At 40.9% G+C, this 144,179-nt stretch overlaps 1 pseudogene across 1 annotated transcript; it reads right to left on the reverse strand.

Annotated features, from left to right (window-relative positions):
• Nucleotides 1-69,488: 69,488 nt before the first annotated feature.
• Nucleotides 69,489-70,088, reverse strand: LOC144321323 (immunoglobulin heavy variable 3-48 pseudogene; annotated as a pseudogene). Its single transcript, XR_013387026.1, has 2 exons — nucleotides 69,945-70,088; nucleotides 69,489-69,841 (listed from the first exon to the last, which is right to left on the reverse strand). The product of XR_013387026.1 is annotated as an immunoglobulin heavy variable 3-48 pseudogene (transcript).
• Between the last annotated feature and the right edge of the window lie 74,091 nt (nucleotides 70,089-144,179).

The raw sequence follows: 144,179 nt of genomic DNA on the forward strand, positions 1-144,179 counted from the left end.
TTTTTTTACTTTGTTTTTTTTTTAATTTTTCTTTCTGTTTTTAGAGGCAGAAGTTTTTAGATAATGGATTCGGCCTTCGTATTAGTTCTGTTTTGTTCTTTTTTTTTAGTTCTTCATGAAATCCGTTTTAGTATATTGATCATTTTAGTAATTCTCTAATTTGCCTTGGTTATCAAATTTTTGTTCTGTAATCACGTTACAATTTTATTCATGGTTCTATTCATTTATGTTTCCATATTCTTATTAAAATCTCCCGGAATAGGGATCCCTGGGTGGCGCAGCGGTTTAGCGCCTGCCTTTGGCCCAGGCGCGATCCTGGAGACCCGGGATCGAATCCCACATCGGGCTCCCGGTGCATGGAGCCTGCTTCTCCCTCTGCCTGTGTCTCTGCCTCTCTCTCTCTCTCTGTATGACTATCATAAATAAATAAAAATTAAAAAAAAAAGAAAAAAAAAATCTCCCGGAATATTTTTATTGTCATGGTTTCTAATTGTTTTTTTTTTTTGTAGTTGTTAAACTAAAAAGTTTAATCAAATTAATCAAAATACCAGTTGTTTTATCCATAATAGAAAAAAAATCCATGTTCATACGGAAATGAAAATCAGATGATAGTGAACACATAATTATGAGGAGCAAAACCAATTCTCAGACATTACAATACCCTCTTTATAAATGTATTTCTGAAGAATATTCATTACATCAGTTTGTGACTGCATAACATCACACATGTAGACAGTGTAGTAGATGATGGAGTCCAGATGTGAACATGTGCATATACACTCAGCAAATCCTCCACAGGATATCTAAGAGCACACAATAGGGTTAGGATAGTCTCTATGACAAATGGTGTTGAGTAGCCACATGCAAAATGAAGACACTTGGTGTTTCTCATACATCACACAGACACAGACAAATTCAAAATGCATTAATGACTTAAGCAGAAGACTTGACCCTATATCTTTGGGGTAAATCCCCAACAGTGCAATATCTGGGTCGTAGGGCAGGTCTATTTTTAACTGTTTGAGGAACCTCCACACAAACATTATATGTTCTCATTCATTTGCGGAATATAAATAATAGTGAAAGGGAATATAAGGGAAGGGAGAAGAAATGTGTGGGAAATATCAGAAAGGGAGACAGAACGTAAAGACTGCTAAATCTGGGAAACGAACTAGGGGTGGTGGAAGGGGAGAAGGGCGGGGGGTGGGAGTGAATGGGTGATGGGCACTGGGGGTTATTCTGTATGTTAGTAAATTGAACACCAATAAAAAATAAATTAAAAAAAAAAAGACTTGACCCTAAATCTTTTCAATGGAAACAAATGGGAAGACATCATGACATGGGCTTGGCTATGATTTATTTGATATAGCATCAGAATCGCAAGCAACAAAATCAAAGCAGACAAGTGGGGCTACATCAACATAGAAAGGGTGCAGAACGCATATTAGCAGAGCAAGAAGGAGTGCACTTGAAGGGATGAGCACTTATTATTATACTATTTTTTTGAAAACTGGATTTAAATTTTAAAAATGAGAAAAAATAAGATAAAAACTTAGTAGAACAGAAGTCACCCTAAGACATGGGAATCAGTGTGCTCAACCATATATTGAGGAGATAGTATCCAAAATACAGAAGGGACTTTTACTCCTCAAGAGAAAATTCAATAAACAGAAAATAATTAAAAAACAAATCCTCTGATTAAAAATTGGGGCAAGGGAACTCCTGAGTGGTATAGCAGTTTAGTGTCCGCCTTCAGCTCAGAACAGGATCATAATCCAGGGCTAGATTCCCCTATTGGGGTCCCAGCGAGGAGGCTGCTTCTCACGCTGTCTATGTATCTGTCTCTCTCTGTATGTCTCTCATGGAAGAAAAAAATCTTAGTTTAAAAAATTGGGGTGGTACACCTGGGTGCCTCAGTTGTTGAGTGTCTGCCTTTGGCTCAGGGCATGATATCTGAGTACTGGGGACAAGCCAGCATCTGGCACACTGCACAGAGTCCACTTCTCCTCCCTCTGTCTATGTCTCTGTCTCTGCGTGTTGCTCATGAATAAATAAAGGCATTCTTTAAAAAATTGGCCCAAGAATGATGCCCATGTGGAAACATTCAGTTAACCATCGATTCTTGATTTCTGCTGAGATGATGATGCAAGTTCCTGGGTTCAAGCCCCTGGTCAGGCTTTGTGCTCATTGAAGGATCTTCTTTAGATTTTCTATCTGTTACCCTCAAACTCTTTTGTCACTTTGTCTGAAAATAATAAATAAATAAATAAATAAATAAATAAATAAATAAATTGATTAAATAATGTTGGCGGCAATATAATGGAGGAGTACGGGTCCTCAACAAACCTCGTACCAGCAAGTAACCTAGATAACTTTTTTTAATGGATCCTGGATATTAGCCCTTTATCTGATAGGTCATTTGCAAATATCTTCTCCCGTTCTATTGGTTGTCTTTGAGTTTTGTTGACTATTTTGCTGTGCATAGCTTTTAATATTGATGAAGTCCCAATACCTCACAACCAATAGGAAGGAGATACCAATGATTTTAAAAACATATTATGACCACTTATATGCCAATAAATTAGGCAATCCAGAAGAAATGGATGCTTTTCTGGAAAACCACAAATAAGCAAATCTGGAATGAGAAGAAATAGAAAACCCGAACAGGCAAATAACCAAGGAGTAAATTGTAGCAGTTGTCAAAACCTCCCAAGACACAAAAGTCCAGGGCCAGATGGCTTCCCAGGGAAGTCTATCAAACATTTAAAGAAGAAGCCATACCTATTTACTGAAGCTGTTCTGGAAGATAGAAAGGGACAGAATACTTTTAAACTCTTTTTATGAGGACAGAATCACCTTAAATCCAAAACCAGACAAAGGCTCCACCAAAATGGAGAATTGTAGACCAATAACCCTGATGAACACAGATGCAAAAATTCTCAACAAGACACTGGCCAATAGGACACAACAGAATATTAACAAAATAATTCACCGTGACAAAATGGGATTTATACCTGGGATGCAAGGCTGGTTCAACACTTGTAAAGCAAACAATATGATAGATCACATCAACAAGAGAAAAAAACAGGAACCATAGGATCTTCTCAATGGAAACAGAGAAATAATTTGACAAAATACAGCATCCATTCCTGATCAATACTCATCAGAGTGTAGGGATAGAGTGAACATTCCTCAGCATCTTAAAAGCCATCTATAAAAAGCCCACAGCAAATATCATTCTCAATGGGGAAACACTGGCAGCCTTTCCCCTAAGATCAGAAACAAGACAAGGATATCCACTCTCATCACTGCTATTCAACATAGTACTAGAAGTCCTAGCCTCAGAAATAAGGCAACAAAAAGAAACAAAAGGCATTCATATTGGCAAACAAGAAGTCAAAACCAAAAAAGAAAAAAAAGTCAAAACCCTTTTTTTTTCGCAGATGACATGACACTGTGTCTAGAAAACTCAAAAGACTTCACCCCAAGGTTGATTGAACTCCTACAGCAATTTGGCAGTGTGGCCGGATACAAAATCCATGCCCAGTAATCACTTCCAATAGTATACACTAGCAATGAGATTTAAGAAAGAAAAGTTAAGGCATCAAAAAAATCTTAAATTGCACCCAAAAGCATAAGATACCCAGGATTAACCCTAACCAAAGAGGTAAAGTTTCTATACCCTAAAAACTATGGAACACTTCTGAAAGAAATCGAGGAAGACACAAAAATATTAATAAATATTCCATGCTCATGGGTTGGAAGAATTACTTTTGTGAAAATGTCAATTCTCTATGAATTACCTTTTAAAATAACGACAAGGAAAACCCAGCTGAGCACAGACTCCATGGTGGTTTGTCTGTGTTGTGTCCTGATCACTGAATCGGGTCACCTGGGGATCCTGGGGCTGGGGCTCCTCTCCCAGCTGCAGGGTCGTGACTGGCCTGGTTTAATCAGTGGAGAGACGGCCCTATTTGCATGTGCTCTCACTATATAACGATCTCCAGACTTACTTTCTTGTATTTAAAGCCAACAGGAGTGTTGCACCACAATTCTATAGCAGTTTGTGTATATGGCCCTCTGACTATATCAAGTTCTAAGCACAGTTATTTTTGAATTTCTGGGTGCATTTCAAAAAACACATCAGTATAGGTCATTTTCTGGAGATATTTCATCTTGTTAGTAAATTTTAATCCAAATATTTATTTTTGGTGCTAGTGTAAATGGGATTATTTTGTTAATTTTGTACATGTAATTTGTTATTACTTTGCAGGAATGTATCTTCACTTTATTTGCTGCTTTTATATCCTGATTTTTTTTTGCTGAGCTCATGAGTTATTTCTTCCAGTTTTTATGTGACGTTTTTACTCATTGACTCTATTAAGACATTGTCATAGGGAAACTAATTATTTTCTTTCCACGTTACCACATTTTCTTTTTTTTTTTAATGTAGTTTTCTTGCTACGTTTACTGGTAGGTTCTCCAGTCTGGGGCAGAGGCATTTTCCTTTTGTCTTCAGAATGCATTATCTTTTTTTTTTTTTTTACGTGCATTTTATGTTTATTGCAGCATTTTTTTAAATAATAAATTTATTTTTATTAGTGTTCAATTGGCCAACATACAGAGTAACACCCAGTGCTCATCCCGTCAAGTGCCCCCCTCACTGCCCATCATACATTCACCCCCACCCCCTGCCATTTTCCCCTTCCACCACCCCTAGTTCATTTCCCAGAGTTAGGAGTCCCCATGTTCTATCTCCATTTCTGATATTTTGTACACATTTCATATCCCTTCCCTTATATTCCCTTTCAGTATTATTTATATTCCCCAAATGAATGAGAACATAAACTGTTTGTCCATCTCCGTTTGACTTATTTCACTCAGCCATAATATGCTCCAATTCCATCTTCATTGAAGCAAATAGTGGTTATTTGTCATTTCTAATGGCTGAGTAATATTCCATTTTATACATAAACCACATCTTCTTTATCCATTCATTTTTTTGCTGGTCACCGAGGCTCCTTTCACAGTTTGGCTATTGTGGACATTGCTACTATAAACATCGGGGTGCAGGTGTCCCGGCGTTTCATTGCATGTGCATCTTTCGGGTAAGTAGTTGATATAAGGTAGACCTAGAGGAGTCAATAAATTTAATTTTGTATGTGGATGACCTACCTAATATAAAGTGACAGTCTACAACTCAAATCAGTACAAGGTGAATCATCATGTCCTCTGCCCATTTCTGATTGTAGTTTTCACTTTCTGGTTGTTTAGTTTGGGATTTATTTTTTGATTTTGGAAGCCAGCCTTAATCTGGAGTTAGATTTGCAAATCTCTTCTCCCATTGTTTTTATTATTTTGGAAGATGTTATTTATTTATTCATCAGAGATGGAGTGAGAGATTCAGAGACCAGCAGAGGGAGAAGTGGGCTCCCCACACGGAGCCTAATGCTGATCTCAATCCTAGAGCTCTAGGACTCCCTGAGCCAAAGACAGATGCTCAAGCTACACAGGCATCCCTATCTTTTCCAGTAGTCAGGTTGCCTTTTAATTATGTTGTGTTTCCACAGCTGTACTACAGCTCCTTCCTTGATGTAACCCAAAGAGTTCACTTTTACTTTTCTTTCCCTTCCCTTTGGAGATTCGAGTATCAAGAACTTGTTGTGCCTGAAGTCACAAAATCTCCTTGATTTTGATGGTTTCTTGCCTCACATTTAGGTCTTTCATCTACTCTGAGTTTATCTTTGTGTGGAGTGTAAGAATGTGGCCCAGGATCATTCTATTTGCAGCTGTCCAATGTTCCCAACACCACTTGTTCAAGAGATTGTCCTTTTTCCAGTAGATAGTCTTTTGTACTTTGTCAAGGATAAGTTGCCCATAGAGCTGTGTGTCCATTTGTGGGTCCTTTTTCTATTCCTTTGACCATGTGCATGTTTTACTGCCACTATTATACTCTTTTGATGATCACAGCTTTGAAATCTGGAATTGTGAAGGCTTTTGCTTTGTTTTTTTTAAGTTTTTTTTTACATTTTTTTATGATAGTCACAGAGAGAAAGAGAGAGAGAGAGAGGCAGAGACACAGGCAGAGGGAGAAGCAGGCTCCATGCACTGGGAGCCCGACGTGGGATTCGATCCCGGGTCTCCAGGATCGCGCCATGGGCCAAAGGCAGGGGCCAAACCGCTGCGCCACCCAGGGATCCCCCTTTAAGTTTTTATTTACTTACTCATAAGAGACACAGAGAAACAGAATGGCAGAGACACAGGTAGAGGGAGCAGCAGGGACCATGTAGGGAGCCTGATATCAGACTTGTTCCCTGTCTACAGGATCACGCCCTGGACAAAAGGCAGTGCTAAAATGCTGAACCACCCGGGCTGTCTTGATTTGTTTTTTCTTTGAACATTCTTTTGCTTACTCAGAATCTTTTCTGTTTATTTACAAATTTTAGGCTTGTTCCATTCCCTAGAAAAATGTTGGTGGTGTTTTGATAGGGTTCATATTGAATGCATAGTATGCTGTTGGTGACATAAACATTATATGAATATTTATTTTTCCAATCCATGAGAATAGACTCTTTTCCATATATTTCTGTCTTCTTTAATGACTTTCAAACATACATTAGAATTTTTAGACTATAGGTCCTTTCCTCTTTGGTTAGGATTATTCCTCATTATCTGAAGTTTCATTTGTATTTTAAATTTTATTTCTTAATTATTTTTTTTTTGGAGTTAGCTTTGCCAACATATAGTATAACACCCAGTGCTCATACCATCAAGTGACCCCTCATTGCCCGTCACCCAGTCACACCTACCCCCGCCAACCTCCCTTACAACTACTGCTTCCCAGAGTTCCTTCCCAGAGTTCCTTTCCCAGAGTTCGGAGACTCTCATGTTCTGTCAACCTTTCAGATATTTCCCACTCAATTTCTCTCCTTTCCCTTTACTCCCTTTCACTACTTTTTATATTCCTTGAATGAATGAGACCATATGTTTGTTCTTCTGCGACTGACTTCACTCAGCATAATATCCTCCAGCTCTAAAAACGTTGAAGCAAATGGTGGGTGTTCTTCATTTCTAATGGCTGACTAATATTCCATTGTATATATAGACCACATTTTCTTTATCCATTCATCTTTTGATGGACACCGAGGCTCCTTCCACAGTTTGGCTACTCTGAACATTGCTGCTATAAACATTGGGGTGTAGGTGTCGTGGTCTTTCACTGCATTTTTATCTTTGTAGTAAATCCCAGTAGTTCAATTGCTGGGTCGTAGGAAAGCTCCAGGGGAAGTTGAGAGATTCATAGTATACAGAACTAGACATTAAATTAAAAATATTGAATTAGAAAAAGGAATCCATTTTTTGTGTCAGGTGGTGAAAGTCAGTGGAACAGCACAGAGTTAACATAAATCGTCGAGCTCTGACACATTCCCTGTAGAGGAATAGTAGCTTCAGATGAACGCCAGTAGACACTTGCTCATGCTTTCTGAGTATCCAGCAGCACCCTGTATTAACAGGACTTTTCCATTAGTGCAGGAAGTCCCCAAACAGAGATGTCATGGGATGATGGGTGTCTGGACAGGCTGAAAGTGAGGTGTGGGCATGGATGAATTAGGAAAGGCAGGTGTGGTTTCAATTTCAATCCACATGTTACCACAGTGGAGTCATGATGGTTTTGGTTAATTAATATCTGTTCTAAGTTGGGGATAAAATCTGTAAATCAAACATATTCAATCTCATTAACCTATATCCCAATGTTTATGAACTTTTGAGGTATAATTTCTCTCTTTCTAACAAAATTAGATAAAAATATCAAAATCATAGAGACATTTTTAAAAAGATTTAACATATATTTTATAGTAGCTTTTCTGTCAGTTCTTAAAAAAGTCCATTCTTCTGTTCATGTGATGAACACTGGGTGATATGCTTTATGTTGGCAAATTGATTCAAACAGAAAATAAATAAAAATATATTTAAAAATAGTGTCAATGAAAACACAGCTGAGCACAGACTCCATGGTGAGTTGTTTTGTCTTGATCAATGAATTGGTCACCTATTGTTCCCGGGGCTGGGGTTTCTCTCCCAGATGCAGGATCATGTCTGGCATGTTTTATTCAATAGAGAGAGACCCCTATATACATGTCATCTCAGTATATATTCAGCTGGGGATCATTCTGCGAAACTGTTGTGACCAGACATGTGACTGCCCTTGTATGTTCATATTTACTTCTTTGAAAAACTATGGTTTTTATTATGTAGTATTCCAGACTTCAGACTTTGTGTCCACGTGGTACTTTGTAATTGTATTTGCACATATCTCTTGGTTTGTAGGTGTCACATTTCCCCACACAGTGATGTGAACTTATCCCTTAAATTGTAGAGGGTTTTTAATGTGTCTTTGTGCACATTCTCAGGTGAGTCTAACCCCAGATTCTTGGACTGTGCTCCTCTCCACAGGATTTACAGCCCCTCTTAACCCCTGAATGACAAGTGGCAGGGTTACGTAGAATAGTGGATCCCGCATGTATTGGGGACCGCATGATTTTGCTAAATTTAGAATTTAGCTGAATTTCAGAGGGTTTCAAGTAATGCATTTCTATTTGTAAGTCTCTAACAACTCAGTCAAGGTGTTCCACTGCAGTTAAATCTGTGATCTTCTGTAATCCCTTTGATGAGCTTAACTGATGCAGAATAAGCTCCTTCAGGTAGAGTTTGGGATATAATAAACTGGTGTCAGAATGAACATTTTCCATTGTATAGCGTATATTTCTATTTTTCTTTTCCCTCCTAATCAAACATAATCCTGCCTGAGATAAAGCAGCTCAGAGACAGGTACGGTGAACACAGGATTCAGATGTCGACTGAGGACAGAAAGGGCTTGATGGCTCCTAAGAGGGCTCCCTGAAGACTCAAGGGTGTGAACATTCAATCCCAGGCTAGATCTAGGAGGCTATGTTCAGAAAGGCTCTCCAATGCAGCCAGGAAGAGAGTCACAAAACCCCAATACAGGCCTCAACAAGGTGGGGAGTGAGCATCTACAGAGGAAATAAAACCAATAGCAAATGCTAACAATCTATTGCCAACTGCACTGTGCATTTAGACATCCATGTAACCTCGCTCAGGCTCAGGGGCTACACACTACAAAACGAACTGTGTGCTCCATCCCTTGCTCCATCCTGTCACACTTATTTTCTAAGTGTTCATATCTGGGGAAGCTGCTATTTGTATAAATGTTGATGAAATCATCAAAGCCAGCGAATGCCCTGCTTCTGGGCTTTCAGAGCTGCTCCCCTGCCTTGCTGACTATGAGTGGACTTACCTTGCCTGAAATAGCTTCACTGTCATATAAGTTCACATGTAGACTATGAAATAGGATGGTAGAGCTGTTAGATATTGACATAGCCAGGTCATTTTACCTGGTTATTGCAAATTCCATGACAAAAATGATTGCATTTCAGTAAAATGATAAAAGGTAAATAATTCATGTAGGTCCCTTGAGGGGTTCCATTGAGGAAATCCTAAAGGGAAACTGATCTCATGTCCAGAGGGAGAGTCACAGATGCAGGTGGGTTTGAAATGAGGACACGTGGCACCAAATGTTCATCCAGTGACAAGGGACACACATAACAGCCATCAGTACAACACAACCTTGTAAGCTGATGGTGAGACACAAATCCCACTGGATCATCACATACTCATCTTCTGGAAACATTATCAAAGAACATCCTTAAACTGAAGTTCCAAAGTGTCTGAGTATCTCTGACTCTCTTGTATCATTATTCTCCTTCTCTGTGACCAGTGTGACTTTTTGACAGATACCTTTGGTTTGCATCAGGTTATTCCTAGTTCCAGGTGAGAAATGCACACTTCACTGGATGAGGGCAGTTAACTGATACTTCTCACAACAAATACAGCAGGGCCATGCCAGAGCATCAATGTGTCCCTAATATCTCTGTGTGTGTCATAATATCTTAGGATTATATGTTCATACTCTGTGAAAAATGTCCAGGATGCTTTCACAAGGATTGCTTTGAATATGTAGAAGGTTCTGGGCAGCATAGTGATTTTTTTTATTTTTTTTTTGTTTTAAAGATTAATTTATTTATTCAGGAGAGTCACAGAGACAGAGACATAGGCAGAGGGAGAAGCAGGCTCCCTTCCAAAAGCCTGATTCAGGACATCATCTCAGGAACACAGGATCACAACCTTAGCCAATTGCAGACACTCAACCTTTGAGCAACACAGGTGTCCTGACAATATACATTCTTCTAATCCATAAGCATGGTATGTTTTCCATCTCTTTATGTCTTCTTTAATTCCTTTCCTAAGTCGTCAAGCAGGTAGAAACATTTTGGGAGAAAACAAACATAAACAATACTTCAGCTGGAGGGCATCACAATGTTTGCAGACATGCTCTATTATAAAGTCTTTATCATCAAGATAGCCTGGTAATGGCAAAAACAACACTTAGATCAATGGAGCAGAGCATAGAACACAGAAATGGACCCTCACCTCTATGGAAAACTACTCCTCAAGGAGCAAGAAAAAAAATATTGAATGAAAGAAACTCTCATCAATAAATGGTTCTGAAAAATCTGGACATCCACCTGCATAAGAATGAAAGTGGACCATTCAGCTACACCAAACACAATCTCAAAATGGATGAAATTCCGAAATCTGAGACAGTAATTCATCCAAATCCTAGAGGCAAACTCAGGTAGCAAATTTTTGTCCTCAATTTTAGCGACAGCCACCAAGGCACCTCTCAAAAGGTATAGGAAACAAAGAAAAAAAACAAACTATTAGGACTTCATCAAGATAGAATCTGTACAACAATGCAACAGGCGACAAAATGAAAGGCAACCTACAGAATAGGACAAGATATTTCCTTTACAAATTCAGCAGCCAACAAAACAATGAATCTAGTCAAGAAATGGGGAGAATACATGAACAGGAGAAAAAAAATGTGGTTTATATATATTTTGTGATATTACACAGCTGTCAGAAATGATGAATATCATGAAATAACATTTCCTTCAAAATGAATGGAGGTATTATATTGAGAGAAATAAATCAATCACAAAAAGGCAATGATATGATCTCACTCATATGTGGAATATAGGAAATATTGAAAGAGACCATGAGGGAAGGAGTGAAACTTAGTGGAGTATTACTACAGAGGAATACAAATCATGAAAGACACTTAACTCAGGGAAAAAAATACCTGAGAGTTGCTTGAAGGGAGAGGATGGAGATGGGGCAACTGGGTGATGGGTGTTAAGGAGGGCACAGGATGTGGTAGGCGCTGAGTGTGTATTAAATATTGGTAAATACAATTTAAACAAAGAAAAACCTACAGAATAGGATATTTCCTTAACAAATTCAGCAGCCAACAGAACAATGAATCCAGTCAAGAAAAAGGACTTCTCCTGTCCCCACTCCTGGAACATTGTACATGGACTGGGTGGAGCAAACAACAGACACTCATTCTCACAGATCTGGAATCTGGGATGTGTGAGGTCCAGGTGCAGGCTGATGTGGTGTCTCAAGAGCATGAAAGTCCTACCCCGTCCTTGACCCATCAACTCACATGGGACCAGTGTGCAGGGAGGTTTCCCAGTCCTGGTGTATAAGGGCCCTGATCCCATCCTGAGGCTGCACCTCTTGACCTAAGTGCTCCCCTAAGGCCCCACTTCCTCCCCAAATCCCATAGAGGAAGACCCTGTCCCAACCACTGACCCACAATGCACATCCTGAGCCAGTGTCTTTCCTTAGCACCACCCAGGCATTTATGACATGATGAGAGGCCTGCCTGGTTCTCATCAGACATGGAGGTGAAGGTGATGAATGGTTATACTCCCGTGATTGTGTGTATGTGTGTGAGTTACCTCTGAGTCCAACTCCCTACCATGTCATACTGGGAATGTCTCTCACTCCCCAGACACGATTAACATTTTGGTAGAATGTCTCTTTCCTATTGTGTTGATTGGCGATTCCTCTGTACCATGAGGTGCAAGACAGCATGTTAACTTGGGGTCCTGTGATCTACAGTGAGTGCCACTGGGACTCATGAAAATGTTCAGATGATGTGAATGGAGTTATTTGCAATTGATTAGTATTTCGGGTCAGGAAAAGTTAAGTACAAGTAAGTGCAACTGCTATACTTGAATTTCTAAGTCTCTGAGAAAGAGACTGAAGAGGTAAACACATAATCAAGTGTTCAGAGGGGCTCCCTGGGGGAAACTGCTCCATGGAGAGGAAGTCCAGACCCTGACAGGAAACCTGCCCAGAACCTCCATCTGCACATGCTCCTGGGCCTTCAAGACAGAAGTGGTGATGAGTGTGCATCCTCTGGTGGTTCTGATCCCCTTCTACAGGGAGGTTTGTGTTGGGCTCACACTGAGGTTCCCTCATGGTGTCACTCGCATAGTAATACACGGCCGTGTCCTCAGCTCTCAAGCTGTTCATCTGCAGAACAGCGTGTTCTTGCCATTGTCTCTGGAGATGGTGAATCAGCCCTTCACAGTGTCTGTGTAGTATGTGCTCCTTCCATCATAGTTAATAGCTGCGACCCACTGTAGCCCCTTCCCTGAAGTCTGGCGGACCCAGCTCATGCCGTAGCTACTGAAGGTTAATCCAGAGGCCACACAAGACAGTCTCAGAGATCCCCCAGGCTTCACCAGTTCTCCCCCAGATTCCACCAGCAGCACCTCACCCTGGACACCTGCAGACACAAGACACAAGCGGGGAAACTGTCCCACATCCCTTGTTTTGCTCACTCACTTCCACTCACATACTCAAGGTCATTTGTTCTCCATGAATTACCTCTTAAAATAGCGACAAGGAAAACCCAGCTGAGCACAGACTCCATGGTGAGTTGCCTGTGTTCTGTCCTGATCCCTGAACGGGGTCACCTCGGGATTCTGGGGCTGGGGCTCCTCTCCCAGCTTCAGGTTCGGGGCTGGCCTGGTTTAATCAGTGGAGGAAGGACCCTATTTGCATGTCCTCTGACTATATAACCAGCTTCAGACTTACATTCGAGTCTTTAAATTCACAACAAGTGTTGCTTCAGAATTCTATAGAAATTTGTGTAGCTGGCACTATGACTATACGAATTTCTAACGTGTAAGTGGAGTTATTTGCATTTCTGGGTGCAGTTTCAAAACTCTTATCAATATAGGTGATTTTCCATAGAATATTTTATCTCCTTAATAAATTTTAATCCTAAATATTTATTTTTGAAACCAGTTATGGTGGATTATTATGTTAATTTTGTGTAGGTAATTTGTTTTTAGTTTGTAGAAACATATCTTTATTTTATTTGCTGATTTTATATCCCGATTTTTCCTGAGCTCTAAGTTATTTCTTCCAGATTTTACATGAGGTTTTTACTCACTGACTCTCTGAAGACATTGTCATAGGCAAACAAATTACTTTCTTTCCAGTTTACCAATTTTTCTTTTTCTTTATGTAGTTTTCTTCCCAGGTTTTCTGGTAGGTCCTCCAGTCTGGGGCAGAAAATATTTCCCTCTTGTCTTTTGGTTCCATTGTCTGATTTAATCATGCAGTTGATATAAGGCAGACCTAGAGGAGACAATAAATTTCATTTTGCATGTGGATGACCTACCTCATATAAACTGAGAGTCGGCAACTCATCTCAGGACAGGGTGTCTCTTCATGTGTTCTGCCCATTTCTGACTTAATTTTTCCCCTTATGTTTGTTTACCTTGATATTTTATTTGTCGATTTTGGAAACCAGCCTTAATCTGAAGATAGATTTGCAAATATCTCCTCCCATTCTTTTTTTTTTTGGATGATTTTATTTATCTATTCATGAGACAGAGATGCAGTGACATAGGCAGAAGGAGAATTGACCTACCCACAAGAAGTCCGATGCTGGTCTCAATCCCAGAGCCCTGGGATTATGCTCTGAGCCAATGACAGATGTTCCAGCTACACAGGCATCCATATCTTTTCCCATTCATTTGGTTTCCTTTTAATTATGTTGAGTGTCTCCATAGCTGTAAAACAACTCCTTCCTTAATGTAGTCCATAGAATTCATTTTTGATTTTGTTTTCCTGCCCTTTGGTGAGTCGAGTACCAAGAACTGTTGCAACTGAGGTCACAAAATCTCTTGGATTTTATTGATTTCTCGCCTCACATTTAGGTCTTTCATCTACTCTGAGTTTATCTTTGTGTGGAGTCTAAGAATGTGGCCCAGGTTCATTCTTCTACTTGTAGCTGTCCAATGTTCCCAACACCACTTGTTCAAGAGATTGTCCTTTTTCCAGTCGATAGCCTTTTGTACTTTGACGAGGATAAGTTGACCACAGAGCTGTGTGTCTATTTCTGGGTTCTCTATTCTATTCCATTGACCTATGTGAGTGTTTTACTGCCACTATTATACTGCCTTCACGATCACAATTTTGAAATCCCCAATTGTGATATCTTCTTCTTTCGTTTTTTTTTTCAACATTCTTTTGCTGAGTCAGAATCTTTTATTTTTAATTACAAGTTTTAGGATTTTCTTTCCTATTTCCTAGAAAAATGTTGGTGGTGTTTCGATAGGGTTTGTATTGAGTGCATAGACTGCTGTTGGTAGCATAGACATTATATCAATATTTATTCTCCCAATTCATGAGAAGAGCATGTTGTCTACATATTTGTGTCTTTTTTAATGTCTTTCATATGTATTTTAGAATTTTTAGACTATAGGTCCTTTCCTTCTTTGGATAGGATAATTCTTCATTGTCTGAAATTTCTGATACAATTGTAAATGGGATAGTTTGTTTATGATTAATAATCTTGATTCCCCTTTCTTGATTTCTCTTTCTTCTGTTTCATTTGTAGTTTATAGAAATGCCACTGACTCCTTGTATTGATTTTGTGTGCTCAGGTTTTGCTGAATTCCTGTTGTTCCAGCAATTTTTCGATATTGTCTTTGGGGTTTGTCCTTAAAGTGCCTTGTTGTCTATGAAGAATGAAAGTTTGATTTTTTTTGATGATATGTATGACTTTTCCACTTTTTTGTCTGATTGCTCAGGCTAGACATCTAGTTTTATATTGTATACCAGTGATGACAGTGCGCATTCCTGTCGTGATCCTGACCTTAGGAGAAAAGCTCTCAGTTTTTCCATGTTGTGGATGACTTTCTTTGTGTATCCTCTGTAGATGGCTTTTATGAATTTGGGTGTATCCCCCTATCCCTACACAGGAAAAGGTTTTTATTAGAAAGAATAATTTGTTTTGTCAAATTATTCTTCGGCATCAGTAGAGAGGATAAAATGGCACTTATTTTTTGTTTTATTAATGTGATTATCACATTGTTAGATTACACATACTGAACCAGCCTTGCAGCCCAGGAATTAAGCCCTTTTGTTTTTCGCAAATAATCTTATTAATGTGCTGTTGGATCCTGCTGGTTAGGATTTTGGTGAGAAATTTGCATCCAGATTCATCAATGGTATTGTTTTACAATTCTCCTTCTTACTGGGATGTTTGGTTTTCGGTCAAGGTAATACTGGCATCACAGAATGAGTCTGGCATTCTTCCTTTAAATTACATTATTTGGAATAGTTTTAGAAGAATAGATATATATGAATCTTTGGGGTAAATCCCCAACAGTGCAATTGGTGGGTTGTAGGGCAGGTCTATTTTTAACTCTTTGAGGAACCTACACACAGTTTTTTAGACATTATTGGTTTGTTTATTTTGGCTCTCAGAAAAAAATGCTTGCTGGAAGTATTTTGATAGGGTCTGCACTGAATATGTAAATTGTTTGAGTATCATGCTGATTTTATTAATATTTTTTCCAGTCTATGAGGATAATATATTTTTTCCATTTCTTTATGTTTTCCTCAATTTCTTTCTCAGTTCTCAGTCTAAGATGCTTTTCCTTCCTGGTTAGCTTTATTCCTTCTTGTCTTTTGTGCTTTGGTGGAATTATAAATGGGATTCATTCCTTGATTTTTCCTTCTTTTTTTTTTTTCATTTTTAGTGTATAGAAAGGCTACTGACTTCCCTTTATCAATTTGTATGATTTGACTTACTGAATTCCTGTATCTGTTCTAGCAAGTTTCTGGTGGAGTGTTTTGGGATTTCTACATAAAGTATCATGTCTTCTGTTAAGAATGAAATTTTGACTTTTTCTTGCCTGATTCGGATGCACCTTTCTTCTTTTCATTGTGTGATTGCTGAGATGAAGACTTCTAGTACTGTGTTGAACAGTGACGAGTGAACATCCCTGTTGTGTTCCCGACCTCATGGGAAAAACTCTCTCACTCTGGGGTTATCAACGATGCTTTTGTGATCTTGAGTAAATTCTCTCTCTCCTTACACAGCAGAAGTTTTCATCAAGAAAGAATGATCTCTTGTCAAATACTATTTGTGCATCAGTGGACGAGTTCAAATTATTCTTTTCCTTTCTTTTATTAATGTGGTTTGCCATGCTGATTGATTTTTAGGCGTTGAAGCACCCTTGCAGGTCAGGAAGAAATCTCATTTGGTCATAGTGAATAATCCTTTCAGTATATAATTGGATTATATTGGCTAGAACCTTGGTGAGAATTTCTGAATCCACATTGTTCAGGAATATTGTTCTATAATTCTGCTTGTTGGTGCAGTAATTGCCTGATTTTGGGGTCAAGGTAATGTTGACATCAGAGAATGGGTTTGGAAAATTTTATTCCATTCCTATGTTTTGGAACATTTTCAAAGGAACTGGAATTAATTTTTCTTTACATGTTTATTGAAATCCCCTACCAGCCATCTGGACTTTTGTTTGTTGAGAGACTTTTAATTATGATTGTTTTCTTATTTTCTGGATATGGGAATGTGCTGTTCTTCCTTTCCTCTCCATTAAGTTTTGATACTTTATGTTTCTAGGACTGCATCCATTTCTTCTAGATTGCTTAATTCATTGGCATATAATTGCTCAGAATATTGTCTTATACTTGTTTGCATTTCTTGGCTGTTGATTCTGATCTTTCCTTATTTATTCATGATTTTATGATTATCAGTCCTTTCTATTTGTTTTATTTTACAAGTCTGTCTGGGTGCTTACAATCTTATTTATTCTTTAAAAGAATCATCGCCTGAGTGATTTGATCGACTGCCTTTTTTATAACCTTGATTTCTTTTCTATTCTTGATTATTCCACTTTCACCTGGATTTAGAAATCCTTTGCTGTTCTTTCTCCAACTCCTTTTGGTCCAAGCCTTACTTTTATTTATGAGACATTTATTGTCCCCTGAGGAAGGACTGTATTGCTTTATCCTCCCTTCTGTGGATCACTTTTGCTGTGTCCCAAAGTTTTGAAAGTGTCGTGTTTTCATTTTCATTGAATCCGTGTATTGTTTTATTTTTTTTTATTTTTATTTTTATATATTTTTTTTATTATTGGTGTTCAATTTATTAACATACAGAATAACACCCAGTGCCCGTCACCCATTCACTCCCACCCCCCGCCCTCCTCCCCTTCTACCACCCCTAGTTCGTTTCCCAGAGTTAGCAGTCTTTACGTTCTGTCTCCCTTTCTGATATTTCCCACACATTTCTTCTCCCTTCCCTTATTTTCCCTTTCACTATTATTTATATTCCCCAAATGAATGAGAACATATAATGTTTGTCCTTCTCCGACTGACTTACTTCACTCAGCATAATACCCTCCAGTTCCATGTATTGTTTTAATTCTCTAACTTCCTGGTTGACCCATTCCCTCTTCAGTACGACGTTCCTTTACCTCCATTATTTATGTACCTTTTGTATTTTTATGGTGGTTCACTTCTAGTTTCATTGCACTGTGGTCTGAAAATATGCATGGAATAAATTCACTCTTTATGTACCAGTTGAATCTTGATGTGTGACCTTCTATATGATCAATTCTAGAGAATTTTCCATGTGCCCTGGAGAAGAATGTGTTTTCTCCTGCCTTAGGATGCAACACTGTGTATATATCTTTGAAGTCTATCTGTTCTAGTGTGTTGTTCTAAGCACTTATTTCCTTGTTGAGATTCTGCTTTTATGATGTTTCCTTGCTATCAGTGGGACGTGAAAGTTCCCACACTATTCTATTATTATCAGTCGGTCTCTTTAATTTTATTGTTGAATGGTTTATATACTTGCCTACTCCAAATTTAGGGACACAAATATTTAAAATAGATGACTTTTGTATTGACTTTTTATGATACTGTATCCTTCTAAATCTTTTATTACGGTTTAGTTGGTAGTCTATTTGTCTGATATAAGTGTTGTACTCCAACTTTCTTTTTAAGCCCATTGATATGATAAATGGTTCTTTACCCCCTCACATCCATTTGGATCTCTCTTTGTGTCTAAAAGATTTTCTTCTATATTTCTTCAAATATACTTTCTGTCCCCTCTCATCATTCTCCCTCTGGAACCCCAACAATGCTAAGTTTGTTTCATTTTATGGCCCCACTGATCCACTACACACACCCTGAGCCAGTGTCCTTCCTTGACTCCATCCAAGCATTTATGACTTGCTGAGAGGCTGCTCTGCTCTAAACTGACATGATGGTGAAGGTGATGAAGGTTTATACTCTCTCGTGTGTATGCTCTTCAGACTACATTCTCACCATGTACTTGTTGGGGTCCTTGCTACGCCAGGATGTCGCTATTATTGTTCTATGACTGTGGTTCAAGAGGGTGGTCCTACCTGTGGTCTTTGTCTGCATTTGATTCTTGAGCCCTTTGCATCGTCATGTACAGCATGTACTTTATACTGTTTCTAAGATCCTTAACCAGTGAGTAGCATGGTTCTGTAATGCATCATGAATACACGTGGAAGTCTTATAAGGGAGAAGTTGAGGTACATGCAGATATGTGTAATAAATGAGTATTTAGGGACATTGGTAAGTAAGTCTAAGCAAATTAGACTTTGGGCATATAAGAATAGTGGCTTACCAAGATGCCTGGGCGGTTCAATGAATGAGAGTCTGCTTTTGATTCAGGTCATGATCGCTGGATCCTGGGATCGAGTATCACTTCAGGCTTCTCACGGGGAGCCTGCTTCTCCTTCTGCCTATGTTTCTTTCTCTCTATTTTCTCTGTTTCAAACAAACAAACAAATAAATAAATAATCTTTGAAAAACGGAATAGTTGTTTGCAAATTTCCTAATTCAGAGACTGAGTAAGGAATACGTAATGAAAGAGACATTGTAGTTTGTGTAATTTGATATATTTCTCTTTGTATGACAACAAAATTGTAAGTTGGAGACTAGATAGGTCACCACAGAATCCTATGTCCAAAGAGGCTCCTGAGGGAAACTGCTTTGTGTAGAGGAAGCCCCAGACCCTGACAGGAAACCCTCCCAGAACCTCCATCTGCACCTGCTCAGGGGTCTTCAAGACAGAAATGATGAGTAGTGTACACCCCCTGGTGGTTCTTATCCCCCTCCACAGGGGGACTTTGTGCTCACACGGTGGTCCCTTCAGTGTGCTCTTCCCACAGTAATACACTGCGGAGTCCTTGGCTCTCAGGCTGTTCATCTGCAAATACAGTGTGATCCTGGCAGACCCAGCTCATAAAGTAGCTACAGAATGTGAATACAGAGGACACACAGGGGAGTCTTGCAGTTGATATAAGGCAGACCTACAGGAGACAATGTATTTTATTTTGCATGTGGATGAGCTACTTAATATATGGTATGAGGTGGGATTTCATATGAGGACAGGGTGTCTATTCATGGCTTCTGTGCATTTCTGATTGTGTTTTTCATTAGTTTGGTTGTTGTTTAGTTCAATAGGTTTGCTACAGATTTTTAATGAAATCCTTAGTCTGATGATATATTTGCAAATATCTTCTTCCATCCTCCAGATTGCCTCTTAACTATGTTGTTTCCAAAGCTGTACAACAGCTCCTTCCTTGATGGAATCCATATAGCTTATTTTTGGTTTTGTTTTCCTTTCTTCTGGAGTGTCAGGTAGCAAGAAGCTTTTCTGGCTGAAGTCACAGAATCTCTAGGATTTTGATGTTTTCCTGCTTCACAAATAGGTCTTTCATCTACTCTGAGTTAATCTTTGTGTCACGTGTAAGAATGTGTCCCAGGTTCATTCTTCTACTGTGACTGTCCAATATTCTCAACCTCACCTGTTGAAGAGATTGTTCTTTTTCCAGTCAATAGTCTTTTGTGCTTTGTCAAAGATAATTTGACCATAGAGTTGTGTGTCCATTTCTGGGTTCTCTATTTTGTGTCATTCGCCTATGTGCCTTCTTTTCTGGCACTATTATACCATCTGGATGATCACAACTTCGAGGCTGCAATTGTGATGCCTTCTGCTTTGGGTTTTTCAACATTCTTTTGCCTAGTCAGGATCTATTTTCATTCCTTTCAAGTTTTAGGATTGTTTATTCCATTTCCTTGAAAAATGTTTTCGGTGTTTTGATAAGGTTTGCATTGAATGTGTATATTGCTCCTGGTAGCATACACATTTTATCAATATTTATTCTTCCAATCTATTAGAATAGAATGTGTTCCATCTATTTGTGTCTTCCTCAATTTCTTTCATAAGTGAGCTAGAAGGTTTAGACTACAGATCCTTTCCCTCTTTGGTTAGGATTATTCCTCATTATCTGATGTTTCTCATGCAATTTTAAATGGGATCCACACCTTAATTTCTCTTTCTTTGGTTTCATTTGTAGTTTATAGAAATGCCACTGACCTCCTTGTATCTAATTTATATGGTTAGATTTTGCTGAATTTTTTGAAGGAGTCTTTGGGTTTTGTACCAAAATTATGAAAGACAGCAGCCCAGGTGGCTCAGCGGTTTAGCGCCACCATCAGCTCAGGGCGTGATCCTGGAGACCCGGGATAGAGTCCCACGTCAGACTCCCTGCATGGAGCCTGCTTCTGCCTCTGCCTTTGTCTCTGCCTCTCTTTCTCTCTGTGTCTCTCATAAATAAATAAATATAATATTTTTTAAAAAATTCCAAAAGATTTTGCATGTGCTGAGTGAAATTTGACTTTTTATTTGCTGATTTTGATGCATTTTCCGCCTTTTTTTTTTTTTTTGATTGCTGAGGCTAAGTTTTCTAGTATTATGCTGAAGAACAGTTGTGACAGTGGACATCTTTGTTATTTTCCTGAGCTTAAGGGAAAATATCTCAATTTTCCCGCTTGCATCAATTTTTAGATGGATTTTATGATATAGAATATGTTCCCCTATCCCAACATAGCATTTTTTTTATCAAGACAGAATAATATCTTTTGTCAAATGCTTTTTGGACATCAGTTGAGTGGATTAAGTGGTTCTTGTCCTTTTTTTTTATTAACGTGGTTCTTACATGGATTGTTCTGCTGACAGTGAACCATCCTTGCAGCCCAGGAATTGATCCCATTTGGTCGTGGTAAATAGCAGTAATAATATACTGTTGGTCCTATTCATTAGAAACTTGGTGAGAATTTTGCATTCGTTTTCATCAAGAATAATAGCCTCTAATTCTCCTTCATTACACGGTCTTCGTTTTGGAGGTCAATGTAATGCTGACATCAGAGAATGAGTCTGGAAGTTTTTCTTCAATTTCTATTATTTGACATAGTTTCAGAAGAATCAGAATAGATTCTTATTGCTGAGTTTCACTTGGCAACCATCCGAACCTGGACTCTTGTTTGTCAGAAAACTTTTAATTATGATTGATTTTCATATCCAGATAATGGTTCTGTACAGCTTTTACTTTTGCTCCTGTTTTTGTTTTGGTTGATTTTTATGTTCCTAGGAATGCATCCATTTCTTCCAGATTGCCCAATTATTTGGCTTATAACTGCTTATAATTTATTTATATTATTGTTTGTATTTCTTGCTGTTGGTTGTGATCTCTCCTCATTCATCTATGATTTTAACAATTTGAGTGCTTTCAGTTTTATATTGACAAGTCTGTCTAGTGGTTTCTCACTCTTACTACTATTTTCATAATATCAGCTCCTAGGTTTGTTTACATTCTGTTATTTTTTATTTCTTTATCCTTGATTTCTATCCTAAAATTTATTATTTACCGTGTCTGATTAACTTACTTGACACAGCATAATACCCTCCAGTTCCATCCACGTTGAAGCAAATGGTGGGTATGCATCTCTTCTGATGGCTGAGTAATATTCCATTGTATATATGGATCACATCTTCTTTATCCATTCATGTGTCGTTGGACACCGAGTCTCCTTGTACAGTTTTGCTATTGTGGACATGGTGTGAAAAACCCTTGTTTCCTTGTTGAGCTTCTGTGTATATAAACATTCCTGCTGTCAGAGGGATATTACAGACACTGCTCTTAAGTTATTAGTAGACATTCATTACATTATTGTTTTGGTTAATTAGTTTATGTATTGGCTGCTCCTTAGTTAATGGTGTGGATATTTAGTAAAGAGAGATATCTTTTTAGCTAGAGTAATGATATAGTATCCTTTAATGTTATAGTATCCTTCTTCATCTCTTATTATAGTCTTTGTTTTCAGTTCTAGTTCATCTGATTTAAGTCTTGCTCCTCTTGATGTCCATTGACATGATAAATGGCTCTTTACTCCCTCATGTTCAATCTGGATTTGTCTTCGTATTGAAAATGAGTGTCTTCTGTGATTTGCTCAAATATACATTCTGTCCTCTATTTTCTCTCATGCACACCAATTATTCTAATTTTTTTTGTATGGCATTGCTGATTCTTGAGTTTCTCCTTATGATCCATTACTTGTGTTCCTCTCTTTTCCTCAGCTTCCTTCCTATCAACTTGTCTTCAATGTCACTTTTCTCCCTTCTGACTCATTTACCCTAGCTGTTAGAGGATGCAGTTTAGACTGCATTTTAGAGCACTTTTCATTTTCACCTGAACTTGCTTAATTTCTACACTAAGTGATAACCTAGTGTGTTTTAGCTTTCTTGAATCCCAGCTAGAACGTAACTGCAGTCTCCCAGTCCACACTGGCCTAGATGCTTCTGGGGACAGACACAGGTGCACTGATCTGCAGGGCGCCCAATGGCAGGAGAGAATTATGCTGAGTGAAGTAAGTACATCAGAGAAGGACGAACAATATATGGTTTCACTCATACGGGGAATATAAAAAATAGTGAAAGGAATTGTAGGGGAAATGAGAGAAAATGAGTGGTAAATATCAGAGAGGGTGATAGAACCTGAGAGACTCCTAAATCTGGGAAATGAATGAGGAGGAGTGGAAGGGGAATTGGGCAGGGGGATGGGCTGACTAGGTGGTGGGCACTGAGGGGTCGGGCAATTGATGGGATGCATACTGGATGTTATACTGTGTGTCGGCAAAACAAATTCCAATAATAATATACCAAAAAAAATCCCTCTCTATTGTTGCCTCTCTAATGTGTGTAGTGGTGATGGAATTATTTTACCTTTTTTTCTCTTTCTAATTCAATTTGCCAACATATACCTGTAGTTTTTGAGTCACATGCAGTAACTGGACTACTGTCTTTGAGGAGGACACATAAAATGATGAAACCTGAGAATTATACTATATATTGGCAAATTGGACTTAAACTCACACATCCTTTGAAGCAATAAGATGTGGAGGATGTTGCAGAACAAATACTCCTTTCTGGGACCTCTCAGAGAGCTGCTTCACTAAGGACATCATCCCCCCAAACCACAGAGAAGATCGTGCCCCCACAGACACTGCTGGAGCCTACATGATTTCACAGAAGCCTTGGAATTCCTTAGAAATGAGTGTGTTCCATTGTATACATAAAGGGAGACATAATGTAAAGACTGCTAACTCTGGGAAACGAACTAGGAGTGGTAGAAGGGGAGGAGGGCGGGGGGTGGGAGTGATTGGGTGAAGGGCACTGGAGGTTATTCTGTATGTTGGTAAATTGATCACCAATAATATATATATATATATATATATATATATATATATATATATATATATATCAGTGAAATATGAGCAAGGCTTATTGGAAAACATCTGTGTGCATCTCATAACAAAAAATGTACAACACATTCTATTTTGAAATTCTTATTTTCGGGCAGCCCCGGTGGCGCGGTGGTTTAGCGCCACCTGCAGCCCAGGGCGTGATCTGGAGACCCTGGATCAAGTCCCATGTCGGGCTCTCTGCATGGAGTCTGCTTCTCCCTCTGCCTGTGTCTCTGCCTCTCTCTCTCTCTCTGCATCTCTATGAATAAATAAATAAAATCTTTAAAAAAAAAGAAATTCTTATTTTCATCACATTAAAATTGTCTTGAAATATATCTATTATGCAATATGAAAAAAAAAGAAATGAGTGTGTTTCCATGGGTGATTACCTTTGGATACGTGTACTTTTGATGTAGATTTCTCTCCCCAAACGTGAGGAGGACCCTCTAACTCATTGAGAGCCTGAGTAGAATCAAGGCAAAGGAAGGCCTAAGTCTTCATTTTTATTACTGTCTCAATGCCTAACCAGAATATAGGAAAATCTAAAAAAATTGAAATCCACTAACTTGGGGATATATCTGGTCAAAGGTCATCAAGTGGAATTTAGAAGACTGGAATTTAGAACAATGTTTATAAAGATACAATTGGGATTGAACAGACATGGAAGACACTGAAGAATCACTTACTGTAGTGATAAAAGAAAAAACAAAAACAAACAAACAAAAAAACCCTTTGCTGTCCCAAAGTAAAAATGCTATTACCTACATGCTGTCCCATATACAGGAAAAAAAAGGACACATGAAAGAAAACACTGGGGATATAGAAGATAACATGGTGGATAACAATGACTGACAAGAAGAGGGGATAAAAGCTCATGGACCTAAAGGTAGACTTAGGGAATTCAGTGGCTTATGAAAACAGTAATATTTTTATCATTGGAGTCCCACAAAATGAAGAGAGAGAAAATGTTCCAGGTTATTCGATCAAAATATAGCCAGAAAACTCCCTAATCAGGAAGGACACAGACTTAAAAATCCAGGAAGCACACATACTCCCATGAAATTCAACAAATTTTATCATCTCCAAGGCATTTCAATATCAAACTCACAGAATACGCAGACAAGGAAGGAATCCTGAAAGCAGCAAGGGAACTGCTGTCCTGAACCTCACAGCCACCAGAATAGCAGCATCTGGATGGTGATGCTCAGACTCAGGTCCCACAGGGTCAGCACATCTCCCTCCTCTGGAAATGATGATAAATAATCTTCCTCACAGTAGAGTTCCACAATCTCCCAGTCCCCTGCTCCATATGTGAATGTTCTCCCTCTGTGTGTCTGCTGGGTCTTGTTCACAGAGTCCTAGGATTGTCCACGGATTCATCCTCTCTGCAGGAGGGAACAAGTGCGAAATTCACCCTTCACCTCATGGACAGAAGTTATCAGGGACTTATCACACCTCATGGACGGAAGTTATCACCTCATGGACAGAAGTTATCAGGGACTTATCACAACAAATGCAGCAAGAATTTCAGAACATCATTGTTTGGGTTCATGTATCACTAAAATCTTAGCCTGTGCCCCCTCCTGGAACATAATAGTAACAGGGGGAATAAACAACAGATACCCATTCCCACAGTTCTAGAATCTGGGAAGTCTGAGGTCCAGATGCCAAGAGATCTGGTGTCTGGGGAGCGCCCACATCCTAAGGCGCCCTTTCCCAGTCACCTTGCATGGCGTCAGGACTGGGTGTAAAAGGGCCCTGATACCATCATGGGGCTGAAACTCCTGACAAGTTCTCCCCTAAGTCCCTACCTCCAACCCCATCACATGGGTGTTAGTTCTAGATGGGGAAGTTCAGTCACTCACTGTGAGCTGATATCAGCACCTAAGGTATCAATGAGATATTTCCTGCAGAGAAAAGGCTCTCCCAATCCAGTTCCTCATCCTGAGGTTCTTCCTGGATCCAGTAGAATCTTCTGGTCCCTGATTGGACACAGTATACAGATGTCTTTAAGAATCAGCTGATGCAATTGTAAATGGGATTGACTCCTTAATTTCTCTTTCTTCAGTCTCATTGTTAGTGTATAGAAATGCCACTGACTTCTGGGCATTGATTTTGTATCCTGCCACGCTACCGAATTGCTGTATGAGTTCTAGCAATCTTGGGGTGGAGACTTTTGGGTTTTCTATGTAGAGTATCATGTCATTGGCGAAGAGGGAGAGTTTAACTACTTCTTTGCCAATTTGAATGCCTTTAATGTCTTTTTGTTGTCTGATTGCTGAGGCTAGGACTTCCAGTACTATGTTGAACAGCAGTGGTGAGAGTGGACATCCCTGTCTTGTTCCTGATCTTAGGGGAAAGGCTCCCAGTGCTTACCCATTGAGAATGATATTTGCTGTGGGCTTTTCATAGATGGCTTTTAAGATGTCGAGGAATGTTCCCTCTATCCCTACACTCTGAAGAGTTTTGATCAGGAATGGATGCTGTATTTTGTCAACTGGTGCAGCCACTGTGGAAAACTGTGTGGAGGTTCCTCAAACAGTTAAAAATATACCTGCCCTACGACCCAGCAATTGCACTGTTGGGGATTTACCCCAAAGATACAAATGCAATGAAACGCCGGGACACCTGCACCCCGATGTTTATAGCAGCAATGGCCACGATAGCCAAACTGTGGAAGGAGCCTCGGTGTCCAACGAAAGATGAATGGACAGTTTTATTTTCTTGATCATACCAGTAATTTTGTAATTTGCCATCGTTATCCATTATTTGCATTGTTAAAATATTAGAATTTTTTCATGGTCCTTTCTATTTTTTAGTGTCAGTTAATTTTTTATTATTTTTTATTTATTCATGATAGTCACAGAGAGAGAGAGAGAGAGGTAGAGACACAGACAGAGGGAGAAGCAGGCTCCATGCACCGGGAGCCCAACGTGGGATCCGATCCCGGGTCTCAAGGATCGCGCCCTGGGCCAAAGGCAGGCGCCAAACCGCTGCGCCACCCAGGGATCCCTTAGTGTCAGTTATTTCTTCTCTTTGAAATCTGATTATATTTATTAAGGCTTAACTCTTTTCAAAGAGTGTCTATGAGTTAAATTCCATTTTTCCTTTTTTTTTAATTTCATTTTTCTTTTTCCATATACTTATTAAATCTCCCTGAGAATTTTTGTCTATACAAGTAGACAAATAATTTCTGTTCTAATGATTTTAATGTTGATTAAATTAATCAAAATATCAATTGTTTTCTTACATAATAGAATAACTCTGGGAAACAAACTAGGGGTGGTAGAAGGGGAGGAGGGCGGGGGTGGGAGTGATTGGGGTGACAGGCACTGGGGGTTATTCTGTATGTTGGTAAATTCAACACCAATAAAAAAAAGATATTGAAAAAAGAAGAACTCCACATTCATATGGAAAACAAAATCACATGACAGTGACCATAAAAGTTTAAGAAATTAGAACAATAGTCAGACATCACACATCCCTCTGTGGAAATGTATTTTAGTCGCACATTAAGCATTTCAGTGTGTGACTGCTTAACGTCAGCAATGTAGATGGTGGACCATATTACGGAGCCCAGAAGTTAACGTGTGCATATACAGTCAGAAATCCTTCAACCATAGGATATGTAAGAATACACAGTGGGGAAAGGATAGTCTCTATAGCAAATGGTGTTGAACAGCCTCATACAAATAATGACACTTGGTCCTTATCAAACATCACACAGATTCAAGGACACAGAAAATCTCAAAAGTGATTAAGAGTTAAGTGGAAGTCCGAACCCTAGAACGTAAACATGTAAACTAAGGGGAAAACATCATGATCTTTGCTTGGCTGTGATTTATTTATTTTTTAAAGATTTATTTATTCATGAGAGACACACAGAGAGAGAGGCAGAGACACAGGCAGGAGAGAAGCAGGCTCCATGCAGGGAGGCCCACTGGAGACTTGATCCCGGGATCCAGGATCATGCCCTGAGCCAAAGACAGTCGCTGAACTGTTGAGTCACACAGGCATTTCATGATTTATTTGATATAACATTAAAATCACTGTCAAAAAAAAAAACAAAAACAAAGACTGATAAGTGAGGCTACCTCATGCACAAAGTGTGCAGGACAAATATTATTGGAGCAAAAAGATAGCCTATAAAATGGGAGACAGTGTGTTCAACTATATACTGAGACGGACTTAGTCTCCAAAATACAGAAAGGAATCTTAAACTCAATAGAAAGTCTGACAAAACACAATAATAACAAACACAAATCTCTCTTTAAACAGTTGCTCAAGGATGGGTCGCCTGGTCAACTCACATGGTTAAGCATCTAACTGTGGGATTCGATCCCGGGTCTCCAGGATCGCGCCCTGGGCCAAAGGCAGGCGCCAAACCGCTGCGCCACCCAGGGATCCCAAGCATCTAACTCTTGATCTAACTCTTGGTTGTGAGTCACGTCGTGATCTCACGATCCTGGAATTGAGCCCCAAGTCAGGCTCTGGTCATGGGGAATCCACTTGAGATTTTCTTTCTCTCTCTCCGATTCCTCTCCTTCTCTTTTTCTCTAAATAAATATATAAAATATGATTTTTTAATCTGGACAAGTTCTTCTATATTTATTTCTCTATAGAAAACAAACAGTAGTGGGATCCTCTGCGGACATTTGATTAAAACTGTGACTTCACTCTGTTCCCAAACACTTGACTTCATTTTCACCTGAGTGAGAGGAAGGTCTAGACCTCAGGTTGTGGGGAGAAACAGTAGCAGGAGACAGATGGACTCAGTGGAGGTGTCTTAACCTAGTCCTGCTCACCTGCAGGAGAGAGCCAGAGCCAGAGATGCTGGAGGGGACAGTTCCTATCACAACACAAGTCAGACTCTCAGGAACCCCCCATCAGAGGACAAGAGGGTTTGTTTCAGTATGTGGACACTCCATACCTGAGGACATTGTGCACAGGATGGTAGCATGCAGCCTGATGCAGAGGAGCTCATCATCTTGGTTTGGGGAAGAGAGAGGGACAGAAAGCCCAACCAAACAATTGTGACCCTGGCCTGGCTGTACAAATGCCCCAGGCTGCATGGCCTGTCATCTCCGAGACTGCTGAGCTTCATGGAACTGCATGTCCTTGAGGTTCCCCTGGGATCCTGGGTGTGCATCAATAGTGTGGCTTCTTATCACAGAATCCCACCCCATTGATGGATGTTTTCTACCGGCATTATTCTTTAAATCATGCAGGCTTTTGGGCGGGGGGTTTCTAGGCTTCTAACAGAAATGAAGACACTATAATTCATCACATGCCATTTTTACAAGAACATTGGGTTTCTTTATTCTGGAGCAATCACTGAGGAGTGGGATTTCCAGGTCCCCTGATAGGTTATTCATCTTTAACTTCAGGAGGAACAGAAAAATGATTTTCCAGGGCTTCTGTTTCATTTTTCATTTCTACTTGCAGGGTTGAGGCCCAGGTGTCCTGCATGCTTCCCAGGATGTTCTGGTCAGTGCTTCTTTCATACCTGAGCCCTCATGATTAGTGTGTAGGGCAACTCATTGTGGTTGACGTGAATTAACCTGAAAGATCCTGGTGGGATGTGTCCTCTCCTGTGCTTACTTCATGTATCTGTACCCTCCTGTATAACATGTCCACACAAAGCTCTGCCTGTTTTATACATGAATTCTGTTGTTTTTTTCCACTGAGTTTTGAGGGTGATTATGATATTCAGGTGAAATTTCTTTTTTGGTTATGAAATTTGGGCAAGTTTTCTCTTGGTCCATATCTTGTATTTTATTTCCTTGATAAATACATGGGTAGAAAAATGTAGCTGATTTTCACTAAGAGTATTCTTAATATTTGGTGTTATGCATAATGATTTTTACCATTAACATTCTGATTTCATGATTAATGATTGTTTATGAATAGTTTCTCCATTGACAATATATTGAAAAGTCTTGTTTTCTTTTTCCTGGTCTCCTCAGTGTTGACCTGCCCCCTAAATGGTCTCTTATATATCAGTGTTATTTTTTTATATGAATATAGAATTTGGCAAATGATTTTCATGTTGCTCTTTTTGTAAGCTGTACGAATTTTTTTCTCATATTCAAACGTGAACTTGTGATTTAATGTAAGATGTTCTGTTGTATCTGATCAGTCTGGTTGTTCAACAGGTTCATCTAGTTGATTTTTCACAAAGTGTATTCTTAATATTTGGTATTATGCATATTGATATTTTATCTATAACATTCCTATTTCATGATTAATGATTGCCTATGAATAGTTTCTCCATTGACAACATATTGAAAAGTCTTGTGTGTTTTTTTTTCCTGGTCTCCTCAGTGTTGATCTGTTCCGTAATTGGTCTCTAGTAACTCAGTGTTTACATATTATATAAATATAGATTATGGGAATTGATTTTCATGGTGTTGTTTTCATAAACTATAGCAATTCTGTTCCCATGCTCAAACGTGAACTTGTGATTTCATGGCAGATGCTCTGCTGTATCTCATCAGCTGGTTGTTTGTCACATTGAAGAGATGTGCTTCTGGTGTGAAACATTATCATTTATGTTTCCAGGTGTTGGACTTTTTATGCATCTTGCTGCTGTTCAGAGACAGGTTGTGGTACTCAGCCTTTTCCCTACAGACTTTGGCATTCACTCCAGGGCGTTCCCCTGGAGGCTGATGGACCCATGTGACACCCTCACTGACATGCGCAGTGAGAACCCATAGAAGGGGCAGGTGAGTGTAAGGGTCTGCCTGGGTTTCACCAGCCCAGATCCAGACTCCTGCAGGGGAACCTGGGAAAGATCTCCTGTGGAGAAGGACAGCACAGGATTAGGACAAGACTTGCCTTCCAATAAAAAATAATTAAAAAAAAGAATTCTGGTCCTGCATGGAACGAACTTGGTATGATGGTGCTCAAGTGGCAAAGTGGGGAAATTTCCAGGATCTGTCGTCCCCCTGACCCCTACAAACAAAAAGCGGCCTGATGTGACAGATGGTGAAGAAGGACAGGATTCTGGAGATGGGTAAACATTATGTCTGAGTGCAGGTATTGTGATTTGTGTTTCCATAAACTGAACCATGTGTGGTCTGTGCCTCTATCCTGAGACAAGCAGGCAGAAAGTAAGAGACCATGAGACCCTTGCTTGGAGGACCTTCCCAGGTCCACACCACAGGAATACCTCATATTGACGTTTAGAGACTCATTCATGTGTCTGAGATAAACCAGCTTAGACACAGGCAGGGTAAAGACTGGGTTCAGTTGTAAACTGAGGACAGGACGGCTTGATGGCTCTCCTGTGAGGACTCCCTGTGGTGGTGCAAACATTCATCCCCAGGCCAGAGGTAGGAGGCCATGTTCAGAGCAGCTCTCTGATACAGCCAGGAAGAGAGTCACAAAACCCCCAAAACAGGCCTCAACAAGGTAGGGTGTGAGAATCTCCAGAGGAAACAAAACCAATAGCAAATGATAACAATCCATTATCAACTGCACTGTGATTTAAAGATTCAGCCAAGCCCATCTCAGGTCCAGGGGCTGCATATTGCCAGAGGAACTGTGTGCTCCATCCCTTGCTCCATCCTCTCATGTTATGTTCTGAGTGTGTGTGTTTTGGGACAGCTGCTATGTGTATAAATATTAATGAAATCAGCAAAGCCAACTACTGCCATGCTTCTGGGCATTCGGAGCTGCTCCTCTGTCTTCCTGACCATGAGTGGACTAACCTTCCCTGATACAGCTTCACTGCCATGTAAGTTCATATGTAGACTATGGAATAGGATGGTAGGTCTCTTAGATATTGACATGACCAAGTCATGTTCCCTGGTTGTTGCATATCTCATGACGAAAATGTTTGCATTTCAATAAAATGATAAAGGGTAAATAAGTCATGTAGGTCGCTTGAGGGGTTCCATTGAGGAAGTCCTAAAGGGAATCTGATCTCATGTCCAGAGGGAGACTCACAGATGCAGGTGGGTTTGAAATGAGGACACAGGACACCAAATATTCACCAGTACAAGGCCCACACTTCAGCCATCAGTACAACAAAACCCTGTAAACTGATGGTGAGACACATATCCCACAGGCTTATCACATCCTCATCTTCTGGAAATGTTATAAAAGAACATCCTTAAACCGAAGTTCCAAAGTGTCCGAGTATCTCTGACTCTCTTGTATCATTATTCTCCTTCTGTGTGTCCATTGTGAGTTTTAACAGATACCTATGGTTTGCAAGAGGTGAGTCCTAGTTCCAGGTGAGAAATGCACCCTTCACTAGATGAGGGAGGCTAACGGATACTTTTCAAAACAAATACAGCAGGGCAATGCCGAGCATCAATGTGTCCCTCATATCTCTCTGTGTGCCATAATAATCTTAAGATTATATGTTCCTACACTGTGAAAAACGTTCAGGGTGTTTTGATAAGGATTTCTTTGAATATGTAGAAGGTTCTGGGCAGCATAGAGATTTTCACAATACTTATTTTTGGTTTTGTTTTAAATATTTATTTTTTTATTCAGGAGAGTCACACAGATGGAGGTAGAGACATAGGCAGAGGGAGAAGCAGAATCCTTTCCAAAAGCCTGATTCAGGACACCATCCCAGGAACCCAGGATCAGCCAAGCCAATTGCAGGCACTCAAACTCTGAGCAACACAGGTGCCCTGACATTATTCATTGTTATAATCCATAACCATGGAAGGTTTTCCATCTCTTTGTGTCTTCTTCAATTCCTTTCCTAGATAACCAAATAGATAGAAACTTTTTGGCTAAAAAAATCCTACAGTTGTCGGGCAAAATAATATTTGCAGACAAGCTCTATTATAAAGTCTTTATAATCAAGATAGCCTGGTACTGGCAAAACAACACAGATCAATGGAACAGAGCACAATATGCAGAGATGGACCCTCAAATCTATGGGCAACTCCTCCTCAATAAGCAAGAAAAAATATCAAATGAAAAAAAGTCTCATCAATAAATGGATCTGAAAAAAATTGTACATCCACCTGCATAAGAATGAATGTGGACCATTCAGCTACACCAAACACAAACATAATCTCAAAATGGATGAAGTACCAAAATCTGAGACACTAATCCATCAAACTCCTAGAGGAGAATTCAGGTAGCAACTTTTTTTTTTTAAATTTTTTTGGTAACAACTTTTTGACCTCAGCTGCAGCGACTGCTACCAAGGCACCTCTCAAAAAGCATAGGAAACAACAGGGAAACATAGGGAAAGTAAACTATTAGGACTTCATCAAGGTAGAATCTGTACAACAATGCAACAGGCGACAAAATAAAAGGCAACCTACAGAATAGGACAAGATATTTCCTTAACAAAGTCAGCACCCAACAAAACAAACAATTCAGTCAAGAAATGGAGAGAATGCACAAACAGACATTTCTCCAAAGAAGACCTACACATGGCCAACAGGCAAATGAGAAAAGTGATCAACATGACTTGTCATCAGGGAAATACAAATGAAAACCACATTAAGTTCCCACTTATACAACTCAGAATGGATAAAGTAACAAGGCCGGAAACAATAAATATAAGTGAGGATATCCAGAAAGTGAAACTTTCTCTTTCACTTTTTGTGGAAATGCAGGCTTGTTCAGCCACTCCAGAAAACAGAATGGAATGTCCTGAAAAAGTGAGAATAAAGCCACCCTATGACTCAGCCACTACACTACAGGGTATTAACCCAAAATACGCAAATGTAATGAAATGAAGAGACCCCTTCACCCCAATGTTCACTGTAGCAATGTCCACAATAGTCAAATGTGGGAGGAATCATGATGCCCTTCTACAGAAGAGTCAAAAAAGAAACTGTGGAAGGAGTTTAAATGTCCATCAACAGATGAATAGGTAAAGGAGATATGGTCTATATATACAATGGGACATTACTCAGCCATTAGAAAAGACGAATACCCACCATTTGCTTCAACGTGGATGGACATGGAGATTATTATGCTGACTGAAGTAAGTGATTCAGAGAAGGACAAACATTGTATGGTTTCACTCATACAAAGAATTTAAGACATAGTGGAAGGGAATAAAGGGTAAAGAGGATAGAATGAGTGGGAATTATCAGAGACAGTGACAGTACATGAGAAACTCCTAACTATGGGGAAAATAAAAAGAAAACAAGGAGAGTGGAAGGGGAGATGGTCTGGGTGTTGGCGTCCCTGGATGACAGGAGCTAAGGGGGGCAATTGGAGGAATGTGTACTGGCTGTTATAATATATGTTGGCAAATTCAACTCCAATAAAAATATACCCAAAGTGTGGTTTATATATACAATGGGATATTACACAGCTGTCAGAAATGATGAATAACATGAAATAACATTTCCTTCAACATGGGTGGAACTGGAGGTATTATGTTGAGAGAAATTAATCACAGAAAGGCAATGATATGGTTTCATTCATATGTGGAATGTAGGAAATATTGAAAGAGACCATAAAGGAAGGAGTGACACTTAGTTGGGTAATACTACAGAAGAAGAAAAATCATGAGAGACACTTAACTCTGGGGAAAAAGACTGAGGGCCACTGGAAGGGAGGGGGTGGGGGATGGGGGAACTTGGTGATTGGAGTTAAGGAGGGCACTTGATGTGATGAGCACTGAGTGTGTAGTAAATTTTGGTAAATTCAATTTAAACAAAGGAAAAAATGACTTTAGCCTGTCCCAACTCCTGGAACATCATACATGGACTGGATGCATCAAATAACAGACACTCATTCTCACAGATCTGGAATCTGGGACGTCTGAGGTCCAGGTGCAGGCCGATGTAGTGTCTGGAGAGCACCCACGTCCTAGCCCGTCCTTTCCCCATTACCTCACATAAGGTCAGGTTGCAGGGAATTTTCCCAGTCCTGCTGTATTAGGGCCCTGATCGAATCATGAGGCTATATCTCCTGACCTTAGTGCTCCCCTGGGGCACCTCCTCCTCCCCAAATCCCATGGAGCAAGATCCTGTCCCCAACACTGACCCACAACACACACCTAAGCTACTGACCTCCCTGGCATCATCCAGGCATTTATGACGTGATGAGAGGCTTGCCTGGCTCTCATCGGATATAAAGGTGAAGGTATTTAAAGATTACACTCTCATGATTGTGTGTGTGTGAGTGACCTCAGAGTCCACCTCCCTACCATGTCATGCTGGGAATTTTTCTCACTCCCAGGCCGTTATTCTAACATACCTCCACTGCTGGAAAAAATATTTAAGTCTGTCTTGCAACAAGAAAACAGAACAAGATATTCAGGAACATCTGTTCTACACAGAAGAGAGCGTCTCCCAAATGAGAAAAAGGTGATGATCAAAATAGGCATTTTTAGGCATTAACAAGAACAAAAAGAATCCAAATGAAATATTACAGTTGATATTAAATTTAAATCACATCTTGATGAAGGTATGTTTCCTTTCACTTTAATACATTTCTGCACATGTATATGTTTTAAAATGCAGGAAATAGTACCACACAGTGTGGTACTGGCTCAAAAACAGACACATAGATCAATGGAACAGAATAGAGAATCCAGAAGTGGACCCTCAACTTTATGGTCAACTAATATTCGATAAAGGAGGAAAGACTATCCATTGGAAGAAAGACAGTCTCTTCAATAAATGGTGCTGGGAAAACTGGACATCCACATGCAGAAGAATGAAACTAGAACACTCTCTTGCATGATACACAAAGATAAACTCAAAGTGGATGAAAGATCTAAATGTGAGACAAGATACCATCAAAATCCTAGAGGAGAACACAGACAACACCCTTTTTGAACTTGGCCACAGTAGCTTCTTGCAACATACATCCATGAAGGCAAAAGAAACAAAAGCAAAAATGAACTATTAGGACTTCATCAAGATAAGAAGCTTTTACACAGCAAAAGATTCAGTCAACAAAACTAAAAGACAATCTACAGAATAGGAGAAGATATTTGCAAATGATGTATCAGATAAAGGGCTAGTTTCCAAGATCTATAAAGAACTTATTAAACTCAACATCATAGAAACAAACAATCCAATCACGAAATGGGCCAAGACATGAACAGAAATCTCACAGAGGAATACATAGACATGGCCAACATGCACATGAGAAAATGCTCTGCATCACTTGCCATCAGGGAAATACAAATCAGAACCACAATGAGGTACCACCTCGCACCAGTGAGAATGGGGAATATTAACAAGGCAAGAAACCACAAATGTTGGAGAGGATGCGGAGAAAAGGGAACCCTCTTACACTGTTGGTGGGAATGTGAACTGGTGCAGCCACTCTGGAAAACTGTGTGGAGGTTCCTCAAAGAGTTAAAAATAGACCTGTTCTATGACCCAGAAATTTCCCTGTTTGGGATTTACCCCAAATGTACAGATGCAATGAAATGCCAGGACACCTGCACCCTGATGCTTCTACCAGCAATGTCCACAATAGCCATACTGTAGAAGGAGCCTCGGTGTCCATCAAAAGATGAATGGATAAAGAAGATGTGGTTTATGTATACAATGGAATATTCCTCAGCCATTAGAAACGATAAACATCCACCTTTGCTTCAATGTGTACGGAACTGGAGGGTATAATGCTGAGTGAAATAAGTCAATCGGAGAAGGACAAATATTATATGGTCTCATTCATTTGGGGAATATAAATAATAGTGAAAGAGAGTAGAAGGAAAGGGAGAAGAAATGGGTAGGAAATATCAGAAAGGGAGACAGAACATAAAGACTCCTAACTCTGGGAAACGAACTAAGGATGGTGGAAGGGGAGGAGGGCAGGGGAGTGTGGGTGAATGGTGATGGGCACTGAGGGGGGCACTTGACAGGATGAGCACTGGGTGTTATTCTGTATGTTGGTAAATTGAACACCAATAAAAAATTAATTTATTATTAAAAAATAAATTTCAAGAGGGATTAGTAGGTTTTGAGGATGATTTAAAAGTTACCTAGGTAAGTTGATGGGGACAGGTGACTTGAGATCCCTACTCCTCTGCCCTCCTGCCCCGCCCTGGTAAATTCAACTTAACAAAGAAAAATAAGTAGAGATTAGCCTGTGCCCCTGCTGGAACATCATACATGGACTGGGCAGATCAAACAATAGACACTCATTCTCACAGGTTTAGAATCTGGGACGTTTGAGACCCAGGTGCAGGTGTGGTGTCTGGAGAACACCCACGTCCTAGCCCGTCCTTTCCCCTTCACCTCACATGGGACCAGGGCACAGGGAGCTTTCCCAGTCCTGGTTTATAAGGGCTCTGATCTTATCATGAGGCTGCACCTCCTGACCTAAGTGCTCTCCTAAGGCCCCACCTCCTCCCCCCATCTCATGGGCATTATGTCCCAACATGGAGATGGTAGATGTCACACACAGTGAGCTGACAGTCAGCACCTGAAGGATCCACGAGTTATTCCCTGCAGGGGGAAGACCCTTCAATCAACCTCTTCACCTTGAGGATCCTCATGGATCCAATAAAAACGTCTGGTCTCTAGCACACGGAGGACACATGACACATGATCAGCTGGTGACACTGGGGAGAGGACAGCCTCCATCTGAGATCTGGTAGGATCTAGACCTATTTGTATTGTCATTTTGTGTTTCAAGCTGCTTCCATATATTATTCATCTCCTTTCCATGAGATTCAGAAATTTGTCTACTGAGAATGACCACGTCTCTCTTTTGTCCTTACAGTTTGATACTTATTTAGTGAAATTATTCCTCACACCATGTGCATTCTTTACTGTCTGCTAGCTCCTTGACATTCCATCCACATGCCTCTCCCCCATCCAAGATAAGAAATCAAACAATTACCCAGGAGTTACCTCTTTAGAAGCAGTTGGGACACTGACTCCACACAAGCCCATCCTGGAGCAGGACCCCATCCCCAACACTGACCCACAACACACACCATAAGCCAGTGTACCTCCCGGCACCACCCAGGCATTTATGACTTGATGAGAGGCCAGCCTGTCTCTCATCTGACATGAATATGAAGATAATTAAAGTTTATACTCTCCTGATTGTGTGTGTGTGTGTGTGTGTGTGTGTGTGTGTGTGTGTGAATCACCTCTGCATCCACATCCTTCCAATTTCATGCTGGGAATCTCTCTCACTCTCAGGCCATTATTAATATTTTTGTATAATGTCTCTTTTCTCTTGTGTTGATTGCAGATTTCTCTATACCCTGATGTGCAAGACAGCATATTATCTTTGTGTCTTTTGATACACAGTGAGCCTCAGGAGGACTCATGAAAATGTTCAGATGATGTAAATGGGGTTATTTGTCATAGATGAATATTTCGGGTCAGGAAAAGTTAAGCACAAGTAAGTGCAAGTGCTATAGTTGAATTTCTAAGTCTCTAAGAAAGAGACTGAAGAGGTAAACACATAACCAAGTGTTCAGAGAGACTCCCTGGGGGAAACTGCTGCATGGAGAGGAAACCCAGAAGCCGAGTGGAAACCTGCACAGAACCTCCATCTGTACCTGCTCCTGGTCCTTCAAGACTGAAGCGGTGAGGAGTGTGCACCACCTGGTGGTCCCGATCCCCTTCTACAGGGAGGTTTGTGTCTGGGCTCACACTGAGGTCCCCTCAGTGTGTCCCTCACACAGTAATAGACGGCCGTGTCCTCGGCTCTCAGGCTGTTCATCTGCAGATACAGCGTGTTCTTGGCGTTGTCTCTAGAAACAGTGAATAGGCCTTTCACAGCTTCTGCGTAGCTTGTGCTATTTCCATCATACCTAATCCATGCGACCCATGGAGCCCCTTCCCTGGAGCCTGGTGGACCCAGTACATCCAGTAGCTACTGAAGGTGAATCCAGAGCCCACACAGGAGAGTCTCAGGGACCCCCCCAGACTTCACCAGGTCTCCCCCAGACTCCACTAGCTGCACTTCACCCTGGACACCTGCAGACACAAGATATCCTGGTCAGGAAACTGTCCCACATCCCCTGTTTCTCTCACTCACCTCCACTCACACACTCAAAGTCCCTGGTTCTCCATGAATTACCTTTTAAAATAGCGACAAGGACAACCCAGCTGAGCACAGACTCCATGGTAGTTTGTCTCTGTTGTTTAGTGAGCACTGAATGGAGTCACCTGGGGATCCTGGGACTCTGGCTGCTCTCCCAGCTGCAGCGTCGAGGCTGGGCTGGTTTAATCAGTGGAGGGAGGGCCCAATTTGCATGTCCTCTGACTATATAGTCAGCTCCAGGCTCGATTCAATACTTTAGAAGTTATATACAAGTATTACTTCACAACTGTAGATCACTTTCTTTTGGTGATACAGTGGATTTATGATGTTCTAATCCATCTACGTATTTATCTTTGCCTTTGTGCTTTTTAAAAACTCTATCATTAACATCGTCATTTTTAAAAAGTATTTTCTCTCCTTAATGAACTTTAATCATAAATATTTATTTTTGTTACCTTTGTAAAGGGGATTGTTTCTTAAGTTTGGGATATAATAAACTGGTGTCTGAATGAACATTTTCCATTGTATAGCATATATTTTTATTTTTCTTATCCCTCCTAAACTAACAGTAAAATGCTGCCTGAGATAAACCAGCTCAGAGACAGGTACGGTGAACACAAGATTCAGATGTTGACTGAGGACAGAAAGTGCTTGATGGCTCCTATGAGAGTTCCCTGAAGAATCAGGGGTGAGAACATTCAATCCCAGGCTAGAGGTAGGAGGCCATGTTCAGAATGGCTCTCCAGTGCAACCAGGAAGAGAGTCACAAAACCCCAAAACAAGCTTCAACAAGGTGGGGAGTGAGCATTCACAGAGGAAACAAAACCAAGAGCAAATGATAACAATCTATTGCCAACTGCACTGTGCATTTAGACATCCATGTAACTCCAGCTCAGGTACAGGAGCTGCACACTACAAGATGAACTGTGATCACTTGCTCCATCCTCTCACACTTATTTTCTGAGTGTTCATGTCTGGGGAAGCTGATATTTGTATAAATGTTGATGAAATCGTCAAAGCCAACCACTGCCCTGTTTGTGGGCATTCAGAGCTTCCCCCTTGCCTTGCTGACTATGAGTGGACTTAACTTGCCTGAAATAGCTTCACTATCATGTAAGTTCACTTGTAGACTATGAAATAGGATGGTAGAGCTGTTAGATATTGACATAACCAGGTCATGTTACCTGGTTATTGCAAATTCCATGACAAAAATGATTGCATTTAAATAAAACGATAAGAGATAAATAAGTTTTGTAGGTCCCTCGAGGGTTCCATTGAGGAAATCCTAAAGGGAAACTGATCTCATGTACAGAGGGAGAGTCACAGATGCAGGTGGGATTGAAATGAGGACATGGGGCACGAAATGTTCATCCAGTGACAAGGGGTGATGGAAGGGGAGGAGAGCGGGGTGTGGGGGTAAATGGGTGACAGGCAGTGAGGGGGGCACTTGAGGGGATGAGCACTGGGTGTTATGCTGTATGTTGGCAAAGTGAACACCAATAAAAAATAAATTTATTATAAAAAAAGGCATAGGAAACAAAGGGGAAAATAAACTATTAGGACTTCCTCAAGATAGAATCTGTACAACAATGCAACAGGCGACAAAATGAAAGGCAACCTACAGAATAAGACAAGATATCTCCTTACCAAATTCAGCACCCAACAAAACAATGAATCCGGTCAAGAAATGGGGAGAATACATGAACAGGCTTTTCTCCAAAGAAGACTGACAAATGGCCAACCAGCAGATGAGAAAAATGAACCACATGACTTGGCATCAGGGAAATACAAATGAAAACTAGACTAAGATCCCACTTATACAACTCAGAATGGATAAAGTAACAAGGCCAGAAACAGTAAATACAAGCGAAGATTTTGAGAAAGTGGAATTTTCTCTTTCACTTTTGGTGCAAAGGTAGGCTTGTTCAGCCACTCCAGAAAACAGAAAGGAATGTCTTGAAAAAGTGAGAAAATGCCATGCTTGGATGCAGACATTGCACTACAGGGTATTTTCTCAAAAGACACAGATTTAATGAATGAAATGACCCCTGTACATCAATGTTCACTGCAGCAATGTCCACAATAGCCAAACTATGGGAGAAATCAGGATGCCCTTCTACAGAAGAGTGATAAATAAGATGTGGAAGGAGCCTCTGTGTCCATTGACAGATGAATGGATTGATGTGATCTATATATAAAGTGGGATATTACACAGCCATCAGATATTACATGCTTTCATTAAAACGAGGAATATAAAAAATGGTGAAAGTGAATAAAGAGGAAAGGAGAGAAAATGAGTGTGGAATATCAGAGACAATGACAGAACATGAGAGACTCCTTACTCTGGAAAAGAAACAAGGGGTAGTGGAAGTGTGAGAGGGGGTTAGGGTGACTGGGTGATGGACACTGAGGGGGGCACTTGGCAGGATGAGCCCTGGGTGTTATGCTATATGTTGCCAAATGGAACTCAAATAAAAAATACAAAATAAAGATGTGGTTTATATGCATTTTGGGATATTATACAGCTGTCAGAATTGATGAATATAATGAAATAACATTTCCTTCAAAATGAATGGAACTGGAGGTATTATATTGAGAGAAATAAATCAATCACAAAAAGGCAATGATATGGTCTCACCCATATGTGGAATATAGGAAATATTGAAAGAGACCATAAGGGAAGGAGCGAAACTTAGTGGAGTAATACTACAGAGGAAGACAAATCATGAGAGACACTTAACTCAGGGGAAAAAAGCCTGAGAGTTGGTGGAAGGGAGAGGTTGGGGATGGGGCAACTGGGTGATGGGCGTTTAGGAGGGCACATGATGTGATAGGAACTGTGTGTGTAGTAAATAATGGTAAATTCAATTTAAACAAAGAAAAAAATGATTTATCCTGTCCTCACTACTGGAACATCGTACATGGACTTGGTGGATCAAACAACAGACACTCATTCTCACAGATCTGGAATCTGGGACGTCTGAGGTCCAGGTGCAGGCTGATGTGGTGTCTGGAGAGCACTCAAGTCCTACCCTGTCCTTTCTCCATCCCCTCACATGGGGCCAGTGTGCAGGGAGGTTTCCCAGTCCTGGTGTATAAGTGCCCTGATCCCATAATGAGGCTGCACCTCCTGACCTAAGTGCTCCTCTAAGGCCCCACTTACTCCCCATATACCATAGAGCAGGACCCTGTCCCCACCACTGACCCACAAATCACACCCTGAGCCAGTGTCATTCCTTGGCACCACCCAGGCATTTATGACGTGATGAGAGGCCTGCCTGGTTCTCATCAGACATGAAAGTGAAGGTGTAGAATGGTTATACTCTCGTGATTGTGTTTGTGTGTGTGTGAGTTACCTCTGAGTCCACCTCCCTACCATGTCATACTGGGATTATCTCTCACTCCCCAGACATTATTAATATTTTGGTAGAATGTCTATTTTATATTGTGTTGACTGGAGATTCCTCTGTACCGTGATGTGCAAGACAGCATGTTAGCTTGGGGTCCTGTGATCTACAGTGAGTATCACTGGGACTCATGAAAATGTTCAGATGATGTGAATGGAGTTATTTGTAATTGATTAGTATTTTGGGTCAGGAAAAGTTAAGTACAAGTAAGTGCAAGTGCTATATTTGAATTTTTAAGTCTCTAAGAGACTGAAGAGGTAAGCACGTAATCAAGTGTTCAGAGGGGCTCCCTGGGGGAAACTGCTCCATGGAGAGGAAGTCCAGACCCTGACAAGAAACCTGCCCAGCACCTGCATCTGCACTTGCTCCTGGGCCTTCAAGACAGAAGTGGTTAGGATTGTGCACCCCCTGGTGGTCCTGATCCCCTTCTACAGGGACGTTTGTGTCTGGGTTCACACTGAGGTCCCCTCACTGTGTCCCTCGCACAGTAATACAGGGCTATGTCCTCGGCTCTCAGGCTGTTCATCTGCAGATACAGCGTGTTCTTGGCGTTGTCTATAGAGATGATGAATCGGCCCTTTACAGTGTCTGTGTAGTATGTGCTACTTCCATCATACCCAATCCATGTAACCCATTGCAGCCCCTTCCCTGGAGGCTGGCGAAACCAGCTCATGCCCTTCACAGCATCTGCGAAGTTTGTGCTACTTCCACCACTGTTAATGTATGTGACCCACTGCACCCCCTTCCCAGGAGCCTGACGGACCCATTGCATGCTGTAGCTACTGAAGGTGAATCCAGAGGCCACACAGGAGAGTCTCAGGGACCCCCCAGGCTTCACCAGGTCTCCCCCAGACTCCACCAGCTGCACCTCACCCTGGACACCTGCAGACACAAGACATCCTGGTCAGGAAATTGTCCGACAACCGCTCTTTCGCTCACTCACCTCCAATCACAGACTCAAAGTTCCTTCTTCACCATGAATTACATTTTAAAATAGTGACAAGGAAAACCCAGCGGAGCACATACTCCATACTGGGTTTTCTGTGCTGTGTCGTGAGCATTGAATGGGGCCACCTAGGGATCCTGCTGCTAGAGCTCCTATCCAGGCTTAGGGTTGGCGCTGGGCTGGTTTAATCAGTGTAGGGAGGGCCTTATTTGCATGTCCTCTGACTATATAGTCAGCTCCAGTCTTAGATTCCATTCTTTTTTATTATTATTATTTTATTTTTAATTTTATTTATTATGAATTTATTAATTGATTGATTTATTTATTTTTTATAATACATTTATTTTTATTGCTGTTCAATTTACCAACATACAGAATAACACCCAGTGCACATCCCATCAAGTGCCCCCCTCAGTGCCCGTCAAGCATTCACCACCACTCCTCGCCCTCTTCCCCTTCCACCACCCCTAGTTCATTTCCCAGAGTTAGGAGTTCTTATGTTCTGTATCCCTTTCTGATACTTTCCACTAATTTCTTCTCCCTTCTCTTCTATTCCCTTTCACTATTATTTATATTCCCCAAATGAATGAGAACATATAACGTTTGTCCTTCTCCGACTGACTTACTTCAGTCAGCATAATACCCTCCAGTTCCATCCACATTGAAGCAAATGGTGGGTATTTGTCTTTTCTAATGGCTGAGTCATATTCCATTCTAACATAAACCACATCTTTATCCATTCATCTTTTGATGGACACTGAGGCTCCTTCCACAGTTTGGCTATTGTGGACATTGCTGCTATAAACATCAGGTGCAGGTGTCCCGGCATTTCATTGCATCTGTATCTTTGGGGTAAATCCCCAACAGTGCAATTGCTGGGTCGTAGGGCAGGTCTATTTTTGACTCTTTGACGAACCTCCACACAGTTTTCCAGAGTGGCTGCACCAGTTCACATTCCCACCAACAGTGTAAGAGGGTTCCCTTTTCTCCGCATCCTCTCCAACATTTGTTGTTTCCTGCCTTGTTAATTTGCCCCATTCTCACTGGTGTGAGGTGGTATCTCCTTGTGGTCTGATTTGTATTTCCCTGACGGCAAGTGATGCAGCGCATTTTCTCATGTGCTGGTTGGCCATGTCGATGTCTTCCTCTGTGAGACTTCTCTTAATGGCTTTTGCCCATTTCATGATTGGATTGTTTATTTCTTTGGTGTTGTGTTTAAGAAGTTCTTTATAGTTCTTCCCTTTATCTGATACGTCATTTGCAAATATCTTCTCCCATTCTGTAGGTTGTCTTTGAGTTTTGTTGCCTGTATCCTTTGCTGTGCTAAAGCTTCTTATTTTGATGAAGTCCCAATAGTTCATTTTTGCTCTTGTTTCTTTTACCTTCATGAATGTATCTTGCAAGAAGTTACTGTGGCTGAGTTCAAAAAGGATTTTGCCTGTGTTCTCCTCTAGGATTCTGATGGAATATTGCCCCACATTTAGATCTTGCATCCATTTTGAGTTTATCTTTGTGTATGGTGCAAAAGAGTGGTCTAGTTTCATTCTTCCGCATGTAGATGTCCAATTTTCCCAGCACCATTTATTGAAGAGAGTGTCTTTCTTCCAATGGATAGTCTTTCCTCCTTTATCGAATATTAGTTGACCATAAAGTTCAGGGTCCATTTCTGGGTTCTCTGTTCTGTTCCATTGATCTATGTGTCTGTTTTTGTGCCAGGACCACACTGTCTTGATGACCACAGTTTGTAGTACAATCTGAAATCAGGCATTGTGATGCCCCCAGCAAAAAGCAAAAAAACAAAACAAAACAAAAACAAAAAAACAAAAAAAAACCCACTCATGGGGGAGTATCTTCTGATTTTGTATACTTTAAGTCCATTGACTTCCCCTGGAACTTTTCCATCTAGCTGGTCTTTTGAGGGAGGGGCCGGTTGTGCTGATTTTCAGGTGTTAGCACTTGAAGGATCTCCTCTGCCCCCTGCCTGGTGCAGGGCTCAGTGAGTGTTGTTTACCCCATGAGGCCCCAGAAGGAACAACCGCAGTGGCAGCGGCCAGCTCTGGAGCCCTGGATTCAGCTCACGCAGTAACTATGGAGCTCTCTGCCTGCAGGGGCCTGGAGGCTCCAGAGGCGGGGCTGCTGATCTGTTCAGCTTGGGGCAGGAGCGTCCTTGCTGTCCTGGGCCCTCCTGGTCTCTTCCTGTCCCATGGGTAGGTCGGATCCTGGGCTGTCCCCTGGCGCCCTGTGCTCCCGGGCCTGTGCTGTTTGATTTGTTCTCCCGGCCGGGCAGCCCCCTCCACGGAGCCACCAACTGAGCCCCTCTGAGCTGCTCCCTGGGCTGCGCAGCCCTCTCTGTGCAGAGCCGCTGCCCGAGCCCCTGTGAGCTGCTCCGGGGTCAATGCGTGCATGCGGTAGCCCTTTAGGGTGCTCGGTGCACTCTCCCCAGTGCGCAGTTGCTCTGTTAGTGTTCCCAGGAGCCTGACAGCATCCCCGCCCTCCTGGGGTCCTGCTCTAACTCCCTGCGAGTGCCTTTCTGCCCGGGAAGATTGATGAAGCTCCTGCTTCTCTGGGACGGGGCTTTCCTGTCCTGGGTCACTCGCCCCAGCCTTATCCCGGTTCCTCGCAGGGCCTCTCCCCCTTGGATGCCCTTTGTTTCTTTAATTCTTTTTTCCCCTCATCTTCCTACCTTTATAGTAGCGTGATGTCTTCTCCTGTAGCATTCCACCTGTTCTCTCTTTAAATCTCAGGCCGAATTCATAGATTTTCAGGATGATTGAAGGTTATCTAGGTTATATGGTGGGGACAGGTGACTTGGGGACCCGAATCTTCCGCCATCTTGCGCCTCCCAGCATATGTTCCTGATTAAAACTCTTTAAGTGGAGGATAGAGGGAACGTTCTTCAATCTCACAAAAGCCATCTATGACTTTCACAGTGAATCTCATTCTCAGTGGGGAAAAACAGAGTTGTCCCTAATTTCACAAAGACAGCAGAGCTTCCCAATCTCAGCACTTGTGTCACTATAGGAGTAGAAATCCTACCATCAGCAATCGGACAACAAAATAAATAAAATCCATTCAAAATGACAAAGAAGAAATGAAACTCTCCCTTTTTGCAGAGTACATGATATTTCTCTCTTAACTCCAAGACACACCACCTAAATTTTCTAGAAATGACATAGCTATGTAGAGACGTGGCAGAAGACAAAACCATGGCATAGAGGGCACCTGCATTCCTATACACTAACAGTGAGACTGACAGGAGAGAAATTCGGAATTGAACTCATTTACAATGGCACCAACCTTAAGATACCTAGGAATAACCCTAACCAATGAGGTAAAGGATCTGTCCTTTAAATCTAGAGAACACTTATGAAAGAAATCAAAGAAGACACAAAGAGAAACATGGAGAAACATTCCATGCTCATGGATCAGAAAAATAAACTTTGGGAAAATGTCTATGCTTCCCAGGGCAATGTAGACACTGAATGCAAGTCCTATAAGAATACCACAATCATTCTTCCCAGTGATGAAACAAATAATCTTCAGATTTCTATAAAATCAGAAAAGAGCTCCAATAGCCAGAGTAAGGTTAAGAAAGAAAACCAAAATTGAGGCATCAGAATGCATGCTATCAAGCTGCACTACAAAGCTGTGATCATTAAGGCACTGCCGTCCTGGCACAAAAACAGACACATAGATCAATAGAACAGCTTATAGAACCTGGAAATGGACCTCCGAATATATGGTCAAAATCTTCGACAAAATAGGAAAGAATATCCCCTGGGAAACTATAACAGTCTCAAAAATAATTGGTATGAAGAAAATTGAACAGCTCCTGCAGGAGAATTAAACTGGACCATTCTCTTATACCAAACAAAAATATAAAGTCAACATGATTAAAATGTGAGCCTTCACCTCCCACTTGCCTCTCACCCAACTTCTGTCATGCATCGAACATAAGCCTGTTTGAAGCTAAGCATACAGGCAATCAGGATGTGGGACGCAGAGGCCATAAGTTCTACTCTCAGAAATATGTATGCCTTGGAGGCAGATATCAGCTCTCCACTCATTTATGACAGTTAGAACCTACCTCAATTCTAACTGAAGATATTACTTGGAAATCGATGTATTAAAACGCACATACACATGAAAAAAACAACAGAATAAAATTTGAGAAAAAAATCCATCTAAATCTCTGGAATGGGAGGAGGGCAGGGGGTGGGGGTGAATGGGTGATAGGCACTGAGGGAGGCATTGGGATGAGCACTGGGTGTTATTCTGTATGTTGGTAAATTGAACACCAATAAAAATAATTTTATTATAAAAAATAAAGAGGGGATGTCAAAAAATAAATAAAATGTAAACAAAAAAAAATAAATCTCTGTCAGGAGAAGAGAGGGAACAGCTTTTTGGCACATAGCCACAGCAATTTCTTGCAAAGCATATCTATAATGGCAAGGCAAACAAAAGCAAATATGAATTTTGGGAGCTCCATCAAGATAAGAATCTTCTGAAGAGCAAAGGAAACTGTCAACAAAACTAAAACACAACATACAGAAGGGAAGATAATACTGGCAGATGACATATCGAACAAAGGTCTTGTATCCAACATCTATAAAGAACCTATCAAACTCAACACACAAGAACAGGGATTCCAGGCAAGAAATGGCAATAAAACATGAACAGAAATTTTTCCAAATAAAACCTACATATGGCCAAGAAGTCCATAAAAAATTGCTCCATATCACTTGTTATCAGGGAAAAGCACATCCAAACCACAATCAGCTGCTGCTTTACACCACAGAGAATAGCATAAATTAATACGAAAGGAATCATCAAACGTTAGAGAGAATGTGGAGAAAGCGGAACCCTCTTGCACTGTTGGAGGGAATGTGAACTGGTGCAGCCACTCTGGAAAGCTGGGTGGAGGATCCTGAAAGAGTTAAAAATAGAGCTCCCCTCTGACCCTGCAATTATACTACTCGGGATTTATCCAAAAGATACAGATGTAGTGAAGCGGCAGGATACGTGCACCCCAATGTTTACAGCAGCAATGTCCACAAATACCCATAGGCAAACTATGCGAGAAGCCACGATGTCCTTTGACAGATGAATTGATAAACATGATATGGTTTATATATACAAAAAATATTTCTCAGTCATCAGAAATAGTCAATTGCTACCATTTCCAATGAAACTACAGGGGAATTATGCCAATGAAATAAGTCAATCGAAAAAAAGAGAAATAAGTCAATTGAAGAACAGTCATCATAATTTTACTCATACATGGAATATAATAAATAGTGAAAGGGATTATAAGGGAAGGAGGGTAACAGAGTGGGGATAAATTAGGGAGGAAGAAAAACCATGAGAGACTCGTATTTCTGGGACTTAGAGGAGTGCAGAAGGGGAGGTAGGTGGTGGGACATGGTACCTGGGTGATGGGCACTAAGGAGGGAACGTGATCAGATGAGAACTTGGTGTTACATTATGTTGGCAAATTGAACTTAAATAAAATATTGAATAAACAAATGAAAAATAAATTATTAAAGAGAGAGAACATTATGAGCTATAACATGCCAACAAATTCAGCAATCTCAGAGAAATGGATACCCTCCTATAAATGTGGAAACAACCAAATCTGAAACAGGAATGAATAGAGAAGCAAGACAGACCCAAAACTGGTAAGGAAAATCGAACATATTTAAAGGTCTTTTAACAATCAAAAGTCCAGGGACAGATGATTGTCCAAGGGAATGCAACAGGTATTTAAAAAGAATTAATGCCCATCCTGATAATGTTACAAAAAAACAGAAATTAAAGGAAAATTCCACTCATTTTCTGAGGGTAGCGTTACCTTGACCTGAAATGGAGACAATGTTCCAATTTAAAAAGAAAATTACAGATTAATTTTCCTGACGGACATGGATGCAATATTCTCATTAAGATCCTAACCAACAGGATCCAACAGTACTTTAAAGTAATAATTCTTCAAGACAAAAATGGGCTTAATTTCTGGTCTGCAAGGGTGATTCAGCATATGCAAAACTAAGAGTGGGATTTGAGTCATTGATAAATGAAAAGATAAGGACCATTTTATCCTCTCAGCTGATACCCAAAAAGCTTTTGGCAAAAGAGATAATACCTTCTTGATAAAAAAAAAAAAAACCTCTTGGTATGTAGAGATAGTGGGACCTACTCAACATCATAAAATCCATTTAGAGACATATGGAGAGTGTCATCCTCAACAAGGAAAAGTTGAGAGGTTTTCCCATAAGACCAGGAACGAGACAGGGATGCCCACCATCACCACTGTTCTTCACCATAGTGCTATACGTCCTAGCCTCAACAACCAGACAGCAAAGAAAAGGAAATGTCATCCAACTCAGCAAAGAAAAAGTCAAAAGTTGACTCCTCACACAACAAGATACTTTAAGTTCAAATCCCAAAGATTCCTTTGAAAAAAATTGCTAGAACTGATACCAGAATTCAGCAAAATTAGAGAGTGTAAAATCAATACAAGGAAGTCAGTGGCTCTTCCGTAAAGTGCAAGTGAAGCAGAAAAAAGAAAATCAAGGACTGGATGCAATTTATAAGTGAACCAGAAATCATCAGATGATGAGGAAAAATCCTAACCGAAGAGGGATGGATCTATATTCTAAACACTGAATAACACTTATGAAAGACAGGAAGGAATAAAAACGTAGATAGAAAATATTTAAAATACTTTGTATTTCCTTGGGGTTGGTAGTGATCTCTCCTTTCTCATTCATGATTTTATTAAATTGAATCTTCTCTCTCTTCTTTTTAATAAGGCTGGCTAATCGTTTATCTATCTTATTAATTCTTTCAAAGAACCAACTCCTGGTTTTGTTGATCTGTTCCACAGTTCTTCTCGATTTCATTGAGTTCTGCTGGAATCTTCATTAACTCTCTTCTTCTGCTGCGTGTAGCATCTATTTGCTGTTTTTTTCTCTAGCTCCTTTATGTGTTAGCTTTTGTATTTGAGTTCTTTCCAGTTTCTGAATGGATGCTTGTATTGCGATGTATTTCCCCATCAGGACTACTTTTGCTGCATCCCAAATATTTTGAACGTTTGTATCTTCATTCTCCTTAGTTTCCATGAATCTTTTTAATTCTCCCTAAATTTCCTGGTTGACCCTTTCATCTTTTAGCAGGATGGTCCTTAACCTCCACGAGTTTGAAGTCCTTCCAAACTTCTTGTTCTGATTTAGTTCTAATTTCAAGGCATTATGGTCTAAGAATATGCAGGGGATGATCCCAATCTTTTGGTATCGGTTCAGACCCGATTTGTGACCCAGTATGTGGTCTATCCTGGAGAAAAATCCATGTGCGCTTGAGAAGAATGTGTAGTCAGTTGAGTTTGGATGTGAAGTTCTGTAGATATCTGTGAAATCCATCTCATCCAGTGTATCATTTACAGCTCTCGTTTCTTTGGAGATGTTTCATTTAGAAGACCTATTGAGTATAGAAAGTGCTATATTGAAGTCACCAAGTATAAGTGTATTATCTAAGCATTTCTTCAATTTTGTTATTAATTGGTTGATATATTTGGCAGCTCCCACATTCGGGGCATATATATTGAGGATTGTTAAGTCCTCTTGTTGGACAGATCCTTAAGTATGAGATAGTGTCCCTCTTCATCTCTCACTACAGTCTTTGGGGTAAATTTTAGTTTATCTGATATAAGGATGGCTACCCCTGCTTTCTTTTGAGGACCATTCGAATGGTAAATGGTTCTCCAACCTTTTATTTTCAGGCTGTAGGTGTCCTTCTGTCTAAAATGAGTCTCTTGTAGACAGCAAATAGATGGGTCCTGCTTTTATATCCAGTCTGAAACCCTACGCCTTTTGATGCGGTCATTAAGCCCGTTCATGTTCAGAGTTACTATTGAAAGATATGAGTTTAGTGTCATCATGTTATCTATTCAGTCCTTGTTTTTTTGGATTGTTCCACTGGACTTCTTCTTAAAGGGGAATTTTAAGAGTCCCCCTTAAAATTTCTTGCAGATCTGGGTTGGAGGTCATAGATTCTTTCAGTTCCTGTGTCTCTTGGAAGGTCTTTATCTCTCCTTCCATTCTGAATGAGAGCCTTGCTGGATAAAGTATTCTTGGTTGCATGTTCTTCTCATTTAGGACCCTGAATTTATCCTGCCAGCCCTTTCTGGCCTGCCAGGTCTCTGTGGAGAGGTCTGCTGTTACCCTATTACTCCTTCCCATAAGAGTCAGGGATTTCTTATCTCTTGCTGCTTTAAGGATCTTCTCTTTATCTTTGGAATCTGCAAGCTTCACTATTAAATGTCGAGGTGTTGAATGGTTTTTATGATTTTAGGGGGGATCTCTCTATTTCCTGGATCTGAATGCCTGTTTCCCTTTCCAGATTAGGAAAGTTTTCAGCTATGATTTGTTCAAATACATATTCTGGACCTCTTTCGGTGCCCTCGGGAACCCCAATTAAATATAGGTTTTTCTTCCTCAGGCTGTCACTTATTTCCCTTATTCTGTCCTCATGGTCTTTTAATTGTTCTTCTCTTTTTTCCTCAGTTTCCCTCTTTGCCATCAACTTGTCTTCTATGTCACTCCCTTGTTCTTCCACCTTGTTAACCCTCATCGTTTGGACTTCTAGTTTGGATTGCATCTCATTCAATTGATTTTTAATTTCTGCAGGATTAGCTCTAAATTCTTCAGTCATGAATTCCCTTCAGTCCTTTATGCTTTTTTTCTAGAGCCACCAGAAGCTTTATAATAGTGCTTCTGAATTGGCTTTCTGACATTGAATTATAATCCAAATTTTGTAACTCCGTGGAAGAGAGGACTGTTTCTGATTCTTCCTTTTGAGGTGAGGTTTTCCTTCTAGTCATTTTGCTCAGTGCAGAGTGGCCAAAAACAAGTTGTATTGGGAAAAAGAGAAAAAGAGATGAGAGAAATAAGGAAAGAAAAGTCAAAAAGAAAAAAGAAAAAAAGAAGGAACAAGGAAAAAAAGAAAAGGTGAAAGAAAAAGAAAAAGGAAAAAAAATGGGGTTGAGGAAGCAAACAGAAATAAAAAAAAAAACACTGGGGAGTATCTTCTGATTCTGTATACTGTAAGTCCCTTGACTTCCCCTGGAAGTTTCCAGTTCTGCTTGGTCAATAATTTGTTTTTCCCCTGCCTTTTTAATTCCCGTACCCAGTCCCTCTAGCTGGTCTTCTGGGGGGGGGCCTGTTGTGCTGATTTTCAGGTGTTAGCACTTGGGGGAGCTGCTCTGCCCCCTGCCTGGTGTAGGGCTCTGTGTGTGAAGTTTATCCTGTTTATCTAGTGAGGCCACTGTGGGACTCAGTGGGGGTTGTTTACCCTGTGAGGCCACAGGAGGAAAAACCACAATGGCGGCTGCCAGCTCTGGAGCCCTCATTCTGCTCCCACAGTAAATACTTCAGCTCTCAGTCTGCAGGGACGTGGATCTTCCAGGGGCAGGGCCACTGATCTGCTCAGCTCAGGGCAGGAGTGTCCTTGTTGTCCAAGGCCCTCCTGGCCTCTGCCTGTCCTGGGGGGAGGCCGGATCCTGGGCTGTGTCCCCAGCGCCCTCTGCTCCCCAGGCTGCACTGTTGGATTTGTGCGTCCTGCCGGGCAGGCCCTCTCTGTGGAGCTGCCACCGAAGCCCCTCTGAACTGCTCCCGAGGCCACGCAGCCCCCTTCGTGCAGAGTCTCCTACCGAGCCCCTCTGAGCTGCTCCTGGGTCCAGCCGTGCGCACATTGCAGCCCTTTAGGGAGCTCAGCCATGGGGTTTGGAGCGCTCTCCATGGGGTGCAGGTGTCTGTTAGTGTCCCAGGGAGCCTGAGGGCATTCCTGCCCTCCTGGGGTTCTGCTCTAACTCCCTGCGAGCCCCTTTCTGTCCAGGAAGATTGGTGAAGCTCCTGCTTCTCTGGGACTGGGCTTTCCTGTCCTGGGGACACTTGCCTTGGCCTTATCCCGTCTCCTCATGGGGCCTGTCCCCCTTGGATGTCTTTTATTTCTTTCTTCCCCATCTTCCTACCTTGATAGAAGCATGAACTCTTCTTGCTGTAGCATTCCAGATGTTCTCTCTTTAAATCTCAGGTCGAATTCATAGATTCTCAGGATGATTTGAAGGATATCTAGGTAATTTAGTGGGGACAGGTGAATTGGGGACCGTACTAATCCGCCATCTTGCCCATCACCCCAAAAGAAATGTTTCTAGATCACAGACTGAATAGTAAGAACAGAATCCTGTGCCCAGAGAGGCTCCCAGGGGGAAACTGCTCCATGGAGAGGAAGCCCAGACCCTGACAGGTAACCTGCCAGAACCTCCATCTACACCTGCTGCTGGGTCTTCAAGACAGAAGTGGTGAAGAGTGCACACCCCCTGGTGGTCCTGATCGCCTTCTACAGGGAGGTTTGTGTCTGGGATCACACTGAGGTCGCCTCATTGTGTCCCTCACACAGTAATATACGGCCGTGTCCTCGGCTCTCAGACTGTTCATCTGCAGATACAGCGTGTTCTTGGCGTTGTCTCTGGAGATGGTGAATCGGCCCTTCACAGCGTCTGCATAGTATGTGCTACTTCCACCACTGTTAATGTATGCAACCCACTGCAACCCTTTCCCTGGAGCCTGGCCGACCCAGCTCATCCAATAGCTACTGAAGGTGAATCCAGAGGCCACACAGGAGATTCTCAGGGACCCCCCCAGGCTCCACCATGTCTCCCCAAGCCTCCACCAGCTGCATCTCACTCTGGACACCTGCAAACACAAGACATCCTGGTCAAGAAACTGTCCCACATCCCCTGTTTCTCTCAGTCACCTCCACTCCCATACTCAAGGTCTCTTTTTCTCCATGAATTACCTTTTAAAATAGTGACAGGGAAAACCCAGCTGAGCACAGACTCCATAGTGGTTTTTCTGTGTTGTGTCGTGAGCACTGAATGGTGTCACCTGAGGATCCTGGGGCTGGGCCTCCTCTCCCAGCTGCAGGGTCAGGCCTGGACTGGTTTAATCAGTGGAGAAAGGGCCCTATTTGCATGTCCTTGAATATATCATCAGCACCAGACCTCCAGTTGGTTCTTTACAAGTTATTAACAAGGATTGCTTTATATCTCTAGGCCACTGTCTAATGTCTTGTGACATTATGAAGGGTTCAAATCTATGAAAAAATTACCTTTTCATTTCCTTATGAGTTTTTAAAAATCTCTCATCAATGTAGGTACTTCTAGTGGGTCGTATTTTGCCTCCTTCAGAATATGTAATCCTACATAGTATATTTTTAAAACTAGTGTCAATGTAATAAGGTTTTGTTAATTGCCTTTTAAATTCTCTATTGTTATAGATGCCTGGGGGGCTCTGCCTTCTGCTCTGGTAGTAATTCTGGAGTCCAGAGATCCAGTCCCACATCGGCTCCCAGCATGAAACCTTCTTCTCTCTCTGCCTGTGTCTCTGCCTCTCTCTGTCTGTGTGTCTCATAAGTAATTAAATAAAATCTTTAAAATATAAATAATGAGTTGTTACTGTGGAGACCTGAATTTTTTTTGTCATTTACCTGTGGAAGGACATCATGGCTCCCATCACCCATTCACCCTCCCCATCCTCCCCTTCTAAGATCCCTAGTTTGTTTCCCAGAATTAGGAGTTTTCCATGTTCTGTCTCCCTTTCTGATATTTACTACCCATTTCTTCTCCCATCCCCTCTATTCCCTTTCACTATTATTTATATTCCCAAACGAGTGAGACTATATAATGTTTGTCTTTTTCTGATTGACTTATTTCAGTCAGGATAATACCGTCCAGTTCCATCCATGTCGAAGCAAATATAGGGTATTTGTCATTTCTAAGGGCTGAGTAATATTCCATTGTATACAGGTGCACAACAAAGGATACAGTCAGCAAAACTAAAAGACAACCTACAGAATGGGAGAAGATATTTGCCAATGACTTATCAGATAAAGGGCTAGTTTCCAAGATCTATAAAGAACTTATTAAACTCAATAGCAAAGAAACAAACAATCCAATCATGAAATGGGCAAAAGACATGAACAGAAATCTCACAGAGGAAGACATAAACATGGCCAAAATGCACATGAGAAAATGCTCTGCATCACTTGCCATCAGGGAAATACAAATCAAAACCACAATGAGATACCACCTCATACCAGTGAGGATGGGGATAATTAACAAGGGAGGAAACCACAAATGTTGGAGAGGATGTGGAGAAAAGGGAACCCTCTTACACTGTTGGTGGGAATGTGAAATGATGCAGCCACTCTGGAAAACTGTATGGAGGTTCCCCAAAGAGTTAAAAATAGATCTGCCCTAGGACCCAGTAATTGCACTGTTGGGGATTTACCCCAAAGATACAGATGCAATGAAATGCCAGGACACCTGCACCCCGATGTTTCTAGCTGCAATGTCCACAATAGCCAAACTGTGGAAGGGGTCTCGGTGTCCATCGACAGATGAATGGATAAAGAAGATGTGGTTTATGTATATAATGGAATATTACTCAGCCATTAGAGACGACAAATACCCACCATTTGCTTCAACGTGGATGGAACTGGAGGGTATTATGCTGAGTGAAGTAAGTCAATTGGAGAAGGACAAACATTATATGTTCTCATTCATTTGGGGAATATAAATAATAGTGAAAGGGAATATAAGGGAAAGGAGAAGAAATGTGTGGGAAATATCAGAAAGGGAGACAGAACATAAAGACTCCTAACTCTGGGAAACAAACTAGGGGTGGTGGAAGGGGAGGGGGGTGGGGGGTGTGGGTGAATGTGTGATGGGAACTGAGGGGGGCACTTGATGGGATGAGCACTGGGTGTTATTCTGTATGTTGGAAAATCGAACACCAATAAAAAATAAATTTATTATTTAAAAAAAAGAAAAGAAAAGAAAAAGATTTTCCTGGGTTTCTGGTTCATTGTTCATTCCTACTTGCAGGGTTCATGCCCAGATGTCCTGCATGCTCCCTAGAATGTTCTGATCAGTGCTTCTTTAATACCTGTGTCCCCGTGATGAGTGTAATGGGCATCACATTGTGGTTGACGTGAAATTCCCTGATAGATCCTGGTGGGGATTATCCTCTCCTGTGCTTACTTCATATGTCAGTACCCTCTTGTATAACATGTCCACACAAGGCTCTGCCTGTTTTATAGATGATTTTTTTCTATTGAGTTTTGAGGATTCTTACGATAATTTGTGCAAGTTTTCCTTGGTCTGTATCTTGTATTTCATTACTTTGATAAATATATGGTTTAAAAATGTAGTTGATTTTCACAAAGTGTATTCTTAAAATTGGTGTTATGCATGTTGACTTTTTACCTATAACATTCCAATTTTATAATCAATAAGTTGCCTTAAGAGTTTCTACATTGACAATATATTGAAAAGTCTTGTTTTTTTTTCCTGGTCTCCTCAGTGTTGACCTGTTCCCTAATTGGTCTCTAGTAACTCAGGGTTTATATGTTATATGAATATAGACTCTTGCAATTGATTTTCATAGTGCTGTTTTCATAAACTGTAGCAATTCTGTTCTCATGCTCTAATGTGAACTTGTGATTTCATGGCAGATGCTCTGTTGTATCTCATCAGGCTGATTATTCATCACGTTGAATAAATATGCTTCTGGTGTGAAACATAATCATTTATTTTTCCAGTTGCTGGAATTTCTATACATCCTCCTGCTCTTCAGAGACAGGTTGTGGTACTTAGCATCCTCCCACCAGACGATGGAATTGACTCCAGTGCATTCCCCTGAAGGGTAATGGACCCATGTGTCACCCACACTGACATGTGCAGTGAGAACCCAGAGAAGGAGCAGGCGAGTGTAAGGGTCTGCCTGGGTTTTCCCAGCCCAGATCCCGACTCCTGCAGGGGGACCTGGGACAGATCTCCTGTGAAGAAAGACATCACAGGATGGGGACAGGACATGCCTTCCTTAGGGATCCTCCAACATGAGCACTCAGAGGAAATGATGGTCAGCAGCAGTGGTGAAGAGCACAGGGTGTCCAGGCAGGGACACAAAAGTCACTGCCTAAACCCAGTGCTTGGCTTCTCAACCAAGTGAAGGATTTGGGGATGTTTCCATCCTCTTAAATATCCTGACTCACATGTCGTGGGATTCAGGGCTCTGCCACATGGAGACTGAGTCTGCATGGGGGAACACTGAGCAACTAGATCTGGGACCTTGTGTCCTAGTTATTGAATCATCCTGATCACCCATGAAATCACTCAAAGGTCTGACAGATCAAAAACTGCAAGTCCACATGTAGAAAATCGACCAAATTTTGGATGTAAGAGTCATGGATGTTGGCATGTGGAGATATAGCTCTGGTGATTAGAAAAGAAGTGAGGCTGATCCAGAATATTCTGTAAAGTATTATGAGCTGCAGATATAAAAATCTGAAGTTTTAGGTATCTGCTTCCATGGGGATGTGCCTGGGCTAATGCTGCTCAGGTGGTAAAACAGGGAGGAATCCCAAGAACTCCAGGGTTGCAGGAAGAATGTGTGGCACCATGGTGATGCACAGCTACTAAATACAGGGGCATGGACGGTGGCTGAGGACAGTGAGTCCAGGTGTGGGTTTCCTGCTCTGTTTTGTCATAACCTGACTGTTCTCTTGTGACAAGGTTGGAAAGGACAAAATGGAAGAGAGACCCTGTTTTAATGTGTCTGGGTGATGTCACCACCATTCCCAGTCTGGGTGGATTCAACAACACACTCATTCTAATGGTTCTGGAGTCTGGGAAGTCTAAGGTCCAGGTGCAGGGATATGTAGTGTCTGGGGAGCACCCAGGTCCTAGCCTGTACTTTCCTGTCACTTCACATGGGCCAGGGGCTGGGATCTTCCCCAGTCCAGGTGTATAAGGGCCCTGATCCCACCATGAGGCTGCACCTCCTGACCTAAGTGCTCTCCTAAGGTGCCACTTCCCCCTCCTATCACATGGACGTTAGGTTCCAACGTGGGGATGGTAGAAGTCACACACAGTGAGCTGATATCAGCACCTAAAGGATCCATGAGTTATTTCCTGAAGGTGGAAGGTCCTCCTCCACTTTTGTTCCCTCATTTTTCATAATAGTTTCTCATCGCATTGTATCTTTGGGTGTCATCTGCTAACTCCTCTGATCACCAGTCCTCCCTCCTCTCCTCCTGACCCCCATGGGAAATCCCACAGGAACCATTGAATTTCCTCCTTTGGTGCAGGGGGGACACTGACTCCACACAAGCCCCTCCTGGAGCAGGACCTCTTCCTCACCACTGACCCACAACACCGTCTGGAAATGGTTGCACCTAAGGTAGAAAAAGTGCTGCCTGTGTTTACCTGAGGATTCTGATGGTTTCCTGACTCACATTTAGATCCTTCATTAACTTTGAGTCCATTGTTGTGAATGTCAGAAAAGTGTCCCCTTTCATTCTGCATGTGGGTCTCCAATATTTCCAAAACCATTTGTTGAAGAGATTTTCTTTTTTTCCATTGGATATTCTTTCTTGTTTTGTCATAATTTTTTGATCTTATATTTCAGGGTCCATTTCTGGGTTCTCAGACATTTCTATTTCACTATACGTCTGTATTTGTGTCAGTGCCATACTGTCATGATGATCACAATGTTGTAATCTACCCATCAACCAGAATCAGGTTGTCTCCAGCTTTGCCCTGCTTTTTCAGGATTGCTATGGCTATTTGAGGTCTTATGGTTCCCTAAAAGTTTTCAGATTGTTTGCTCAAGCTCTGAGAATAATGCTGGTGATATTTTTATACACCTACTTTGAATGTGTTACTTGCTCTTGGTAGCATAGATATTTTATCAATATTTATTCTTCTAATCTATGAGAATAAATATTTTCAATCTATTTATGTCTTTCTTACTGTCTTCCATAAGTATTCTGGAATTTTGAGACTGTACATCCTTCCCTCTTTGGTTAGGATTTTTCCTCATTATATTATTATTTCTGGTGCAAGTATAAATTGCATCAACTCCTTGATTTTCTCTTTTTCTGTTTCATTTGAACTATATAGAAAATCCACTGACTTCCTTGTATTGATTTTAAAATACAATTCAGATTTTGCTGAATTCCGGTATCAGTTGTAGCAATTTTTTCAAAGCAATCTTAGGATTTGAACTTAAAGTAACTTGTATGTGAAGAGTGAAAGTTTGACTTTTTCTTTGCTGTTTGTATGATTTTTCCTTCCCTTTGTTGTCTGATTGTTGAGACTAGGACTTCTAGCACTATGGTGAAGAACAGTGGTGATGGTGGGCATCCCTGTCCTGTTCCTGATCTTAGGGGAAAAGCTCTCAAATTTTCCCTTCGAGGATGACATTCCCCATGTGTCTTCTGTAGGTGGCTTTTATGAAGTTGAGAATGTCTCCCTATCTCTACATAGCAACATGTTTTTATCAAGAAAGTATAATCTCTTTCATGAAAATTTTTGAGTGTCAGTTGAGAGGACAAAATGTCCTTTCCTTTTATTAATGACTCAAATCCCATTGTTTGATTTACAGATGCTGAACCACCCTTGCAGTCCAAAATTTAATCCCATTTGGTCCTGGAGAATTATGCTATTAATGTACTGTTGGATCCTGTTTCTTAGGATCTTGTTGAAAATTTCGCATCCATATCTATCAAGTCTGTAATTCTCCTTTTCAGTTGGATCTTTCTCTGCTTTTGAGATGAAGGAAATGATACCCTCAGAAAATGAACTTAGAAGTCTCCTTTAATTTCTATTTTTGGAACATTTTCAGGATAGGTATTAATTCTTTTTAAATGCTTGTTGCATTCCCATGGGCAGCCATCAGTCCCAGGACTTTTGATTGTTAGAAGAATTTAAATATGTTTGATTTTCATTTCTTGGTTTTGGGTCTTTACAGATTTTCTATTCACTCCTGTTTCTGACTGGGTTGTTTCTACATTTACTTGAAGGCATCCATTTTTTCTCTGATTGTTGAATTTGTTGGCATGTTATTGCTAATAATGTTCTCTCTGTTTAATAATTTATTTTATTTTATTTTATTTATTTATGATAGTCACAGAGAGAGAGAGAGAGAGGCAGAGACACAGGCAGAGGGAGAAGCAGGCTCCATGCACCGGGAGCCTGATGTGGGATTCGATCCCGGGTCTCCAGGATCGCGCCCTGGGCCAAAGGCAGGCGCCAAACAACTGCGCCACCCAGGGATCCCTAATAATTTATTTTTAATTTATTTATTCAATATTTTATTTAAGTTAAATCTACCAGCATATAGTAACACCAAGTGCTCATCTCATTGAGTGCCTTACTTAGTGTCCATCACCCAGGTACCATGTCCTACCACACACCTCCCCTTCTGGAACCCTTTGTTTGAGTCCCAGAGATAGGAATCTCTCATGATTTGTCTTCCTCTCTGATTTATCCCCACACAATTTCCCTCCTTCCATTATGATCCCATTCACTTTTTCTCATATTCTACATATAAGTGAATGTACGAAGATGGTCCTCTGACTTATTTCATTGGTAAAATACCCTGTAGTTCCATACACTTTGATGGAAATGGTACTTACTGATCCTTTCTAATGATGGAGAAATATCCCTTTGTATATATAAACTGTATCATGTTTATCAATTCATCTGACAAAGGACATCATGGCTTCTCTGGGAATTTGGCTCTTGTGGACATGGCTGCTACAAACATGGGGGTGCAGGTGTCCTGCCATTTCACTGCATCTGTATCTTTGGGATAAATCCCTGACAGTGCAATTGCTGGGTCTTAGGCAGATCTATTTTTAACTCTTTGAGGAACCCCACACATTTTTCAAGTGGCTGCACCAGTTCACATTTCCACCAACAGTGCAAGATGGTTCCCCTTTCTCCACATCCTGCCCATTTGGTGTTTTCTTTCTTATTAATTTTCCTATTCTCTGTGGTGTGAAGTGTCAGCTGAATGTGTTTGGATGTGCTTTTTCCCTGATAGAGAGTGATGTGGAGCATTATTTTCATGGGCTTGTTGGCAATAAGCAGGTTTTATTTGGAGAAATTTCCTTTCATGTTTTCTCCTCATTTCTGGACTGGATTCCTTGTTTCTTGTGTGTTGAGTTTGATAAGTTCTTTATAGATGTTGGTTACAAGTTCTTTGATTTTTCATTTACTAATATCATCTACCCTTCTGTATGTTGTGTTTTAGGTTTGTTGACAGTTTCCTTTGCTCTTCAGGACATTTTTTTTGATGGAGCTCCCAAAATACATTTTTGCTTTTGATTCCCAGATCATTATACATATGCCTTGCAAGAAATTGCTGTGGCTAAGTTTCAAACATTGTTCTATCTGTTCTCCTCCTAGAGATTTTGATGGATTGTTGTCTCATATTTAGATCTTTTAACTATTTTGACTTTATCTTTTGTCTGGTATAAGAGAATGGTCTACTTTAATTCTTCTACATGTGTCATTCAATTCTCCCTGTGCCAATTATTTTTGAGAATATTTTATTTTCCAAGTGGACATTCTTTCCTATTTTATTGAAGATTATAGACTATATGTTTGAGGGTCCATTTCTGGATTCTCTATTCTGATGTATTGATCTGTGTGTCTGTTTTTTTGACAGTACCACACCGTCTTAATGGTCACGGCTTTGTAGTACAGCTTGAAATCAGGCATTCTGAAGACCCAGCTTTGGTTTTCTTTCTCAACCTTATTCTGGCTATTGGAGCTCTTTTCTGATTTCATAGAAATCTGAGGATTATTTGTTCCATCACCAGGAGGAAAGCTTGTGGTACTTTGATAGGAATTGCATTCAATATCTAGATTGCCCTGGGTAGCATAGACATTTTCACAATGTTTATTCTTCTGATCCTTGAGCATAGAATGTTTCTCCATCTGTTTGTGTCTTCATTCATTTCTTTCATAAGTGTTCTCTAGATTTAAAGTACAGGTTCTTTACCTTATTGGTTAGGTCTATTCCTAGGTATCTTATATTGGAGCCATCGTAAATGAGTTTAATACCCTAATTTCTCTGTTATCAGTATCATTGTTACTGTGTAGGAGTGCAGCTGCCTTCTAGACTTGGTTTGTCTCCTGCCACATCCCTAAGTTGCTACGTCCTTTCTAGAAATTTTAGGTGCTATCTCTTGTGGTTTATATAAAAATATCATGTACTCTGCAAAGACGGAGAGTTTTAATTCATCTTTGCCATTTTGAATGCCTTTTATTTTGTCTGATTGTTGATGCTAGGAATTCTATTTTTTTTTGTGAGCAGAATCGGTGAGGGCCTGCATCCGTGCTGTCTTCCTGAGTTTAGGGACAAGCTCTTTTAATCGTCATTGAGTATGAGATTCACTGTGAACTTTCCTTAGATGGCTTTTAAGATATTGAAGCATGTTCCCTCTACCCTCTACTTTGAAGAGTTTTAATCAGGAATGCCTGCTGTAATTTGTCCTATGAGTTCTCTGCATCTAGTTAGAGGACCATATACATCTTGTCTTTTCTATTTTTTATAAAGATTTTATTTATTCATGAGTGACACAGAGAATGAGAGGAAGAGAGAGAGAGAGAGAGAGAGTTTAGGCAGAGAACAAACAGGCTCCATTCAGGGAGCCTGACGTGGGACTCAATCCTGGGACTCCAGGTTATGCCCCTGGCTGAAGGTAGGAACTAAATGGCTGAGCCACCCAGGCATCCCTCCTTGTCTTTTCTATTTTTTTTACTATTATCTACAAATACTCATTGTAACACTTGAATAGAACTGCAGGAAACGCTTGGCATTGATAGAAAATACTGAATCATTGTTAGGTTACAAAAATTTATACATAGCAAAATTTAATGCTCTTTACATAGAATATATTAGACTACTTAAATAAAACTTTCAGAAATTCCTGGTAATAGCTACGAGAATTAGAAAAGTAAAATTAGGCTTGAGACACTGCATCTTCTAGAACACTGGACTCTAACAGCACCTCCACTGCTGGAAAAAATATTTAAGTCTGTAATGCAACAGGAAAACAAAACAAGCTATTCTGGAACAACTGTTCTACACAGAAGAGAACTTCTCCCAATTAAAAATGGTGAAAATCCAAATAGGCATTTTTAGGCATTAACATGAACAAAAAGAATCCAAATGAAATATTATACTTGATGTTCAATTTTAATAGCATCTTGATAAAGGTATGCTTCCTTTCATTTTAATACATTTCTGTACATGTATATGTTTTAAAATCCAGGAAACAGCCAAACCAAAAGTTAATTGTTAACATGAATATGCATAATTAACCCTATATTATGCATCCCCTTTAAAAAAGCACTGATGCACCCAATAGCTATATTATCATTTCATAAAGAACAACACAGTTTACCATCACTAATACCCAATACTTATAATCACTTAATGTGCTGGAACACAATGATTTAGAAGGCAAGTTTCTCTTGAAAATGGCTTAAACACAAGCAGGTGTTTTTTGCTGAACATTGAACTTGTATTATTCCAGGAAAGTTTTCAATTTAAAAATGAAGTAAATGCCAATTCTAATTTAAATTACTTAAGTATTCAAGTCTATTAAAGTAGAGGTCTGTGGTTCATTTGTAAATGAGGTTTTTAGATAGTTGGTACAAAATGATAAACTTGCTATTCAGACCACATAAAAATGGTTCAGAATGGTGGTCATTTTAATAAGGTAACACTTCTTAATTAAGAAAAATGTTTGTGGGGATCCCTAGGTGGCGCAGCGGTTTGGCGCCTGCCTTCGGCCTAGGGCGCGATCCTGGAGACCCGGGATCGAATCCCACATCGGGCTCCCAGTGCATGGAGCCTGCTTCTCCCTCTGCCTGTGTCTCTGCCTCTCTCTCTCTCTCTCTCTGTGACTATCATAAATAAAAAAAAATAAAAAAAATAAAAAAAAAAAAGAAAAATGTTTGTGGAACAAAAGACTATGAAGGATTTTGGGTCTTCTGTTGTAAAATAAGTTCTTAGAAATCTAAAACAAATACTTATTAAGGCAGAGCTGACATTTATTTTCCAGGATGAAGAATGACAACTGGGCCATTTTATCCAAGGAAGTCTATTATAATTTTTTTTTGGAAAGCTTGTCAATGAGTCAGAATCCAGCTTCTTCAATGGTAGGTGTAGTAGATTTATAGTAGATCCTTTTAGCATTATTGAAAAATAGGTTTCTGATTGGATCAGGAGACTAATGTGTCCTGGACTTAAAGAATAGAGAAGTCAGTTAATTAAAAAAAAAGCCAATTGTTAAGAATCACATGATCTTGAGCCAAAGTTTAATAAATGTCAGGTTTCAGAAATGGAACCCTCACCCCCATTCCATTTTATTCCCTATATAGGTAAACTTACTTGAGGATGGATGGCATATGTGTACTGATGGTCAAATTCCTTGATGCTGGCACATCCTTAGTCACTCTCAAGGAGTATGCCATATTCCCATCACTTCTCTTGGTAGGATCGCTCTACCAATAAATGTGAATATGCCACAAATTTCAGAAAGATCAACAATCATTTTGTCAAAGTGTTGACTTTTGAAATGGCTAACATGAAACCTCCAATATCTGCTCTCAAGAAAAAGATTGATGTACAGGAATGTTTCCTAGAAATACATCCCCACAGCTTGAGAAAGACAGTGAAGTGTTTGTACTTCTACGTTTGTTTGTTTGGTGGGGTCCACATCTGTACTGCAGATCAGCTGTCTGATGACTTCTCAGAGCTGCAAACTCGTCAGCTGTAACACTCTGGCAAACATTTATGTGTAAGAATTGAGTTGTTCTTTTGACCTCGATTGGATATGTTGAAGTTCCTGTTCTTCCTTTGCTTTGATATCCTGGTAAGCCTGCATTTTTCTTGCCTCCTTTAAGTAAGCCCAGTGAGAAGACAGTATCATGAGGAAGTGATCTGGAAAAGAAGGGTGAGCATAAGAGCTAGTTAGCATGTCAGAAGGCAAAGCAAGCTGCTAGGCAGATTAGACCGTCTTTACTGTCAAAAGGTAGAGTGGGATATTCTGTATGAATACCCATTTTGCTGTCAGAGCCATCAGATACTGGAAGCATGCTCTACTAGTATGCTTAAGAGTTAAAAGGCTGAAAAAATTAGTATACAGACATAGTATATATAGTATATATTAGTATATATAGTATAGTATATATAGTATATATTAGTATACAGACAGTTCATTAACTGAAAAAATGGCCAAAGTTATTGTTAAGAAAAAGGAAAAATGAAATAGGAGAGGATGTTTTTTGTTTGTTTGGGCTTTTTTTGTTTTTTATTCTTGTTTTTTACTATTTTGGGAGTAATTTTAACTAACACAGACGTTCAGAAACACATTGTGTGCTTCTTTTAAAATCAGTGTTGTGCAAAGATCATTCCTCTCTGTGGATAAAAATGAATTCCCCAAAGGCCCAGAAGTGAATAATACTTATTTTGAGTAACGAATATAAACCATGTATTTAACATGGCAAAATTACCTGAATGTCAAGACAACAATTTTAAGACCTCTAAGCAAAGCACACAGTCTGTGTTAACATATTTTCAGTAGTGAAACTCCTGGTTTTGTTCTCTAACTGCCATTAGTGCATTTCAGAAAGTGTACAAATCCTTCTTCTTTTGAGTTGATGTGACCAACACTTCTTTCCCGCTTATTTTCTTCATCTTTCCTGCAAAATCTACATCTCCAGTGCCTCATATTTCCCTTTCAACATATCTGAGACTTTCAGATCCAGGCACAATTTCTGTTTACCTTAAAACCTGAAGTGCAGCTGGAAACCTGGGTCTGAGGAAACAAGGACTCTGCACCAAAACATGACAACACCAGGTTACTGATGGTGTGGCTCTGAAAGGAGGGACTGTGTTGTGCCAAGAGAACACATGCCCCACATTCAGATCCTGGTCTCATAGAAAACAACTGGGTGCTCTTTATTTTTCTTTACATTGTACTCTAGCTAGTGGCATACTTGGAGGGGCATATATTTGGTAGTGAGCCATGTAGTCCGAAAATAATGTTTAGTCAAATTTAAAATATGTTTGCCTTTTTTCCCAGAGTCTAAGAAAACAAAATCCAGATGAAAACATCTCTCTGCCGTCTTCTCTCCAGCACTGGTATTGGTTATAAAGCAAGCAAAAGTAATGGACAATCATTGACAGATGAATGGATAAAGAAGATGTGGTCTCTGTATACAATGGAATATTATTCAGCCACTTGAAACGACAAATACCCACCTTTTGCTTTGACGTGGATGGACCAGGAGGGTTTTATGCTGAGTGAAATAAGTCAATCAGAAAGGACAAACATTATATGGTCTCATTCATTTGGGGAATATAAAAATAGTGAAAGGGAATAAAGGGGAAAGGAGAGAAAATGAGTGGGAAATATCACTGAGGGTGATAAATCATGAGAGACACCTAACTCTGGGAAACGAGCAAGGGGTAGTGGAAGGGGAGGTGGGCGGGGGGTGGGGTTGACTGAGTGACAGGCACTGAGGGGGGCACTTGGCAGGATGAGCACTGGCTGTTATGCTATATATTGGCAAATTGAACTCCAATTAAAAAATAAGTCAAAAAAATTTTAAAAAGTAACAGACAAGGCAGGTGTTACAAAGTTTTAGCGCTACATTTAGAGATACCGCTCTAAGTTCCAGAAAGTTATTTTTAATAGATCCTCACCAATGCCAGTATATAACTGAATCGTTTTCTCAACATGGAAATAACCATGGAAATAATCTCATCATTTTGTAATTCATTCCCCACATGTTCTTGCTATAACAGCATTGGGATGGAGGAGTTAAGATTCTGGATCAGGGTCCTTGATCTTGTCTCGTAACTGGAAAATGATAGGCAGTTATGCAATCATTCTGATTTCCGATGAAATCAGAGGTCTGGGAGAACAAAAACTGCAAGTCGACATGTAGAAAACCGACCACCTTTTGGACGTAGGAGGTGTGGATTTTGTCATGGGGACATATAGCTGTGGCAATGATGACAAGAGGGAGGCTGATCCAGAATATTCTACAGAGTAGTATGAGCAGCAGAGAGGAAAATCTGAACCTTTTGATGTCCGCTTCCATGGGGATGTGCTGCCTTGAAGGTGCACAGGTGGTAAAGAGGGAGGAATCCCAGGATACTAATGGGTCTAACGAACCCCAGGGTTGTAGGAAGAATGTGTGGCACAAACGTGATGCACAGCAACTAAGGACAGGAGCATGGACGGTGCCTGAGGACAGTGAGTCCACTTGTGGGTTTCTTGCTCTATTTTGTCATACCCTGAGTGTTATCCTGGGACCAGATTATAAAGGACAAATAAGAGGTGAGACCCTGTTTAAGTGTTTCTGGGTGATGTCACTGCATTCCCAGACTCTGTGGATTAAACAACAGACACTCATTCTCACAGCTCTGGAGGTTGGGATGTCTGAGGTCCAGGTGCAGGCAGATGTGGTATCTGGAGAGTGCCCACGTCCTAGCGCGTCCTTTCCCTGTCACCTCATATGGGGCCCAGAGGCAGGGAGCTTTCCTAGACCTGGTGTATAAGGTCCCTGATCCCATGATGAGGCTGCACCTCCTGACCTAAGTGCTCCCCTAAGGCCCCACCTCATCCTCCATCACATGGATGTTAGCTTCCAAAACAGGGATGTAGAGGTCACACAGAGTGAGCTGATATCAGCACCTGAAGGATCCATGAGATATTCCCTACAGGTGGAAAGTCCTCCTCCACCTTTGTTCTCTCAGTTTTCATAATAGTTTAATTTAATTTGTCATCACACCGTATCTTTGAGTGTCACCTGCTGACACCTGTGATCACCAGTCCTCCTTCTTCTCCTCCAGCCCCACCCATGGGATATCCAGCAGGAACCATTGAATTCCCTCCTTTGATGGAGATGTCACACTGAATCCACACAAGTCCCTCCTGGAGCAGGACCTCGTCCCTACCACTGTCTCACAACACACACCATGAGCCAGTGTCCTTCCAAAATCCAAGCACTTATGACGTGATGACAGGCCTGCCCTGCTCTCAACAGACACGATGATGAAGGTGATAAAGGTTTGTACTTTCATGTCTGTGTGTGTTTGGGGTGCTCTTCAGACTACACATCCTCACAACATACTTCTTGGGGCCCCTTGCTTTCCCAGATTCACACTGATATTGATTCTGTGAGAGTGGTTCAAGACTGAAGTCACACCTGCACTCCGTCTTCTGTCCATTTGATTTTTGAGCCCTTTGTAGTGTCATGACCAGCATGAATTTTATGTTGTTTCTAAAATCCTTGCATATTAGAAACGATGAATACCCACCCTTTGCAACAACGTGGATGGAACTGGATGGTATTATGCTGAGTGAAGTAAGTCAATCAGAGAGGGACAAACATGGTCGCATTTATTCAGGGAATGTAAAAAATCGAGAAAGGGAATAAAGGAGAAAGGAAGGAAAATGAGGTGGAAATGTCAGGGAAGGAGACAGAACATGAGAGAATCCTCACTCTGGGAAATGAACAAGGGGTAGTGGAAGGGGAGGTCGGTGGAGGGTTTGGGTGCCTGGGTAGACAGGCAGTGAGGGAGGCACTTCGCCGGATAAGCACTGGGTGTTATGGTATATGTTGGCAAATTGAAATCCAATAAAAATATACAAAATAAAATAAAATCATTGCACAATGAGCTGGGTAGTTGTTTTATGTTCCATGTATACAGCTGGGACTCTTATAGAAGAGAAGTTGTGGTAAATGGAGATATGGGTAATAAACTGGTTTTTATGGACAGTAGTAAGAAATTTTTTTTTAATTTTTATTTATTTATGATAGTCACAGACACACAGAGAGAGAGAGAGAGAGAGAGAGAGAGACAGAGACAGAGACATAGGCAGAGGGAGAAGCAAGCTCCATGCACCGGGAGCCCGATATGGGATTCGATCCCAGGTCTCCAGGATCACGCCCTGGGCCAAAGGCAGGCGCCAAACCGCTGCGTGACCCAGGAATCCCAGTAGTAAGAAATTTTAAGCAGATTTGTCCTTGAGCATATAAGAAGAGTTGTTGACTAAAACCAACCAACTTTCCAAATCAGAAACTGAATAAGGAATAAGCAAAACAAGAGGCACTGCCATTTTTGGGTGTTGGAATATTTCACTTTCTATGACAACAAAGTGTGTAAGTTAGAGACTGAATACGTAAGCACAGAATCCTGTACCCAGAGAGACTCCCTTGGGGAAACTTCTCCTTGGAGAGGAAGCCCAGACACTGACAGGAAACCTGCCCAGAGCCTCCATCTGCATCTGCTCCTGGGCCTTCAACACAGAAGTGGTGAGTAGTGTGCACCCCCTGGTGGTCCTGATCCAATTCAACAGAGAGGTTTGTGTCTGGCCTCACACTGAGGTCGACTCACTGTGTCCGCACAGTAATACACGGCCGTGTCCTCGGCTCTCAGGCTGTTCATCTGCAGATAGAGCGTGTTCTTGGCGTTGTCTCTGGAGATGGTGAATCGGCCCTTCACAGCGTCTGCGTAGTATGTGCTACTTCCACCTCTGTTAATGTATGCGACCCACTGCAGCCCCTTCCCTGGAGACTGACGGACCCAGCTCATGCCATAGCTACTGAAGGTGAATCCAGAGGCCACACAGGAGAGTCTCAGGGACCCCCCAGGCTTCACCAGGTCTCCCCCAGACTCCACCAGCTGCACCTCACCCTGGACACCTGCAGACACAAGACATCCTGGTCAGGAAACTGTCCTACATCCCCTGTTTCTGTCACTCACCTCCACTCACATACTCAGGGTTTCTGGTTCTCCATGAATTACCTTTTAAAATAGCGACAAGGAAAACCCAGCAGAGCACAGACTCCATGGTGGTTTGTCTGTGCTGTGTCCTGAGCACTGAATGGGGTCACCTGGGAACCCTGTGGTTGGAGCTCCTCTCCCAGCTGCAGGGTCGGGGCTGGGCTTGTTTAATCAGTGGAGGGAGGCCCCTATTTGCATGTCCCCTGACTATATAGTCACCTACCAACTTAGATTCAATTCTTAATAAGTTATATACAAAAATTGCTTCACAACCCCAGATCAGTTTGTTTTGGTTTCACAGTGGATTTATGATGTTCTAATCCATCACCGCATTTACCTTTGCATTTCTGTTCCTCTTTAAAGGTCTTTCATTAGTATAGGTCATTTTTAAATAGTATTTTCTCTGCTTAATGAAGTTTAATCATAAATATTTATTTTTGGTACCAGTATAAAGGTGATTGTTTTCTAAATTTGATAGAGAAAATTTGTTGTTCGGGGGTAGGATTTAACCTTATTGTCTATGTTGATTTTATATCCTGAATTTTCTTTGAGCTCATTAGTTACTTGTAATTGTTTTTTGAAATAATTTTCTTCATTGACTATGTATATGCAAACAAATTATTTAACTTCCTGTTGACTGATTTTAATATCTTTTATTTTATTATTGGCCTAATTTCAAGGGTAATCTTAGATTTAGGTGCATAAATATTTTCCCTGTTATTTGTCAGATTCTTTACTCAATATTTTGTCTGATATATAGCTGATCTAGGATAGCAAATGAATTTCTTTTTGCATGTGGATCAGCTCCTTAATATATGGTGTGGTGCGGGACCTCACGAAGGGCAGGAAGTCTGTTCATAACTTCTGCCCATTTCTGATTGGAGATATGTATCTTTGGTGTGTGTTGAGATTGATAACTTCATTTTAGATTTGATTTCGAGGCTTTAATCTGATAAGATATTTCCACATATCTTCTCGCATTCTCTAGGTGACCTTTTAGTTACTTTGAGTGATTCCTTTCCGGTGAAAATGCTCTTTTATTGATGAAGTCGCCATAGTTCATTTTCCTTTGTTTTCCCTTGCCTCTGGAGACACGTCTAGAAGTGGTTGCAGCTGAGGTAGAAAAGCTGCTGCCTGTGTTCTCCTGAGGATTCTGATGGTTTCCTGACTCACATTTACGTCTTTCATCAAGTTTGAGTCCATTTTTGTGAATGATGTAAAACAAGTGTCCCCTTTCATTCTTCTGCATGTGGCTCTCCAATATTGTCAATGGCATTTATTGAAGAGATTTTCTTTTATTCCATTGGATATTCTTTCCCGCTTTGTCAAGATTTTTTGCCCATACTCTTCTGGGTCCATTTCTGGGTTCTTAAAGTTTTCTATTTATCTATAAGTCTGTATTTTTTCTAGGGCCATACTGTTCTGGTGATCACAACGTCGTAATTTACCTTGCAACCAGAATCACGATGTCTCCAGCTTTGCTTTACTTTTTCAGGATTGCTTTGGTTAGTGGAGGCCTTTGTGGTTCTCTAAAGGTTTTTAGATCATTTGCTCACGCTCTGCAACAAATGCTGGTGATATTTCATAAACCTGGCTTTGAAGGGATAACTTGATCTTGGTAGCATAGTTATTTTTTCAATATTTATTCTTCTAATCTATGAGAATAAATATTTTCTATCTACTTGCATCTTCCATACTGTCTTTCATAAGTGTTCTGGAATGTTTAGACTATACATCCATCCCTCTTTGGTTAGGATTTTCCCTCATTATCTGATGATTTCTGGTGCAATTATAAATTGCATCCAGTCCTTGTTTTTCTTTTTTCTATTTCATTTGCACTATATAGAAAAGCCATTGACTTCCTTGTATTCATTTTACATGCTCCGATCTTCTGAACTCCGGTGTCAGTTCTAGAATTTTTTTTCTTTTTTTAATTTATTTTTTATTGGTGTTCAATTTACTAACATACAGAATAACACCCAGTACCCGTCACCCAAATTTTTGGGATTTGAACTTAAAATAACTTGCCTGTGAAGAGTGAAAGTTTGATTTTTTTCTTTGCTGAGTTGGAGGAAATTTCCTTCTGTTTGTTGTCTGATTGACGAGGTTAGGCCTTCTACCACAATGGTGAAGAATAGTGGTGATGGAGTGTATCCCTGTCCTGTTCCTGATCTTAGGGGAAAAGCTCTCAACTTTTTCCTGTTGAGGAAGATATTCTCCATGTGTCTTTTGTAGATGGCTTATTTGTTGAATATGTTCCCCTATGCTACACAGCAAGAAATGATTAACATGAATATATAATTGCTCTTGCCAAAAGCTTTTGGGGCATGAGTTGAGATTATAAAATGGTCCTTATCCTTTGTTTTATTAATGATCCAAATCCCATTGTTGGATTTGCAGATGCTGATCCACCCATACAGACCAGAAATTAGGCCCATTTTGTCATGCTGAATTATCCTATTAACGTACTGGTGGATCCTGTTGGTTAGGATCTTGGCGACATTTTGCATCCATATCCATCAAGGATATTAGTCTGTAATTCTCCTTTTAGGTTGGATCTTTGTCTGCTTTTGAGGTCAAGGCCATGCTACCCTCTGAAAATGAGCTTGGAAGTTTCCTTTAATTTCTATTTTTTTGGAAAATTTTCAGGATAGGAACTAATTCTATTTCAATACTTCTTGCATTCCCAGGGGTAGCCATCTGTCCCAGGACTTTTGATTGTCAGAAGACTTTTAAATATGTTTGATTTTCATCCCTTGGTTTGGAGTCTTTACAAATTTTCTATTCATTCCTGTTTCCTTTTTTTAAATTTTTTTATTTATTTATGATAGTCACAGAGAGAGAGAGAGAGAAAGAGAGAGAGAGAGAGAGGCAGAGACAGAGGCAGAGGGAGAAGCAGGCTCCATGCACCGGGAGCCCGACATGGGATTCGATCCTGGGTCTCCAGGATCGCGCCCTGGGCCAAAGGCAGGCGCTAAACCACTGTGCCACTCAGGGATCCATCATTCCTGTTTCTGACTGGGTTGTTTCTACATTTACTTGAAGGCATCCATTTTTTCTCTGATTGTTGAATTTGTTGGCATGTTATTGCTCATAATGTTCTCTATAATAGTTTGTTTTTCATGTATTTATTCAATATTTATTTAAGCTCAATTTCCCAAAATAGAGTAACACCAAGTGCTCATCTCATCATGTGCCCTTAGTGCTCATCACCCAGGTACCAAGTCCCACCACCCACCTCTCTTCCCCAGCCCTTTGTCTGACTCCCAGGGATAGGAGACTCTCATGTTTGGTCTTCCTCTCTGATTTATCCCCTCTCATTTTACCTCTTTCCCTTATGTTCCCTTTCTTTGTATGAGAGAAAGTATGATGATTGTCCTTCTGGGACCGACTTATTTCATTGACATAATACTGTGTAGTTCCAAACACGTTGATACAAATGGTAGCTATTGATCCTTTCTAATGACTTAGAAACATCCCTTTGTATATATAAACCATATCATTTTTATCAATTTGTCTCTCAAAGGACATCGTGGCTTCTCCCAGAATTTGGCTATTGTGCATACTGCTGCTACAAACATTGAGGTGCAGGTATCCTGCCGTTTCACTGCATCAGTATCTTTGGGGTAAATCTCCAGCAGTGCAATTGCTGGGTCGTGGGACAGATCTATTTTTAACCCTTTAGGAACCTCCACATTGTTTTCCAGAGTGGCTGCACGTGTTCATATTCCCACAACAGTGGAAGAGAGTTTCCCTTCCTCTACATCCTCTCGAACATTTGTTGTTTTATTTCTTATTAATTTTCACCATTCTGTGTTGTGTAAAGTAGCAGCTGATTGTGTTCGGATGTGCTTCTCTCTGATAGAAAGTGATGTGGAGAATTTTTTCATGGACTTGTTGGCCATATGTAGGTCTTATTTGGAGAAATTTCTGTTCATGTTTTCTCCCCATTTCTTAACAGGATTCCTTGTTTTTTGGGTGTTGGGTTTGATAAGTAATTTACACATGTTGGATACAAGCCCTTTGCCTGATATGTTATTTGATAATATCATCTTCCCTTTTGGTGACTGTTTCTTTTGCTGTGCAGAAGTTATTTATCTTGAAGAAGTTCCAATAATTCATTTTTGCTTTTGTTTCCCTTGCCCTCATAGATGTATCTTGCAAGAAGTTGCTGTGGCCAAGTCAAAAAAGGGTATTTCATGTGTTCTCTTCTACGATTTTGATGGAATCTTGTCTCACATTTTGATTTTATCTTTGTGTACGGTGTAAGAGAATGGGCTAGTTTCATTCTTCTGCACGTGGCTGTCCAATTTTCCCAGTACCATTTATTGAAGACACTGTCCTTTTTCCACTGGAGAGTCTTACCTGCTTTGTCAGATAAGAGTTGACCATGGAGTTGAAGGCCCATTTCTGGGTCTTCTATTCTGTTTCATTGATCTATGTGTCTGTTTTTGTGCCAGTAATGCACTGTCTTCATGATCACAGCTTTGTAGTGCCACGTGAAATCCGACATTGTGATGCCCTGGCTCTGGTTTTCTTTTTCAGTATTCCCCTGGGTTTTTGGAGTCTTTTCTGATTCCACACAAATCTTAAGATGATTTCTTCCACCTGTCTGAAAAAAATCCATGGTATTTAATAGGGATTGCATTGACTGTGTAAATTTCCCTGGGTAACATTGACATTTTCACAATACTAAATCTTCTAATCCATGAGCATGGAATATCTTTCCATCTCTTTGTGTCTTCCTCCCTGGTGCACAGGGAGTGCTGTTGTGATTCAGAAAATGTTCAGTTGATGAGTATGGAGGTATTTGTAATTGATCTATAGTCCAGGTCAGGGAAATTTAAGTTCAAGAAGTGAAAGTAGTACAGTTGTTTACAAAAGTATGCAGATGCTAGAGTTGATTTCCCAAGTTTCTAAGACAGAGAATGAATACTTTAACACAAAATCCTATGTCCAGAGAGACTCCGTGGGGAAAACTACTCCTTGGAGGAGAAGCCCAGACCCTGACAGGAAATCTGCTGATAACCTCAATCTGCACCTGCTCCTGGGCCTTCAACACAGAAGTGTTGAGTAGTGTGCACCCCCTGGTGGTCCCGATCCCCTTCTACAGGGAGGTTTGTGTCTGGACTCACACTGAGGTCCTGTCACTGTGTCCATCACACAGTAATACACGGCCGTGTCCTCGGCTCTCAGGCTGTTCATCTGCAGATACAGAGTGTTCTTGGAATTGTCTCTGGAGATGGTGTATCGGCCCTTCACAACATCAGTGTAGTATGTGCTACTTCCATCACTCCTAATTCGTGCGACCCACTGCAGCCCCTTCCTTGGACCTGGAGGACCCAGTGCATGTAGTAGCTACTGAAGGTGAATCCAGAGCCCACAGAGGACAGTCTCAGGGACGCCCCAGGCTTCACCAGGTCTCCCCCAGACTCCACCAGCTGCACTTCACCCTGGACACCTGCAGACACAAGGCATCCTGGTCAGAAATTTATCCCACATCTTCTGTTTCTCTCATTCACCTCCATTCACATACTAAAGGTCTCTTATACTTCATAAATTACCTTTTAAAATAGCGATGAGGAAAACCCAGGTGAGCACTGACTCCATGGTGAGTTGTCTGTGTTCCGTCCTGATCACTGAATATGGTCACCTGGGGATACTGGAGCTTGGGCTACTCTCCCAGCTCAAAGTCTGGGCTGGGGTGCTTTAATTAGTGGAGGAAGGGCCATACTTGCATGTCCTCTGACTATATCTTCAGCTCTTGACTACAATTCGATTCTAACGAGTTTATAGCAAGGATTGCATTACCATTGCAGATCACTTTGTGATGATGTCACTCAGGAAATATCAAGTTCTCATCTGTGAGTGGTGTAATCTTTTCATTTCTGTTTCCTTTCTAAAAAGTCTTTCATCAAAATAGGCCATTTTTAGTATGGTATTTTATCTTTTATTCAAATTTATTTCTAAATAAAATTTAGAAATTATTTCTAAATAATTTTTTAATTTTATTTCTAAATTTTTATTTTTGATGCAAGTTAAAGTGTTATTTTTGTTAATTTTATATAGATAGTTTTTGTTAGTGTGTGGAATCATGGCTGTATTTATTTTATATCCTGAATTTTCCCTGAAATCCTTAACTGATTCTTAGAATTTGTAGAGTTTGTAGGCATTGCCCCTATAGCAGATCATGTCATATGGAAATGAATAATATTTCTTCCTCTCTACTGATTTATTTTTTATTGCCTACTTTCCCTGGGTAGATCTTCACCTTGTTGGAGCAAAAAAATTGCTCTGCTTTTCTTCTGATTTCATTGCCTCATCTAATAGCTCCATAGACATAAGACAACTAAGGGGAGATGCATTTCATTTTTCAAGTGCATGAGCTATGTAAAATACGACACCCAGACAATGACTACAGCAGGCAGCACTTCTGTCCTTAGGCAATATGATGTTGCGTTTGCAGATATTTAAGGCCAGGATTTGGGTTTGGGTCAGTGAATGAGTGAGCGGATGACAAGGGTTGTTTGCAGAGCCTTCTGAGCCCTGTTACCATATTTGGAGGCAGGTTTTCCTCTTTTGAAATGGAGAAAGTGCGAATCCCACCAAATATTTATTTAACTGGCTGAGGGAGCCTAAATGGTTCTTTTTTTAAAAATATTTATTTATTTATTTATTTATTTATTTATTTATTTATTTATTTATGATAGTCACACAGAGAGAGAGAGAGAGAAGCAGAGACACAGGCAGAGGGAGAAGCAGGCTCCATGCACTGGGAACCCGACGTGGGATTCAATCCCGGGTCTCCAGGACCTCGCCCCGGGCCAAAGGCAGGCACCAAACCGCTGTGCCACCCAGGGATCCCTAAACGGTTCTTTACACAACATGCAGTCTGAAAATGTCAGCGTACCAACGTTGGATTCATGTATCACTAGTATCTTTGCCTGTGCCTACAAAAGTTAGTAATGTCTGTCTCAACTCTGTAAAGAATATCTGTGATGTTTTGATAAGGATTGCACTGACTGCATAGAATGTTCTGGGTAGCATATATTTTTAAAATATTCCTGTTTTTAAAATTATTTCATAACTTTCTTATTCATGAGAGACACCTAGAGTGATGCAGAGACAGAGTCAGAGGGAGAAGCGGGATCCCTACAGGGAGCCCATAGTGGAATCCATCCAAGGACCTTGAGTTTGATGAGAGCCAAAGGCAGACACTCAATCACTGAGCAACCCAGGTGTCCCAACAATAGTTATTCTTCTAATACATAAACATGCAATGGTTTTCTATCTCGTTGTGTCTTCCTCAGTTTACTTCTTGAAACGCTGTATAAGTAGAAAAATGTTGAAAAAATCAGAGTACCACAGGAGAGGGGGCATCACAATGTTTGTGGTCAAGCTGTATTACTGAGTCGTTATCATCAAAACAACCTGGTACCTGCACAAAACAACACATAGATGAATGGAACAGAGTAGAGAAGCCAGAAATGGACAATCAACTCTATGATCGACTAATCCTCCAGAATCAAGAGTGAATGCTCAATGGAAAACACACAGGCTCATCAATAAATAGTGTAGAATGCTCAGCAAAGTAACTGAAGAAGACACAAAGAAAGGGAAAATATTCCATGCCCATAAAATGGAAGAATAAATATTTTTAAGTTGCCTCTGCTACCCAGAGCAGTCTACACATTCAATGCAATCCCGATCCATATAACATGTTCCCCCATGTAGTTAACACGCCTTGTGATATTGAGTGTACAATATAGTGATGACACTTCTATCCATCTCCCATGGCTCCTTAGGACCAGTGTTCTCCCTTATCCCGATCTGCTATGTCATTCGGGCCCTCCCACCCCCCCTTTACTAACCAACAGTATGTTTCCATATTGATGAAACTGGTTTGTCTCAATAAATTTTTCCTCATGGCTAATTTGTGTTTTTTAATTGAATTTTGCATAGGAGTGAGTCATATGGTATTTGTCTTGCTGTGACTTAGTTAACATTACATGCACTCGTTCCATACTCTTTGCTGCAAATTGCAAGGATTCATTCTTCTTTGTGTATGTCCCGCATCTCTGCATCCTTTCATCAGTAATGGACAGTTGAAATGCTTCCCTTATTTGCCTATAGCACAAAAAGCTCCTATAAATATAGGGATGCAAACTTCTCTTTGAATTAATGTTTTATTTTTGGGGGGTAAATACACTGTACCACAACTATTTGATCATACAGTAGTTCTATTTTTAACTGTAGTAGGAATATCTATACTGTTTTCACAGTGTCTATGCCAATGTCACTCCCACCAGCAGTGTAAGAGGAACCTTATCACCTTTAGAATCTCTTCACAGTGTTTATGTCATGGAAGAAGTTTTCAGAGCATGATGCTAAGACCCTAAGAGGAGACGACTGTTCAACTGACCTCCTTCCCTGGATTAAGAAATCCCTAGATCTTGTGTTCTCTGGTGAGTGTGAGCATCCTCTGATGGTCCAAGTGCACCTGTTGGATCCCAGGATCCCAGCAGACATTCACAGACCTGTTTTCCTCCCTTCTCCTGTATCCACGATCAACATAGAGAACTTTGCAGCATGAGCACCATGGAGCCTCCTGTTCAGAGAATGTCTCCCCTTACTTATTTCCCATCTTTGCCTCCTCACTCTGCTCCTGGCCTACAAATATCCAGCTACCCTTACTGTATTCAGAGGTGTCCAGGAATCTTGTATCAAGTATTCCTTAGCACATTTAAGAGACAGAAGCAGTTTTTCTTCGATAAAAGTGAGAAGAAAATGAAAGACGCTTTCTGGACTCACAAATTATACTGAAACAGGCAGATAAAGTGCTCTGCCTCAAACATGTACTAACTTCAAGGAAAAGGAAGGGTTGAACCAGATTTAAAAGAAAAATAGCACAGTAGTTGGAGTCTGAGATTCAGAACATTCTCAAGCCTTGATCCTAATGGAATGTTGCCCAAATGGATGTTCATTGCTTAGTGATGGTGATGCCTTTTGAACTCATATTTTACCTCCTCTGGAACAAGAATCTCAGCACCTGTATTTTTATGTTTGTGAGGAATTGTGTTCATAAGGAGGTGATCTGTTTTTTATTTTATTTTTTAATTTATTTTTTGTTTGCTTTTGCATTTTGTTTGGTGTTTCCAGTTTTTTAATAAGATTTTATTTATTTATTCATGATAGACACACACACAGAGAGAGAAAGAGACACAGGCAGAGGGAGAAGTAGGATCCATGCAGGGAGCCCATGTGGGACTTGATCCAGGGACTCCAGGATCACCCTGGGCTGAAGGCAATGCTAAACCACTGGGCCACCGGGGTAGCCCTGTTCCAGTTTGTGTGTGTGTGTGTGTGTGTTTGTGTGTGTGTGTTAGATTCATAGACCTATCACCTCCTAGAAAAGGATTTACACCAAAAGAAGTTACCCAAATATCATGATACATGAGTTAGATGATTAGATTTGGGGTGATATAAATCATTATATATAGGTAAAATTTGGTCTTGTGTCATTGCTGTTATGGGTTGCCATTTAGGGTGATGCCAATGTGTGTCACTGTGAATGCCATGTGAGAATAAGGTGAACATTTGCATGTCTGAGTATGGACTGTATTTAACTAGGTTATTGTTGAATCTGTGGTTGATAACTTTGTGGCCCAACGGATAGTCATGTTTGATAATTTCAGAGATCTTGATATTACCACCATGATGGCGAGTTTCGATCTGGACATTGGAGGATTGAGTGACATTCACCTTCTCTCCATCTCATGTATCCAGATGCGGGGGACTGAGGACTCAACATCCTTGAGTGGTTTCACTCTGTGAATTGGGCAGGAAAAACCTCATAACCAGGTGAAGCCACTTTCCTCTATAAACTCCAGGTCTCTTTCTGGTTCTGTGTGTCTAACTGAACTCAGATACGTGTACATGGATGGATGGAAAATTCCAGGAGTCAGAGAGAGACTTTGCAATATAAACAAACAAAACAAAAAGGTTCCTAAATTTGTCATTGCGCCTGAGTCTGGTGTGCACCTGGTTCTCTGCAGGCCTGATGGGATGATGCAGGACACTTGTCAGTGGAGAGGGGAGCCATCCCTAAAACATAGCTCTGGGATGTCTGCCAGAACCCATGACCATCTTCAGTGTGAATGAGATTAGACCCAGAGGCGTCCACAGGGTGTCTCTTACCAGCAATCATTAGGTCCCTGACATTTTTGTGGAGCCATCAAGCCTCTGAGTTGTTTCTCTCTAAGTGTTTCATTGCCATAGGTTCTATTGGATGGGAAATGTAGCCTCTCTCAGTAAGTTAAGGGGACCTGCTTATCCTGGAAGGACTCATTCCTGGGATCTTGTCCCTGGTATAAACCTCTGATCTGTGTTCTGATAGTGAAAGTGAATGTCCTCTTCCCTTGAAGATAACAGCTGATATGGTTTCCACACTTGTTCCCCACCATTCTCAGTGTGAATCACTAATGAGATTGCCATTGGTCTGATCATTCTTCCTAGGAGCCAGTGCTGGGATGCATGGGTGGTTTCAGGGGGTGAAGACCAGGGTACACTCTTGGTAAACACGCATCCCCAAGCTCAGTATTGTTTCCTACAGAGGAAAGGGAGGTGAATGGGAATGCCAGCTGACACTTGTCCGTGACTCCTGCAGATCCAGCAGCAGCCTGTGTGAACAAGTCTGGTCCAGGAGCTCAGGATGACCCCACGCAGGCAGGTTGTGGGAGACCATGCCTGGATCGGCTGCCCGTGAGGTGTGGACACAGATGATCTAGGATGGGCAGCTTTGGATCTATGTCTAGCCCATGGGACACCACACTGATAGTCCCTATAGTTTAGTTAACCAATGTCGTTTTCTGTTATTAATAAAATTATAAAATGCAAAAAGAGAGACTTATTTAATTAGATTCCTTTGGCTACGTCCTTTGAGGCAAAATTTCTCTTTATTCCTGAATGTAGAATGATCATAAAATTATTCTGAAACCTTAAAAAATATAAATATAAATATATATATTTATAAATATATAAATATAGATTTTCAATCAGTTAAGTCACTTTATATTTATTTTAGAAATAGTACACAGAGTGAATCTTAAAATTCTTGAGGTGTAAAGCACAGTACTGTTAGGCATATGCACTGGAAATTGTCACCCTGAAGCACCTACAACAGAACCTCATTGATTCCACAACACCTGATATGTGGGTCAGCCTTTCCAGGCTCAGAGGCTCAGGAACCATCCAGAGTCGTACCGCTGGTCGCATATCATCTGGGCCTTTGCAAGAGCTCCCAGGGTTATTGATATACTTGAGTTGAGTAGAGATACAGATAATATGTTAATGTTTACAAGGTATATCCTCTTCATCCCTCATGTAGGAAGCAAATAACATCAGGACAATTAGGCAGGAGTCAAAGCACAAGCATATTCCAAAGCAAAAATTTAAGAATAAGCCATCTACTCCCAAGTCATACAATATTCTGAAGGGCAAGATGGCAGAAGAGTAGGGTCTCTAAGTCACCTGTCCCCACCAAATTACCTAGATCACTTTCAAATCATCCTGAATACCTACAAATTCGGCCTGAGATTTAAAGAGAGAACAGCTGGAATTGTACAGTGAGAAGAGTTCACGCTTCTACCAAGGTAGGAAGATGGGAAAAAATAAATAAAACAGCATCCAAAGGGGAGGGGCCCCAGCGAGGAGCCGGGCTAAAAGAAGCCTTAATAATCTACACTTTTAAAAAAATATTTTATTTATTTATTCATCACACACACACACACACACACACACACACACAAACACAGAGGCAGAGACACAGGCAGAGGGAGAAACAGGCTCCATGCAGGGAACCTGAAGTGGGACTCGATACCAGGTCTCCAGGATCACAACCTGGGCTGAAGGAGTTGCTAATCTGCTGAGCTACCCGGACTGCACAATAATCTAATTTTATCCTACTTTTCACTACACCAATTGTTAGATTATAAAGTCCGGAATTTCCATTTTTTATAGATTATTAAATTTCATATTCACATAAGTGGTAATTAGTGAATCCCTGAATACTATCAGCTTTATTTAATAGAAAAAAACTGCCTGAATTATGCATGAAACATAGGACAATGAATAAAATTTCCAGTTGTAGTGCTTTTTTAAAATTTTTATTTGAATTGCTGTAGACACTCCTGTGTGTGTGCACGTGTGTGGTAATTAAGTATTATTCAATTATACACATGTGTATATTTGTGTAATCAGCACCACAACTAAGCCATAGAACTCTTCTATAGAAAGTATCCCTCATGCAATCCTTTTGTAGTCAGTCACCACAATACCACTCACTTCCCTAACTGTTGGAAACCACTAATCTTTATAACATTTTCATGTCAAAAATGTTATAAAATTGGAATCATACACAATGTACCTTAGGGATTGCCTTTTTTTTTCACTCAGCATAATTCCCTCTAGGTTCATCTAAGTTGTGTGTATGAATAATTTGTTTCTTTTCATAGCTGAGTTGTATCCCATGGTGTAGATGTAAAACATTGGTTTAACCATTCATTGGCTGAAGGATATCTGGGCTGATTCTGAGTTTTAGCTGTTATAACTAAAGCTGCTATGAACATTCAAAAAAATGAATTGCAGTAGAGGTCACATCCAGTGTAACACCCATTTCATGTATCCAACATGCTGATTGCACACTTCCATACATCACCCAGTGTTCATCAGGACAAGTGCACTCCCTAAGCCCCCTCTGACAGGTCACCCATCCCCCACTCTCCTCCCACCTGGTAACTATCAGTTTTATCTCTGTATTGAAGGGACTATTTCCTGATTTCTGCATCAATCTCTTTGCTCATTTGTTCTGTTTCTTAAATTCAAATTATGACTGGAAGTATACAGTATTTTCTTTTTCTCACTGTCATGTCAATTAGCATCATGCATACTACCTCCATCCTCACACTTGTAAATTGTTAGATTTAATTCCACTGCATTGATTAGTAAAATCCCTATGTATCTAACTCTATCTATATCTATCTATCATCTATCTATCTATCTATCTATCTATCTATCTATCTATCTATCTATCTCACATGTTCTTTATTCATTCATCAGTTGACAGATACTGGGATTGTTTCCATAGTTTGGCCAATGTAGATAATGCTGCTGTAAACATCGGGGTGCGTGCATCCCTTTGAATCAGCACTTTTGTGATCTTAGGGTAAATACCCAGTAGGACAGTTGCTGGATCACAGGGTAGGTCTACATTTACCTATTTGAGGCACCACCATACAGTTTCTCTGAGCGGCTGCACCCCTGCCCACCCACATCTCCTGACCAGAGAATTCTGCAGGGCCCCAGTTCTAGTGGAGGTGGTTTCATGGCTCATTTAACGAGCTGAGCAGAGCACACCCAGTTAAAACTCATCACATTCCTCCCAAGGACCACATATTGCGCACTTCAGGCAGGGAGAGCATGTGTAGATGCCAGACCTGAAGGAAAGAGACACCAAAACAGTACAGCACAGTGCACGTGGCACACACCACAGACACTCTCTGAAGACCCAGACCCAGGACCCTATGTGACCTCTTCTTCATAAAACTGTTATAATTGTAGCAGAATCTATAACTGGCATTTGTACACACAGAGGAAGATAAAGACTTAGAGAAAATTCCAAGATTAAGGAATTCAATTCCAGTATGCTGCCTGGAGCCAGCTCAATTTGGTTTTCTCATGTCATTCCCTTTGACCCTGCCAAATGAGACAAGACTTCTTTTCTGCCTCCAGATACAGCAGTTTCTATCCTTGAATGGGTGGTTTGCATCACCGAGACTTCCAGCAGCCCATCCCATCCAAAATGGAGTTACATAGACTGTAGGGAGACATATAACTCATGACAGTTATATTCCTGTATTTCTTGTCCTTGGGGAGGTTGCCTGAACTCATGCCTGAAGCCCATGTCACATGGTGATAAGTGCTCTCTCTCTTTGTCACTCATCAGTGAGGTGATTTTCATGGAACACAAAACTCAACCATTACTACTGCAAAAATAATAACAATTGAATGACATACACCCAGACAGATGGCCTCACATGCAGCCAAAGGGCAAGAGGCATTCCGAGTCCTGGTGTACAAGGGCCCTGATCCCATAGTGAGGCTGCACCTCCTGACCTAAGTGGTCTCCTGAGGCCCCACCTCCTCTTCCCATCACATGGACGTTAGGTTCCAACACGTGGCTGTTGGAGGACTCACACAGTGAGCTGATATCAGCACCTGAAGGATCCATGAGTTATTCCCTGCAAGTGGAAGATCCTCCTCCACTTTCGTTCTCTCAGTTTTCATAATTGTATAGTGGAATTTGTCATCACACCCTATTTTTGAGTAGTACCTGCTGTCTCCTTGATCTCCAATCCTCTCTGTTCTCCTCCTGCCCCACCCATGGGAAATCCAGCAAGCGCCCTTGAGTTTCCCAGATACTGGTGGGAAACTGACTCCATATAATCCCAACCTGGATCAGGACCTCATCATCACCACTTTCCCTCAACACACACCCTGAGCCAGTGTCTATCCCTGGCTCCATCCAAACATATCTGACTTGCTGAGAGGCCTGCCTGCTTTTAACAGAAACAATGATGTTAAACAATGATGAAGCTGAAAACGTTTTCATACTCATGTGTGTGTGTGTGTGTGCGTGTGTGTGTGTGTGTGTGTTGATGCTCAGACTCCACATCCACAGAACATCCTGGTGTGAATCCAGCTTCCTTCCCAGGCTGTTACTGACATGGATGTCGTGTGCGTGGATCAAGATGTTGACTCCATTAGGGGTCTGTCTTCTTTTGCTTTAGATATTTGATGCATTTGCAGCCTCATGTCCAACATAGAGTTTATGCTGCTTCTACCAAATTTCTCTTTGAGCTGGGTGGTCCTGTGATGCACAATGATTGTAGGTGCAGATCGGGGAAATGTTTAGTTAATGTACATGGAAATATTTGCAATTACCTGGTATTTAGGGAAAATAGTAAGCAACTGCAAGAGTCTCTGTCTTGGCAATATCACAGAAGTGAGGGATCCCTGGGTGGCGCAGCGGTTTAGCGCCTGCCTTTGGCCCAAGGCGCGATCCTGGAGACCCAGGATCGAATCCCACGTCGGGCGCCCGGTGCATGGAGCCTGCTTCTCCCTCTGCCTGTGTCTCTGCCTCCCTCTCTCTCTCTGTGTGACTATCATAAATAAATTTAAAAAAATTAAAAAAAATATCACAGAAGTGACATTGTGTTCTTGACAATGTATCATATCAGGGGATATATTTTTTTCTCTCAGGATATTCTTATATTTTAAACATTTTTTAAATTTTTATTTATTTATGATAGGCACACAGTGAGAGAGAGAGAGGCAGAGACACAGGCAGAGGGAGAAGCAGGCTCCATGCACCGGGAGCCCGACGTGGGATTCGATCCCGGGTCTCCAGGATCGCGCCCTGGGCCAAAGGCAGGCGCCAAACCGCTGCGCCACCCAGGGATCCCTCTCAGGATATTCTTGATCAAGGTAATGTGTGTTGGGTATTTCCACTGTAGATTTATTATTATTCCCTTTGTAACTAATAACTATATTTGGAGAGATGCTCTGAGATTACATGTATATTCTGGTTCACCCAATTATTTTATTATTTTATTTTACTTTATTTTATTTATATATATATTTATAGTTAGTTATGATTCTTTTTTGAAAATAATGAATTTATTTTTTATGGTGTCAATTTGCCAGCATACAGAATAACACCCAGTGCTCATCCCATCAAGTGCCCCCTCAGTGCCCATCACCCATTCACCCCCACCCCCTACCCTCCTCCCCTTCCACCATGCCTTGTTTGTTTCCTGGAGCTAGGAGTCTCTCATGTTCTGTCTTCATCTCTGATATTTCCCACTCATTTTCTCTCCTTTCCCCTTTATTCCCTTTCAGTATTTTTTATATCCCCCAAATGAATGAGACCATATAATGTTTGTTCTTCTCCAATTGACTTATTTCACTCAGCATAATACCCTCCAGTTCCATCCACGTCGAAGGAAATGGTGGGTATTTGTCGATTTTTAAAGTTTTCTTTAAAAACTTATTTATTTGTTTATGATAGAGAGAGGCAGAGACACAGGAGAGAGAAGCAGGCTCCATGTGAGGAGCCTGACCTGGGACTCATCCTGGCAATCCAGGGTCGCGCCCTGGGCCAAAGATAGGCGCAAACTGCTGAGCCACCCAGGGATCCCCATATTTGTCGTTTCTAATGGCTGAGGAATATTCCCTTGTATACATATACCATATCTTCCTTATCCATTAATCTTTTGATGGACACTGAAACTCCTTCCACATTTTGGCTGTGATATCGCCAAGAAAAGCAAAACATTAATCTAATCATCCAAAAGGGTCACACAAACCCAAAGTGAGAGGCATTCTTCAGAACAACTGACCAGTACTCATGAAATGTTTCAAGGCCATGAAGGACAAAGAAAGACTTAAATAGCTGCCATAGGCTAGCAAAAACAAAGAAAACAGCAACTAAATGCAATTTGGGATCGTAGTTTGGATTCTGGGGTAGGAAAAAAAAATATTTGGAAAACTGGTGAAATTTCAATAAGGACTAATCTATAGCCCAATATTGGGCTAATATAGCCCAATATTATAGTACCAGTGCAAATCATATAACTGTATAATAAATTTTATTATAGCTGTCAAATTGATACAATGTCACCATTCTGCTAAATTATACAGTTATTCACTATCCTAGCTTTTTTATTCCAAATAAATAGAGCATGTTTTACTCCTTCTAATGAACCAGTTGCATAAGCCTATGTTTTCTAGAATCATTACATTTACCTATCCCCCAAATTATCTTTTCTATTACACTATCTCATCAAATTCACATATTTATTGATTGCCACAGTGTGCAGTGTACTCAAGATATAAATTAATATATCTTATATGTCTTATATACAATGTATAAGTATAACATATATATCTTATATATATACTTTATATATATATATAAAGTATACAACGTATACGTATAACGTATATATCTTACATATATATCTTATATTACAACGTTTCTACCTGCATAAACAAATATAGAAAAACAGCTTTTGTAATTTATGTTTTACATGTCTAATATAACCTATTATCATGTAAATTAAAATTACTGTGAAATCTAATATGAAATGGTGCAGCCACTCTGGAAAACTGTGTGCAGGTTCCTCCAAGAGTTAAAAATAGACCTGCCCTACCACCCAGCAATTGGACTGTTGGGGATTTACCCCAAAGATGCAGATGCAATTAAATGACGGGATGCCTGCACCGCAATGTTTATAGCAGCAATGTCCACAATAGCCAAACTGTGGAAAGAACCTCGGAGTCCATCCAAAGAAATGGATAAAGGAGATGTGGTTTATGTAAGCAATGGAATATTACTCAGCTATTACAAATGACAAATACCCACCATTTGCTTCCATGTGGATGGAACTGGAGGTTATTATGCTCAGTGAAATGAGTCAATTGGAGAAGCACAAATATTATATGTTCTCACTCATTTGGGGAATATAAATAATAGTGAAAGGGAATAGAAGGGAAGGGAGAAGAAATGGGTAGGAAATATCAGAAAGGGAGACAGAACATAAAGACTCTTAATTCTGGGAAAGGAACTAGGGGTGGTGGAAGGGGAGGAGGGCGGGGGTGGGGGTGAATGGGTGACGGGCTCAAGATATAAATTAATATATGGGGTACGGGATGAGTACTGAGTGTCATTCTGTATGTTGTCAAATTGAACGCCAGTAAAAAATAAATTTATTATTTAAAAAATAAAATAAAATTACTGTGAAATCTATTGATAGAAAAAGAATCGCTGTCTTTTGTGTATGGCATAATAGCTGTTTTCATATAAAAAAACAGATGTGTCTAAATCAGAGACTGAATAGGTATGCACATATCATCTGCCTAGATAACTCCCTGGGGAAAACAGCTCCTTGGAGAGGAATCCCAGACCCTGACAGGAAACCTGCTCAGGAACTCCATCTGCACCTGCTCCTGGGCCTGCAAGAGGGAAGTGGTGAGGAGTGTGCACTCCCTGGTGATCCTGATCCCCTTAACAGAGAGGTTTGTGTCTGGGCTAACACTGAGGTCGACTCACTGTGTCCTTTGCACAGTAATACACGGGTGTGTCCTCGGCTCTCAGGCTGTTCATCTGCAGATACAGTGTGTTCCTGGCATTGTCTCTGGAGATGGTGAACCGGCCCTTCACAGCGTCTGCGTAGTATGTGCTACTTCCACCACAGTTATTGTATGCGACCCACTGCAGACCCTTCCCTGGAGCCTGGCAGACCCAGTTTATTTCATAGGAACTGAAGGTGAATCCAGAGGCCACACAGGAGAGTCTCAGGGATCCCCCAGGCTTCGCCAGGTCTCCCCCAGACTCCACCAGCTGCACCTCACCCTGGACACCTGCAGACACAAGACATCCTGGTTAGGAAACTGTCCCACATCCCCTGTTTCTCTCACTCACCTACAATCACAGACTCAGGGTCTCTTTTTCTTCATGAATTACCTTTTAAAATAGCGACAAGGAAAACCCAGCCAATGAAAGACTCCATGTTTAGTCGTCTGTTTTCCACCCTGATCCCTAAACAGGGTCACTTGGGGATCCTGGGACTAGGACTCCTCTCCCAGAAGCACGTCGGGATGGGCTGGTTTAATCAGTGAAGTGAGAGCCCTATTTGCATGTCCTTTGAATATATAATCAGCTCCAGACCTAGATTTGATTCTTTACAAGTTATTAACAAGGATTTCTTTACATCCGTAGGCAACTGCGTGTAAGTCTTCTGACCTTATGAAGTGTTCACATTTATGAAAAAATGCCTTTGCATTTTTTTGACTCTTTAAAAATCTCCATCAATGTAAGTTATTTTAGTGGACAGTATTTTACCTCTTTCAGAGTACTTAATCCTACTTATTACATTCTTAACACTGGTGCCAATGTAATAAAGTTTTATTAATTACCTTTTACGTACTTTATTGTTACAGATGCTTGTGTGGCTCAGCGGTTGAGATGGCTCTGCCTTCTGTGCTGGGAGTGATCCTAGAGTCCAGAGATCCAGTCCCACATTGGGGTCCCTGCATGGAGCCTGCCTCTCTCCTCCTGTGTCTCTGCCTCTCTCTGTTTGTGTGTCTTTCATGAATAATTCAATAAAATCTTTAAAATATAAATAATTAATTGTTCCTGTGTGGAAACCTAGATTTACATTGTTTGTTGATTTTGTATCCTATCGATTCCCTGAAGTTGTTCATTAACTTAGGGTTTGGTTTTGAAGCTTGGCATGTTTGACCCTGCAACAGATTGTGTCATATGGATACAAGTAAATTTCTCTGTATCTGTTGATTTAAATATCTTTTATTCTTTGTTTCATAAACTTCCTGGCATTCCAGTCATAACCACAGTATGGGCTTCCTTCCCTTCTTCCTGGTTATTTGTCTGGACTAATTACTCTGTAGACTTATGAGAGACCTAAGTGAAGATGTATTTCATGTTGCATGTGCATGAGCTCCCTGAAACACAACACACAGACAATGAACAAACTAGGCAGTCCTTCTTCTTCTTACCCAACAAGACTTTGATTTGTAGAGGTATAAGGCCAGGATACTGGATTTGGGTCAGTGAATTGGTGAGGAACTGACAAGGCTTGTTTTCACAGCCTTCTGGGCCCTACAGACGTTTCTGGTGCTGAGGATGGTCCACCCCTCCTGGTTCAGAGAAGGGAATTTTCCCATGGGAGATTTATTTCTTTACATCTGGGTGACAGAAGGGTTCATCCTCTCTGTCCACTGGATGATTCTCATGTGATTTTATTCACAACAATCCAGGGAACCAGCTGACATATGGGGTGGCACAGTTTATTCTCCTTTAGAATATTATGTTGAATACTGAGGGTGAGAATGACCCCTGTGTGGGTGCTGACTTGACAGAAGCGCTTCAGATTTTCACTTTTTTAAAAAGATTTTATTTATTTATTCATTAAAGACAGAGAGAGAGAGAGAGGCAGAGACACAGGCAGAGGGAGAAGCAAGCTCCATGCAAGGAGCCTGACGTGGGACTTGATCCTGGGTCTCCAGGATCAGGCCCTGGGCTGAAGGCGGCGTTAAACCACTGACCCACCAGGGCTGCCCAGGTTTTCACTTTTTAATGCAGTGTTGGTTGTGGGTTTTTCATAAATCGTGACTACTTCCATCAGATAGGAGGCAATCTCTTCTGCTTCGACTGTTAAGATGTTTTGAAGATAAAAGCGTGTTAGATTTTTTTCAAGCGGTTTTAGGTATCCTAGGAAAGAATCGTGTACATCCAATCCTTGAGTCTGTTAATACAGGGGCCCATTGATGATCTGGGTGTGTTGAAGCATCCTTGCATCCCAGGGATGATTCCCTCTAGGTCATCCTGTGCCATCTGTCCATGGGCTGTTGGATTCAAGATGCCAGGATTTTTGCATTTATGTGCATCTGAGATATTGTCCATGAGACCCTTCCTGTGGGGTCCTTGGCATGGGTTCACTGTCAGAATCATCCTGGCCTCCTTAAATTAATTTGGTCACGTTCCATTCTAAATACGTTTTGGAAGAGAATGAAACATTTTGGCCTTATTTCTTAAAATATTTGAATATTTGTAGATAAAGCTATCTGATTTTGTCCTTTTCATTACATTATTCTTTTTAAATTTTCATTGTCTTTTTTGAGGCAGAATTTTTTAAAAAGATTTTATTTATTCATGTGAGACACACACACACACACAGAGGCAGAGACACAGGCAGAGGGAGAAGCAGGTTCCATGCCAGAGCCCGATGTGGGACTGGATCCTGAGTCTCCAGGATCAGGCTCTGGGCCATAGGTGGTGCTTAACTCCTGAGCGACCTGGCCTGCCCCAGGCAGGATTTTTAGATAATGGTTTCAGGCTTCCTATTTGTTCTGTTTTGTTCATTTTTTTACTTCTTCATGAAACAGTTTTATTTTCTTGATAATACTAGTAATTTTGTAATTTGCCTTGGTTATCCATTATTTGCATTGTTAAAATATTAGAATTTTTTTCATGGTCCTTTCTATCTTTTAGTGTCAGTTATTTCTTCTCTTTGAAATCTGATTATATTTATTAAGGCTTAAGTCTTTTCCAAGAGTGTCTATGAGTTAAATTTCATTTTTCTTTTCCATATACTTATTAAATCTCTATGAGAATTTTTGTCTATACAAATAGACAAATAATTTCTGTTCTAATGATTTTAATGTTGATTAAATTAATCAAAATATCAATTGTTTTCTTACATAATAGAAAAACTCCACATTCATATGGAAAACAAAATCACATGAGAGTGACCAAAGAAGTTTAAGAAATTAGAACAATAGTCAGACATCACACATCCCTCTACAGAAATGTATTTTAGTCGCACATTAAGCATTTCAGTGTGTGACTGCCTAACGTCAGCAATGTAGATGGTGGACCATATTACAGAGCCCAGGAGTTAACGTGTGCATATACAGTCAGAAATCCTTCAACCATAGGATATCTAAGAATACACAATGGGGAAAGGATAGTCTCTATAGCAAATGGTGTTGAACAGCCTCATACAAATAATGACACTTGGTCCTTATCAAACATCACACAGATTCAAGGACACAGAAAATCTCAAAAGTGATTAAGAGTTAAGTGGAAGTCTCAACCCTAGAGCTTAAACGTGTAAACTAAGGGGAAAACATCATGATCTTTGCTTGGCTGTGATTTATTTATTTTTTAAAGATTTATTTATTCATGAGAGACACAGAGAGAGAGAGAGGCAGAGACACAGGCAGGAGAGAAGTAGGCTCCATGCAGGGAGGCCCACTGGAGACTTGATCCCGGGATCCAGGATCATGCCCTGAGCCAAAGGCAGTTGCTCAACTGCTGAGCCACCTAGGTGTTTCATGATTTATTTGATATAACATTAAAATCACAGTAAAAAAAAAAAAACAAAGACTGATAAGTGAGGCTACCTCATGCACAAAGTGTGCAGGACAAATATTATTGGAGAAAAAATAGCCTATGAAATGGGAGACAGTGTGTTCAACTATATACTGAGATGGATTTAGTCTCCAAAATACAGAAAGGAATCTTAACCTCAATAGAAAGTCTGACAAAACGCAATAATAACAAACACAAATCTCTCTTTAAACAGTTGTTCAAGGATGGGTAACCTGGTCAACTCACATGGTTAAGCATCTAACTCTTGATCTAACTCTTGGTTGTGAGTCACGTCGTGATCTCAGGATCCTGGAATTGAGCCCAAAGTCAGGCTCTGGTCATGGGGAATCCGCTTGAGATTTTCTTTCTCTCTCCGACTCCTCTCCTTCTCTTTCTCTCTAAATAAATATATAAAATATGATTTTTTTTAATCTGACAAGTTCTTCTATATTTATTTCTCTATAGAAAACAAACAGTAGTGGGATCCTCTGCGGACAGCTGATTAAAACTGTGACCTCACTCTGTTCCCAAACACTTGACCTCATTTCCACCTGAGTGAGAGGAAGGTCTAGACCTCAGGTTGTGGGGAGAAACAGTAGCAGGAGACAGATGGACTCAGTGGAGGTGTCTTAACCTAGTCCTGCTCAGATGCAGGAGAGAGCCAGAGCCAGAGATGCTGGAGGGGACAGTTCCTATCACAACACACGTCAGACTCTCAGGGACCCCCCATCAGAGGACAAGAGGTGGTTTTTTTCAGAGTGTGGACATCCCATACCTGAGGACATTGTGCACAGGAGGGGAGCATGCAGCCTGATGCAGAGGAGCTCATCATTTGGGTTTGGGGAAGAGAGAGGGACAGAAAGCCCAACCAAACAATTGTGACCCTGGCCTGGCTGTACAAATGCCCCAGGCTGCTCAGCCTGTCATCTCCGAGACTGCTGAGCTTCATGGAACAGCATGTCCTTGAGGTTCCCCTGGGATCCTGGGTGTGCATCAATAGTGTGGCTTCTTATCACAGAATCCCGTCCCATTGATGGATGTTTTCTACTGGCATTATTCTTTAAATCACGCAGGCTTTGGGGGGGGTTTCTAGGCTTCTAACAGAAATGAAGACACTATAACTCATCACATGCCATTTTTACAAGAACATTGGGTTTCTTTATGCTGGAGCAATCACTGAGGAGTGGGATTTCCATGTCCCCTGGTAGGTTATCCATCTTTAATTTCAGGAGGAACAAAAAATGATTTTCCAGGGCTTCTGTTTCATTTTTCATTTCAACTTTCAGGGTTGAGGCCCAGGTGTCCTGCATGCTTCCCAGGATGTTCTGGTTAGTGCTTCTTTCATAACTGAGCCCTCATGATTAGTGTGTAGGGCAACTCATTGTGGTTGACGTGAATTACCCTGAAAGATCCTGGTGGGATGTGTCCTCTCCTGTGCTTACTTCATGTATCTGTACCCTCCTGTATAACATGTCCAAAGATCTGCCTGTTTTATATATGAGTTCTGTTGTTTTTTTCCACTGAGTTTTGAGGGTGATTATGATATGCAGGTGAAAGTTCTTTGTTGGTTATGAAATTTGTGCAAGTTTTCTCTTGGTCCATATCTTGTATTTTATTACCTTGAAAATACGTGGGTTGAAAAATGTAGCTGATTTTCGCTAAGAGTATTCTTAATATTTGGTGTTATGCATAATGAATTTTACCTATAACATTCTGATTTCATGATTAATGATTACTTATGAATAGTTTCTCCATTGACAATATATTGAAAAGTCTTGTTTTCTTTTCCCTGGTCTCCTCAGTATTGACCTGCCCCCTAACTGGTCTCTACTATATCAGTGTTATTTTTTTATATGAATATAGAATTTGGCAATTGATTTTCATGTTGCTCTTTTTGTAAGCTGTACGAATTTTTTTCTCATATTCAAACGTGAACTTGTGATTTAATGTAAGATGCTCTGTTGTATCTGATCAGTCTGGTTGTTCAACAGGTTCATCTAGTTGATTTTTCACAAAGTGTATTCTTAATATTTGGTATTATGCATATTGATATTTTATCTATAACATTCCTATTTCATGATTAGTGATTGCCTATGAATAGTTTCTCCATTGACAATATATTGCAAAGTCTTTTTTTTTCCTGGTCTCATCAGTGTTTTCCTGTTCCGTACTTGGTCTCTAGTAACTCAGTGTTTACATATTATATAAATATAGATTATTGGAATTGATTTTCAGGGTGTTGTTTTCATAAACTATAGCAATTCTGTTCCCATGCTCAAACATGAAATTGTGATTTCATGGCAGATGCTCTGCTGTATCTCATCAGCTGGTTGTTCGTCACGTTGAATAGATCTGCTTTTGGTGTGAAACATTATCATTTATCTTTCCAGGTGTTGGACTTTCTATGCCTCTTGCTGCTGTTTATAGACAGGTTGTGGTACTCAGCCTTTTCCCTCCAGACTTTGGCATTCACTCCAGGGTCTTCCCCTGGAGGCTGATGGACCCATGTGACACCCTCACTGACATGCGCAGTGAGAACTAAGAGAAGGGGCAGGTGAGTGTAAGTGTCTGCCTGGGTTTCCCCAGCCCAGATCCAGACTCCTGCAGGGGAACCTGGGACAGATCTCCTGTGGAGAAGGACAACACAGGATGGGGGCAGGACTTGCCTTCCAATAAAAAATAATTTAAAAAAAGAATTCTGGTCCTGCATGGAATGAACCTGGTATGATGGTGCTCAAGTGGCAAAGTGGGGAAATTTCCAGGATCTGTGGTCCCCCTGAGTCCTACAAACAAAAAGCGGCATGATGTGATGGATGGTAAAGAAGGACAGGATTCTGGAGATGGGTAAACATTATGTCAGAGTGCAGGCATTGTGATTTGTGTTTCCATAAACTGAACTATGTGTGGTCCTGTGCCTCTATCCTGAGACCAGCAGGCAGAAAGTAAGAGACCATGAGACCCTTGCTCGGAGGACCATCCCAGGTCCACACCACAGGAATACCTCATATTGACATTTAGAGACTCATTCATGTGTCTGAGATAAAACAGCTTAGACACAGGCAAGGTAAAGACTGGGTTCAGTTGTAAACTGAGGACAGGACGGCTTGATGGCTCTCCTGTGACGGCTCCCTGAAGAGTAGGGATGCAAGCATTCAACCCCAGGCCAGAGGTAGGAGGCCATGTTCAGAACAACTCTCTGATACAGCCAGGAAGAGAGTCACAAAACCCCCAAAACAGGCCTCAACAGGGTAGGGTGTGAGAATCTCCAGAGGAAACAAAACCAATAGCAAATGATAACAATCCATTATCAACTGCACTGTGATTTACAGATTCATCCAAGCCCATCTCAGGTCCAGGGGCTGCACATTGTCAGAGGAACTGTGTGCTCCATCCCATGCTCCATCCTCTCACGTTATGTTCTGAGTGTGTGTATTTCAGGACAGCAGCTATGTGTATAAATATAAATGAAATCAGCAAAGCCAACTATTGGCATGCTTCTGGGCATTTGGAGCTGCTCCCCTGCCGTGCTGACCATGAGTGGACTAACCTTCCCTGAAACAGCTTCAGCGCCATGTAAGTTCATATGTAGGCTATGGAATAGGATGTAGGGCTGTTGGATATTGACATGACCAAGTCATGTTACCTGGTGGTTGCCTATCACATGACAAAAATGTTTGAATTTAATTAAAATGATAAAGAGTAAATATGTCATGTAGGTCCCTTGAGGGGTTCCATTGAGGAAATCCTAAAGGGAATCTGATCTCATGTCCAAAGGGAGACTCACAGATGCAGGTGGGTTTGAAATGAGGACAAAGGGCACCAAATGTTCACCAGTGACAGGGCGCACACATCACAGCCATCAGTACAACACAACCCTGTAAGCTGATGTTGAGACACATATCCCACAGGGTTATCACATCCTCATCTTCTGGAAATGTTATAAAAGAACATTCTTAAACTGAAGTTCCAAAGTGTCTGAGTATCGCTGACTCTCTTGTATCAAATTCTCCGAGTGTCCACTGTGAGTTTTTAACAGATACCTATGGTTTGCAAGAGGTGAGTCCTAGGTCCAGGTGAGAAATGCACCCTTCACAAGATGAGGGAGGCTAACGGATACTTTTCAAAACAAATACAGCAGGGCAATGCCACAGCATCAATGTGTCCCTCATATCTCTCTGTGTGCCATAATAATCTTAAGGTTATATGTTCCTACTCTGTGAAAAATCTCCAGGATATTTTGATAAGGATTTCTTTGAATATGTAGAAGGTTCTGGGCAGCATAGAGATTTCACAGTACTTATTTTTGGTTTTGTTTTAAATATTTATTTTTTTATTCAGGAGAGTCACACAGATGGAGGTAGAGACATAGGCAGGGGGAGAAGCAGGATCCTTTCCAAAAGCCTGATTCAGGACACCATTCCAGGAAACCAGGATCAGCCAAGCCAATTGCAGGCACTCAAACTCTGAGCAACACAGGTGCCCTGACACTATTTATTGTTCTAATCCATAAGCATGGAAGGTTTTCCATCTCTTTGTGTCTTCTTCAATTCCTTTCCTAGATAGCCAAATAGGTAGAAACGTTTTGGCCATCAAAAATCCTACGGCTGTTGGGCAAAACAATATTTGCAGACAAGCTCTATTATAAAGTCTTTATCATCAAGATAGCCTGGTACTTGCAAAAACAACACATAGAACAATGGAACAGAGCAGAAAATGCAGAAATGGACCCTCAAGTCTATGGGCAACTCCTCCTCAATAAGCAAGAAAAAATATCAAATGAAAAAAAGCCTGATCAATAAATGGATCTGAAAAAAATTGTACATCCACCTGCATAAGAATGAATGTGGACCATTCAGCTACACCAAACACAAGCATAAACTCAAAATGGATAAATTACCAAAATCTGAGACACTAGTCCATCAAGCTCCTAGAGGAAAATTCAGGTAGCAACTTTTCTTTTCTTTTTTTTGGTAGCAACTTTTTGACCTCAGCTGCAGCGACTGCTATCAAGGCACTTCTCAAAAGGCATAGGAAACAACAGAGAAATATAGGGAAAGTAAACTATTAGTACTTCTTCAAGGTAGAATCTGGAGAACAATGCAACAGGTGATAAAATAAAAGGCAACCTACAGAATAGGACAAGATATTTCCTTAACAAAGTCAGCACCCAACAAAACAAACAATTCAGTCAAGAAATGGAGAGAATGCACAAAAAGATATTTCTCCAAAGAAGACCTACACATGGCCAACAGGCAGATAAGAAAAGTGAACCATATGACTTGTCATCAGGGAAATACAAATGAAAACCACATTAAGATCCCACTTATACAACTCAGAATGGATAAAGTAACAAGGCCAGAAACAATAAACATAAGTGAGGATATCCAGAAAGTGGAACTTTCTCTTTCACTTTTTGTGGGAATGCAGACTTGTTCAGCCACTCCAGAAAACAGAATGGAATGTCCTGAAAAAGTGAGAATAAAGCCACCCTATGTTTCAGTCACTACACTACAGGGTATTTACCCAAAATACGCAAATGTAATGAAATATAGAGACCCCTTCACCCCACTGTTCACTGCAGCAATGTCCACAATAGTCAAATGTGGGAAGAATCATGATGCCCTTCTACAGAAGAGTCAATAAAGAAACTGCGGAAGGAGCTTCAATGTCCATCAACAGATGAATAGATAAAGGACATATGGTCTATATATACACTGGGACATTACTCAGGCATTAGAAAAGACGCATACCCACCATTTGCTTCAACGTGGATGGACGTGGAGTGTATTATTCTGACTGAAGTAAGTGATTCAGAGAAGGACAAACATTGTATGGTTTCACTCATACAAAGAATATAAGAGATAGTGGAAGGGAATAAAGGGGAAAGGGGATAGAATGAGTGGGAATTATCAGAGACAGTGACAGTACATGTGAAACTCCTAACTATGGGGAAACTAAAAAGAAAACAAGGAGAGTGGAAGGGGAGATGGTCTGGGAGTTGGGGTCCCTGGATGACAGGAGCTAAGGGGCGCCATTTAAAGAATGAGTACTGGCTGTTATAATATATGTTGGCTAATCGAACTCTAATAAAAGTATACCCCAAATGTGGTTTATATATACAATGGGATATTACACAGCTGTTAGAAATGATGAATAACGTGAAATAACATTTCCTTCAACATGGGTGGAACTGGAGGTATTATGTTGAGAGAAATTAATCACAGAAAGGCAATGATATGGTTTCATTCATATGTGGAATATAGGAAATATTGAAAGAGACCATAAAGGAAGGAGTGACACTTAGTTGGGTAATACTACAGAAGAAGACAAATCATGAGAGACCCTTAACTCTGGGGAAAAACACTGAGGGCCGCTGGAAGGGAGGGGGTGGGGGATGGGGGAACTTGGTGATTAGAGTTAAGGAGGGCATTTGATGTGATGAGCACTGAGTGTGTAGTAAATTTTGGTAAATTCAATTTAAACAAAGAAAAAAATGACTTTAGCCTGTCCCAACTCCCGGAACATCGTACATGGACTGGATGGATCAAACAACAGACACTCATTCTCACAGATCTGGAATCTGGGATGTCTGAGGTCCAGGTGCAGACCGATGTGGTGTCTGGAGAGCACCCACGTCCTAGCCCGTCCTTTCCCCATCACCTCACATGCGGCCAGGTTGCAGGGAGCTTTCCCAGTCCTGGTATATTAGGGCCCTGATCGAATCATGAGACTACACCTCCTGACCTTAGTGCTCCCCTGGGGCACCTCCGCCTCCCCAAATCCCATGGAGCAAGATCCTGTCCCCAACACTGACCCACAACACACACCTAAGCTAGTGACCTCCCTGGCATCATCCAGGCATTTATGACGTGATGAGAGGCCTGCCTGGCTCTCATCGGATATAGGGGTGAAGGTATTTAATTAAAGCTTACACTCTCTTGATTGTGTGTGTGTGGATGACCTCAGAGTCCACCTCCCTACCATGTCATGCTGGGAATTTTTCTCACTCCCAGGCCGTTATTAACATTTTTATAGAATGTCTCTTTCTCTTGTGTTGAATGGAGATTACTGAATACCGTGATGTGCAAGACAACAGTTATCATGGAGTCCTGTGATCCAAAGAGAGTGCCAAAATGACTCATGAAACTGTTCAGATGACATGAATGGAGTTATTTGTAATTGATTAATACTTTGGGTCAGGAAAAGTTAAGTACAAGTAAGTGCAAGTGCTATATTTGAATTCTAAGTCTCTAAGAAAGAGACGAAATAGGTAAACACACAATCAATTGTTCAGAGAGACTCCTTGGGGGAAACTGCTCCATGGAGAGGAAGCCCAGACCCTGAGAGGAAACCTGCCAAGAATGTCCATCTGCACCTGCTCCTAGGCCTTCAAGACAAAAGTGGTGAGGAGTGCGCACCCCCTGTTGGAACTGATCCCTTTCTACAGGGAAGTTTGTGTCTGGGCTCACACTGAGGTCCCCTCACTGTGTACCTTGCACAGTAATATACGGCCGTGTCCTCGGCTCTGAGGCTGTTCATCTGCAGATACAGCGTGTTCTTGGTGTTGTCTCTGGAGATGGTGAACCGGCCCTTCACAGCGTCAAGTAGCTTGGGCTACTTCCACTACCGCTAATTTCTGAGAGCCATTGTAGCCCCTTCCTTGGAGCCTGGTGGACCCAGCTCATCCAGTAGCTACTGAAGGTGAACCCCGAGCCACACAGGAGAGTCTCAGGGACCTCTCAGGCTTCACAAGGTCTCCCCCAGACTCCACCAGCTGCACCTCGCCCTGGACACCTGCAAACATAAGACATCCTGGTCAGAAAATGGTCCCACATCCCCTGTTTCTTTCACTCACCTGCACTCACATACTCAAGGTCCCTTGTTCTCCATGAATTACCTTTTAAAATAGTGACAAGGAAAACCCAGCTGAGCACAGACTCCATGGTGGTTTGTCTGTATTGTGCCCTGAGCACTGAATGGTGTCACCTGGGGATCCTGGAACTGGGGCTCCACTGCAGATTGAGGGTCAGAGCTGGGCTGGTTTAATCAGTATAGGGAGCGCCCAATTTGCATGTCCCTCTGACTATATAGTCAGCTCCAGTCTTAGATTCAATTCTTTACAAGTTATATGCAAGCATTACTTCACCACCGTAGATCACTTTCTTTTGGTGGCACAGTGGATTTATGATGTTCTAAACCATCAATGTATTTATCTTCACATTTCTGTGCCTTTTTGAAAGTTTGTCATTAATATAGTTCATTTTTAAAGAGCATTTCGCTCCTTAATGAAGTGTCATCATTAAAAAAAAAAAAAGGGGATCCCTGGGTGGCGCAGCGGTTTAGCGCCTGCCTTTGGCCCAGGGCGCGATCCTGGAGTCCCGGGATCGGATCCCACGTTGGGCTCCCAGTGCATGGAGCCTGCTTCTCCCTCTGCCTGTGTCTCTGCCTCTCTCTCTCTCTCTGTGACTATCATAAATAAATAAAAAATTTAAAAAAAATGAAGTGTCATCATAAATATTTATTTTTGATTCCGGTGTAAAGGGGAATGTTTTGTTTATTTTATACAGAAATTGGTAGTTACTGTGTAGAAATTAATTTTATGGTCTATTTTAATTTGATATCCTGAATTTTCCCTGAGTTCATTACTTACTTTTAAGTGTTTTTTTTTAACATTTTTTAAAATTTTTTTATTTATTTTTGATAGTCCCAGAGAGAAAGGCAGAGACATAGGCAGAGGGAGAACCAGGCTCCATGCACCAAAAGCCCGATGTGGGATTCGATCCCGGATCTCCAGGATCGTGCCCTGGGCCAAAGGCAGGCGCTAAACCACTGCGCCACCCAGGGATCCTTTTTTTTTTTTTTTGGAATGATTTTCCTCGTTCATTTTGTATATGTAAAGAAATTATTTTATTTCTGTTGAATGATTTTAAAATCTCTTATTTTATTTTTGCTTAATTTCTTTTTTTTTAATTTTTTTATTTATTTATGATAGTCACAGAGAGAGAGAGAGAGGCAGAGACACAGGCAGAGGGAGAAGCAGGCTCCATGCACCGGGAGCCTGATGTGGGATTCGATCCCGGGTCTCCGGGATCACGCCCTGGGCCAAAGGCAGGCGCCAAACCGCTGCGCCACCCAGGGATCCCTATTTTTGCTTAATTTCTAAAGTAATCTTCGACTTAGGGGCATTGATGTTTTCCTTCTTTTCTGTCAGACACTTTCTTCTAATATTTTGTTTGATATATGGCAAACCTACAAGAGTGAATGAATTTTGTTTGACATGAGGATGAGCTCCTTAATATATGGTGTGATGTGGGATCTCAGGAAAGGACAGGAAGTCTGTTCACAAATTCTGCCCAATTCTCATTAGAGATACTGGTGGCTGTTGAGCTTGATACTTTCATTTTACATATGAATTCGAGCCTTTAATCTTATATGACATTGCCAAATATCTTTTCCCATTCTGTAGGTTGCCTTTTAATTACACCCAGTGATTCCTTTGTTGTGAAAGTGCTCTTTCCTTGATGAAGTCGCCATACTTCATTTTCCTTTTCTTTCCCTTGCCTCTGGAGACATGTCTAGAAGTGGTTATAGCTGAGGTAGAAAAGGAGCTGCCTCTGTTTTCCTGAGGATTCTGATGGTTTCCCAACTGATTTAGATCCTTCATGAACTTTGACTCCATTGTTGTGAATGATGTAAAAAAAAGTGTCCCCTTTCATACTTCTGCATGTGGGTCTCCAATATTCCCAATGCCATTTGTTGAAGAGACACTTTTTTTCCATTGGATATGCTTTCCTGCTTTGTCAGGATTTATGACCACAGACTTCAGGTTCCATTTTTGGGATCTCAAACTTTTCTATTTATCTTTACGTCTGTATTTGTGCCAGTGCCATAGGGTCCTGATTATCACAACGTTGTAATTTACTTCAACAACCTGAATCAGGATGTCTACAGCCTTTTTAATTTTTCAGTGTTTCTTTGGCTATTTGAGCTCTTTGTGGTTCCCTAAAAATTTTGTGATTGTTTTCTCTAGCTCTTTGAAAAATTCTGGAAATATTTTAATATGGATGGCTTTGAATGTGTTACTTGCTCTTGGTAGCATAGATATTTTATCAATATTCATTCTTCTAATCTATGAGAATAAATATGTTCTATCTACTTGTATATTCCTTACTGTAGTTCATAAGTTTTCTGGAATGTTTAGACCACACATCCATCTCTCTTGGTTAGGATTTTCCCTCATCTTTTGATGATTTCTGGTGCAATTATAAATTGCATCCAGCCCTGGATTTTCTTTTCTCTGCAGAGCAGATTACTTTTATAGAAATCATAGGTTTATTTTTCTTTTTTTTCTATAGTTTGACTGACCCTTCTGGGAGCCTACTCAGATTCTTTTGTTCCTTGCTGTTGAGTTTAATAAGTTCTTTATAGATCTTGGATACTAGCCCTTAATCTGTTACATCATTGGCAAATATCTGCTCCCATTCTGTAGGTTGTCTTTTCGTTTTGTTGACTGTTTCTTTTGATGTGCAGAAGCATTTTATCTTGATGGAGTCCCAATAATTCAATTTTGCTTTTGTTTCTCTTGCCTTCATAGATGCATATTGCAAGAAGTTGCTGCAGCCAAGTAAGAAAAGTGTGTGAAAAATAAAATTATATTCTATTTTTTAATTTATACAATAATTTTAATTAATTAATTGAACGATCAATGTATATTTTTATTGGAGTTCGATTTGCCATCAATCTTCATCAATATCCTGCCTCATGTGATAGGACGTAGAATCCAGCAGCATGGGGATTGAATCTGTGTAGGAGGAACAATTAGCCTTTTTGTGGGACCTTATGTCCATGTTCTAGAGATATGTGCACGATGTTTACATCCTGTTAACAATTGTCCATGGATATTTTGATGTGCACAGTCAGATTTGAGACACAAGTGTCCACATGTCTACCCATCCATCTTCACCAGCCCATGACTGATTACGGGGCCTGTGCAGTTGGAGTGGGGGGAAACATGGGGAGCAGCAGCCTGGCAATATGTTTTACCCTCATCTTCACTCTGCTAATGCACTGGATATGCTTCCATTTCAATCAGGTCCTGGAGAAGACCTGTATTGCTCTGTCGTTCCCTTTGTGGATGGCTATCTATGTGTCCCAAAGCTTTAGAAGGAAACAAGGGGTTTGAGAGACATACTGGATTGTATGATTGTGATTTAATGTTCATTGTTTGAAATATTGCATAAATTCTTTAATTTCTTCATTGACTCATTCCTTCTTTAAAAAGATGTCCTTTTATGTGCATTTATTTAATTGTTATATATTTTTTATTGAGGGTTGATTTCCAACATATAGCATAGCCCTCCATGCTCATATGGTCAAGTGTTCCCCTCAGTGCCTGTCACCCAGTCACCCCATGCCCCCATCCACTTCTCCTCCCACTACCTCTTGTTCATTTCCCAGATTTAGAAGTCTCTCATGTTTTGTCACCCTCTCTAATTTTTCCACTTATTTTCCATCATTTCCTCTACAATTCTTTGTACCATTTTTTTATATTACCCGAAAGAATGAAACCATATAATGTTTGTCCTCCAATTGACCTACTTCACTCAGCATAATACCCTCCAGTTCCTCTCATGTTGAAGCAATTGGTGGGTATTCTTCCACTCTGGTGACTGAGGAATATTCCATTGTAAATATAGAATACATATTCTTTATCCATTCATCTTTTGATGGACACCAGGTCTCCTTCCACAGTTTGGCTATTGTGGACATTGCTGCTATAAGCATGGGGGTGCAGGTGTCCCAGGGTTTCACTGCATCTGATCTTGAGGTAAATCCCCAGCAGTGCAATTGCTGGGTTGTAGGACTGTTCTATTATTAACTCTTTGAGGAACTACCACACAGTTTTCCAAAGTGACTGTACCAGCTCACATTCCCACCAATAATGCAAAGGGTTCCCTTTCTCCACATCCACTTCAACATTTGTTGTTTCATGTCTTCTTAATTTTCCCCATTCTCACTGGTGTGAGGTGGTATCGCATCATTGTTTAGGGGCCTTCCATATTTTTACTGGGTTTGACTTCTTGTTTCATAGCATATTGGTCTGAAAATATGCATGGGTGAATTCAACCATTCTTTACCACTTGACACATGACTTGTGACTGTGTATATGATCAATTCTGGAATATTTTCAACGTGCAATAAAGAAGAAAGTGTATTCTGCTTTGGGAAAAATGCTCTGATATATTTGTGAAGTACGTCTGATCCAGTATGTCTCTCAAACCTCTTGTTTCCTTGTTGAGCTTCTGCTTAGATGATTCTCACTGATGTCAGGGGACATTGAAGTCTCTGTTGTAAAGGTAATAGTAGCTATGAGTGTCATTAAATTTAGGGTTAATTAGTTTGTGCACTTGTCTTCTCTGAAGGTAGCAGAGTGAATATTTAGACAAGGTAAATCTTCTGTTGGATAAACCATTTTTATGATATAGTATCGCTCTTCATCCTTTATTATAATCTTTGTTTTAAATTCTAGTTCAGCTGATATAAGTGTTGCTACTCCTCCTTCCTCTTGTCCATTGACATGAATAGTGGCTGATTACTCCCTCACTTTCAATCTGGATGTGTGTTTTTATTGAAAAGGAGAGTCTGCTGGAACTCCTGGGTGGCTCAGCTGTTCAGCACCTGCCTTTGACCCAGGGAATGATCCTGAAGACACGGGATCAAGTCCCACATCCAACTACTTGCATGGAGCCTGCTGCTCTCTCTGCCTATGTCTTTGCCTCTGTCTTTCTGTGTCTCTCATGAATACATAGATTACATCTTTCAAAAAAAAGAAATAAACGAAGTCTCTGCTATGATTTTCTCAAATAAATGTTCTGTCCTTCTCTCCCTTCCCGGCATGGGCCTCAAATATTTTAATTTAGTTTGAACTTATGGCACTAGTGATTGTTTTTTTTGGCACTAGTGATTTCTCAAGACTTTCATGGTCCATTATTTGTGTGTCTCTACTTTCCTCACCTTCTTTCCTTTGTGTCACCTTGTCTTCTATGTCACCTATGCTTCCGTCGACCTCATTTACCATGGCTGTTAGAGCATCTGGTTTAGACTATATCTCGCTTTGATAATTTTTAATTTACAACTGAATTGGTTCATTTCTACACTAAGTTATAATGTAGTGTGTTTTAGCTTTCCTGAAATGCAACTAGTAACTTTCAAATTAATATCCTGATTTTGAGCTCTGATTTTTTTTACTTTATCCCTCTCAATTAGATATATGGCAGAGAGTATTACCTCTGGATCTATCCTTTGTTCTGAATAGCATATACCCCAGGAATTGTATTACTGAGTATTTACCCCAAACATACAGATGCAATGATGCAAAGGGCAACTGAACCCCAGTGTTCATAGCAGCAAAGTACACAGTAGTCAAACCTTGGAGGGAGGCATGACATCCGCAACAGAAGAATGGATAAATAGTATGTGGAATATATACAATGGGATATTACTCTGCCATCAGAAATATCAAATACCTACCATTTACAGTGACATTGATGGAACTGGAGGGTATTTCACTGGGTAAAATAAGTCAATCAGAAAACAATTATCATGTCATTTCTGTCTAATGTGGAATATATGTAACACTTCAAAATAACATTGGCTAAATTTGGGAAGACTGGGAATCATTAGAGAGGGATACAGAACACGAGAAAGCATTAACTATAGTAAACAGAATGAGGTATAATCCTGGGGTGGTTAGTGAAGGTATTGGGTCATTTTGTGATGCACATTAAAGAGGGCACATGATGTGATCAATACTGGGTGTTATAAGCACTGGATGGATTACTGAACATCACAAAAGACATATGTAATATAAACTGGCTAATTCGATGTAACAAAAAACAAAATTATTTTATTTAACAATATTGTTGTATCAAAGAAGATGTAGTATATCTATTCAATGGAATATTACTCAGAGGGAGGGGCAAGATGGCGGAAGCATAGGTTCCCCAAATCATCTGTCCCCACCAAATTACCTAGATAACCTTCAAATCATCCTGAAAATCTACGAATTCGGCCTGAGATTTAAAGAGAGACCATCTGGAATGCTACAGTGAGAAGAGTTCACGCTTCTATCAAGGTAGGAAGACGTGGAAAAAAAATAAACAAAAGGCATCCAAGGGGGAGGGGTCCCGCGAGGAGCCGGGCTAAAGCCAGGGTGAGTGCCCCCAGGACAGGAAAGCTCCATCCAGAGAAGCAGGAGCTTCACCAATCTTCCCTGGTGGAAAGGCGCCCACAGGTAGTTAGAGCAGGACCCCAGGAGGGCGGGGATGCCCTCAGGCTCCCTGGGACACTAACAGACACCTGTGCGCCCAGGAGAGTGCGCCATACCCCAGGGCCGAGCTCCTTAAAAGACTGAAGTGCACAAGGCTGCACCCGGAGCAGCTCGAAGGGGCTCGGGAGAGGGCTCTGCGCGGAGGGGGCTGCGAGGCTGGGAGCAGCTCGGAGGTGGCTCCGGCAGAGGAAGAGTTTCCATGAGGAGAGGGCTGCGTGGCTCCAGGAGCAGCTCAGAGGGCCTGGGGCGGTGGCTCTGCTGAGGCGGCTGTGTGGCCGGGAGCATGAATCCAACAGCGCAAGCCCAGGAGTACAGGGCGCCGGGACACACTCAGGATCTGACCTCCCCCCAGGAGAGGCAGAGGATATGAGGGCCCAGGACAGGAAGGACCCTCCTGCCCTGAGCTGCACAGATCAGCGGCCCTTCCCTGGAGCTTAAGGGGGACTCTTAAAATTCCCCTTTAAGAAGAAGTCCACTGGAGCAATCCACAAACACAAGGACTGAATAGATATCATGATGACACTAAACTCATATCTTTCAATAGTAACTCTGAATGTGAATGGGCTTAATGACCCCTTCAAAAGGAGCAGAGTGTCAGAATGGAATAAAAGCAGAACCCATCTATTTGCTGTCTACAAGAGACTCATTTTACAGAAGGAAACCTACAGCCTGAAAACAAAAGGTTGGAGAACGATGTACCATTCAAATGGTCCTCAAAAGAAAGCAGGGGTAGCCATCCTTATATCAGATAAACTAAAATTTACCCCAAAGACTCTAGTGAGAGATGAAGAGGGACACTATGTCATAACTTAAAGGATATACCCAACAAGAGGACTTAACAATCCTCAATATATATGCCCCGAATGTGAGAGCTGACAAATATATCAATCAATTAATAACCAAAGTTAAGGCAAACTTAGATAATAATACACATATAATGGTGAATTCAATCTAGCACTTTCTACACTTGATAGGTCTTCTAATCAAAACATCTCCAAGAAAACGAGAGTTTTAAATGATACACCGGACCAGATGGATTTCACAGATATCTATAGAACTTTACATTCAAATTCAACTGAATACACATTCTTCTCAAGTCCACATGGAACTCTCTCCAGAATAGACCACATACTGGGTCACAAATCAGGTCTGAACTGATACCAAAAGATTGGGATCGTCCCCTGCATATGCTCCTACCATAATGCCTTGAAATTAGAGCTAAATCACAAAAAGAAGTTTTGAAGGACTTCAAATACGTGGAGGTTAAGGACAATTGTGCTAAAAGATGAAAGGGTCAACCAGGAAATTCAGGGAGAATTTAAAAGATTCATGGAAACTAATGAGAATGAAGATACAACTGTTCAAAATCTTTGGGATGCAGCAAAACCGTCCTAAAGGAGAAATACATCGCAATACAAGCATCCATCCAAAAACTGGAAAGAACTCAAATACAAAAGCTAACCTTACACCTAAAGGAGCTAGAGAAAAAACAGCAAATAGATCCTACACACAGTAGAAGAAGAGGGTTATTAAAGATTCGAGCACAATTCAATGAAATTGAGACCAGAACTGTGGAACAGATAAGAAAAAAAAACAGCAGATGGTTCTTTGAAAAAATTAATAAGATAGATAAACCATTAGCCAGCCTTATTAAAAAGAAGAGAGAGAAGACTCAAATTAATAAAATCATGAATGAGAAAGGAGAGATTGCTACCAACACCAAGAAATACAAACGATTTTAAAAACATATTATGAACAGCTATACGCCAATAAATTAGGCAATCTAGAAGAAATGGATGCATTCCTGGAAAGCCACAAACTACCAAAACTGGAACAGGAAGAAATAGAAAACCTGAACAGGCCAATAACCAGGGAGGAAATTAAAGCAGTCATCAAAAACCTCCCAAGACACAAGAGTCCAGGGCCAGATGGCTTCCCTGGGGAATTCTATCAAACGTTTAAAGAAGAAACCATACCTATTGTAATAAAGATGTTTGGAAAGATAGAAAGAGATGGAGTACTTCCAAATTCGTTCTATGAGGCCAGCATCACCTTAATTCCAAAACGAGACAAAGACCCCACCAAAAAGGAGAATTACAGACCAATATCCCTGATGAACATGGATGCAAAAATTCTCAACAAGATACTAGCCAATAGGATCCAACAGTTTATTAAGAAAATTATTTACGACGACCAAGTAGGATTTATTCCCGGGACACAAGGTTGGTTCACACTTGTAAAACAATGAATGTGATTCATCATATCAGCAAGAGAAAAACCAAGAACCATATGATCCTCTCATTAGATGCAGAGAAAGCATTTGACAAAATACAGCACCCATTCCTGATCAAAACTCTCCAGAGTGTAGGGATAGAGGGAACATTCATCAACAACTTAAAAGCCATCAACAAAAAGTACACAGAAAATATTCTCAATGGGGAGCACTGGGAGCCTTTCCCCTAAGATCAGGAACATGACAGGGATGTCCACTCTAACCAGTGCTATTCAACATAGTAATGGAAGTCCTAGCCTCAGCAATCAAACATCCCTGGCGCAGTGGTTTGGCACCTGCATTTGGCCCAGGGCGCCATCCTGGAGACCCTGGATCGAGTCCCACGTATGCCTCTGAGTGCATGGAGCCTGCTTCTCTCTCTGCCTGTGTCTCTGCCTCTCTCTCTCTGTGTGTGACTATCATAAATAAATAAAAATAAAAAAAGAAATTGGCAAAGAAGAAGTCAGACTCTCCCTCTACGCCGAAGACATGATACTCTACAAAGAAAACCCAAAAGTCTCCACCCCAAGATTGCTAGACCTCATACAGCAATTTGGCAGTGTGGCAGAATATAAAACCAATGCCCAGAAGTCAGTCGCATTTCTATACATTAACAATGAGATTGAAGAAAGAGAAATTAAGGAGTCAATCCCATTTACAATTGCACCCAAAAGCATAAGATACCTAGGAATAAACCTAACCAAAGAGGTAAAGGATATATACCCTAAGAACTATAGAACACTTCTGAAAGAAATTGAGGAATACACAAAGAGATGGAAAAATATTCTATGCTCATGGATTGGAAAAATTAATATTGTGAAAATGTCAATGTTAAACAGGGAAATTTACACATTTAACGCAAACCCTATCAAAATACCATGGACTTTCTTCAGAGAGTTAGAACAAATTATTTGAATATTTGTGTGGAATCAGAAAATACCTCAAATATCCAGGGGAATTTTATAAAAAAGAACCATAGCTGGGGGTATCACAATGGCAGATTTCAGGTTGTACTACAAAGCTGTGGTCATCAAGACAGTGTGGTACTGGCACAAAAACAGACACATAGATCAATGGAACAGAATAGAGAATCCAGAAGTGGACCCTCAAATTTATGGTCAATTAATATTCGATAAAGGAGGAAAGACTATCCATTGAAAGAAAGACAGCCTCTTCAATAAATAGTGCTGGGAAAATCGGACATCCACATGTGGAAGAATGAACACTCCCTTGCACCATACACAAAGATAAACTCAAAATGTATGAAAGATCTAAATGTGAGACAAGATTCCTTCAAAATCCTAGAGGAGAACACAGGCAACACCCTTTCTGAAATCGGCCACAGTAACTTCTTGCAAGATTCATCCATGAAGGCAAAAGAAACAAAAGGAAAAATGAACTATCAGGCCATCATGAAGAAAAGAAGCTTTTACACAGCAAAAGATACAGTCAACAAAACTACAAGACAACCTACAGAATGGGAGAAGTTATTTGCAAATGACGTATCACATAAAGGACTAGTTTCCAAGATCTATAAAGAACTTCTTAAACTCAACACCAAAGAAACAAACAATCCAATCATGAAATGGGCAAAAGGCATGAACAGAAATCTCACAGAGGAAGACATAGACATGGACAACATGCACATGAGAAAATGCTCTGCATCACTCGTCATCAGGGAAATACAAATCAAAACCACAATGAGATACCACCTCACACCAGTGACAATGGGGAAAATTAACAAGGCAGGAAACCACAAATGTTGGAGAGGATGAGCAGAAAGGGGAACACTCTTAAAATGTTGGTGGTAATGTGAAATGGTGCTGCCACTCTGAAAAACTGTGTGGAGGTTCCTCAAAGAGTTAAAAATAGACCTGCGCTACAACTCAGGAATTGCACTGCTGGGGTTTACCCTTAAGATGCAGATGCAATGAAATGCCCGGACAACTGCACCCCGATGTTTCTAGCAGTAATGTCCACAATAGCCAAACTGTGGAAGGAGCCTCAGTGTCCATCGAAAGATGAATGGATAAAGAAGATATGGTTTATGTATACAATGGAATATGACTCAGCCATTAGAAATGACAAATACACACTATTTGCTTCAATGTGGATGGAACTGGAGGGTATTATGCTGAGTGAAGTAAGTCAATCGGAGAAGGAAAAACATTATATGTTCTCATTAATTTGGGGATTATAAATAACAGTGAAAGGGAATAGAAGGGAAGGGAGAAGAATGGGTGGGAAATATCATAAAGCCCCCAACTCTGTGAAATATCATAAAGACCCCTAACTCTGTGAAACGAACTGGGGATGGTGGTGGGGGAGGAGTGCGGGGGGTGGGGGTGAATGGGTGATGGGCACTGAGGGGGCATTTGGTGGGATGAGCACTGGGTGTTATTCTGTATGTTGGCAAATTGAACACCAATACAAAATAAATTTATTATTAAAATAAATAAAAATAAAAAATGTTTGTTGTTTCTAATGGCTGAGTAGTAGTCCATTGTATACTTAGACCACCTTTTCTTTATTCATCATCTGTCGATGGACACCATGGCTCCTTCTACAATTCAGCTTTGGTGGCCATTGCTGCTAGAAACATTCGGATGCTAGTGTCCCCACATTTAACTGCATCTGTTTTTTTTTTTTTTTTTTTGTAGTAAATCCCCAGCAGTGCAATTGCTGGGTTGTCGTGAAGCTCCAGGGGAAATAGATAGATTTTTAGTATATAGAACTAGACATTACATTATAAAAAATTGATTTAGAAACAGGAATCCATGTTTGCTGTCAGGTGGTGTAGTTCAGGGGAATCACACTTGGTAAAATCATTGACCTCCGACCTATTCCCAATAGAGGAATAGGAGACTCAAATGAATGCCAGTGGACACTAGTCCATGCTTCATGAGTATCCAGCAGCACCCCATATTGACAGGCCTTTTCCAAAGTGCAGGAAGTCACCAAACAATCATGGGATTATGGGTGTCTGGACAGGCTGAAAGTGAGGTGCGGGCTTGGGTGAGTTAGGAAAAGCAGCTGTGGTTTGAATTACAACCCACATGTTACCGCAGTGGAGTCATGATAGTTTTGGTTAATTCATATCTGAACCCAGTTAGGGATAAAATGGATCAATCAAACATATATAATCTCATTACCCCATATCCCAATGGTTATGAAATTTGAGATGTAATTTCTCTCTTTCTAGCAAAATTAGATGAAAATATCAAAAGCATAGGGACATTTTAGAAAGATTTAATATATATATTATGATATATTTTCTGTCAGTTCTTAAAAATTCCCATTTTCATTGCTGTATTTCAGGGGGAAAAACACCATGTCTCTTTTCGGGTCTTAAGTTTTTTGAAGTGTAAAGGTCAATTGAGTTAGGCATATGCAGCACACGGCATCACCCTCAACCACCTCCAACAGATCCTCATTTCTTCCGTGACACCTGACATGGGGATCAGCCCTTCCATACTCAGAGTCTCAGGAATGTACATTAGTCCTGCTCCTCACAGAACATCATCTGCACCTTTCCAGGAGCTTCCTGGTTTTACTGATTTAAGTGAATAGACTTGAGTTATGGATAATATGTTAATGATTATCAGTTCTTATGTTTTTCCTTCCCTGATATAGAAAGCAATTAAACAGAAGACCAATAATTTAATTTTAAAATAAACAAAATGAGCATTCAAAATCAATATATGAAAGTAGACACTCTAATCTCAAATCAAAGAAAATACTGTATAAAACCTTAAAATAGAAAGATTAATTATCTTTCATAGTATAACTCATTATATACTATTCAGATCAAGAAATTGCCCCTTGACAGTGTATTGACTCTTCAGTTTCACAGACCTAGTAATTAATAAATCCCTGAATAGTATAATATTTGGTTATTATAAGCATCTTCTTGAGTTACACTATCAATTTAAGGGACTTAAAAATGTTTAAGTTGTAATTAGTTTTACAGATTTTATTTAAATTACTGTTTTTAACATGTAGTGTAAGATCAGGGTATGGTGTACAATGGAATGAGTCAACTCTTCCATCAAATGTCTGATGACCATCACAACAGGTCCTGATTCCCTTCACCAGGAAGACTTCTGTCTGGACTCACACTAAAGTCCCCGCAATGTGTCACTCACACAATAATACAGGGCTCTCAGGCTATTCATATGCAGATGCAGTGTGTTCTTGGCATTGTCTCTGGAGATGGTGAATCGCCTTCACAGCATCTGCATAGCTTTTGCTGCTACCACCAGTATTAACCCATGTGACCCACAGCATCTCCTTCCCTGGAGCCTGGCTGAACCACCTCATACACTAGCTCCTGAAGGTGAATCCAGAGGTCATGTAGGAGAGTCTAATTGATCCCCCAGGTTTCACCAGGTCTCCCCCAGACTCCACCAGCTTCACCTCACCTTGAGCACCTGCAGACACAAGATATCCTGGTCAGGAAACTGTCCCACATCATGTTTCTCTCACTCACCTCTACTCACATAGTCAAGGTATCCGTTGTCCAGGAATTATCTTCTAAAATAGCAACACGGAAAACCCACCTGAGCACAGCCTGCATGGTGAGTTTTCTGTGTTCTGTTCCGATCCCTGAAAGGGGTCGCCTAAGGTTCCTGGGGCTGGGCCTACTCTCCCAGCTAAGGGTTCAGGCTGGGCTGGTTTACTAGTAGAGGTAGGGCGCTATTAGCCTGTCCTCTGAGTACATATCAAATTTAGCAGTTAGCATCCTTATGATGCTAGTTGCTCAGAACACACGTGTGGATCATGGCAGAGTCTTGCAGACAGGATATGTGTCAGTAAATTGTGCTTTCTCCAACCTCATTTGCTGCCTGATTACTTATCATCAATTATCTTCCATTTTTCCACATATACACTCAAGATAGGTTATGAACATAACAATTTACCACCATTTACAGGTATATAACTATTCACTGCAGAAGAGAGCTTGTGTGAGTGTCTGAGACCACACAGCAGTTTTAAGTGAGTCTCCGTGTCTTGGCTGTGCTCCCCACCATGGGACCTGGATCCTCCCTGAGCCACTTCCAGGAAGGAACTGGACATGAGATTTGTAGGTTTCTGGAATTTCTAGAAGTGCCAATTGAGTGATGTGTGGATACCAGGTCTCTTGGTCACGCAAAAATGGAGACAAGTAGAAACCTTGACAAAGACTCACAGAGCTGATGGAGATGTTGTGTGTTCAACCACCACAGGGGCATTTACACCTCTCTGTACATATGACTGGGAATTCTAAATAAAGTTACAAGAGTGGAATGATTATTAAAATAACTAATTCCATAAAATGTGACCAAAAAAGGATGTGTTGTACAGCCGTGTCCTCATCAATGGCATGGAGATCATTGTACTTGTACACTCACATAGATTGCCATGAAAATATCAGTTATATTTTTCCTGGAGCTTGTCCTTGGCAACTTGGTTACGGGCACTATGATTATGTATTCAGAAATTGAGGACTCTTCCATGTTTCCCCAGACTTAACAAACTGTTTACCATGTCCCTGCATCATGATGTTTGAAGAGAAACACACTTTATTATCTTATTTATTCATCGGAAAATGTACACTTGTGCTGTTTTCATATTTTGTCTTGAAAATAATGAATATATAAACAGAGGTGTTTGAGGTTCCTTGTAAACCAGATTTTCTTTATTTTTTTGTGTGAATTCTTAGGTCTTTGTTTACTGGTTCATGCTAAGGCTCTGTTTTTAAATTTCTGAGTAACCTCAATACTGTTTCCTGGAGTGGCTCTACCCCTGTCCACCCACATATCGTGACCAGAGAATTCTGCAAGGCCTCCGTTCTAGTGGAGGTGGTACCAGGTGTCATTTATCAACCACACCCAGTTAAAACTCATCACATCCTGGCCAAGGATCACACACTGCCCACTGCAGACAGGGAGAGTCTCTGTAGGTATGACCTGATGGAAAAAGATGCCAAAACAGAAGAGCCCAGTGCATGCAGCACACACTAGAGACACTCTCTGAGGTACCAGACTATCCACACTATATAACCTCTTCCTCAAAAAACTGTTCCTTTTGTAGGAGGAATCATAACTGGCTTTTCTAACACAGAGAAGAAGGTAGATGGTTAGAGAAACTGCCACGGTGGAGTGCTTCTGATTGCTATCAGTATTTGGTTTCCTCAGACTGATCCCCATAACCCTGCAGTTTGAGCAGAGGGCTCCTGTTACATGTCCATTTGCAGGAATTTCCATCACTGAATGGATCGTGTGCATCAGGAAGACTGCCAGCAGTCCACACCCTCAAACTGGCCGAAACATCCACTGAACGGTGATAGAGGGTGGTGTTAATAATAGTCCTGCTATTCGGTTCTATTGGAGCTCATCTGTTGTCCCCCATGAAGCTCCTGTGTCATTGGAGACAAGAATGAGATTGTGTGCATGGTCCACAGGTGGCAACTGTCACTTCCTGCAAATCATATAATGATTGTATCATACTCAATGGACTTTCTACATTAAAAGAGCTCTTGAGTGCATAGAAGTGCTGGATCAGGGGAAAGAGGGATATAAGATTATGATATTGTGTGATAAATGGCAGAGTGAGATTTCGAGTTTCCAGGTAACACAGAAGGTAGTTATCCCAAAATCTTTGTTTTTTTTTTTAACTTTAAAAACAGGCATTTATTTTTTGCATCAAATACAGGTGTTCCAAATATCCAAAGGATGGAATAAGGTGGGTCGGCCTACCGTCTAAGGCTAAAATGATTGACCCTAAAATGATTTAATTCATGTCCAGTAAAAGAAACATTATCACCACAAAAGGCTAAATAAAAATAACACCATCTTAGAGAAGTTAAAGTATTTTTCTTTTTTCATTTTTAAATGAAAATTATCTAAAGATATTAAAATCTTTAAAGATGACTGGCATAAATGGCCAAGATTTTTGTTAAATGCAGTATAAAACAAGGAGAGATAATCTGTTGTTGTCTGCATGATATGTGCAAGGATGAAGGAGTATTTTAACCATTTTTTCTTTATTTAAATTCAACTTGCCAGCATACAGTATACCATAGTATACCACCCTGTATTTGTCACAAATGTGGTAACTGGGTGATGGGTGTGGAGGAGGACATCTGATGTGGTGAGAGCTTAGTGTTATGCTGTATGTTGGCTAAATGAATTTACATATCACATCATCTTTCAAACAAGAAAGTACTGAGGATTTTGAAAAACACCCATTTTGGAGGTCGCTAAGAAAACTGAGTTCTGGGGCACCTGAGTGGCTCCATGTTTGAGCTTCAACCTTCAGCCCAGGTCAGGATTATGGAGTCCTGGATGTGAGTCCTACCTCAGGCTCCCCAGAGAAAGCCTGCGTCTCCCTCAGCCTGTGTCTCAGCCTCTCTCCGGGTCGTGCATGAATAAATAAATAAAATATTTAAAAGAGATAAAGCAGAGTTCAGGGAATAATATATCCCCCAAACTACAAAGAGGCATGTGTATCCACTGACATACCTGTGCTCTACATGATTTGTGGAGAAGTCTTGGATTTCCCTAGAAGTGGGATGGTTTCCAGGTGAGATGACCATTGGATCCCTGGACTTATAAAGTATATTTCCATCCGGAATCATAGGGAGCATCTGCCAACTCATTGAATCCATGAATACAAGAATATCCATGGAAGGCAGAAGTCATCTAATTTATTTGTCTCAATGTCTGTGCTATTCATCTCATGTTATCATCTCTACTGTTAGACTGAGCAACACAAATGACCTTCCCTGGTTCTCATTACAACAGATCGGAATGATTTACACCAACATCGAATCTGTGGCTCCAGGATGCAGCAGACAGATAATGGTTCTTGTCAAGCTCTGTTTTCCTAGGATCTAATTATATATATTTTATCCAGATGAGATCAGAGATCATAATTAAAAAGAGTTCTACTTTCTGTACAACCTTTATGACATTTAGTATTGTCATAGTTTAATTTATTCAATTCAGTAATTTAGTCAATAGGTGGAGATGTGTTCTATTGTGAGGATCATTATATTTACATTTATCATTTACCTCTTTCCAGGGAATAGAACATTAATCTGTTACATGTTTCTTAAAGAACTCCTGAGAATGGTGCCACCATCAAGGACGTGGAGGATGTAGGGTTGGTGATGCTCCCCACATGACTACTCACCATTCCTATTTGGGCTGCATAAAATCTGAAGTGCTCTAGAAGTCCCCTATGGGCATTTCAGATTGATGGTCTTCAAATTTTGCGGGAAAACCCCTGCCAAACTCTGCTGATCATGGTTCATCTATAGAGAAAGCTGTAAGGCTGTTTCTGGATCTTAGAATTTACAGTTCGAAGCCTGTGTCCCTAGGTTAGGATGGAAACTGAGCTTTCCATCTTGAATTGAGTGGTATTTGAGCACCTAATCCCAAGATTGGGGCACGCACCGTGCCTCTCCATCACCAAATGGAAGAAGTGTTGGGTTCTGGAGCAATCCTGAGGACACAGCATGTCCCATTAAGGAGCTTCCAATTCCTCATGGAACCCAGTCCTGCTCCACTGCATTCAGTCTCACACCCTGCACTTATGAACTCATGGAAAGAGTAAGAAATTATTTGAAAGGGGAAAGAAAAGCGGAGCCTCCTCCACAGATGGTTCTGCAGATATTCAGGCACCACTTAAGAGTGGAACTCAGTAGACAAAAATTGTCTTCACATCCCTGATGCAGCTGGCTTTGGAGAGGAGTGGATTTTCCTTTCAAGATGGGATTAGAGCGCTAAGTAGGTACCAATAGCTTGTAAGGAGGAGACCAAGCAGAGACCCTTCAGGATGAAGGTGTTGGTCTCCCTCTCAAGTAATGGGCTGTGACAAGCTGAAGAGTTGCTGAAATCAAAGAGTGTATGTAGTTGGTATATGAAGAAGGAAGGTCAATTAACAATTTGTATTCTCACTTGGTTACTAAAATGAGGATTTTGGTGTCATGCATATTGCCTCCTTGTATTATTTCAGATCTTCTTTGCTAACAAACACAAGGGGAGAGGAGTTACGATGTCAGACCTGCAGGGGATCCTGGGCTTGTGTCATCCCTCTACACAGCTGGATATTTATCAAATAATTCTGAGCTAACAAGAAATCATTTGGAGGATGAGAGAATCAAAAATGCTAGTCTTAAAAAAATGCTAGTCTGAAAGTAGAAAATCGACACGTTTTGGAATGTAGGCGGTGTGGAGTGTTGTGTTGCGGAGATTTAGCTGTGGGACTGGGACAGGGAAGGAAACTACTTCCTGAAGCTTCTACAATTAGGATAAGCAGAAAAGAGGAAAATTGTTTAGACTTCATTTCGTTATATGAGTTCATCACAGAAATCCACCCACTTGAGGATATGGCTGGTTAAAGGTGATTAGATTACATAGCAGGCTGGAATCTAAAACAATGTTTTAAAAGATACAACTGGGTTTGTGCAAACATTGAAGACACTCAAGAATCACTTATTTTAGAGATAAAAGAAAAAAACCATTGTCAGCCCAAAATTAAAACTGATATTACAGAAATGCTGTCCCAAATGCGTGAAAATAGAGGACGGATGAAACAACAGCATATTGGGGAAATAGAAGATAATATTGTAGAAAATCATGAAAGAACACTATAAGGAAACAAAGTAATTGTCCCCAAAGGTAGACAGGGAACTCAGTGGCTTAGGAAACAATAACAATCCTTTGATAAGAGGTCCATAAAATGAAGACCGAGAAATGGTGGCAGGTTTATTCAATGAAAGAACTCCTGAAAAGCCCCCTAATTGGAAGGACAGAGACCTCAACATCCAGGAAGCACAGATACTCTTATGAAATTCAACAAATTCAACCTTCTCCAAGGCATTTCATTTTCAAACTCAAAATATGCAGGCAAAGAAGGAATTATGAAAGCAGGAAGGGAACAACTGTCCTGACCTCACAGACATCAAACAGCATCTGGACAGTGATGCTCAGACTCAGAGGGAGCAGCAGGCACCATGTAGGGAGCCTGATATCAGACTTGTTCCCAGGTCTGCAGGATCATGCCCTGGACACAAAGGCAGTGCTACAACATTGAGCCACCTGGGCTGCCTTGATTTATTTTTTGTTTCAACATTCTTTTGCTCACTCAGAATCTTTTCTGTTTATTTACAAATTTTAGGCTTGTTCCGTTCCCTAGAAAAATGTTGGTGGTGTTTTTTTTTTTTTTTTAATTTTTTTATTTATTTATGATAGTCACAGAGAGAGAGAGAGAGGCAGAGACACAGGCAGAGGGAGAAGCAGGCTCCATGCACCGGGAGCCCGACGTGGGATTCGATCCCGGGTCTCCAGGATCGCGCCCTGGGCCAAAGGCAGGCGCCAAACCGCTGCGCCACCCAGGGATCCCTGTTGGTGGTGTTTGATAGGGTTCATACTGGATGCATAGATTGCTGTTGGTTGCATAGACATTTTATGAATATTTAATTTTCCAATCCATAAGAATAAACTGTTTTCCATATATTTCTGTCTTTTTTAATGTCTTTCATACGTATTTTAGAATTTTTAGACTAGGTCCTTTCCTCTTTGGTTAGGACTACTCCTCATTATCTGAAGTTTCTTTTGTTTTTCAAATTTTATTTCTTAGTTATTTTTCATTGGAGTGTGCTTTGCCAACATATAGTATAACACCCAGTGCTCATCCCGTCAAGTGACACCTGATTGCCCATCACCCAGTCATCCCTAAACCCGCTGAGCTCCCTTACCACTACCCCTTCCCAGAGTTCCTTCCCAGAGTTCCTTTCCCAGAGTTAGGAGTCTCTTATGTTCTGTCGACCTCTCTGGTATTTCCCACTCATTTTTATCTCCTTTCCCCTTTACTCCCTTTCACTACTTTTTATATTTCCTGAATGAATGAGACCATATGTTTGTTCTTCTGTGACTGACTTACTTCACTCAGCATAACACCCTCCAGTTCCAATCACATCGAAGCAAATGGTGGGTGTTCTTCATTTCTAATGGCTGAGTAATATTCCATTGTATATATAGACCACATCATCTTTATCCATTATTCTTTCGATGGACACTGAGGCTCCTTCCACAGTTTTGCTACTCTGGACATTGAGGTGTAGGTGTCATGGTCTTTCACTGCATCTGTATCTTTGTAGTAAATCCCAGTAGTGCAATTGCTGGTTCACAGGAAAGCTCCAGGGGAAGTTGAGAGATTCATAGTATATAGAACTAGACATTAAATTAAAAATATTAAATTAGAAGAAGGAATCCACTTTTTGTGTCACATGGTGAAAGTCAGGGGAACAGCACAGGGTAAACATGAATCATCGAACTCTGACCAATTCCCTGTCAAGGAACAGTAGCTTCAGATGAATGCCAGTAGACACTTGTTCCTACTCTCTGAGTATCCAGCAGCACCCCGTACTAACAGGCCTTTCCCATTAGTGCAGAAAGTCCACAAACAGGGACGTCATGGGATGATGGTGTCTGTAGAGGCTGAAAGTGAGGTGCGGTCATGGTTGAATTAGGAACGGCAGCTGTAGTTTCAATTTCAACCCCCATATTACCACAATGGAGTCATGACGGTTTTGGTTAATTAATATCTGCTTCCAGTTGGGGATAAAATGTATAAATCAGACATATTCAATCTCATTACCCCATATCCCAATGTTTATAAACTTTTGAGGTATAATTTCTCTCTTTCTAGCAACATTAGATGAAAATATCAAAGTCATAGACATGTTAAAAAAGATTTTAAAAATATATATTATGGAGGATTTTCGTTAGTTCTTAAAAATGCCCATCTTTCTGTTGACGTCATGAGCACTGGGGATATGCTTTATGTTGGCAAATTGACTCAAATAGAAAATATATAAAAATATATTTTAAAAATAGTGTTAAGGAAAACCCAACTGAGCACAGACTCCATGGTGTGTTGTGTTTTGTCCTGATAACTGACATTGTTCCTGCGGCTGAGGTTCCTCTCCCAGATGCAGGGTCATGTCTGGGCTATTTTATTCAATAGAAGGTGGCCTCTAGATACATGTCCTCTCAGTATATAGTCAGCTTGGGATCATTTTTCTGAAGCTACTGTATTAGGGATCACATGCTTTTGCTAAATTTAGAATTTAGCTGAATTTCAGAGGGTTTCATGTAATGCAGTTCTATTTGTAAGTCTCTAAAAACTCAGTCAAGGTGTTCCACTGCAGTTAACTCTGATCTTCTGTAATCGCTTTGATGAGCTTACCTGACACAGAATGAGCTCATTCAGACAGGGTTTTGGATATAATAACCTGGTGTCAGAATGAACATTTTCCATTGTATAGCCTATATTTTTATTTTCCTTATACTTCCTAAACTAACAGTGTAGTGCTGCATTTACACTGTAAGTTTTTCATGAATTCCTTTTACATTCAAATACTATATTCCATCTAGGAGAAGAAAAATATCTACCATGATCCTCTTCTACAGATTTATCAGGTATTTTTCATAACAAATGCAGCAGGAAGTTTCAGTTTGAATTCAATTTCAATTTGTGCATCTGCTCAACCAATTTTGGTTTTCTTAGATCAGTCCCCCTGACCCTGTGGGCTGCATACAGGACTTCTGATTTGTCTAAAAATTTAGCCCATTCCATATTTGTTTTTTTAATATATTATTTATTTATTCAAGAGAGACACACAGAGAGAGAGTGAGAGAGAGAGTGATGCAGAGACACAGGCAGTGGGAAAACAGGCTCCATGCAGGGAGCCTGCTGTAGGACTCTATTCCTGATCTCCAGGATCAGGCCCTGGGCTGAGGGTGGTGCCAAATAGCTGACTCACCTGGGTACCTCTATTTCCATCTTTGAATAGATCATATGCATCAGGAAGACTGTAAGCAGAGCCCAGCACACAAATGGCACCTGTGTCACCTCTACAGAGACATGGCCAATGGATGCTAATAATATATCTGTAACTCTAATCCTTTGGGAGAATCTGTGCCTTCCTGGAAGCCCCAACCTCACTGCTAGGAGGTGCATTGCTCCTTTTTTTCACCCGTTGGATGACCTTATGTGTATGTACTACACATGTCTATAATTACTTCCTGAAACTTAATATAATATTAGTACAATACTCAATAGGCTTTACAAACACAAATGAGTCATTAGGATCCAGAATCAGAGTAGGGGTGAAAATAAGTTTATGATATTCTGGAACAAAACACCAGGATTCAAGGTTCTCCTCCAACATATAAATCAGAGAGAATTCACCACACCATCTTTATTATAAGAAAATATGGGAGAGAGAAGTGAACATATAAGAAGATTAGGGGGACTCAGGGATTGTCATATCCCTGGAACAGCTAGATAGTTATTGAATCATTTCGTACACCCATGAAATCAATCAGAGTTGAAAAAACAACAGAAAGACTCCTAAAAGAATACTGAGCAGGTTTTGGAGTGTTGGAGCTGTCTGCTGTTGACATTGGGGAGATACAACCATGGGGATGACAGCAGGAGGGAGGTTGCTTGCAGAAGTTACAGTCAAGGACTTTAAGGACAAGAGAGGAATGTATGAACTTATAGAATTCTACTCCTGCAGGGGACGGACCTAGCATGATGGTGCTCAAATGGAAAAATAGGGAAATTTCTGGATCTAAGGACCCCCTGAGCGCCAAGAAGAAAAAGTGGCACAATGTGATGCATGGTTAAGAAGGACTGGAACCTATAGACGTGTGAACATTGGGTCTGAGTGCAGCCGTTGTGCTTTGTTTCCATAAACTGAACTCTGTGTGGTCCAGTGACATCTATTCTGAAACCAGCAGGCAGAAACTACACCCTCTCTCATGACAAGCCCTCAGAGGATGAGCCCAGGTCCACACTACAGAGCCTTTCATACTGTCATTTAGAGATCCATTCATGTGTCTGAGATACACCAGCCCAGAAACAGGTAGGGTGAACACATGATTCAGATGTCAACAGAGGACAGAAAGAGCTTGATGGCTCTCCTATGCGGGCTCCCTGAAGACTCCGGGGTGCAAACATTCAATCCCAGGCTAGACGTAGGAGGCCATGTTCATAACTGCTCTACAATGCAGTCAGGAAGAGTCACAAAACCCCAATACAGGCCTTAACAATGTGGCGTGTGAGCATCTATAGAGGAAACAACACCAACAGCAAATGATAATCCATTTCCAATTGCACTGTGCATTTAGACATCCATGTAAGCCCAGATCAGGTCCAGAGCTGCACACTGCAAGAGGATCTGTGTGCTCTATCCCATGCTCTATCATCTCACATCTATTTTCTGAGTGTTCATGTTGGAGATAGCTGCTCTTTGTATAAACGATGAAATCACCACAGCCAACCAATGCCCTGCTTCTGAGCATTCAGAGCTGCTCCCCTGCCTTGCTGAACATGAGTGGACTTACCTTCCCTGAAATAGCTTCACTGTTATATATGTTCACATGTAGACTATGGAATAGGATGGTAGAGCTGTTAGATATTGACATAACCAGGTCATGTTACCTGGTTGTTGCAAATTCCATGACAAAAATGATTGCATTTAAATAAAATGATAAAGGCCAAATAAGTCGTGTAGGACCCTTGAGGGGTTCCATTGAGGAAATCCTAAATGGAAACTGATCTCATGGCCAAAGGGAGAGTCTCAGATGCAGGTGGGTTGAAATGAGGACACGGGGCACCAAAGTTCATCCAGTGACAAGGGATACACCTAAAGGCCATCAGTACAACACAACCCTGTAAGGTGATGGTGAGACACAAATCCCACTGGGTCGTCACATCCTCATCTTCTGGAAACGTTATAACAGAACATCCTTAAACTGAATTTCCAAAGTGTCTGAGTATCTCTAACTCTCTTGTATCATTGTTATCCTGTTCAGTGTGTCCTCTGTGACTTTTTGACAGATACCTATGGTTTACAAAAGATTAGTCCTAGTTCCAGGTGAGAAATGCACCCTTCACTGGATGAGGGTGGTTACATGATACTTCTCACAACAAATACAGCAGGGCCATGACAGTGCATCCATGTGTCCCTAATTTCCCTCTGTGTGCCATAAAAATCTTAGGATTCTATGTTTATACTCTGTGAAATATGTCCGGGATTTTTCACAAGGATTGCTTTGCATATGAAGAAGGTTCTGGGCAACATAGAGATTTTCACAGGATTTATTTTTTTAAGATTTTATTTATTCATTAATGATAGAGAGAGAGAGGGAGGCAGATACATAGTCTGAGGGAGAAGCAGGACCATGCCGGGAGCCCGACGTGGGACAAAATCCCGGGACTCCAGGATCACACCCTGGGTCAAAGGGAGGCACTAAACCGCTGAGCCACCCAGGGATCCCCAATATTTTTGTTTTTGTTTTAAAGATTTATTTATTTATTCAGGAGAGTCACAGAGGCAGAGGGAGAAACAGGCTCCCTTCCAAAAGCCTGATGCAGGACAGCATCCCAGGACCCCAGGATCACAACCCCAGCCAATTGCAGACACTCAACCTCTGAGCAACACAGGTGCCCTGACAATATTCATTGTTCTAATCTGTAAGTACAGAATGTTTTCTATCTCTTTGTGTCTTCTTCAATTTCTTTCCTTAGTTGCCAAACAGGTAGAATCATTTTGAAAAAAAAAAAAAAAAACAACAGAAACAAAACTACAGCTGCAGGGCATAACAATGTTTGCAGAGAAGCTCTACTATAAAGCCTTTATCATCAAGATAGCGTGGTACTGGCAAAAACAACATATAGATCAATTGAACAGAGCAGAGAGCACAGAAAGGGACCCTCAGCCTATGGGCAACTACTCAAAAAGCAAGAAAAAAAATATCTAATGAAAGAAAGACACATCAACAAATGGATCTGAAAAAAATTGGACACCACCTGTATAAGAGTGAAAGTGACCATTCTGCTACACAAAGCACAAGGATAATCTCAAAATAATGAAATACTGAAATCTGAGACAGGAATTCATCCAAATCCTAGAGGTGAATTCAGGTAGCAACTTTTTGTCCTCAGTTTCAGTGACTCCTAGCAAGGCTCCTCTCAAAAGGCATAGGAAACAAAGAGAAAAGTAAACTGTTAGGACTTCATCAAGATAGAATCTGTACAACAGTACAACAGGTGACAAAACAAAAGGCAGCCTACAGAATAGGACAAGATATTTCATTAACAAATTCAGCAGCCAACATAGCAATCAATCCAGTCAAGAAATGGGGAGAATACATGAAAAGGCTTTTCTCCAAAGAAGACCAACAAATGGCCAACAGGCAGAGGACAAAAATGATCCACCTGACTTGTCATCAGGGAAATACAAATGAAAACCACACTAAGATCCCACTTATACAACTCAGAATGGATAAAGTAAAAAGGCCAGAAACAACAAATATAAGGGAGGATATTGAGAAACTGGAAGCCTCTTTTATTCCTGGTGGGAATTATGCTTATTGAGTCGGTACGGAAAACAGAATGTAATGTCCTGAATACGTGAGAATAGAGCCACCCTAGGAGCCAGCCATTGCAGTACAGGCTACTTACCCCAAAGACACAGATTTAATGAAATGCAGGGACACTTGCATCTCAATGTTCACAGCAGCACATTCCACAACAGCCAAACAGTGGAAGGAACTTCAGTGTCTATTGACAGATGAATGGATAAAGAAGCTGTGGTCTATGTATACAGTGGGATGTTTCTCAGCCATTAGAAATGATGAATACCCACCAATCGTTTTGACTTGAATGGAACTGGAGGATATTATGCTGAGTGAAATAAGTCCATTGGAGAAGGAAAAACATTATATGGTCTCATTCTTGGGGAATATAAAAACAGTGAAAGGGATCATAGGAGAATGGTAAGAAAATAGGTGGAAATATCAGAGGGGGTGACAGAAGTTGAGAGACTCCTAACTCTGGGAAAAGAACAAGGGGTAGTGGATGGGGAGGTGGGCGGGGGATGGGAGTGACTGGGTGACAGGCACTGAGGGGGGCACTTGATTGGATGAGCACTGGGTGTTATGCTGTATGTTGGCAAATCGCACTCCAATTAACAATATACAAAAAAGAAGATGTGCTTTATATATACAATGGGATATTACATAGCTGTCAGACATAATGAATAACATGAAATAATGTTTCCGTCAACATGGATGGAACTGGAGTCATTATATTGAGAGAAATAAATCCATCATAGAAAGGCAATGATATGGTCTCATTGATTTTGAAAGAGACCATAAGGGAAGGAGTGAAACTTAGTGGGGTAAGACTAGAGAGGAAGACAAATCATGAGACACACTGAACTCTGGGGAAAAAATGAGGGTCACTAGAAGGGAGGAGGTGGGGAATGGGGTAACTGGGTGATGGGAGTTTAAGAAGTTTACATGATATGATGAACACTGACGGTAGAGTGAATGTTGGTAAATTCAATTTAAATAAAGAAAAAATTACTTAAGCCCATATTCCCTGTTGGAACATCATACATGAGCTGAACAGATCAAACAACAGACACTCATTCTCACAGATCTGGTGTCTGGGTCATCTGAGGTCCAGGTGTAGGGAGCTGTGGTGTCTGGAGAGCGCCCACATCCTACCCCGTCCTTTCCCAGTCACCTCACATGGAGCCAGGGTGCTGGGAGCTTTCCCAATCCTGGTGTATAAGTGCCTGATCCCATCATGAGGCTGCATCTCCTAACCTAAGTGGTCCTTAAGGCTCCACCTCCTCCCCCCATCACATGGACATTAGGTTTCACCACAGGGATGGTAAAGGTCACAACCAGTTAGCTGACATAAGCACCTGAAGGATCCATGAGTATTTCCATGCAGGTCGAAGGTCCTTCAATCCAGGTCCTCACCCTGAGGATCCTCATGGTCCAGTAGAAGCTTCTGGTCGCTGAGCACACCAAGTACACATGACCTTCAGAACCAGATGGTTCCTTGGGAAGAGGACAGCTTCCATCTGAGACCTGGGTAGGATCTTGGCCTATTTGTATTATTATTTAAAGTTTCGTGCTGCTTCCATATATTATTCATCTCCTTTCCATATGATTTAGACACTTGTCTACTGAGAATGACCATGTTTCTCTTTTGTCCTTCCAGTTTTACCCTGGTTTGGTGAATTCTTCACACCATATCCAGTCTTTATTTACTGGTAGCTCCCTGAAATTCCTTTCACATTCTTCTCCTCCACCCAAAGGAAAAGAAATCAAACAGTAACCCAGGAGTTCCCTCTTTTGATGCAGTTGGGACACTAACTCCACACAAGCCCTTCCTGGAGAAGGACGCCGTCCCCACCACTGGCCCACAATACACATCCAGAGCCAGTGGCATTCCCTGGCACAATACAGGCATTTGTGACATGATGAGAGGCCGGCCTGGCTTTCATCAGAACTGAAGGTGAAGGTGATGAAAGGTTATACTCTCGTTATTGTGTGTGTGTGTGCGTGTGTGTGTGTGTTTGTGAATGACCTCTGAGTCCACTTCCCTACCATGTCATGCTGGGAATATCTCTCAATCCCAGGCTGTTATTAACATTTTTGTATTATGTTTCTTTTCTCTTGTGTTGATTGGGGATTCCTCTATACCAAGATATGCAAGACAGCATGTTCGCTTGGGGTCCTGTGATCCACAGTGAGGTACACTAGGTCTCATTAAAAGCTTCAGATGATGTGAATGGAGGTATTTGTAATTGATTAATATTTCAGGTCAGGAAAAGTTAAGTACAAGTAAGTGCAAGTGCTATGTTTGAATTCTAAGTCTCTTAGAAAGAGACTGAATAGGTAAACACATAATCAAGTGTTGAGAGGGGCTCCCTGGGGGAAACTGCTCCTTGGAGAGGAAGCCCAGACCCTGACAGGAAACCTGCCCAGAACCACCCTCTGCACCTGCTTCTGGGACTTCAAGTGACAAATAGTCAGGAGTGTGCACATCCTAGTGGTCCTGATCCCCTTCTACAGGGAGGTTTGTGTCTGAGCTCATGCTGTAGTCCCCTCACGGTGTGTGCACAGTAATACACAGCCGTGTCCTCAGCTCTCAGGCTGTTCATCTGCAGATACAGTGTGTTCTTGGCATTGTCTCTGAAGATGGTGAATTGGCCCTTCACAGCATCTGCATGGTATGTGGTACTTCCATATTTGTTAATTACTGAGACCCACTGAAGCCCTTTCCCTGGAGCCTGGTGGACCCAGCTTATCCAGTAACTACTGAAAGTGAATCCAGAGGCTACACAGGAGAGTCTCAGGGGCAACCCAGGCTTCACCAGGTCTCCCCCAGACTCCACCAGCTGCACCTCACACTGGACACCTGCAGACACAAGACATCGTGGTCAGGAAAATGTCCCCCATCCCCTGTTTCTCTCACTCACTTCCACTCACAGATTCAAGGTCTCTTCATCTCCATGAATCACCTTTTAAAATAGCAACATGGAAAACCCAATGGAGCACAGACTCCATGGTGAGTTGTGTGTGTTCTGTCCTGATCCCTGAATAGGGTCCCCTGGGGACCCTGGGATCTGGGCTCCTCTCCCAGCTGCAGGTTCGGGAATGGGCTAGTTTAATAGGTGGAAGAAAGGCCCTATTTGCATGTCCTCTGAGTATATAGTTAGCTCCAGACTTAGATTAGATTCTTTACAAGTTTCATAAACATGATTGCATTACTTTTGAGGTCAAATTTCTGTAATATCATGTAACGATATGAAGTGTCCTAACATGTGGACAGAATTAGCTTTGTATCTCTCAATGTCTTATTAAAATCCATTCATCAATTTAGGTAATTTTTAGTATATAGCATGTAACCACCTATGGATATTTAATACTAATTATTTTATTTTTCTGCAGTGTGAAAGGAATATTTTGGTAATTTTCTATTCTTTTTTTTCTTTTTTATCATAAATTTATTTTTTATTGGTGTTCAATTTGCCAACATTTAGAATAAACCCAGTGCTCATCCCGTCAAGTGCCGACCTCAGTGCCTGTCACCCAGTCACCCCCACCCCCCGCCCACCTCCCCTTCTACCACCCCTTGTTTGTTTCCTAGAGTTTGGAGTCTTTCATGTTCTGTCTCCCGTTCTGATTCTTTTAGATAATTTGTTGTTAGTGTGTGGAAACATAGCTTTATTTCACATGATCTTATACCCTGAAGGTTCCCTGAAATAATTAATTTTAACAGTTTATGGAGTTTATTTTTTTTTAATTTTTTTTAAATTTTTTTTACTTATTTATTATAGTCACAGAGAGAGAGAGAGAGAGGCAGAGACATAGGCAGAGGGAGAAGCAGGCTCCATGCACTGGGAGCCCAACGTGGGATTCGATCCCGGGTCTCCAGGATCGTGCCCTGGGCCAAAGGCAGGCGCCAAACCGCTGTGCCACTCAGGGATCCCAGTTTGTGGAGTTTAAAGTGTTTGCCTCTCTAGCAGATCATGTCATGTGGAAAAAAGAATTTTTGTCCTGTCTACGGATTTAAATATAATTTATTTTATTATTTCCTAATGTATTGGTTTGATCTTCCAGTCATTGGAGCAGAAAGATTTTCCTTCGTTTCTTCTAGGTTCTTTGGTCTAATTACTCGGTAGACAGAAAACTGATCTAAGGTGAAATTTATTTCATTTTGCAAGTGCATGAGCTCCCAAGAATACAACACCCAGACAGTGACCAAATTATGTAGCCCTTGTGTCACTTCGACAACAAAACATTGGGTTTGTGTAGATATAAAGTCAGGATATTGGCTTGAGTCAGTGAATTAGTGAGGGACTGACAAGGGTTGTTTGCCTTCCGGGTCCTAAGGTCCTTATTCTGGTGCTAAGGATGATTCTGCCCTCCAGGTATAGGGATGGGAAAATGCCCATGTAGATTTATTTCTTGCCATCAAGAGGACATAGGCGGCTCAGCCTGTCTCTCCACTGGTTGATTCCCAAGTGACTTTAGTTCACAACAACCAAGGGGACCAGCTGATATATTTGGGGTGTCACAGTTTCTTCTCCTTCATGGCACCAAGATGAATACTCATGGTAGGAATAAGCATCCTTGTGTGGCTCTTGACTTGACAGGAGGGCTTCAGCATTTCACTGTTGATTATGGTGTTGGATGTGGGTTTTTCCATAAATTACCAGTATTTCATGGAGGCAATTTCTTCTGTTCCTTGATTGTTAAGATTTTTTGAAGATAAAAGTGTGTTGGAATTTGTCAAATCATTTTAGGCATCAAAGGAAATGATCATGTAATCTAATCTTTCACTCTATTAATACAGGGGGTCCCATTTATGGTTTGGGCATGTTGAATTTTCCTTGCATCCCAGAGATGATTTCCTCCAGGTCATCCCGTATTATCCATTCCATGTGCTGTTGGATTTGAATGCTAGGATTTTTGCATTTATGTTCATCTGAAAAATTGGACTGTAGTTTCCTTTTTCATAGAGTCCTTGCCTGACTTTAGTGTCAGGGTGATGCTGGCCTCCTACCAAGATTTGGGCATGTTCCTTTCTCATTAGATTTTGAAGAGATCGTGATGTTTCAGCACTAATTCTTCTTTAAATACTTGGAAAAATTAATAGATCAAGCCATTTGATCTTAGACTTTTTTAACCTTTGTTCTGTTATTTTGGTTTCTTGTCTCTTTTGAGTCAGAATTTTTTTGGTTTTGGTTCACTCTTCTTATTTGTTGTATTTTATTCATTTTTTATTTTTTCATGAAACCATCTTAGTTGATTGGGATTCTAGATGTTTTGCAATTTGCCTTAGTTATTCAAATTTTGCTCTCTAATCTGTTCCATTGATCTATGTGTCTGTATTTGTGCCAGTACCACACTGTCTTGATGGCCACAGCTTTGTAGTACAACCTGAAATCTGGCATTGTGATGCCCCCAGATATGGTTTCCTTTTTTAAAATTCCCCTGGCTATTCGGGATCTTTTCCGATTCCACACAAATCTTAAAATAAATTGTTCTAACTCTCTGAAGAAGGACCATGGTATTTTGATAGGGATTGCATTAAACCTGTACATTTCCCTGGGTAACATGACATTTTCACAATATTAATTCTGCCAATCCATGAGTATGGAATATTTTTCCATCTCTTTGTGTCTTCCTCAATTTCTTTCAGAAGTGTTCTATAGTTTTGAGGGTATAGGTCCTTTGCCTGTATGGGTAGGTTTATTCCTAGGTATCTTATGCTTTTGGGTACAATTGTAAATGGGATTGACTCTTTAATTTCTCTTTCTTCAGCCTAATTGTTAGTGTATAGACATGCCATTGATTTCTGGGCATTGATTTTGTATCCTGCCACGCTACCAAATTGCTGTATGAGTTCTACCAATCTTGGGGTGGAGGCTTTTGGGTTTTGTATGTAGAGTATCATGTCATCGGTGAAGAGGGAGAGTTTGACTTCTTCTTTGCAAATTTGAATGTGTTTAATGTCTTTTTGTTGTCTGATTGCTGAGGCTAGGACTTCCAATACTATGTTGAATAGCAGTGGTGAGAGTGGACATCCCTGTCATATTCCTGATATTAGGGGAAAGGCTCCCAGTGCTTCTCCATTGAGAATGATATTTGCTGTGGGCTTTTCGTAGATGGCTTTTAAGATGTCGAGGAAAGTTCCCTCTATCCCTACACTCTGAAGAGTTTTGATCAGGAATGGGTGCTTGCTGTATTTTGTCAAATGCTTTCTCTGCATCTAATGAGAGGATCATATGGTTCTTGGTTTTTCTCTTGCTGACATGATGAATCACATTGATTGCTTTATGAGTGTTGAATCAGGCTTGTTTCCCGGGGATAAATCCTACTTGGTCATGGTGAATAATTTTCTTAAAGTACTGTTGAATCCTATTGGCTAGTATCTTGTTGAGAATTTTTGCATCCATGTTCATCAGGGATATTGGTCTGTAATTCTCCTTTTTGGTTGGGTCTTTGCCTGGTTTTGGAATTAAGGCGATGCTGGCCTCATAGAACGAATTTGGAAGTACTCCATCTCTTTCTATCTTTCCAAACAGCTTGAGTAGAATAGGTATGGTTTCTTCTCTAAGTGTTTGATAGAATTCCCCTGGCAAGCCATTTGACCCTGGACTCTTGTGTCTTGGGAGGTTTTTGATGACTGCTTCAATTTCCTCCCTGGTTATTGGCTTGTTCAGGTTTTCTATTTCTTCCTGTTACAGTTTTGGTTGTTTGTGGCTTTTCAGGAATGCGTCCATTTCTTCTAGACTGCCTCATTTGTTGGCATATAGCTGCTCATAATATGTTTTTAAAATCGTTTGTATTTCCTTGGTATTGGTAGTGATCTCTCCTTTCTCATTCATGATTTTATTAATTTGAGTCTTTTCTTTCTTCTTTTCAATGAGGTTGGCTAATGGTTTATCTATCTTATTAATTCTTTCAAAGAACCAACTCCAGGTTCCGTTGATCTGTTCCATGGTTCTTCTGGTCTCGATTTCATTGAGTTCTGCTCGAATCTTAATTAACTCTCTTCTTCTGCTGAGTGTAGGGTCCATCTCCTGTTTTTTCTCTAGTTTCTTTAGGTGTAAGGTCAGTTTTTGTATTTGAGTTCTTTCCAGTTTTTGAATGGATGCTTGTATTGTGATGTTTTTCCCCCCTTAGGACTGCTTTTGCTGCATCCCAAAGATTTTAAAGGTTGTATCTTCATTCTCATTAATATCCATGAATCTTTTTAATTCTTCCTTAATTTCCTGGTTGACCCTTTCATCTTTCAGCAGGATGGTCCTTAACCTACACGTGTTTGAGGTCCTTCCACACTTCTCGTTGTGATTTAGTTCTAATTTCAAGGCATTATGGTCTGAGAATATGCAGGGGATGATCCCAATCTTTTGGTATCGGTTCACACCCAATTTTGACCCAGTATGTGGTCTATTCTGGAGAAAGTTCCATGTGCACTTGAGAAGAATGTGTATTCAGTTGAGTTTGGATGTAAAGTTCTGTAGATATCTGTGAAATCCATCTGGTCCAGTGTATCATTTAAAGCTCTCGTTTCTTTGGAGATGTTGTGCTTAGAGTCCTATCGAGGGTAGAAAGAGCTAGATTGAAGTCACCAAGTATAAGTGTATTGTTATCTAAGAATTTCTTAACTTTGCTTATTAATTGGTTTAAATATTTGGCAGCTCACACATTTGCAGCATATATATTGAGGATTGTTAAGGCCTCTTGTTGGATAGATCCTTTAAGTATGATATAGTGTCCCTCTTCATCTCTCACTACAGTCTTCAGGGTAAATTTTAGTTTATCTGATCTAAGGATGGCTACGCCTGCTCTCTTTTGAGGACCGTTTGAATGTTAAATGGTTCTGTAACCTTTTATTTTCAGGTTGTAGGTGTCCTTCTGTCTAAAATGAGTCTCTTGTAGACAGCAAATAGATTGGTTCTGCTTTTTTATCCAGCCTGAAACCCTGCGCCTTTTGATAGGGTCATTAACCCGTTGACGTTCAGTGTTACTATTGACAGATATGAGTTTAGTGTCATCATGATATCTATTCAGTCCTTGTTTTTGTGGATTATTCCACTGAAATTCTTCTTAAAGGTGAATTTTAAGAGTCCCCCTTAAAATTTCTTGCCGAGCTGGTTTGGAGGTCACAGATTCTTTCTGTTCCTGTCTTGGAAGCTCTTTATCTCTCCTTCCATTTTGAATGAGAGCCTTGCTGGATAAAGTATTCTTGGTTGCATATTCTTCTCATTTAAGACCCTGAATATATCCTTTCAGCCCTTTCTGGCGCCAGGTCGCTGTGGAGAGTTCTGCTGTTACCCCAATACTCCTCCCCATAAAATTCAGGGATTTCTTGTGTCTTGCTGCTTTAAGGACCTTCTCTTTATCTTTTGAATTTGCAAGGTTCACTATTAAGTGTCGAGGTTTTGAACGGTTTTTATTGATTTTAAGGGAGGATCTCTCTATTTCCTGGATCAGAAGGCCTGTTTCCTGTCCCAGATTAGGAAAGATTTCAGCTATGATTTGTTCAAATACATATTCTGGCCCTTTGTCCCTTTTGGCGCCCTCGGGAACCCCAATTAAATGTGTTTTTCTTCCTCAGGCTTTCGTTTATTTCCCTTAATCTGTCTTCTTGGTCTTTTAATTGTCTGTGTCTTTTTTCCTCAATTTCCCTCTTTGCCATCATATTGTCTTCTATATCACTCACTCATTCTTCCACCTCGTTAACCCTCATCGCTAGTACTTCTAGTTTGGATTGCATCTCATTCAATTGATTTTTAATTTCTGCCTGATTGGATCTAAATTCTGCAGTCATGAAATCTCTTGAGTCCTTCATGTTTTTTTCTAGAGCCACCAGTAGCTGTATAATAGTGCTTCTGAATTGTCTTTCTGACATTGAATTGTAATTGAGATTTTGTAACTCTGTGGAAGAGAGGACTGTTTCTGATTCTTTCTTTTGAGGTGAGGTTTTCCTTCTAGTGATTTTGCTCAGTGCAGAGTGGCCAAAAACAAGTTGTATTGGGAAAAGGAGACAGAGGAGAGAAAGAAGGAAAGAAAAGAGAAAAAGGAAAAAGAAAAAAAGGAAGACAAAAGGAAAAAAAGAGAAGAAAAAGAGAAAGAGAAAGAAAGGGGAAAAAGTGTGGGGGAAGCAATCAGAAATAAATAAACAAACACGGGGGAGTATCTTCTGTTTCTGTATACTTTAAGTCCCTTGACTTCCCCTGGAACTTGTCCGTCTATCTGGTCTTCTGGGGGAGGGGCCTGTTGTGCTGATTTTCAGGTGTTAGCACTTGGAGGAGTTGCTCTGCTCTGCACCAGGCAGGGTTCAGTGGGGGTTGTTTACCCTGGGAGGCCCCAGGAGGAACAACCCCAGTGGCAGAGGCCAGCTCTGGAAATCTGGATTCAGCCCCCACAGTAATTACAGAGCTCTCCATCTGCAGGGCCTGGAGGCTCTGGGGCGGGGCCGCTGATCTGCTCAGCTCGGGGCAGGAGCGTCCTTGCTGTCCTGGGCCCTCCCGGACTCTTCCTGTCCTGGGGGAGGCTGGGTCCTGGGCTGTGTCCCAGCTCCCTGTGCTTTGGGGCCTGCACTGTTGGATTCATGCTACCGTGTGCATAGCCCCCTCCATGGAGCCGCCACCCAAACCCCTCTGAGCTACTCCCAGAGCCATGCAGCCCCCTCCGCACGGAGCCTCCTCCTTTTCTGGAGCCACCGCCGCCGAGCTGCTCCCGGGGCCGCGCAGCCCCCTCCGTGCAGAGCCACTGCCCGAGCCCCTCCGATCTGCTCCCGGGTCAATGCATGCGCGCTGCAGCCCTTAGGGATCTCGGTGCACTCTCCTGGGTGAGCAAGTGTCTGTTAGTGTCCCTGGGAGCCCGAATGCATCCCCGCCCTCCTGCGTCCTGCTCTAACTCCCTGGGGGCGCCTATCCCCCCGGTAATATTGGTGAAGCTCCTGCTTCTCTGGGAAGGAGCTCTCCTGTCCTGGGGGCACTCGCCCCAGGCTTAGCCTGGCTCCTCGCATGGCCCCTCCCCCTTGGATGCCTTTTGTTTCATTATTTCTTTTTCCCCGTCTTCCTACCTTGATAGAAGCATGAACTCTTCTCACTGTAGCATTCCAGCTGGTCTCTCTTTAAATCTCAAGCCTAATTCATAGATTTTCAGGATGATTTGAAGGTTATCTAGGTAATTTGGTGGGGACAGGTGATTTGGGGACCCTACTCTTCCGCCATCTTTCCCCTCCCTCCTTTTTTTTCATTGACCCATATCTTCTTCATTAAGATGTTATTTTAATAGCATTATATATATGTACATAATATATGTATGTATATATATGATACATATATATCTATATCTATATATATATATATATAATTTATTTATTCATGACAGACAAAGAGAGAGAGAAGCACAGACACAGGCAAAGGGAGAAGCAGGGTCCATGCAGGGAACCCAATGTGGAACTTCATCCCGGGTCTCCAGGATCACACCCTGAGCTGAAGGCAGCTATAAAATTCTGAAACATCAGGGCTGCCTTTATTATATATTTTATTGAAGTTTGAATCCGACCTATAACAAGCACCCAGTGTTCATCCCATCAGTGTCCCTGTCAGTGCCCATCACCAATTCACCAAAAGCACCCACTCACTTCCCCTTCCACTAGCCCTTGTTCGTTTCCCAGAGTTAGGAGTCTCTCATGGTTTGTCAACCTCACTGATGTTTCCCACTCATTTTCCCTCCTTTCACCCTTCCTGGGTGCTGGGCATAGTGGGAGCTGTTTACCGTGTGAGTCCTTTGTTCCCTGGAAGCCCTTCTCTCCCAGGCACAAGGTGAAACAAGGAGGAACAACAGCATGGTGGCAGCCAGTCTCGAACCATGGAATCGGCTCCCTTCAGTAACTACCATAATCTCCCAGTCTGCACTGGCCTAGATGCTCACAGCCTGGCCTGTGGGTGCAGGTCTGCACAGCTTTCAGGGCCCCCAGTGGCATGAGAGTCCTCTCTGTCCTGTGCCCTCCCCACCTCCATCTCTTCCAGGGGATGTCCGGGATCCTGGTCTGTATCCACTCTGTGCCCTGGGATCCAGGGCCCTGGCTGCTGGAATTGTGCTCCCAGGGATCAAGGTTCCCGAAGCCAGTGGGACACAGACAGCTCCCTCTTGAGATCCCACCCCCAGCCCCCGGATAGACTGGCTTCCCCTACATTCCCTCCTGGGTGCGCGTTTCAGCCCTTTACTGAGATCCCACATTTGTTGTGCTTGCCCCTGGACTCACTTCCTCTACTAGTGACACTGGGAACTGGATGCTTCAATGCCCCTCCTGCGATTTTGCCCAATTTTACTGGTAATCACTTTTCTGTCTGGGAAGACACAAGGTGGATTTATAATGTTCCAGCTTCTCCAGGGCTGGACTTTCATGTCCTGGAGGCTTTAGCTGTGGGCCTTACATGGGCTCATCACGGTGCTCCTCCCCTAGTTGATTTTTTTTATTTTATTATTTCTGCCTTCCTACATTGTTAGAAGTGAAAACCCTTTTCTCTGTAGTGTTCTGGCCAATCTCTCTTTAAGTCTCAGGTCGAATTTGTAGGTGTTCAGGATGGTTTGTAACTTATCTAGGTATTTGATGGGGCCAGCTGAGTTGAGGACCCCTACTCCTCTGTCATCTTGCCCTGCCTCACATTTATTTTTTTCTGCCATTTCTCTGGTAGGCCTTCCAGTGGGACAGAAAATTATTTCCCTCTTTTCTGTTGGATTCATTGTCTGGTCTAATCACGGAGTTCGTAAAAGGCAGACCTTCAGGAGACAATGAATTTCATTGTGCATGTGCATGGGCTACATAATATATGATGTGAGGTGGGATTTCATATCAGGACAGGGTGTCTATTTATGTCTTCTGCCAATTTCTGATTGGGTTTTTCATTTTGTGTTGTTTAGGTTGATAATTGTGCTGTATATTTTGGAAACCAGCCTTAATCTGATGATCAATTTGCAAATATTTTCTCCCATCTTATAGGTTGTCTTTAAATTATGTTGAGTGTTTCCATAGCTGTACTACTGCTCTTTCCTTGATGGAATCCATATAGTTTATCTTTGGTTTTGTTTTCCTTCCCCCCTAGAAACTTGAGTAGCAAGAAACTGTTGTGCCTGAGGTCACAAAATCTCTAGGATTTTGATGGTTTCCTGCTTCACAATTAGGACTTTCATTTACTCTGATTTTTATCTCTGTGTCACTTGTAAGAATGTGGCCCAGGGTCATTTTTTTACTTGTGACTGTCCAATATTCACAACCCCACGTGTTGAAAAGATTGTCCTTTTCCAGTGGATACTCTTTTTTTGTGCTTTGTCAAAGACAATATGACCGTAGAGTTGTGTTTCCATTTCTGCATTCTCTACTCTATTCCATTGACCTATGTGCCTCTTTTACTGCCAAAATTATACCATCTTGGGGATCACAACTTTGAACTCCACAATTGTGATACCTTCTGCTTTGGGTTGTTTTCAACATTGTCTTGTCTTGTCAGGATCATTCTTGGTTCCTTACAAGTTTTAGGATTGTTTCTTCTATTTCCAAGAACAAAGTTCATGGTATTTTGATAGGGTTTTCATTGAATGTGTCGATTGCTCTTGGTAGCATAGATATTTTATCAATACTTATAGCTCCAATCCATGAGAATAGAATGTTTTCAATCTATGTGTGTCTTTCTCAATTTCTTTCATAAGTGTTCTAGAAGTTTGAGACTATAGATCCTTTTCCTCTCTGGTTAGTATTTTTGTAGTGTTGGATCTTAGCGTTAGGAACTTGGTAAGACTTTTGCATCCATATTTATGAGTATAATTGTTTGTAATTCTCCTTAGTAGCTGGGTCTTTAGTTTGGGGGTCAATGTAATGCTGACATCAGAGAATGAGCCTGGAAGTTTTCCTTCAATTTCTATTATTTGAATAGCTTCAGAAAATAGGTATTGATTTTGGTTTAAAATGACTTGGTAGGGATCCCTGGGTGGCTCAGCAGTTTGGTGCCCACCTTAGGTCCAGGGCATGACCCTGGAGTCCCAGGATCGAATCCCACATTGGAATCCCTGCATGGAGCTTGCTCCTCCCTCTGCCTGTGTCTCTGTCTCTCGCTGTATGCCTCTCAGGGAAGAAAAAATTCTTTGTTTAAAATATTGCGGCAGTAAACCTGGGTACCTCAGTGGTTGAATGTGTGTCTTTGGGTCAGGGTATGATATCTGAGTACTGGGGACAAGTCCAGCATCAGGCACGCTGCATGGAGTCTTCTTCTCCTCCTTCTACCTATGTCTCTGTCTCTGTGTGTCGCTCATGAATAAATAAATGCACTCTTAAAATAATTGGCCCAAGGATGTTGCCCATGGGGAAACATTCAGTTAACCATTGATTCTTGATTTCTGCTGAGACGATGATACAAGTTCCTGGGATCAAGCCCCTAGTCAGGCTTTGTGCTCATTGAAGAATCTTGAGATTTTCTATCTGTTACCCTCAAACTATTCTGTCACTTTGTCTATAAATACATACATACATACATACATACATACATAAAATGTTGGGGGCAAGATCATGGAGTAGTAAGGGTTCTCAACTCACCTCATACCAGCAACTAACCAAGATAACTTTTTTAAAAGATATTGTATATTACCCCTTCAACCGATAGGTCATTGACAAATATCTTCTCCCATTCTTTAGGTTGGCTTTGAGTTTTGTTGACTATTATGCTGTGCATAGCTTTTTATCTTGATGATGTCCCAATAGCTCACAAACAATAGGAAGGAAATACAAACGATTTTATTTTTTTTAATTTATTTTTTATTGGTGTTCCATTTACTAACATATAGAATAACCCCCAGTGCCCGTCACCCATTCACTCCCACCCCCCGCCCTCCTCCCCTTCTACCACCCCTAGTTCATTTCCCAGAGTTAGCAGTCTTTACGTTCTGTCTCCCTTTCTGATATTTCCCACACATTTCTTCTCCCTTCCCTTATATTCCCTTTCACTATTATTTATATTCCCCAAATGAATGAGAACATATAATGTTTGTCCTTCTCCGACTGACTTACTACTTCACTCAGCATAATACCCTCCAGTTCCATCCACGTTGAAGCAAATGGTGGGTATTTGTCATTTCTAATAGCTGAGTAATATTTTAAAAACATATTAGGACCACTTCTATACCAATAAATTAGGCATTCCAGAAGAAATGGATGCTTTTCTGGAAAACCATAAATAAGCAAAACTGGAATGCGAAGAAATAGAAAACCCGAACTGGCAAATAACCAAGGAGGAAATTGAAGCAGTCATCTAAAATCTCCCAAGACACAAAAATCCAGGTTCAGATGGCTTCCCAGGGAACTCTATCAAACATTTAAAGAAGAAGCCATACGTATTTACTAAAGCTGTTCTGGAAGATAGAAAGGGACAGAATACTTCCAAACTCTTTTAATGAGGCCAGAATAACCTTAAATCCAAAACTAGACAAAGACTCCACCAAAATCCACCGAATTATAGATCAATAACCCTGATGAACGCAGAAGCAAAAATTCTCAACAAGACACTGCCCAATAGGACACAACAAAATATTAACAAAATAATTCACCATGACCAATGGGATTTATACCTGGGATGCAAGGCTGGTTCAACATTTGTAAAGCAATCAATATGATAGATCATATCAAAAAGAGAAAAAAGACAAGAACCATAGGATCTTCTCAATACAGAGAAATCATTTGACAAAATAGAGGATCCATTCCTGATCAAAACTCTTCTGATCGTAGAGATAGAGGGAACATACTTCAGCATCTTAAAAGCCATCTACGAAAAGCCCCCAGCAAATATCATTCTCAATGGGGAAACACTGGGAGCCTTTCCCCAAGATCAGAAACAAGACAGGGATATACACTCTCACCACTGCTATTCAACATAGTACTAGAAGTCCTAGCCTCAGCAATAAGGCAACAAAAAGAAACAAAAGGCATTCATATTGGCAAACAAGAAGTCGAAACCAAAAAAGAAAAAAAATAGAAGTCAAAACCTCTGTCTTCGCAGATTACATGACACTGTATCTAGAAAACTCAAAAGACTCCACCCCAAGGTTGATTGAACTCATACAGCAATTTGGCAGTGTGGCAGGATACAAAATAAATGCCCAGAAATCACTTCCATTACTGTACACTAGCAATGAGTTTAAAGAAAGAAATATTAACGCATGAAAAAAATCTTAAATTGCACCCAAAAGCATAAGATACCCAGGATTAACCCTAACCAAAGAGGTACAGTTTCTATACCCTAAAAACTATGGAACACTTCTGAAAGAAATTGAGGAAGAAACAAGAATATTGATGAATATTCCATGCTCATGGATTGGAAGAATTAATTTTGTGAAAATGTCAAAGCTACCCAGAGCAATTTACACGTTCAATGCAATTCCTACAAAATACCTCAGACTTTCTTCAGAGGGTTGGAACAAATCAACTTAAGGTTTGTGTGGAATCAGAAAAACCTCCAAATAGCCATGGTAATACTGAAAGGAAAACCAGAACTGGGGCATCAGAATGCTGGATTCCAAGTTCTACTACAAAGCTGTGATCATCAAGACATTCTGGTAGTGGCACAATAACAGACACATTGATCAATTGCACAGAATGGAGAACCAGAAGTGGACACTGAACTCTATGGTCAACTAATATTCTACAAAGCAGGAAAGACTATCCAGTGGAAAAAACAAGAGTCTCTTCAATAAACCGTGCTTGGAAAATTGGACAGCCATGTACAGAAGAATGAAACAAGTTCATTCTCTTACACAAAACACAAGACAAACTCAAAAATTGATGAAAGATCAAAATGTGAGACAAGATACCATCAAAATCTTAGAGAACACAGGCAACACCCTTTTTGAACTTGGCCACAGTAACTTCTTGCAAGATTCATCCATGAAGGCAAGAGAAACAAAAGCAAAAATAAACTATTGGGACTTCATCAAGATAAGAAGCTTTTGCACAGCAAAATATACCGTCAACAAAACTCAAAGACAACCTACAGAATGGGAGAAAATATTTGCAAATGACTAGATAACAGACTAGTATAGGACAAATAAGAGGTGAGACCTGTTTAAGTGTTTCTGGGTGATGTCACCACATTCCCAGATTCAGTGGACTAAACAACAGACGCTCATTCTCACAGCTCTGGAGTCTGGGAAGTCTAAGGTCCAGGTGCAGGCAGATGTGGTGTCTGGAGCGCCCATGTCCTAGCATGTCCTTTCTCCCCCTTTCACATGGGGCCAGGGGGCATTGAGCTTTCCATGTACCGATGGTTCCTGATCAGGTTCCTGATCGCATCATGAGGCTCCATCTCCTGACCTCATTGTTCCCCTAAGGTCCCAACTCCTTCTTCCATCACATAGACATGAGGTTTCAACCTGAGGATGGTAGATATGATGACACACAGTTAGCTATATCAGCACCCGAAAGATCCATGAGTTATTTCCTGCAGGTGGAAGGTCCTCCTTCACTTTTGTTCCCTCATAATTGTTAAGTGGAATTTGTCATCACACAGTATTCTTGAGTGTTACCTGCTTGCTCCTTGATCTCCAACACCCCATCTTCTCTTCCTGCCCCACCCATGGGAAATCCAGCAGGAACACTTGACTTGACATCAGGGAAATACAAATGAAAACCACACTAAGGTCCCACTTATACAACTCAGAATGGATAAAGTAACAAGGCAGGAAGCAATAAATATAAGCGAGGGTATTGAGAAAGTGGAACTTTCTCTTCTTTTGGTGGGAATGCAGGCTTATTCAGCCACTCCAGAAAACAGAATGGAATGTCATGAAAAAGTGAGAATAGAGCTACCCTAGGACACAGCCATTGAATTACATGGTATTTACCCCAAAGATGCAAAGTTAATGTAATTAAGGGACCCCTGCATCCCAATGTTCACAGCAACAATGTCCAGAATAGCCAAACTGTGGGAGGAATCATGATTCCCTTCTACAGAAGAGTGATAAACAAGATGTGGAATGAGCCTCGGTGTCCATCGACAGATGAATGTTTAGAGAAGATGTGGTTTATATATAAAATGGGACATTACTCAGCCATTAGAAATGACGAATAACCACCATTTGCTTCAATGTGGATGGAACTGGAAGGGATTATGCTGAGTGAAGTAAGTGATTCAGAGAAGGACAAACATTATATGGTTTTACACATACAAAGTACATAAAAATAGTGCAAGGGAACAAAGGGGAAAGGAGATAGAATGAGTGGGAATTATCAGAGACAGTAACAGTACATGAGGAACTCCTACCTATGGGGGAAAAAAAGGAAGGAGTAGTGGAAGGGGAGTTGGTTGGTGGGTTGGGGTACCTGGATGACAGGAGCTGAGGGTGGCAATTGACGGAATGAGTACTGGCTGTTATATGTAGGCAAATCGAACTCCAATAAAAATATACAAAATATGTGGTTTAAATATACAATGGGATATTACACAGCTGTCAGAAATGATGAATAACATGAAATAACATTTCCTTCAACATGGATGGAACAGGAGCTATTATAGTGAGAGAAATTAATCACAGGAAGGCAATGATATGGTCTCACCCATATGTGGAGTATAGGAAATATTGAAAGAGACCATAAGGGAAGGAGTGAAACTTAAGTGGGGTAATATTACAAGGAAGACAAATCATGGGAGACATGTGACTCTGGGGGAAAAAAACCTGAGGGTCGCTGGAAGAGAGGGGGTGTGGGATGGGGAACTGGGTGATGGGAGTTAAGGAGGGGACGTGATATGATGAGCACTGAGTGGGTAGTAAATATTGGTAAATTCAATTTCAACAAAGAAAAAAATGGAAAAAATTCCTGGAACATCATACATGGACTGGGACGATCAAACAACAGACACTCATTCTCACAGATCTGGAATCCGGGAAGTCTGAGGTCCAAGTGCAGGCAGATGTGGTCTCTGGAGAGCACCCAGGTCTTACCCCATCCTTTCCCCATCACCTCACATGGGGCCAGGGTGCAGGGAACTTTCCCAGTCCTGGTTTATAAGGGCCCTGATCCTATCATGAGTCTGCACCTCCTTACCTAAGTGTTCCCCTAAGGCTCCACCTCCTTCCCCATCTCATGGACGTTAGGTTCCAACATGGGCATGGTAAAGGTCACACACAGTGATCTGACGTCAGCACCAGAAGGATCCATGAGTTATTCCCTGCAGGTGGAAGGTTCTTCAATCCAACTCATCACACTGAAGTTCCTCATTGATCCAGTAGAAGCTTCTGGTGTCTGAGCACATGGTGTATGCATGACCTTCAGAACCAGATTGTGACCTTGGGGAGAGAACACCTTCCATCTGAGACCTGAGAAGGATCTTGGCCTATTTGTACTATTATTTAAAGTTTTGTGCTGCTTCCATATATTATTAATCTCCTTTTCCTATAATTCAGACATCTGTCTACTGAGAATGACCATGTTTCTCTTTTTTCCTTCCAGTTTGATGCTTGTTTAGTGAAATGATTCCTCACACCATGTGCAGTCTTTACTGCCTGTTACCTCCCTGACATTCCTTGCTCATTCTTCTCCTGCACCCAAAGGATAAGAAATCAAACAGCAACCCAGGAGTTCCCTCTTTTGATGCAGTTGGGACACTAACACCACACAAGCCCCTCCTGGAGCATGACCCCAACCCACCACTGACCCACAACACACACCCGGAGCCAGTGTCCTTCCCTGGCACCATCCAGGCATTTATGACCTGATGAGAGGCCTGCCTGGCTCTCATCAGACATGAAGGTGAAGGTGATGAATGGTTATACTCTTGTGATTGTGTGCGTGTGTGTGTGTGTGTGCTTTGTGTGAATGACCTCTGAGTCCACATCCCTACCATGTCATGATGTCATGCGGGAAATCTCTCTCACTCCCAGGCTGTTATTAACATTTTTGTAGAATGTCTCTTTACTCTTGTGTTGACTGGGGATTCTGCTATACCGCAATGTGCAAGACAGCATGTTAGCTTGGGGTCCTGTGATCCTCAGTGATCACCACTAGGACTCATTAAAAGGTTCAGATGATGTGAATTGAGTTATTTGTAATTGATTAAAATTTCGGGTCAGGAGAATTTAAGTACAAGTAAGTGCAAGTTCTATATTTGAATTCTAGGTCTCTAAGAAAGAGACTGAATAGGTAAACACATGATCAAGTGTTCAGAGGGTCTCCTGGGGGGAAACTGCTCCATGGAGAGGAAGCCTG

Source organism: Canis aureus, chromosome 9, assembly GCF_053574225.1.
Source record: "Canis aureus isolate CA01 chromosome 9, VMU_Caureus_v.1.0, whole genome shotgun sequence".
Lineage (NCBI taxonomy): Eukaryota > Metazoa > Chordata > Mammalia > Carnivora > Canidae > Canis > Canis aureus.